The sequence below is a fragment of the Eleutherodactylus coqui genome, chromosome 6 (assembly GCF_035609145.1).
Source record: "Eleutherodactylus coqui strain aEleCoq1 chromosome 6, aEleCoq1.hap1, whole genome shotgun sequence".
Lineage (NCBI taxonomy): Eukaryota > Metazoa > Chordata > Amphibia > Anura > Eleutherodactylidae > Eleutherodactylus > Eleutherodactylus coqui.
Genome location: NC_089842.1, coordinates 163,393,107 through 163,537,285, shown reverse-complemented (window position 1 = coordinate 163,537,285; position 144,179 = coordinate 163,393,107). Strand labels below are relative to the sequence as shown.

Here is a 144,179-nt window from a genome sequence, read left to right as displayed (position 1 = left end):
ATTGAAGTCAATGGGAGACCAGAGCATTTTTGTATTTGACCCACTGGGTGCCTGCCTGCCTCTCTTTCGTCACAGCAGGAAGTGGTAATGCGGTGTGGGGTCAAAACAGGGAGGGGGGTCAAACTCGACGTGGTACTCGCTCGAGTAACGAGCGCCATTGAGTATGCGAATACTCGAACGAGCATCAAGCTCGGACGAACAGGTTCGCTCAACTCTAACTACAAATCCTTTGTAGTCTAATCCTGCAGACATGCCTCTCTGAATCGGCTCCTAATTATTTGTAAAATAGTGTATGGCTTTGTGCAAATTAAAAAAATAAATAAATAAAAAATTCTAAACCCGCCCTCATTCTGCACTTAATACCCCATAATGACAAAAGGAAAACAGCACGTTCAAAAATAACAAAGATTTCTAATTAAAGAAACAAAAAAAAACTAACATTTTGCATTGACATTAGTATTCACACCCTGTACTCAGTACTTAGATTACAGCCTACAGTCTTCTTGGTTATGATGCCACAAGGTTTACACACCTGGATTTAGAGATTTTCTGCAATTCTTCTTTGCAGATTCTCTCAAGCTCTGTCAGGTTGGATGGGGGCCGTCTGTGGACAGCCATCTTCAGATCTCTCCAGAGATGTTCGATTGGATTCAAGGACCCCCTCAATTACTTAGATTGGTAGGTCAGCAGCTCTAAGAGGAGTCCTGGTTGTTCCAAACTTCTTCCATTTAAGAATTATGGAGACCCCTATGTTCTTGGGAACTTTCAGTGGAGCAGAATTTTTTTGTAACCTTCTCCAGATCTGTTCCTCCATACAATCCTGTCTTGGAGCTCTACAGGCACTTTTTTCCTCCTTATGGCTAAAGGCCCATATACACACACAACGATTATCACACAAAAGATGTCTTTTGAGCGATAATCGTTGTGTCTTTTACAGCGCAAGATGATCCCTCAAGATGAGGATGCAGAAGGAGGATTCAGACGACAAGCGGGGTATCCCCGCTTGTCTTCTGCATCCAGCTGTTTCCCGCTCTTAGGCGCGGCTGTTATACAGCCAGGCGCTCGAAACGGAGGATGCAAAAGAAAAGCGAGGTGTCTCCGTTTGTCTTCTGCATCCAGCTGTTCTCCACCAGGAGCTCGGAGCGGAGGATTCAGAAGACAAGTGCGGTATCTCCTCTTGCCTTCTGCATCTAGCTGTTCCCCGCTCGCAGCGCCCGGCTGTCATACAGCCAAGAACTTCTAGTGTAGGATGCAGAGGACAAGCGGGGTGTCCCCACTTGTCTTCTGCATCCAGCTGTTTTGTGCACGGAGTACCCGGCTGTTATACAGCCGAGCGCTCCATGCGGGGTATGGAGAACAGAGCTGGACAGCTGGACGCCTGTCTTCAGGGAGCGGGATACAGCTGAAACAATAGTATCCGCTGTATCCCGCTGTGAATCCCTGATAAGACTCATTGTTGTCTTTCAGCATGCTGAAAGACGACGATGAGCAACGGCTTAACGAAAACTGCACGATGTCAGTGCAGTTACACACAACGATTATCGCTCAAAAGACGGCTTTTGAGCGAATATCGTTGTGTGTAAATCGGCCTTTAGTTTTGGCTCTGATATGCCTTGTGAGCTGTGAGACCTTCTATAGACTGAATTTACCAAAGGTGACTCCAGTCAAGGTGTAGAAAACATCTCAAAGATGATTAATAGAAACGGGAGGTCAACAGAGTTAAATTTCAAGTGTCTTACCAAACGCTTATATCAATGCAAAATGTTAGTTTTTAATCTTTGAAAACAGAATTGTACATTTTTTAACTTTGTCATGTTGGTGTATTGAATGCAGAACGATGGGGGAAAACTATATATTTTTTTTAATTTGCACAAGGCAACAACAGAACAAAATGTAAAAAAAGTGAAAGGGTCTGAAGACTTTCCAAATGCATTGTATAGTCAGTCACACATTGAGCATTATGGTTTAATGGAAGTCTTTTCTGTAATTGTTTCTAAATTAATTTGGTAGGTCAACTACAAGGCAATATAAATGGCAATATGACTACCGGATCAGACTACGTAGGGTCTATTTGTAGTCTGCAACCATGGCGACCCATAGGTCAGCTTAGGATATGCAGACAGAAAACAGTTTTTAAAACTATTTGAAGACTTTCTTGTGTTTTAATTTTACATGCATTGAAACAATAAAAAATAAATAAAAACTGGTTACAAAGCTGGAGCACAATACATCAGAATAAATCCTCATGTCTATAGACACCATTAAAGACGAATCCCAGGCCACCGGCGAAATAGTGGTTGGGCAAGTTAGGATTTTTTTTTTTGGAGCTGTTCACCATGTTTTTTTCTTATAGAAGGGTTGCAGCCTTCTGCTTGCACTTCCTCCCCTTTGTGAAATTATTATGCCATTACAGTGCCAAATGAATAGTCATTCAGGTTTGCAAAGAGCCCAAATGGCACTTAAAGGGGAACTTGTTCCCGTGTTAATGCTGCCGGAACTATAGGCAGCATGAACTCCATACAAGTATGCCCACTGTCCCCATATATATGTAATTCTGAAACATTGCAGCGTTCAATATAACTATATTTTAAAGTAGGTTTATTCTGTTATTCTGAACCGCTGCAATGTTTCAGACCACCACATACACGGGGACAATAGGCTGCCTCAGGTTCATGCTGCCCAAACCCAGTGAAAGGTTCCCTTTAAATCTACACTGTTATGTAGAACTCCCTATACCCCAAATCATATTGCATCATCTGCATGACAGTATTTCAGGAATTAGGTCCATGAACCAGGAAGCTCAGGATGAAGAGCTGTAGATGCCAAAAAAAAAAAAAAGTTATATTGGCACAGATACAAATATATACAGCAACTGTCTAACTAGTGCAGGTGGAATATTTATAATGGTCTCTATAGCCTTCAGGCCAACAAAGTAAATTTGCTTTGGCAAGAGTCAGAGACCGATAAATCAAAGCAGGGGTGATTAATAGAATTTAACAATCCGGCTGTTTACTGGGTGAAGCTAGGAGCACTTCAGCCTCTGAAGGCACAGGCTCCCGTCACGTTCCCTTTGTCTCTTGTTCCAAGAACAATGTGTGAGTGACACGAGGCGCTACATTCATGCGGATCACGGCGCAGCGAGCAAAGCGTCCTCTAATGCAACCCCAGAGATTTCAGCCTGGTGGACTGTGAATCATGTTACACAGACTGAGATTACAGTAACTGGAAGTACAGAACGAATGCGCTGGATCATGGAAGGACATTCAGCAGCGTTCACACTTGTCAAGTTTAATGTACATAAAGCCTAATCACTGTATAATGGGAAGGTCTGCTTGCTGTCAGTGAATGGAAACCTGTGTCTTTATACACAAAGGCTGAAAACTTGTACAAAAAACAAAACATGTTGCTGTGACTTTGGAAAGTGACACCAAAAACAGCAACTTGACGTGGACACATGTATAAAGCTTTAGAACACTATCTAGGCTGATACATTCTGGAAAATATCAGGCCAGAGGTTTGTGCTGCTGAGGAGTTTAGCCCACAGAAAATGTGTGAAATTGCATACAATTGTAGCAAACCCTCAGCTATAAGCAGCATTTGGTCTATCCAGGTTTACAGCCTCTGGATGTAGACAATACTGTAATAATTCTGAAAGGGTGGCTATATATGTGCCAACTATTGTGTAACGAAAAAAAACAAAACACTTCAATTGGTTTTGACAGATAGTTGCCCCGTGTAAAACGGGACCAGTCAGGGTCCCGAGTGAGAAATTGGTCATTAGTCGCTTCATTTCAGCGACTTCTCACTCAGCATAAACAGGCAGGGATTCATCTATGAGCGACTGCCTGTTCACACTGAACGGAGACAGATGGACGGAAGACATGTCCGACGCACGCCGTCTCCATTCAGTGAGTGACCATCGCTCCTGGGTGAAAGCACAGAAGTGACAGTCATTGGATTGCCTGTCAAGCACTTATCTGCCCGAGGCCGTCTTCACACAGGCGGGAAAAATCACGCAAGATTTGTACATTGCGCGACGCAGAAATATGAACCCCATTCTTTTGCATAGGGTCATTGACATGAGCTATTTTTTTTTCCACATGGCACTGTAATGCAGGAATCAAATTACAGCATTTCCCATCTTGTATGTGTTCTCACATCGCAGCGCCCATCGTTTTCAATGGGACTGGCAGCAGCATTGCACCATGTGCAAAGTGTATGCGATGCAATGTCTTCCATTGAAAGCAATGGGAGAAACTCCACGAACCTCCGCCACAGGTGACAGCATCCCCGAAGTGATGCGAGGTTGTTTTCACATGAAAACGCCTCGCATCCTCAGTGATTTCACATGGATGGTGAGGACGATATTGGGCTGTGAAGTTGAATCCTGAAAGTTGTCCCTTGCAAAGCCACTCTAAGGCCTCATGTCCACGGGCAGGTTGGATTCCTCCCGCGCAAGCCTGCAGCGGGACCCAACCCTGCTGGTGGCCATGGACCTTTTCTAACCTGTCTGCATCCTGTGCAGGTGTTCTCCGTCCTGGCTGGATCTTCTTTCTTCTGCTTGGCAGATGCGTGCGGGCACAGTACTTTAAAAAAAAAAAATCTCCTGCTTTCTTGCAGATCCGCAGCATCAGCTGCGGGTGTGCCACAGATTGGACAGAATCCCTTGACTTCAATGGAAGCCGTCCGTGCGGGATCTGCAGAAAAATTGATCATGCTGCGATTTGTTTCCGGGCCGAAAGGTCCGCAAATCAAATCCGCATGCTTTAATGTATTTGCAAACGCCCATGCTTCCCTATGGGCGTTTTGATTTGCACACTTTGGACCTTAGACTGAAATAAGACTTATGTATGTCCATCCAGTTCAATCTATCATCATGCAAGGTTGATCCAGAAAAAGGCAAAAAAAACCTGAGGTAGAAGCCAGATTTCTTCATCTCAGAAGAAAAAAAAGCCTTCCCAATTCGACATTTGGTAAATCAGAATAACTCTCTGGATTATTCCCATCTGCAGTAATCTAGTAATGCTAACATGTATTACGATTACACTCAAGAAAGGCGACCAGGCCCCTCCTGTACTGTTAGCGAGTTCTCCATCACCACATCCTCAGGCAGAGAGTTCCATAGTCTCACTGCTTTTACATTAAAGAACCCCCTTCTATATGAGTGTAGAAACCTTCTTTCTTCTACACGAAAACGATGATCCCTTGTTATAGCAACCTGTCTTTTCGAGCCTTTGGAGAGCTTACAGGTAACGCCTGTTAGAACCAAAATGGCTGCTATTAGTCATTGTAACTGTTATATTATAAGAGATAACACAACTCTAACCTATGTAGTAATGTCAGGTACTGAAGCTCTAAGATGAAAAAAAACAAAAAATTCATCTTCTTTCTATTTGCAAAATGCAATCTATTGTCACCTGTTATCAGGCAGAGAAAGGCCAAGTGTAAATACTTTATTTCTGCTCTAAGAACAAAGCACAATTTTCCCCTTACATAAGGCCATGTGACATTGAAAGGACTCACAAGCTTTACAGATATGATTTCATATTACTGCCAATCAACATGACCTGCGTTCCCTCGCTACCCCAGCAGCTAAGGAGTTAATCTGGATAGCTGAAGGAGCAAAGCAGACTGACAATTCTCCTTATAAAATGTTCCTTTGCTGCCGCAGAGATACCATCTGTGACCTCGAGCTGAGCGCAGATCACATGTCCTGACTAAGCTCTTTGAACACCGGCTTATAGAGGTTTTCAAGCGGCAGGCTATTATCAAAATGAAACACACAAAGGTGCAGTATGGCACCGACAGAGCGGGACAATAAGGGGAGGATATGGGAATCCGGGGCTGGGAATATATGCATTCATAGCGTACACTGAACATATGGAGCGCAGGAACAGGCTAAATACTAGAATACGGAGGACATAAGCTATTATCTACGTTAGATATTAGAACGGTTTAACCTCTTTACTGTATAAGTAATGATAAAACACCATCTTCGTCTGATCAGTGGGGGTCTAACCGCTGGGCTCCCCACAACTGCTGACAGATTATAGGATGAGTCTGCCTTAAAGGGTATTCCAGGCATTTACTATTGATGACCTATCCACAGGATAGGTCATCAATAGATGAGTCAGGGCTCCGCCTCTCAGGATCCCCGCCAATCAACTGATTCTCCGATCCACTATTAGTGTGACAGAGCCGAATGTCGACATTGGTGGTCAGGTCTAGAAGTGTAATAGACAATTTCACTCTCATTAGAATCAATGAGACTGATGCCTTCTATTATACTTCCCGGCCTGATCAGCTAGTACTCTTTTGGTCATTGACCACTCATGCAGACATCTGGCCCAATGCGTTGGCAGCAGGCCAGAGGATCAGCTGATCGGCGGGAATCCCAAGCGTTGGACCTCTGCCGATCAACTATGGAGGACCTATACTGAGGATACGTCATCAATAGTAAATGCCTGGAATACCCTTTTAACGAGTGCAAGTCCATGGATACAACTGAACCAGCCAAGCACCTCAATCCTTCAACCAGAGGGATGTTTGAACTGTGGCACAGTATACCGACTGAGAGGTCCATGCTCAGATTCACCAAGTAACTTCTGAATTCACCAACCACTTCAATAAAATGTGGCAAATGAACTTAATATGGTGCATCTGATCTGGTTGAGAGGTTATTTAAAAGGTTGCAGCTGGTGGCTGAAGGGGAAAGGTGATATTACATGGTGCCTATGTCATACATGTACACACTCCGAGGCAGATGCTCAAGGATGTGGCCATTAGTGCTGTCATATACTTACCTTTGGAATTCTTGTCCAGTCCATCCCTGCCAGCATCGGTCATTATCCACAGTTCAAATGTCTACAGTCTGGGGCGATAACGTGACATCTAAAAGAATAATGCTCCTGCACAGAAAATAATCCCATTACCTGATTCGCAGACCACTGATCCCGGTTTCAGCTCCAGCATCATAGTGATCATAGAAATATCAGTAGAGTAGAGGATCTGGGTGCGGTGAGGAAGGTTCATAGTCCACAATTCTGGCGTTGGATATAGAATGTACACCCAGCCTCCTTTGCTGCAGGTCACCTTGGAGCCGTACCGCTTCCCTATTAAGTCAGTGGAATGTCTGAGGACTCCATATTTTGTTTGTGTCTGGCCTCCTTGTTGGATGGTCACTGGGAACATGGAGTCATGACCTAAAAACACAATAGCGGTGTCTCCATCTTGAATCAGTTCTCTGTACTCCGCAAAACTCATGCTGATTCTTAAACCCTGAAAGAGATTTTAATTAAAAAAGATGGTTAACAGAAGACCAAAAATTCAGATGTAACATTTGCACCTACAGAGAAGGGGAGGTGATTATACTTTATTTAAACAGGGTTTTAACATTTTTGGTCTACTCCACCTGTATAGCCAACAACCTGTTCTGATGTACAACCTTACAGAGGGTATATCCACACTTCATACATGTATACAGGACCACATCTTTCAGGGCGGTACAGCTAAGCCATTCACAAAAGATCACTCACAGAGTATGTATCAATTTCTAATCATTTTTAATGATCCAATGTAGCTACTACATATAAAGTAAAGTATCCTTTGATAAAAAATAAATAATCTACAACAGTTTCCTGTATAAAGCGCTTGTGCAGACTTATGTGTTTCCATGGTTACAGACAGTAAACTTTCTTGCATCTGCCTTCTTTTGTCTGTAAGTCAGCAAGAAGAATGGACAACTCCTGACTGCAGGAGCAGACTACACACAGTGTTTGTAGCCTGTAACCAAGAGGATACATAGGTCTGCACAGGAGCTGTATACACTGTAGGAGACCATTTGTAAAGTTGCTACAAATTTTTTAGTTTAGGTGTATTGGGGCTAAAGAAAAAAAATTATTGCAAAATTACTGAGACATAAGTATTTCGAAGCAGAACTCAAGACTATTTAATGGATCGCTGTCATTTTTTTCCTACTACAAAGAGAAAAGTGGCAGAAACCCTGACGGGACCGAACACATATGAACAGCCTTATTGCCAAGCCACTATCTGACTCCTAAATCCTACTGTATTTCGTATTATGCCTTTCAGAGTATGCTGAGAGTTTAAATTTTACTACAGTCAAAAGAGCAACAGGTTCATTAGCATGTCCGTACACTTCCCATTGAAAATTGAGAAGTCTATATACACAGAGATAGCCAGATGTCAGTCATGTATACTCAGCGACTATGTATCAATACAAGATTTAGGGAGAGGACCACTGCAGTGGGAACCTGCTTCCCATGTTATTCTACACTATCCTACCAAAAGTAATAGGACACCTGAGCAAGGATCAAAAGTTGTAGTTATTTCCATGTGTTAATACTTAGTGGGGCTCCTTTATGGTTCAAAAAGTATTTTATTCAACTGAATCATTCATATAAAATGTACAAAATGGACAGCAAATTATAATTAAAAAAATAATAATAAAGAACAGCATTTCCCATTTCTGTCATGCTTAACATTTACCCATTATCTTATGCAGTAGTTTTAATACAAGCTCCAGCTCATGTCTCTCTCAAAGATCCATCAAACTGGAAAAAGTTGGAAAAGGAGAGGGGAAAAAAAGGAGAGAAGTGGGGCTCCTTTAGCCCTAATGACATTGGATTACTCTCTGTGGAATACGTTTTACTAACATCTGATACACTTCAGCAGATATTTCCCAACATTGATCCTGCAAATGTCTGGCGAGTTCCCTCCAAGAAAATGGACACTGTACATATTTCCTGACCCAACGTTCCAGTTCGTCCCAAACATGTTCAGTGGGGTTCAGGTCGGGACTCTGTGCAGCCCAGTCTAGTAGTGGAACATCCATATCCTCAAACCAAAACAGCATTGTATTTTTGACAATGTGCATCACTTTAAGAACTGATATCCTGTACTTTGTAGCATTCATTATCCAGAAAGGCATATAGATAGGCAGAATGGGCTGTATAGTGGCATCTACACCTGGTATTCTGTGTCCTGTAGATGAAGTTAGAGAGATGCTGCGATTTCCTGACATTGGCAGTTCTACAGTTTATGTGAAGAAAATGTTGCTTTTGCTATGCGCATGCATATGACAAAATAAGGGCCTTTTCACTTTAGCGTTTTGCTTTCTGATTTGCTGATCCGTCGTGGGAACAGCAAGATGGAAAGAAAAACGTTTCAGTTTTTAAGCCCATAGAAATGTATGGAAGCGTAAGGTCTTCAGTTTCAATCGGTTTCTGTATTTTCCACCTATGTTCCGTCTTTTACATGGAAAAAAAAAAGGATCGCAGACTGCTGCACTTTTTTTGCCAGTTTCAGAAAACAGGTGGTGGTACCTCTTCAATGAATGTGGCTCAGTGGTTAGCACTGTTGCCTTCTAATGCTGCTGTCCCTGGTTCAAATCTTATCAAGGGTAACATTAACTTTGAAAAACTTCATACAACCATCACTCTTGGTCAGATTTGAACTTGAACTGCAGCACTAATGACTGAGCCACCATGCCTGAGAAAAATAAACACAATGACAACATTCAACCTCCATGCAGATGTTCTCCATAGTCAGATGCAAACCTAGAACCCCAGTGTTACAAGGTGTGGTGGCTCAGTCTTTAGTGCTGGAATTGTATGTTCAAATCTGACTATGGGTATTTTATCAATCGCATATTACGTGTGCACGGCCGCATGATGTACAATGAATGGAGTCAATGCAAGTCAATAGACTTTCCATGATACATGTGCATGTCGATACGCATGAGAAATAGATCGCAGCATGCTCTATTCCTCATGCGTAGCACGCAGCGTGAGCCGTATACATTTGTATAGGCAGCGTATGCAATGCTAGCCATATGCAATACATAGGCGATGGGTGTATGGAGTTTTTAAAAGTTTGTTGCCTTTCATGAGATTTAAAAATAGGATGTCAACATTGACAGTCAACGGTGCCAACCACTGAGCCACATTCATTGAACCATCACATTTTAAATGCTGAAAACCAGAATAAAGCAGACAGTTTAGATATGCTTTCCATTTTCTGATATCCGTTTTTAATAAGACTGGATCTGTCGAAGAAAACCCTGGTGTGAATATAACCTTAGCGTTTACACCAAATGATTATAGCTTGAACGATCCAATGACATCAGAGTTAGCCAATTAGCTCAGGCAGCCCGTTTATGCAGGCAGATACATCATTGGCTCGTTCAAATGAGAAATTAATTAACAATCACTGTACAAGCGAATGAGGAAAAACTGAATGAGCACTGAATGAGCACTATTTAAAGTGAACAATTAGTGAACGAGCCAACGATGAGTTTTATGCCTGCAGAAAATGAACAAAGTGAACAATTATCGTGTGTTTAGACTGCACAAATGAGCGATAATGGCATGAACACTGTCACCCAACAGAATGATAGGCAAAGCTATAAGTTACATGCACCATTTTCAAATCACAGGATTACTTTCTTCTGTGCCCGATCTTGGTCTCTAAAAAGTGATATCATAGAACACTGTTGCAGAAAAAAAAAACACATTTATTTACTAGCTAGCTTTGATCGTGTTTATAAACACAACCATTGAAAATAAGTGGGAAAATACAACGAAGCTCATTGTGAAGAGAGAGGAGTAGAATGCAGAAAATAGCGTGTGATGTCTGCCGCTCCCAAGTCCCCATCAGCCAGTGTTGCCTGTAAAAGTCGCAGCGCCGTACAGACAGCGGCAGTAAAATGATTTACCTGCAAGACAGCAATGAATGATCACAGGTGATCAGCGGCGCAGCCGTCGCGTTTCAGTGTCCCTGTCATACACGTGGGCGCCGCTTCCGGGTCGCGCAGTGATGACGTAACAGCATTATTGTTCGTGGAAGATGCTGACTTACTGCACCCTCCACACTTGGCTAGGTGCAAAGATGAAAGTGGCTGGCACTTGTGGCAAAAAGTGTGGCAGGGGTCTTGTTCCTGCACATTGTTATGAGGCAGACACCAGCTCTGTAGCAGACGTCCATAGTTACTGCTATTAGCTAATAACGGCCATAGCAACCAATCAGATTGCTTCTTTCATGGCATAGTTTGCGCTCATAATAATGAAAGCCGGATTCTGATTGGCTACCACTGTCTGAATGCACTTATTATTCTAAAGGAAGCCCATTATGTAAAAGTCAATGCAAAGGAAAAACAACAATTAAAGGGGTATTCCCATTTCAGATGTTTATGGCGTATCTGGTGGTACGCGGCGAAAGATGGTCGGATTACAGAAACAGCTGAGCGGATCACTATACACTTTGCGTAACTTCCGTAAAAGTCACATAGCAGTTACGGAAACAGTAGCATGGCGAATTACGCTATTTCTGCAACTGCCCTATTTGGCCAAGATGGGAACACCCATAATCTCTTAGGCCGGTGACACATTTGTGCCGCGTATTTGTATACGTATTGTGTGCTTTAGTGGTCTATTTATGCAGGCAAATCGTGTGGTTTTGAGCATGAAAAAAAAACATCCATGCTCTATTCATTCAAAAACGCCTCGCATCACTTCTGTGAAATTCTGTGAAATTGCGATTCTCGGAGGAAGGGGGGGTGTTCTATCGCATGTTCTATCTTGGCGCATTGCGTACTGGCTGCGTGCCGTGCACGTATATCTTGCAGCCCGAATGCTGTGAGCACACGGACGAGTGCGATATCGGGCTGTGAATCCCGGCCCGATATCGCAATCGGAAACGTGTGATGTTCCTGCGGATGCGAGGCATTTTTGTGTCAAAAACGAAGCCCAATGACCACAGACGGATTATCGCTGCGGAATTTGCAGCCAGACGCCTGCCGCGAATTCCACAGCAATGTCCGCCCATAGACATCCCATGGTAAATGATTCTGTCCTGCGCACAAGCGGAAACCAACTGCGATTTTTCGCTTGCGGGGGAGAATCGCAGCATGTTCTAATCTGTGCGTAAAATCGCACGGATGGCTTCCGTTGCAGTTAATTGAAGCCGTCCGTCCTGGGATACTTCCACTGTGAGCACTGTGGAAGTATCGCAGGAAATTGCGTCACAGCCAGCGGATCTGGAGAGGTGAGTATGTGGTCTCTAGGGGGCACCAGGTCTAATTCCGTTGTGAGATTTCGCAGTTGGAATCCAACCCGGCCGTGGGCAGGAGGCCTTATGGGCTCGCCACAGTGTTTTGTTGCTTTTTACCATTTGGCTCTTCTTTCAACACTTTTCTAAAGTGGAGTGAAAATTAGGCAGGGCTTAGCAAGGAGGGGCATCACCTCCCATAGCCTGCCATGTATACTATAATTTACCCAGAGGCTGGCTTAAAGGGATTGTTCAGGGTTAGAAAAACTTGGCTGCTTTCTTCCAAATACAGCGCCACCCTTGTCTGTGGGTTGTGTTTGGTATTGCAGCTCAGCTCCCATTCACTTCGATGGAGCTGAACTGCAATACCACACACAACGATATGAACAAGGGTGGCGCTGTATTTGGAAGAAAGCAGCCATGTTTTTCTAACCCTCAACAATCCCTTTAATCAACACAAATCTTCACCAGCTTGTAACCGTCATACAGTTACATTTCTAACAACAAAAGACGCACCAAACTTATTGAAAAGCATTGTCTTTTAATACATTTCCTGTTTCTGATGCCTGGCTGATTGCTGTTAAAGGGGTTGTCTGGGTCTTTTTAGATTTTTTCCTATGGATAAACTGCCATTAGTAGATGATCGGTGGGGATCCACCACTTGGACCCCCGCTGATCAGCTGGTTATAGGCGGTGCTCCCAGTAAGGAAAGTGCAGGAAGCACATCCTGCCGACTGCAGCTCAGTGGCCCAGGTTGGTATTGCAGGTGCAGTTCCCACTGAAATCATTCTTTGTAGAGTGGCTGCTGGTGCTGCATCGATAGACTCAGTGATCTAATGGTAAATTCTTGGGTGAACCACGACTGGCAGCCATGAAGGGTAGTTGGGGGACATGCTAAACTCTCACCATGGCCCATGATCGCTAAGGAAAACCATGTTGACACAGCCTACGTAAGCAGCATTCCCCAGTGTATGGTAGGTGTGTGAGTGGTTGCTCAGCAGTATTTTGCACCTGTGCCTCTCCTCCACATGGGACCTTTCCCACAGGACGGAACATGACGTCCCTGAATCCTACCCCAAACGGCTAACGGTGGATTTTGATACGGAATTGCCAGCAGGATTCTGATATCTTCAATTCTGCACCAAAATCCACACATTAGCAGTGTGCAAAACCGCTGACTATTCCGCAGGAGGGCATATTCTGTCCTGTCACAAAGTCCCTGTAGCATTTTACCTTTCTGCACGCTGCTGGAAAATAGTGTTTGTACGAGTTATGGCTTTGATCCCTCTTTCAGTGACTTCTTTGTAATGGTGAGATTGAAATACTTTCCGACGCAGAAGAGCGCATGCATTAGATTTGTGTGATTTGTTTCTGCATTGTACGAACGGGGTATTAAACTGTAGTCTGCAGTGGACTTTCGGGGGCGAGTCTGTATGGAAAAGTCCCAATCTTTTTATTCGCGTACATTCAGCCATTCACACGTATCGCATTGGTGCTGCGTATCGGCAAAAAAAGCGCAGAAGTGATGCAAATCGATTGCTGTAAAGTCCTTGGAATGACCAATGATGCCTAATTAGGGCCAGCTGTGTTTTTCCCAGCGTTGTACGCAGGGTAACTCCCTCCCTTTTTTTTTCAGTTTCCATTGAAGTCTATGGGAGCTTCCTGCATATCTCTGCAAAAGATAGAGCAAAACCTATGTTTTCATGCGGCGTATAAAATCGGCGACCAAAATAGTCACGTGCTATTTTTTTTTTATTTACTTTTTACGTGGCCCGATATTGTGCTTGCCCATGTGCAGGTAGCCTAAGGATTCACATGGGCATATGTTTACTGTGTATTACATGTGTATCTTCTACGCATGTAATACATAGTGCGCAGCAAATAGATATGTAATGTGCATATTCAAGGTATATTTTAACACACACACACCCCCTCCCCCCATTGCCTATAATTTTACAGAAGTTTCATGAAATTCATGAAAAATGCAGTGGCTAGTTGTTACTTTAGAGTATATTAGGACTTGTGGTGTGTTTTTCAGAATGTTCTGGGCATGGTGTATTTACAGGTGTTTTTTCTTTTATATAGGTGTCTCTTATTGCAGTTTTACAAAATAAAAAATATTCCCCAAAACTCTTGTCTGTGAGAGAGAGAAAAAAAGTTTGAAATTCATGATTTTTTCTTTTTCTTTTGACAACTGTGCTAAGCAGGCTCTTGTTGAATGAGTTTGAATGGAGCGATAGAGCTCTTTGTCAGTCCTGTAGACTCTGATTGGAGGCGTGCCCCTCCCCCCCCCCTGTTCCTTAAGAATGATATGTATGTAGGGAACATGGAGACTGTTTTCAAGTGACACTGCAATATGAGTCCATGAGGTTACTGCAAGTCTCATCCGACATCCGTTTCCCTATAGAGGAGAAAGTTGAAAATATAAAAAAAAAAATGTAAAAATGCCATATGGTCTACCTTTTCTTTCAGCAGCTGCAAGGTGGCTTGGTAACTGTGGGAAAGTCTTCAACTTTGTGCAAAATGTGTAATAATAATAATAGTAGTAGTACTAGTAGTAATAATATATATAGTGTGTGTGTGTGTGTGTGTATGAAGGTGCTCTTCCTCTTTACATATGGCTTGTGGTTAGGTTTTTTCCAACCCTATACAGGAATTAGGCGGTTCAAATTTTGGATATACTGTGCTATTAATATCAACATGTGGAAGGTTCTTTCTGGTAATGTAAAGTTATTGCTTCCTCTAAAATATGGTATTATATTCATTAAAGGAAACCTCTGCTATAGTGTTTGTATACTTATCCTCTTTGTGCTCCCTGTAATCTCTTATGGTAGTTTATAAACCCATGCTATTATCCCCATTGTACATATTGTAAGTAAATGTCTATTTTTATTTATTTTTTTATCACTTCCGTTTGCTAGGTGCACACAATCAAGTGACAACTAAGGGTCTATGCAGGCTGTATCTGCAGTGTACGATGGAGGTATTAATGGGAGGAATACTTGATGTATGCCACTGTATAGCCATACGGTCTCATACATTGCCCATAAGCCCTTATTGTAAAGGGGGAAAAGACTTCAGCATATCCTTTTTGCATATGCCTCTGCATGGAGTGGTGCCGCAGACAGTACTATGCGGTACAGCAGATTGGGGGCAATTCCTTCACATGGACGTATGCAATTATCAGTTGCATGATACGCAGTGAATTTACGCAACTCAATCACATATTTCAGCCATTTCGCGTGTCTTTGAGCTTGTAAATATGCAGCGTATTTACAGATGTGCCAAAAGCAGAAGGGTCCATTGTTCAGATGCCCAAATACACTAATTGTAAGGCCGGGTCGAATTCTGCATGCGATCTTCCCACAGTGGAATCTGGCTATGACTCTGGCCGATGACGCCCAACAATTCTCCCCCCCCCCCCCCCCCCCCCCCCCCCCCCCCCAGACACACATACCTTTAAAATCTGTATTGCGGCTGATCGCAGAGGCTCGCAGGCAGTCATGCACAGTACAGACTTATTTTTTTATAATATTTGTATTTCCAGCGCCCTAGCCAGGCGATGACACGGGTATCCGTGGACCATTCGCAATGTTAATGGAGCATGCTGCGATTTATTTATTTATTTATTTTCTTGCCTTGTGGAATATGCAATTCGTATCCGCAAGTATTAATGAAAAAGCAAAAGTACATACCTTTTCAATGCGTGTGATTTGCTGCGGATCCTCCATGGATTCCTCCATAGGAATCCGTTCGTGTTATTGGAAGGAGTTGTTGGAATAGAATGAAACTTTCTCTGTGTGATTGTAACGTGGATATAAGTGATTGCAATATCAGAGCAAAAGGGTAATTTATTGCAGAAAACTGAACACATGAAGGGAGGCTCTAGTACCCTGTTGTACCGCCTCTAGCTTGGATACAAGATGTGATACGGGCGGGCATGGAGGCTCTAGTACCCTGTTGTACCACCTCTAGCTTAGATACAAGATGTGATACAGGCGGGCATGGAGGCTCTAGTACCCTGTTGTACTGCCTCTAGCTTGGATACAAGATGTGATATGGGTAGGCATGGAGGCTCTAGTACCTTGTTGTACCGCCTCTAGCTTGGCTACAAGATGTGATATGAGCGGGCATGGAGGTTCTAGTACCCTGTTGGACTGCCTCTAGCTTGGATTGTTCTTGTTAGCCGTTTAGCAATTCGCAACCCTAAAGGTGAGTCCCCTTCATGTTTTTTGGGCAGGCATGGAGGCTCTAGTGCCCTGTTGGGCTGCCTCTAGCTTGGATGCAAGATGTGATGCTGGCGGCATGGAGATATACAGGGTTTGTATGGTATTCTGTGGTATAACGCTCTGTTTGCTCTGAGTCCCTACATTGTGCAAACTTGCAGGTTGTGGAAGTTGGCATCCCAGATAATCCCATACATGTTCTATTGGTGACAAATTGGGTGACAGGGCAAGTCACAGAAGTGTAACAAGGTTGTGGAGGAATTTCTGTGACACCCTTGCTGTGTGCGGCCAAGCAATATCCTGCCTCTTGTAAGCTGCCAAGAGAGGCAACACGTGGCTGCAGGATGTCCTGAACATATCGCTGAGCTGTCATTGTCCCTCATACAATTACTGGGGGTGAATGACTGTCATATGTGATGTCACCCCGGACTATCACACCAGCAGTGAGGGCAGTGTGCCGATCTACAGCAAAGGCAGGATTGAGGTGCTCACCCCTAGGTCTCCAGGCACATACAGAGCCATCATCTGTGCCCAAATTAAACCTGAAGACAACCCAGTTCCACTCCATACCACTTCCATCTCATTGTTCACGAGACCCCTGCAAACAAAGGCAACGGTGAGTGGGTATCAAAGGTAGCATACACAATGGGCGCTATGAGACTAAATGTCCTTCTGTAATGATGGTGCCACCTGTCTCTGGTTGGCGGACAATGAAACACTTGGAGATGCTCGTGCTTGTCGGACGATCAGGTGATCCTCTCTACCCCCTTGAAGCCAACAAGGCAGAGATAGGATTTGGCTAATTGTCAGAATTTTGACAGAACCAGTTGTTAAAGCTACAGTTGGTTTGCTGAATTGGTGAGAAGCAGTGCCCAAATCCAGCTCTGCCCACATGACACACCTGGATACCCGCAAGTCATGAAGTAGTCACTTTGTCCCTGGAGATGACAGCCTTGTAACCAGGTTGTCTCTTCCTACCTCTTCTTGTGCGACTGTCCGTAACATTCCACAGCATTGGCACAGGCAGCATGCCAGTACTGCTTCAATTACTATTGGTTAGCAGCAGTTATCACAGGAGGGCACTTGGCACAGGCAAGCGATTGGGAAATAAAGCAAGCTAGGATTGGTGAGCAGGATTGAAGAGGGCAGGCTGGCTATTCACTTATAAAAGAGTGGGAGGCAGGGCTAAAACGTTTATTCATTTTTATAGAATAAGTATTAAGAAGCACCATACCTCAGAACTCCAGGTGAGTTTAATACGGTACCATGTCTAATATATTCATTTTTTTTTTCTTTTGTATACCCTCAAATAAACCACTAACCTCAAATGTGCTGGTTCTGGTGCCATATTGATGGAACAAACTTGATTTTGGTGCTGTATTATATAGGGTGTCAGACATATAATATATATATAAAAAAAATTTTCTTAAATTTGTGCTGCCAGATGTAAAAATGGAACACCCCAAATTTATACCTATCGGCTCCACACATCTCAGTATTTGAGCCCTGAGGTTTCTGATTGGCTGCAGCAGCCGCTGACATCCCATACACAAGCCGAGTGCAGCCTGTAAACACAGAACCTGCACCAAGAGCGAAGCTGCGGGAGGCCAAGAGAGATGAGTATAGGAGGTTTCATTATTTTTATGTTGCACAAATGTAAAAAAATTATAAAACTCTTAACCTCTAAATGTTACCAGCTTGGTTCTGGTGCTGTATTTTTGTGTAATGAGGCTTGTTATAATGTTGCAGATTATTATTGTATTGGAATTGTCTTATTTGTTTAGGGAATTTTCTTTACTGTGCTACACCACAAGTACCTCACGTGTGTTTTAATGAGTCCACTAGGGAATGTGTTAAGAAAAAAAAAATCTCGCCTCTGCAACAAGGTGACGGGTATAGCTCTGCTCCTCCTCCCTCTCTGCACACAATGACTGTCAGTACCTTCAATGAGAAAATATGGGAGCATCTCGCCAATATGGCGGTCCCATTTTCAGGTACAGGAAATAGAGTAAAGATACAATAAAAAACATATTCTAGAAGAGATGGGTTTTATGTAGATTTTCGATTAGTAAATTAGTGGAAAAAAACATTCCTTTAAGCTACATTTAAATACCGTAACAGAATGATTTGTCTTGGGGGATGGGGGACGGAAAATTTAAGTGCAATTAATACAGCTATATCTGTACGTATGGACATCATCTTTTGCCTATGCTGTGCCGCAGTTATTCCAATGACCGTCCCCAGGATTAGTTTGTGCTTAATTCTTGGATTCCTTGTTTTTCAAGTAGAAGTAAAGCAGTAAGTGAGTGATCTATCCTCCATGTATCTTTACAGAGCGCAAGAGAATAAGAGACATGTGGGAAGTCTGCTAGTGACTACTGTGCGTGCCAGTGTATTCCCAATGTTAGGGGCAGTATGTGGTCCTTATCAGATTTCTTCTCATTCTGTTTTCCAAATCTTTTTATATATTACATAGTTTTAACATTTTTGAAATGAGCATATTTAAAGAGACTCTCTGTTTTTGCCTGGAGGATAGAATAACATTCCCAATACGTATTGCAATGCCTTGGTCCTTCAACCTTGAGATTCTCAGTAATCGGGAGCCTTTTGAAGTGCCTGAGGCAGTATGGTTTGCATCAGGACCTATACTGCCATGCATCCCAGATATAGCATTTATACATAGCATAAGGCGCAGTACATCTTTCTATTAGGACATGGGTGCATAAATGTCAAGGTGGGAGGTGTCGTGTAAGAGGCATATAAAAATCTGTCAATGGTGGTAGGTGAGTGCTATCATGTAGTAGTCTTTTTTTTTTTTTTTTTTTCCTTAATCTATCCTGAGCGTACGACCTAGAAAGACCTATACTCCATCTTAGATTAAGGCCGCCTGCAGACGGCCGGGTCAGCCCCACACAGAAATAGAGCATGCCGCGATTTGTTTACCGCACGAGATTTCGTGCGGCCAAACCGCGGCCGTCTGCATAGGATTGCATTTGTTAACGCAATCCTATGCAGGCTTCCAGCGGCGTAAATCCCGCTGCGGAATTTCCGCCCGACTGCAGGCAGCCTAAGAAGAGATAGATATGTATAGGTACTCTCCATCCCTCCTTATTTGTTTCCCCCTATTCCCCTTCCCCATCTGTTCTATATACCCAGGGTTGTTTGGGTGTAGTTGACTGGGTTTTGTAACGGCACTTATCTTATACAAAACTGACAGCGGTGTTTATTTCTGTTCTCCAGGCCCGGGCCGGTCCTGGTGGATGTGTACTCAATTGTATGGCTTATATACTTAATATATACTGTACATGCTGATGTCAAATTTGATGTTGGCGGTCTAATAAAGTACTTTTGAACATATAAAAAAAAAACTATCCTATTGCATGTTGGCCAATCCAGAGAGTAAAGCTGCGGATGAGTTGCAATATATGATATGTGATATTAAGTACTTTGAGGTCCAAAAAAGACTAAAGTATTTTAGGAATGATACCATTTATTGACTAAGACTGGGTTCGCTGATTCTGGCAAATGACAGGCATTAATGGAGCCTGATGGACCCCATTAGCTCGTATAATGGGGTCCATCAGCTTTTCATCATGTCCGTCAGCATTTTACTAGACGAAATATCGTAGAATGTTCTATTTAGTTGTGCGTTGCGCTCTGACTGCAGCCTCGTACACGGATGTGAACATTGCCTAATCAGAAAAAAATTAGATTTACAAGCCTTCGGCGCACAGAGGCATTTTCTGAGCCAAGTTTACAAATGAATGATTAAAAGAAGAGTTCAACATTTTACATAGATGAAATCTAAGCTATATGACTTCTATTTACATATTTACAATTTTTAGGTTCACTGCCACTTGAAAATTTTACACAATTAGTCATTCACAATTGCTAATGACACTCATATCTGCCAAAACACTGATCTGTCAAGTTGGAAAATTTTGGCCATGGTACAAATTTTGTCTTTGTTTTTCTTTTTTTTGACACACAACAATATTTAACGTCATAGATTTTTCTAGCTAACACAGTACCACACAAAATGTATTTTTTTTTTTTTTTTGCTTTACATTTTGTGTTTCTTATTGCCAAGAATTTCAGTTATTAGGGTAGATCCTAAGTGTGAGAATCGCCCCCTCCCAATCGTATCAAAATATTTTATGAGGAAACGATGAAACTCATGCTGTTCTGTTCAAATATACAATTCATTTATAATGTGGACACAGTATATAGATGCTGGACTCTGGTCCAGTGGGATCTATAGTGAGCACTGTTGGTGACCACTAAGTTAACCCTTTACAAACAAGGCATCCAATCAGGAACTGAGATGGCTTGGCAATTATAAGATGACTAAACTCGCAGTCTCTCTTAGGCCGGGGCTCTCATGGGTGTATGATTACCATGTATTACACATGAACTGTACGCCCATGTGATACACAGTAAGGGCGCATTCAGATGACCGTATATAATTCCCAGAACTTAGCCCCGCCCCGTTCCGTCTCCTCTTATTGCAAATAGTGCAGAGGGGGAAGAAAAGGGGTGGAGAGGGGGCGGGAGCTCAGAGTACTGCTCCCGACTCTTCCAGCCTGCTCCCCCTGCAGAGAGAGACGCCGTATATCGGCAGGGTGTGAAAACCCAGCCGATATACGGTCGTCTGAATGCGCCCTAACTCACAGGCAATCGTTTACATTGCCTTACACAGTTCCGCTCCCATTAGCAGGTTGGAATTGCATAATATGTAGGTGCAAAAAAAATGCAGCATGTTCTATTTTGCAGCGTATATGTGTATGATACAGCCCACTGTTCTCTATGGGCGCTATTACATTACGCATGGGTGGCTTGTATACACGATGGCATGGGAAATTAAAAAAAAAAAGGTGGGAAATGCTGTCATGCGCAGTACAACTTTTTCCGCCTTACACAGCAGTACGTCGGGTCACTCCTGGCTCGACAGCCATAAAATGCTGTGTGACCCACACAGTGTTTTACGCTTATGGCCATGTGAGCCCGGCCTTATAAATGTATATTTTTTTTAAAAACATGAGGACACATGTACATGTTTGATAAAGGGCCACCCAGCCCAAAACATTGTGCTACAACTGTGGCCGAATCATTGATGCTCCTGTGAAACTGATAAAAGCTTCAACCACAATCTAAAAACCCTCTTGTGCTGTTCTGGTCTAAACGGTATCCGATTGTTCACACTGATGTATATGACTACTTCTGGAGGTCCTTAGAACTGACGTGAATAGAGATCAGCTGAGCTGTGTGTGTATATAAAAAAAATATATATGTATATTTTACCGCATATTACTTGCTATAGAGCCCTATTGTTCTCCATGGGCACATAATAAACACTGTACATATGTGTAAAATATGCTGTCGTGCAGTGCAAAATCGCTGCCCTATATGCCTGCACACCGCTGGCTCACACAGCAGTAAAACGCTGCGTTATATATGCAGTATCTTATGTATATGCTTGTGTGAGACTGTCCTTAGCTGTAATTTACAGCTTTCACACCTGCGTTAGCGCTACAATTCAGGGTTTCCATCTCTCTGCCTCTGATCCTTTTTTCTTCCCCCACTGATTCTGTTCCGTTAGGTTTCAGTTCTTTTTGGGTAGAAGAATAGCGCAGTCTGCAGTGTTACTTTTGTATCCAAAAAGCAGAAACCTAATGGAATGGAAGCAAACATATTCCCCCCCCCCCCATTTTTAAAACCCCATCGAAATCAGGCTACAGAGCACTGTAGTGTACGGTGTCTCTATGATTTCATAATGTGAACCTGTGGGGACTTACGCAGTGGGATGGCATGTATTGCAGCAGGAGAGGTGGAGCAGTACAGTTACCTTTTGAAATCCATGTTATGCATGGTCCTCAAAATTGGATATCCACTACATATATACAGAGGTATTGAACAGGTGTCCTCCATTTATTAATCAGCATGCAATTTTTAGAGCATTTGTAATGGGACTGTAATCAGTTCTTTGCATTTTATCATCAAAGTACCACAAATGGAAGAAATTATAAATAATTTGACTGATATATGGCTGTGGTTTCTTGCAATGTGAGATTGCACCACAAAGTCTCATGTTAAGTTCATTGTGAGTTTATGCGCTACTGCATCACAGAAAATCACATTTTATCTTACTGGAATTTGGGGAGGAGCCCTTTTTACATAAAATAGTCTCCATTTACAATAACAGCAATTTACAGAAGTGGTCCAAAAAATGTGCATATAATGTTCTGTTCATCATGTAGATGCTCCAAGAAAATGGCATGTACTGCCCCTATATACTGTGACATTATATGGCTCTGTGCACAATGCAGTAAGCTCCAGCCCTGATAAAATGGAAGAGCATTGATTAGAAGGTCTAGCTGACACTTCCCTCTGCCAGCCTACCAATCCAATGAATGGAATATAAATATCAGCCAATGGCTGCTTGTCCTGGCATTGATATATAAAGGGGTTGGGCTCCTTCTCTCACACACATCCCTTCAGGTCTGGGGAGTTGTTGGTCCTGAAGTCATTCAGGATCCTTAGTAATTTGCCTCCAGTAACATAAGTACCTGGTAAGTAACAGTCCTGTCCCTTGCTGATCGTCGTGGCTCCCCCTCTGCTGCAGCTTCTGCATAGGATGTAATGCATTATTGATGTATCCTTGTTTTGTTATTATGGATACAATGTATCAGTGCATTGGTGCAGATCTAGAGCTACATGGGTTAATCGAGGCGTTGTGTTCAGATGTTTGCAGATCCTTTTGCTTTCCTGGCCGAGATCTCATGCTGAGATGTAAGTGATTGAATCAGCAGCTTGGATCGTAAGCGGGGACCCCTTGATCTCCTGGAATTGGGTGGTCTGGGTGTGATGCAGCCTGTGATGGGAAGTTCTTGGGGCTCACAAACAGGGAAGCTGCAGCTAATAGCGCATGTCCTTGAGATGTGTCCCTTTATCCAGACTGGGGCGTTGCTGCTTTTGCTTCTTACCATTTTTTCTTCTCTGGATTGCTACAGATTCTTAGTTTTGATGATGCTGAGACTTGGTGCAGGCTCGCTGGTGAACATTACTGCAGATCCCCTGCAGTCTATCACTTCTCTGCACAGAACTCCCTCCCTCCTGAGGAGACTCCGCAGCAAACAGAAATGTCTATACAAGGAATATTATGTGAAGGAGTTAATGGAAGTTTTTTTTTTTTCCAGTGTCCCAGGTCTGACACTGCCCCCTACCGGTACTACTTGTACCAGTGGTGCAGCCAGTGGGCTCAGGGCCAGCAGTACTAAGGGGTGACAGATTAATGCAGCGTTTGGTTTCAAAGGTGTCTGATAAGGCTAAGACTATTTAGAAGTTCATCTATTGAACCTGTCTTCATCTGATAATCAGGACTGACCTTCCATTCCTTTTATATGACATAACTATATACAGTGCAATGACTGATAGTCCTATTATCCATTTTACTGCATCTGCACAGTATTCGCATAATATCTATCATATTATGTTGGCAGACCTGGATTTGCAGTTGCACAGCAGACTTAATTCTACAGACTGTGCAGAAACATTAAAGCGGTTACCATTAAATTTATCCTCCCCCTAAATTAAATGAACACTCTTAAAGCTGCAGCCCAACTTTCCCACAGCTTTGAAATGTGTTGGCACAGCTTCCCTGGAGTCCTGTTGGCTATTCCCACCTTCTTTTTTTTATATGTAGCAATGGATCCCTCTTGCGTATATGATTGCAGAACTAGGAAAAGTTTCCTTTGCAGGAGAGTAGGAAAGCTGGGTGGCAAGCATTGTGCAAACTGCAATAGCAGCAACTACTGGTATGTCACCCAGTATTCCCTGGATCAATGTAATTAAAATAGAGAAGTTTTAGAAATTTGTAGAACAAACACGGACATGCATTTTTATTGGTAATTTCTTAATTATGGGGAAAAATGGTCTTTTAATAATCTTCATTTTACTTTTATTTACAATTTGATTAACACTTGGAAACATGGTGGTACGTGAAAGTGACCATATTGTCAGTACCTGGTAAAAATGGCCTCTGCTCTTAACCCAAGGTCATTGTAAAGGTCATATATGAGCTTGTGAATCTTTTACCCTTTGTTCTCCAGTAAAGTGCAATCATGCCTTTCGGCAACTCCCACAACCAGCTGAAAATGAAGTACTGTATTGATGATGAGTACCCAGACCTGAGCCTCCACAACAATCATATGGCCAAGATACTGACTACGGAGCTGTATGAAAAACTGAGGGGCAAACAGACGCCAAGTGGATTTACCTTGGATGATGTCATTCAGACTGGGGTTGACAACCCAGGTAAAGACTCTCATCCTCTTTCTCCCTCTATCCTCTCATCCACTTTATTATCTGTTCACCCTCATTACTGGAAGTGCTCAAACCCATCTTTCCAGGCTGTTCAGAGGCTTAAAAGGCCAGTCCATGACTTAATGGGAATTGAAAGCGTTCTTCAAAATGTCATTACAATTACAACTCTGCAGCACTATTGACAAGGGGCACATATGTTAATCTGTACACTGTTTATTCTCACCCTAGTCAACTCCATAAAGCCCAGCTAATAACTTATGAGGCTGTCTAAGAGAGAATATCACAACAGTCCTATGTCCAAGGTGTAAACTTTTGAAGACCTGCAGCATCCAGACACTTAATTTATACCAGATATGGATTTCTATCTAACAACATTAAGGAAGATTCACTAGGAACGAATGTCACTTGGTGCATCTATTGACTGAATTCAGAGCAGCCCAAAACATGGAAGCCTCGGCTTCCTGTACACGACAGGCCAACCTTAATTACTCTGCTGGCCTTTTATTAAAGGGGTATTCCAGGCTTTTACGAATGATGACCTAATCTTAGTTAATTGGCAGGGATCCACTGCACAAGATCCCCTACCAATTAGCTGATCCTCCAGCCCACTGCCAGTGCAGCAGGGACGGATGTCATCAGTGGTCAAGGCCAGAAGTGAAATTTAATGGGAGGGATGCCTGCTATTACACTTCCGGCTCTTCATTGCAGTCACAGCTAGAATCTGAAATGGGAGGCATTGCTCTCCTTTGCTTCACTCCCCACTGAAATTATCTATTACACTTCTGGCCCTGACCACGATTAACTATGTCCGGCCTTGCTGCACTGATGGTGGGATGGAAGATCAGCTGATCGGTAGGGATCCCGATCAATTGATGACCTATCCTCAGGATGAGTCCTCACTAATAAAAGCCTGGACTATCCCTCTTAATCCATTTAGGACCAGGCACTGTAAATTTACGGCTCCTGGGCTTAAAGCCTAGCCGTATGTAAAATTACGGCGGTGCTTTAAGCCTCTGCAATCAATCAGAGGCAGGACGGGTTATCAGCTGTTATTCACAACTGTTAACCCAGAGGAGAAGGCAGGAGGGGTTTTTAACCCTTTCTACCTTTTCCTTTCCCGAGTACACAGCGCTCAATGAGCACTGTGTACTCGAAAGTGTAACTTCTACCTCGGGAGTCGGGTGGTCATGTGACCGCCAGGGTTCCCAGCTACAGCAGAGCTACAGGGTCGTACTAGACCCTGGCCAGCCTTGCCAGTGACTAATGTCACTACATGGGTTATTTTCCCCTGTAACTGGGGCTCCTATGGATGCCCCAGCTACAGGGGGAAAGTGTCAAATTAACAAAAAAAAACAAACCTGTGAATGTCCCCCAGAGGTCTTACATGACGTCATGGGGAACATGGATAGTAAAAAACATAATTACGTACATAAGTAAAACAAAATTACAGAATAAAACAACAATATATACATAAGAATCCATATACATAATCCAAAACCATACATATTATATATCAAAACATCTGACGCAAAATGAGTAATCCATTCACATGCTTTATTTTAGTGTAAATATACTAATTTAAGAAAAAACTAGAAATGTTAAAATAAAAAAACTTTTTTAACTTTTTACACCCAATAAAACTAAAAAACAGTAAAAAAAAAGTCAGTGAAAAAAAGATTCTTAAAAAATAGCCCTATATGTCACTGAACAAAAACACATCAAAAATAATTTTGGTAGCTAAAGGAAAAAAAATAGGGCAGTAAAACTGCCACATGGGTAAAATCCCTAAAAAGTATCTGGTCCTTAAGAGGTTAAAGATGGTTATATTCCAATATAGTATAGCCTAAATCTGGACTGCAACTCATGCGTTTATGAAGGTGAAGTAAACCTCGGCACTAAAAACTCATTCACACGGGCGTATTTCGATTCATGAATGTACAGCACATTCACAAGCTGGAATATACTGTAGCGCAGCGTTTTCTTGCCTATCAGGAGTCTTTATGCCCACAAATATGCAGCGTATTTACGTGCGTCTAGGCGCTCAAAATCCCATTGTTTGAAGTTTCCTGCATATTCGCGCATGCCCATTGACTTCAGTGGGCTCCTATTGTGCATAATACGCCTAAAGATAGGACAGGTCACATATTATTTTTTCATACTGTCAAACATCGCGTGAAAAAAATGCGCTCAGGTTAGCGAACCTATTGAAATGAACGGGTTCTATTTACAGCGTACTATGTGCGTATGCACACGCGTGTGAACGAGCCCTAACACCTACAGCAATAGTGTGTGTTCTGCCCTTTAACTCTGCACGTATATGACTTGTCCAACATGGGTTTTCTGTATTTCTTGAATACTCCTTCTTGATCACAATCGTGCAAGTAAGATAAGCGTGCAGAAAACATCAGGTCAGGTATTAACCCCTTGTTCTCTAAGTTTCCATAGGCACCACGTATATTTTGCAGAAAGTACAAAGCACACCCTACACATCTACAATGCTTTCATCCTGGAGTTCTACTACTCTTGTTCAAGGGAATATTGTATAGTAGGTAGTGATGAGATCAGCCTAACATTATGCATCTAGCATGTTGGATGGTTTCTGACTCTTGAATTTCTTGTGGATTATGTAATCATCACAAGCACCAAGCTACATCTCTCCACATGCTAGAAGCATAGAAACTGTCAAAGCTTGGTCAAATTGTAGGATATTGTGACATTTAATGGACTTGGTGCCTACAACACTTTAAACCAATTAAGTGATATGTTGGTATTTCTTGCCAGCACTTCCACTTCCCAAATTCGGGTATCTTAAACATATTCTACCTCCGCTCACTTAGCATTATGTTCTTCTCGGCCTTATTTTTCTAGACTTGTATAACAAATAATTAAAACTATTCATATTTTCCATAGGAATTGGTGCATTCTGCCCATTACTAGACATCTCTGACAGTTCAAAAAACATTCCCTATGGGCTCAGCTCAAACAACAAGAAGTATTCTCCAGTGGAATCCCTTACACATGGTTATGCCCATAATCTAACCCATTTCATCTATAGAGTATGGGTATTGGCTACTTTTAAGTAATGACATATAAACTTCATACTTTGGCCCACGTTTATAAAGACTGGGGTTTTCTGCAACAGTCTTTAAAGGACTAAAAAATGAGGGTGGCTTACACCAAACTTACTGAAGGGCCCATGCCTCTTAATAAACTTGGCTATGGGCTGATATAGATTTGTGCCATCTTCTTACTTCAATTTAAAAGTTTACTTCTTGCAGTACTAATGACCTATTTGGAGGATAGGTCATCAGTAGTTGATCGCCGATTGATCCACCACTTAGGACCATTGGTGATCAGCTGATCTTAGCCCCCACACTCACTGTAGCAAAGCCAGATGTCCGCGTTGGGATCGGAGCCAGAAGTGCTATAAAAGGTATTGCTCCCACTGATTTAGGTTGGAACTAGAAGTGTAATAGACAGCTTTGCTCCCATGAACTCTGTGGGAGTTATAGTTTCTGTGGCACTTCTGGCTCTGACCCCAATGTGGACGTCCCGCCCTGCTGCAGTGAGTGCAGTGGCTGAGATCAGCTGATTACTGAGGGTCCTTATTGAAGACCTACCCTGAAGATAGGTAATCAGTACTGCAAAAGCTTAAATGCCCAGAAAATCCCTTTTACAAATTTGTCTTAAACATGAAAACCACACCCAGTCCATAGTAACAATGCCTACTTTTACACACTTTGGCAAGTGTGGCATCAGAATTTGTGACTTTTTGTGTGTGTGTGTGTGTGTGTGTGTGTGTGTGTGTGTGTGTGCAGTTTATGTGAACCCCCCCCCCCCCCCCCAAAAAAAAAAACTGTCAAAGTAATGTGGGCCTTAGTATATGTTCATGTCATTCTATATTGATGTCTTCAATAATGACTATTACTACTTGTATTTTTAGGCTGGTGACTAACTGCCATATTTTGGCCTCCGTTTTGTGTCTGTAATACGAAAGTGTGTTCTTGGCCTGACCGCGGGTCTCCTGATCTGAACTCCGAACATCATACATTTCTATAATGCTCTTAGCTGAGATCAAGAGACCCGCGGTCAGGCCAGGACACACTTCCATATTACGGATGCAAAATAGAGGCCAAAATCTGGCAATGTGTCACTGGCTTAAAGCTGCTATCACGAGTGCTGTTAATCCTAGTATATTAATGCTAACTGCTGCATTACACCTGCGCTTGCAGGTTAGGAAAACGTGAGTACTAGCAACAGCCGCTAGTGCACCTGTAATGTTGTGTCTTCCTTTATTATTGGCTGGCCTTATTTGAGTAAGGACAATAGTCTTGTTGAGCTTGTGCTACATTCTACACAACTATGGTGTTTTTTGGATACACACGTCTCTATGCCTTTTGTGAGGGGGCATTACTGGGGGGGAGGAGGGGTTATCTCTTTAAACTTTTTTTTTTATTCTGTTTGTGATAAAGACCTGTTGTTCTTGTGTAGGCCACCCTTATATTATGACAGTGGGATGTGTTGCTGGGGATGAAGAGTGTTATGATGTGTTCAAGGACCTTTTAGACCCTATCATTGAGGACAGACATGGCGGCTACAAGCCAACAGATCAGCACAAAACAGACTTGAACTCTGACAATCTGAAGGTAATTGGTAAAAGTTTGTATTTTGTATTAATGCTTCGCAAAACTGTAGTTGTTTTAGTGTATAAAAACCTTTTATGTGACGTAACCTATTAATTGTAATTGGTGAAGTGGGGCAAGGTCAACCTCAACTGATTGTCTACATAACGCATGGTGTTGGGGAATAACAGCAAAATGTAGGCTGTATAAGAAACCCTTGGTGCCAGCACATTTATAATTTGGATGACCGTGTGGTCTTGCTGTAAAGATGCATTAAGGCCCAGTAATAGACCTCACTGCCAGACGCATTCAAGTGCAAGCTAGAGCTGCATAGGCTATTCATTTGGAAGTCTGAGAGACTCGTGCAATATTCTCTAAAATTTGTAGTTCCTACACCTTTTTTAAATTTTATTTTCAGGGTGGTGATGACCTGGACCCAAACTATGTTATCAGCTCACGTGTCCGAACTGGCAGAAGCATCCGTGGATTCTGCCTCCCACCTCACTGCAGCCGTGGGGAAAGACGAGCCATTGAGAAGCTCTCCATTGAAGGTAGTCTTTCTCTTGTGAATAAATAATAATGAACCTTGCTTTAATTAGAAATTCTGCTTGCTCCAAGTATTCCTTCCACATGCTCAATGACAGTTTCCATGAGCTGAATCTGTAAATAAGACCTCCACAACCTGCTTAGTCTTCTGTTTTAAGAAATGGCACAACCTATTGAATGGAGAGTATTGCATTTTGTTGAGCTCAGGGATTCAGAATCTGGATGTTATGAGCTTCAGAAGGCCTTTTAAGGATTTGCCTTTCTACAAACAAACCCTAGTAAATACCTGGCTGTATATGGCAATGGAGCAAAGTGCTTCCTGGCTTTTGGCAAAAAGACTCCTCTTTCCATCCAACTCTAATATAGAATTCGTGTAACCTATTAACCAGACATGATAAACTCATTAGCTGTACATCTCGGCAGATCCTGTTTAGTAGAGAAATCATGCTGTTTAAAGACGTATTGTATCTATTATTTATTGTACTTAAGTATCCCACCCATTAGGCTGTATTTACATGGTCATGGTCATTCCAATCCAATTTGTATCCTGGTTTTCCTAGGGGGCTTACTCTTTTTCTGCCGTTATACAACGGCGCTATATGCTGGCTAAAGCCAGTACTGCATGAGGTGACACGATGGATAGGCTCCGACAGCAGAGAGGCTGGCAATATACAGTAAGAGAATCCGACAGATGTCTTCCAACATCGGAGATGTACAGCCTTAAATCATAAGGTCTTCTGATGTCAGACAGTCGATTGGAAAGGGTTAAGAGTAGAGTAGAGATGAGCGAGCATACTCGCTAAGGGCAATTGCTCAAGGGAGCATTGCCCTTAGCGAGTACCTGCCCGCTCGAGAGACGAGGTTCGGGTGCCGGCGCGGGGGAGCAGTGAGTTGCGGCAGTCAGCCGGGGGGAGAGAGGGAGAGAGAGATCTCCCTGCCCGCCGCCGGCACCCGAACCTTTTCTCTCGAGCGGGCAGGTACTCGCTCGAGCAATTGCCTTTAGCGCGTATGCTTGCTTATCACTAGTTAATAGATGGACAGAGAACTTGTGGAAAAATGACCCATTCGTTTGAATGGGTCAATTTACACGTATTTGTTTTTTTTCCCTACCACTCAGACCTATAAGTATTTATAAACATGCATGAAAAATTGATGCTCATTGTGTGTGAAAAAACACATAAAATTGCTTGGAAAAAGCTTAGTTTTTCACTGACTCACCCCGTGAATACAGCCTTCTTAAGCGGTTCTCCTCCATATCTAGAGGGCAGCATGTTGAAGAATGGTCCACAGCAAAAATAGAACTAACCTGTAGGAATGGGCCACCAAGTCTATAGGATTAGAAAACCATGCCTGCTTTTTGCCAAAAACCTAGCAGATTATGTTTTGTGGCTCTGCTCCATTGAAGTGAGCGTGGCTAAGCTGCAATGTCGCACAGGCGCACACCACTTGCAAACAGGAGTGGCACTCTTTTTGACAATGGCCATGTTTTTCTGACTCTTTTTAACCTCCATGATAAAGTAAGCCATCGGAATTTTGCTTCTTTTTAGTTGCATATGTTAACTTGTTAGAGCTTTGCTGTAAAACACTATGGAGATTGTTTGTCTGTGAAGGCTGTGCCAGTAAATGAGGCTGATATTTGGCAATACTAACGGAAAACTATTCACCATGTGTCATCTCTTAGCAGGATTACATCTTGTGATTGCTTTTTCATGCAGTATCTCTCTCCATTCCCTATGTGTATACAGTGTATTTGTAGTCTACACATTCATCTTGAGGATCCTATATAAATGGCAAAGAAGGCCATTCTTCTACTGGAATTGGAAGTAATGATGGCAATACAATTTTTCTTTGGCTAGACCCTATCTCATGTTGCTGAGCGTTTCACACTTGCAAATGGGCTAATATATCGGAGAGTAGAGTTCGTATTCTTAAATCCTATATTGAAAGCACTTTGAGAAGCCCTGTCTGCTTTGGAGGTTGTAGAATTCATTGCCTGCTGCATTACTTCTGTAGTATGGATATTGTAATACGCTATTGACTGCTATGAACCCACACTGCCTCCATATTTTTTAGATGGCTTTGTCTTAATTTTTCTTCCAGATGATGTACAAATCTATGCCATGTTCCATTCCATATCAGGAGTAGACCTAACATTATGTAACCTTTTCAGGGACCTGGCTACTACCTTTTTTTTTCCCCACCCCAAAAAGTGCTCCCTACTATAAAATCATTTCAGTTCATGTCTCGTAATTGCTGGTAGATTGGCACACTGAGGGATTTAGGACACTTTTACACTATCCAATTCTTCGCTGGTATAACAAGCTCAAAAGCATGTCAGCTGGCACTCGTTACTGCTGTTCACATACAGCAGAGCATCGCTGGCATAGGGGATGAGTGGCGATGAGCAATTTCTACTATGATCCATTGTACCCGTACCCATACAATAGCATTTGTCAGCAGCACGTTCCCCACATCCCATGTATGTGAAGGAGTGGGGGGTGGGTGTTTCCAACAAGCAGGTATTTTTCTTTTTTGTTTATGTCTTTATTTTTTATTATGCCCACATGAAAGATCCAATCAGCCAGTGAATGGGGTATTTTCTTATTTGGCTGATTACTAGGATATTCCAGGTTGTGACTATTCATGCCCAATCATCAGTCCATGTAAAGGCCTTAACTTTGAGTGATGATCCAAGGTGGTCTATAGCTAGCACCCTGCTGTTATCACATTGGCCATTGGAGGCCTTCTTTTAGTCCCCTCCAGCATTACAGAGCTATGAAATGCCTATGTGCTTCACATGAATGGCTAGCATCTAATGTTTTCCCTGTACTTCCCTTTTACAACCCAATTCTACCATGCATCACTCTGCGGGTTTCACCTGTGTGTTAGAGCAAAAAGTCAGTCTGAAATGTTTTGGCCTGCAACCTTACAAGCTGTGTTTAGATAGTCGCCCGTCTCTTGTGGTACCGGAGTATAGCTTAGCACTGAATGAATGGGAAGAGGAGGAGGAGGAAGGGAAGGGGGGGGGGGGGGGGGAGGTTGATGCTAAATGGGCTTATTGTGCCCTGGCTTGTGGATGGGTGGAGGAGCTGAGGTTCTAGGCCACAAACCAGTGAAGGGGCTATTTTACAGCCTAATATTTATAGTTCTGGGAAAGTGAATTGACTCCTGTGTGAACCTGAGTTGTTTTTCCTTTTCCTCTTAGCTCTCGCCAGCCTGGAAGGGGACTTAAAAGGCAAATACTATGCCCTCAAGAGCATGACTGACCAAGAGCAACAGCAGCTGATCGATGATCACTTCCTCTTTGACAAACCAGTCTCTCCTCTTCTTCTGGCCTCTGGAATGGCCCGGGATTGGCCAGATGCCAGGGGTATCTGGTATGTATTCTTGGTAGTCACCATTATGGGCAATTCCCTAATTCAGCCCTATTCCACAACTTACTCCCTTTACAAGCATAGTATTATAGGCAATCAAACGCCCATACTGATACAGGGTAATGTGCATTTCAGTCAGTAGGTGCAAAAAAAAAAAGTTTCATGCCTCAGTTGTGTTCTCATGTTAAAGGTAACTTGTCACTTGCCTAACTTATGGTAAAAAACTGTCTCCCTGTCACTTAGACTAACAGCGCTATAAACTAGTTTACGGTGCTTTAGCAAGGTGACAAGTTCCCTTTAAGCCAAGATCCTATGTACACAATAGTCCCCTAGCTTGGACTCACTCACCCATGGCAGTTTGCCATCGTACTTGGAGTCTGATTATAATCTGCCTCTTCGCAGTCTGTTAAGATGGTGATGTCTGATCAGTTGTCTGTCTTGTATGTTGCTAGCGGTTACATTAAGCTGGTTAAATCCAGGATAATGGCCTAATCTGAGCTTCTCTTAGTAACTGCACCTTGACCTATTATAAAACGTAAGAGCTGTACGGTGAAGTGACAGCAGCAACAGGGAACAATCAGTTGCTCTGAAGAAGGGGTGGTAGTAGTCTTGCATCTTCTTGGATGATCTTCTGCATCACTCAAGTGAATGGTGCGTTTATTGCAATAAAGCCACGTTCATCTAATCTTGGACAACCCCTATAATGTGTCTTTACACAAACTAAATGCTGTAGGGCTTAATATCAAACAACTCTAATAACTTTTGATAGGGTGTAAGCAGTTTTGAGTACTTTGATTGTGACGCCCAGATATCTCCAAACTAGAGATGAGCGAGCATACTCGCTAAGGCAAATTACTCGAGCGAGTATTGCCATTTTCGAGTACGTGCCCACTCGTCTCAAAAGATTCGGGGGCCGGCGGGGGTGAGCGGTGAGTTGCAGGAGTGAGCATAGAGGAGCGGGGGGAAGGGAGATATATCTCCCGCCCCCCGACGATCCCTGAATCTTTTGAGACGAGTGGGCATGTACTCGAAAATGGCAATACTCGCTCAAGTAATTTGCCTTAGCAAGTACGCTCGCTCATCTCTACTCTAAAGTAATTACCATTAGTTTGAAGTGGTAGTCCCATTTTCTAGCTTTTTTTTGCTGCAGGACGTAGACTGCTGGGTACATTGAGCAATGCCCTGGGTTGGGGCTTGCAGGCTGAGTCCCATTCGCTTCAAAAGATTTTAGCCTGCAGTACCAACCTGCGCAATATATGGAGCTGACTGCCAGAGGTGGGACAACCCCTTTAAATCTATGGTCAGCTATGTCTTGTGCAGCTTTAAAATAGTAATTTGCAGGATGTCTTACTGGAAAATGCTTTGCTTTTTCTTTTTTTGGGGGGCGGCATGTCACAAACAAAGGCTAGTTTATGCCCAGGGTCTGAAGTATAAAATATGGCATATGTTGCAGGTAGTGGGTAGATGCATACTAATGCAAAATTTACAGGGAGAGATCGGACTAATTATGACTATTACACATTTTTACTCAGCAACGAAAATGTAAGGTTTCTAATATCTGACAAAATTGGTGCCTGGCGGTACTTGCAAGATAATTGCGGTGATGTATACCACAAAATCATATCTACAGTACTGCTTAATGGTAAAAATAGCCTTAAGGGTCCAGTCTGCAATTTCTAATTTATGTTGTATTATGGAGTTGTGTTTTTTTTTGTTTGTTTTTTGTTTTTGTTTTTTTTTTACATGGCCCAACTGGGGTTATTGCATTTAAATTGATGTAATGTGTTTTTATTAAAAGGCACAATGACAACAAGACTTTCCTTGTCTGGATCAATGAGGAGGATCATCTTCGCGTCATTTCTATGCAGAAGGGTGGCAACATGAAGGAGGTCTTCAAGAGGTTCTGTGATGGTCTAACAACTGTAAGTTCTAAACATTGTGTATCTGAGATCTGTTCTTAATCTTTTAGTCATGGCACATTTATTGGTCTAAACTCAGCTGGACTATATTTTATCCAGCATTTTAAATGGTTTGTCCAGGACTGAACACATGGCTGCTTTTTATGCCTATGCCTATAATGTCTAATATGGCTGCTGAGCTTTATAGTTTCACAACAGTTTTGAGTCTTCATTATACCAAACCGTAATATGACCAAAATAAACAGGTACATGAAAGAGTACAACCTCTTGAATGATAGAGGGGGGTCATTGTTTAACTGAAACCCACCAGAGGGGAAGAGGCACTCATTATCCCCGATTGCTGAGCTATATTGAAGTGAATGGGGGTAAGCTGTAATACCGCACACTACCTATAAACAGTTGCGGCACGCTTTTTGGAATAAAGCAGTCATGTGCTTCTAATCCTGGATAAAAAGTCACAGCCATATCTGTTAAGCAATTAAAGTAGGAACTCGTGTAAACGACACCATGACTTATGAGCGACTGCCTGCTTACTGTGAACGGAGGCGGGTGGATCAGAACGCTCTGCGGCCCCCTCCACATCCATTCACTAGCACAGGAACGATTATTGCTGAGACGACCTGTCGGGCATCTGTAGCCGACTTATCGTCTTGTGTTAAAGCACCCTTATTATCCATGAGTTATGTGTGATATTGCAGCTCTTCCCTTTTAATGTTTTAGCTTTTCTTGGACGACTGCTAAATATTAGGGCAGTCATTTCATCATAAATTCGCTGTTGGTTTTAACTGAAATCTTGTTCTAATCTTTGCATTCTGAATGATGGTATAATATGTAGACATAATAATTCAGTCAGCCACAACATTAATATATAGGTTTATCTGGTGCCACCAAAAGGAATTTTAACTAGGGGAGGCATGGACTATGGTATCTTGCACCAATCTGTCAGCAGCAGATCCTCTACGTCCCATGCGGTGGAACCTCCTGGATCTGGCTTGTTTCTTCAGCACAACCCACAGATGCTCCATTAAAATAAGATCTGGGAAATTTAGAGTCCAAGTCATCACCTTGAACTCTTTGTCATGTTCTTCAAACCATTCCTGAACAACTCTCACAGTGGGGCAGGGCCATTAACCTGCTGGAAAAGGCCACTGGCATTAGGGAATAGTGTTGACATGAACCACTTACCTAAACACTGTTGTAAACCAAAGTAAGACCCACATGAACACCAAGACCCAAGGTTTTACAGCAGAACTTTACCCAGAGCGTCATACTGTTTCTGGTGACTTGGCACCAGGATGTACTATTGGAAGGATACATCTCTTTCCCAAGTAAGTAATGCACATCCACCCAACCATCCATATGATGTCAAGGAAAATGTGATTCATTGCTCCATGGTTCAGTTTTGATGCCTATTGTAGGAGCTTTCAGTGATGGACAGGAGGTCATCATGGACAGTCTGGCTGGCCTGCAGCTACATAGCCCAATAGTCAGGATGTTGTGATGCACTGTGTTCTGACATCTTTCAATCGTAGCTAGCAGCAAATCGTTCAGCAATTTGTGCTATAATAGCTTCTCTGTGGTGCCCAGGTAGACTAGCTTTGGCTACCCAAATGCATTGGTGAGCTTTGGGCACCATTGCTGTTGCTAGAACATCATTTTGGCCTTCCTTGGCCCCTTCTTCGTAGGTACTAACCACTGTATATCAGGAACCCCCACCACAATATTTGCTGTTTTGGAGGTGCTGTGACCCAGTCAGCTAGCCATTACAATTTAACCATAGTCTGTTATTCGCACTTGAGTTTTTTGTTTTTTTTTTCCCCCTCTTACTTCCAAATGAACTGTTCACTTATTGCCTAATACACCCTATTCCTTGACAGCTGCCATTGATGTATGATGATCAATGTTTGCTGCACCTGTCAATGGTATTAATGTTATGGCTGATCTTTCTGTGGATAGTTAGCCTGTTGGGTTATTCTGGACTTGCTGTATCAAAGAGATTAAAAACTTGTGGTTGTTCTTTCCAGATTGAGTCTTTGTTTAAAAACAAGGGTTACCAATTCATGTGGAATCAGCACCTTGGCTATATCTTGACCTGCCCCTCCAACCTTGGAACCGGTCTCCGTGCTGGAGTCCACGTTAAGTTGCCAAATCTGAGCAAACATGAGAAGTTTGGTGAAATCTTGAAGAGGCTGAGACTGCAGAAGAGAGGAACAGGTAACAGTGCTCAGTGTAATTCCTTTTTCAATAAGGGCCCTACAAGGCACATAAGTCAACTACCTTGTCACTAGGATTGATTAGGACATGGAGTCGTCTTGGCTCTGAGCCACGTAGTATTCTCCTTAGTTGATTTCTGACTTGCTTTGGTCTCCTAGTTGGAAACCGGATACAAGGTGACAGCCACTTACTGCCATCAAACCAGTAGGCCACGTTTTCACACCCTGAAAGACGCATGCACTGATATCTACAGTACAGTGTAGATGTATATGCAACATTCTGAGTCTTTGGCATTGTAATGGTTGTTACCCAACTGTCCTTATAGAAGGTTTAACAGAACTGTCCACTTTCTATGCATAAAAAATGCAATCAGCAGCTTTTCGTTTGCCTAAGGTCACACACTGCTCAATATTTCATCCCTCTGCTAGAAAAGCTCTAAAATTGACCCATAGACATTATATTCTTCCCTGAAAACACAACCAAAGTTCATACACTGTTGCAGATTGGCTTTTGCAACAAATACGCAAAGGACAATGCAAGTGACTTGGGAATTTTTTTCAAAATTCCATTCACATGCAGAATACAGAAGTTTTATTACATGCAAATATTACACTTTGGCCTTATTTTGTATGCATATTGCATTCACTGCAAGGGTTCGCCCTAGATCCACAGCATATCTTCCGGTGAGTGAACTCGCATAGGGCAGCTATACAAATATTGCTCCACTTTTAAGGTGAGATGAGCTATCCAATGTCTTTTCCTAACCAAACTTTAGGGTTGTTGGACCCGTTTTCTATTTGCACCACTGTACTGCTTCACATTCTATTATGAAGCTATAGGCGCCTCCTGAAGGACCTTATTTCAGTAAAAAAAAAAAAAAAACTATCATAAGACCTGTTAGGCCATACTACTTTTTCCCATTTTTCTGTCTAAGGGCACGGTCACACGAGCATAGGCGTATTTACGTTCGCACGTGCGCAGCATTTAATCGCCGGAAAGAACGTTTTTCGGCGATCATGACCAGAGCTAGAAAGCGTATTATCGTTTGTTCCTACTTTGCAGACTATCTTTTCGGCCATCGAATATGCGTTGGTGCGTATTTCGGTCGCGTATATGTTCCGTCTTTTTTTCGGGTTGCCGTTTTTACGCGCCGCAAAATCGCCCGTGCGAACGAATACATTGGAAACCAACGCCTCAGATGGTCACGTTTATACGATTGGGCGCAAAAACGCGCCGTTTATGCGCTTGTGTGAACGCACCCTAAGCCTGTTTTAGAAACTTCACTATCTTGGCACAGTTCCTTCTTTAACCCTAATTCCTTTGCTTTTCCCATAAGGTGGTGTTGACACGGCAGCTGTTGGTGGAGTCTTTGATGTTTCAAATGCCGATCGTCTAGGCTTTTCAGAGGTAGAACTGGTTCAGATGGTGGTTGATGGTGTAAAGCTCCTTATTGAAATGGAAAAACGTCTGGAGAAAGGCCAGTGCATCGATGACATCTTCCCAGCACAAAAATGAATGCACTTTAATGGCCATGCTTTCTAATTTATTGGATCAATAGCCTCACTGAGATCTTGGGACCCAACTCCTGCTTAGTAACAGTGTAGAAATGTCTTCCATCTGTTCATGGATTTTGTTTAGAGTTTTTATTTTTTTTTCTCTTGATGGCTGCAATGTTACTGAAAAATAGAAAAATAAACATTGGTCTTGCCTTGATGTCATCTGTTTAATTTCAGTCCACCATGAAATTGACCTACAAATGGTCTAGGATTGCAAACCGTTCTCTGTATGCTCCTGAATAGGGTCTATACAACAGGTACTTCAGGACAACTCATTACTAACCTCTTTCAGTGGCTCTCTTTATAATTGAGGGCTGTTACAGCCCCTCTTTCATCTTCACAAAGGGGTAGCTGTAAAAGGAATAGTAGACTGCAGAAAAGTTGTTGCATAAACTTCTAAGACTGCTATTTATGTGAATGAGCCTTGCAGAAGTCGATGCACTTGCTGTATAAGCATCCTCATTCAGATATATGGAGTGAATTTAATTTGCCAAGCTTCAATATGAAATCTGCCACCCTTTACTTTAAGCTACAAAAATTGACTAAGTAATGGGTAGCCATGGTGGATCTCGTAAACCTGTGATCAAATGATTATAGCCCAAAATGCATAAGCTACGCATGGCCTTTTGATAACTTAAATGTTGACAATAACGAATTGAACTACATTTTAAATAACCCATGTCCTCCTGATCCAGAAGGTGCTGCTTCGTTCTAGCTCATTTTGTGTAGCTGGGGTGCCCATTAATGGCAGCAACCAATGTTTCTTACTTACTAGCTACAAAGGTTCAGAGGGAAGATAAGGATCCAAGAGCTGTTGATTTCTACATTTGGTCAATACAAAACAAAAGGCACTAGTGCTTTATAGTTTCAAATTGGCATTAATTAGCTAGAGTACTAAAGGGTTTATACGGTAGTACCTTCCTAGGTTCTAGGGAAGAAAAGGGGGTTCCTGTAGTAGACTAGAATGCACATGTATCCCCATCTCATATGTACTCCTTATGCCCCCTACAGTCCCTAGAAGCAAGAAGATGAACACTGATTGGGCAATCATAGAAGGAAAAGACTACCTTATGGTTAATGAAATTACTCAAATGGCAATAAAGGGAAGATATGGAAATAATGGGCGTTTTTTTTTTTTTTTTTTATTTATTTTTTTCTTTTTTAATATCTGTATTGCACTTACAAGCAGGAGCAGGAATTTGATGCACTTGAAGCAGCATCTCTAAAACAGCTTGTTAGGTCATCAACCAGAGGAGATAACGTCCTTGATGTAGTATTTACTAATGGGCATCTGATGCTAAGGTGGAAAAGAATTTTGGGTTTGAGATTATAGAATTTTGAAAAAATTATCAGGGTGGAATAAAACTGCAGGAGCTGGTCTGTCCACCTGGAAGTTGCAGGAACAGGTGAATATAACCTAGTTTGTTCTGGGCAGGGCCCAGCTGGTTTAATGACAAAAACTCTTAAGGAGGCGATAAAACCTTTTCATATATATACATTAGTTACCCAAGAAAAACTATAGGATTACAACATTTAGAAATGGGGAAAATACTTATTACTGTAGATAAGGCTATTTTAAATAGCTACTTTTTTGTTCAGTATTTTCAGAAGCCAGTTTTCAGAATGGGCCCGGGCGTACCTCTAGTTGTAAGGGCTCACATCTAGTGTGTTTTGTCATGCAGGGTTTTCGGAGGCTGATGTTGTAGGTAAACCTGCACATTTAAAGTTGAATATGGTGATTGGCCCAGATGACGTCCACCCCAGAATTTTCAAAGAACTCCGATCTGTGATTGGCCACCTCTTATTTAACCAGTCCCTTCTAACGGGTCATGTTCCTGATGACTGGAGAATGACCAATGTTGTACCCCATAAGTAGGGTAGTAGAGCGAAGTGGGAACTGCAGGCCAGTTAGTTTGTGCCAGTAGTAGTTACATTAATGGAAACTCTCCCACTTTAAAGAGGATAAGAGAACGACAAAACCCTTTTTAATGTTAAGTGACATAGAAAGTTTAACAGGTAAGATTTGTACCTTTTGCTGATAACACAAGTGTGTGTTAGAGTTGATGTTCCTAGTGGTGTCTTGAACATAGAGAACAATTTAGCGGTATTATTGTATCTTGTCACCACCGGAAGCTAGGGGTTTGACAGGGCTTGGGTGGAGGAACGCCCCCGTCACACCCCTAGCTCCCAATTGGGTGACTTGTGTAAGGTCTTCACAGCAGCGTCTGTATAGTGTTGCATGGGCTGCACGGTTAGGGGTTCGGCTTACATTATTAGCTGTAAATACTTCCATGGTACAGGGGGAACATGGCAGCATTTACATTTAATAATCTAAGCCTAACATGAACACGAACACCTAACTGTAACCGTGCAGCCCATGCAACAATCTATACAGACGCTGCTGCTTGCGGTTTCCCCAGAGCAGCCATCCCCCTAGCATCTCCCCTGGCCAACTGGAACCTCTGGTCTGCAGCACCCCCCCCGCCCCCCAGCACTGAAGCAGTGCCTCTGTTGCCTCAGTGCTCATGCTGTGCTTGCGCCACCGCACTGGCAGTGTCTCTCCTGCCGGCACCACAGTCGTTCTGCTGCTGGCTCTGCATCTCCTGTCCGCGTTGCCAACGGTGGCGCCACCTCTCGCAGCCTTGCCAGTCTTCTCCCCTGCTGCCGGAGCCTGCGCATGCTCAAGATCTCCTGCCGCAGACTCTCCTAAATTTCTGGCTGTCCTCTGCATGCTGCCTCTGAACGCCGCCAATGCTCCCAGGTTTGACGCGGTCCTCCTCTGCACACTGCCTCCGAAATTTTAGTGCCCTGCTAGGACCTGAACGCCAGCCTGCTTTGCAGCCAATCGGGTACAGGGGGCGTCACAAGCCATGCGCCAGGCACATCCGCCGGGCCGAAGAAAGAAGTTTCCGGCCGCGAAGGAAGAAAGACCTGCATTGCCTGGAGCAGGTGAGTTTAATTCAGGCGCGGGTCTCCTGCGGAGCTGGACTGCTTCCATAGGCTTTAATAGAGGCCTGCGGGAGCCGTCCCCGCGGGAGACCCGCACCTAAATGGAGCATGTCCGGATTTTTTCCTGCACGTGGGACCCGCGCCTGCAGGGAAAAATGACATCTGCAGGTATTTAACTACCAGCGGGTGTCTAATGCATCCCTATGGGGCACGGATCCGCGTGCAGGAAAAGCGCTGCGGATTTAAATTGTTAATTTGCCTGTGGACATGAGGCCTTAGAGGTATGACTAGTAGAAAGAGAGAGATTGTGATCCCGCTGTAATGAACTCTGGTGAGACCACTGGAATACTATGTTCAGTTCTAGAGACCTCACCTACAGAAAGATATTGATATTATAGAACAGGTCCAAAGACTGACTACAAAAATGGTGGAAGTTGGAAAATCGAAAATAAAGAATTCAAACATGCTCGAGATAAGCATAGATCTATCCTAAAAGAAATAAGAAGGAAAAATAAGGGCAGGCTAGATGGGCCATGTGCTCTTTAACTGCCATCAATTTTCAGTATCTGTTTGGTGCTAGAGGGATACAAACAAGTGACTTTATAATCATACATATGAGAGGCTTATAGCATTCTAAAGTCCCCTGGCAGGGGGCCAAATATTGCTATCAAAAATAGTATTTGTCTATAGCGGCTAATAGATCACAGAATTATAGGGTAAAAACAAAAAAGGGTTAACATAGAAATTTTAACCAATAGGTCGCCAAGAGTCCACATCATCGTTCAGAAATATCTAAATGTGTATATTTAGAGCTAGTCACTAGAATAAAAGCTAAGTAGATGATATAATATGGCGCAGTCCTGGGATCTCTAGACATTTAATCCAAGGTTGCCACATTTTCTGGAACTTTGTCATCGTGTCTGTTCTAAGCGCATGAATCCTTTCATATAGCCCCAGCCCTGAATCTAAATACCACAACCTACATATTTTCCCCAGGTGAATGAAGGTCTAGCTGCAATTCTGCACTAAATGGTCTAGTTTTTTTTTTTCTTTTTAGATCATCTTCCAGAATTACTTCTCAATACAAACTGAAATTTAAAAGAACAGTGGTTATATGTTTGGAGGAATATGAGGGTCAAAATGGACTACGGAAAATGGCTGAAACTCGTCCCTCCTCTGGATGTCTATAAACCTCACAAATCCCCAGAAAAATATATATATTTAGTATTGCTTATTTCTCCTGCCTCCTATTCAAACAGTGGGTGGTTTGTGTGTTTTATTTGTAGCTAAAAAGGCCTCTATAAAATAAGCAGTTGGGTTTATAAGCCATCTATTAACCTATCCTATCTCTGTGAAGGACTAATTGTAGGGGAAGTCTGTAATATGGAAAGCAATGGCTCACGTACTAGATCCTGAAGGTGTCCTTGAGGGGAAACCCTTTGTCTGAAATCAGAGGCCCAATATGGGCACTACATTGCACAGTTGGTGCCATCTATAAATGTCACAGTTTGAGAAGAACCCTTACGTTTTCACTCCATGTATTGAGAATATGGTCTTCTAATTGATATCAAGTTTGGACTGCTCCTCCAGTGGGCCCTGTCTCTGACACAATGAGTCCTAAAGGTCCAGCAGAATAAAACCCTATTTGCAGGTAATTTTGGAGCCAATGGCTTGTTACTAGGGTTCATTTCCTATAAGGGGATTCACAAATAACCTATAAGACCTTATTGATGATGTCTTGTGTGCACAATAAAAACATCAAAGATAAAAATTACAATGCAGAAAGTGGATGTGTACGTGTTCTGCATCGATAGACTGTAGTACTCAGATTCATCTCATCAGCTGAGCCCAAGGAACCCAGGTCTGATATTGTGTGAGACTTAAAAGCACAGGTTAGATTTCAGCTTGAGATCAGATGACTGTTCAGGTTTCTTATGTCAGTCCACTTACCACCTTGGTCGAGGGTATTAATAATTTACCCACTGTGAGTCTTGTCCAGACTTGCCTTGCTTATGTCACCAGCTTAGTGAACCCAGGATGTGGTGGATGCTCCATCAGCAAACGTTCCTCTTGTGCTCCAAGTGCCAATAAGATGTGTTAACCACTAATTGTGATTGAAGTTTACAAAGTCATAATAAAATTCCTCTTTTTAAAACCCACACAATTAATTACACAACATTTCCTCTGTTCTACACCCCCAGGGCCTCTGAGCTGCAGAACAGCAATAATATCTGCTCCATAAATGAATTCCTCTGCTAAAGAACTATGTGTGGTTACCATGGAAATCTTGTTACTGTCCCCAAGGTTAGAAATACCTTTGAATATGAATGTTCACCTGTTAATATTTAATAACCACCTTAGCTGATGTACACAATTTAATGGACGTGGTGATTAAGATGCCAAAAACTGCAGTGACCTCCATCCTGTACTTAAGAGAACAGATGCACCCCTCACAGATTAACCACAATGGTGCCCAGAGACTAAAGACCTATTTAGACAAGATTATTGCTCAAAAGCCATCATTTGAGCGATAATCGTTGTGTGTAAATGTGCGCCCATCGTGCACTATTCGTTCATCCCTGACTGTAAGCAAGCTTATTAGTGCCGCATGCTAAGTTCTCAGCGGGATACTGCTCATAGCATTCTTTCAGCTGGTATCCCACTCATAGTATTATTTCAGCTGCTATCCTGTCGGAGTTTTTGGCGGGATACTACAGACAGCTCCACAAAGCAGCTGTTTGCAGATAACAGCACTCCTGTCATCTGCATACAGCAGGAGCCTTCACACTAACTCTTAAGTAGCTAATTTGCAAAGTGATCACTCAAAATTGTCACCCAAACTGCCAACTGAGCGATCATCTTTCAGTGTAAATGGGCCTTGAGATTTTGTGCAGTTATATAGGATCTACCGTATTAGTGTTGCATATAATAGGCGAGACTCATGCCTGTGGCAGCAATAACTGAAGGGGGCAAGACCAAGGGCAGAAGTATCAATATACTGCTTTATATTAAACACTTGCAACACCCCAGAGGGGTGCCCTGGACACTTGACTAACGTGAAGAGCTGGGAGGGATAAGTGTTGGCTTGTCACGGCGGCACTTACCATGCTCTGGTCCCAGAGGGATGACACATAGACAAGGCCAGAGCAGGATTGCAGGCCACCTTCGACACCCCTAGGATAGGGAATGGCAATAAAGAGGATGATGGGGGTAGTAGTTATCACTCATGATGCCACCGTTACCACACACCAGTATGCTACGCGGCGGAGAATAAACACAGACACTTGTGTATCGTTCCTCGGGTCCCCAGGAATGGTTAGGGCCCGGTAGAACTTTACTTGAAGTAACTTAGACAAAAACAATTATTCACAGCAATGCAAGTACAATTCTTCAAAGTGTAGCAGAACAGAGCTCATGGAGGATACACAGGATGAAACCGGTCCTACAGTCTGTGTTATCTGTATGGTACCACTCCTGGACTGGGAGCACTCCATAGGAGGAATAATTGACACTCTGGTGACAATTATTTACTTAAAGGATTAGTGATAACACCCCACACAGCAGGCGCGTGGGTGTGACTCAGTAGCATACCTCTATCCTGTGATCCTGGAGTTGGACAGCCACATAGTAAAACTTGTGGTTTGAATTGGTACCTGTATGATGGGTCTCTATACACAGAATTGCTAGGGGAAGCTCTTTCTTACAGTCTTGGAATTCACTTCGCTCACATCCAGACTCCAATCGCTATAGGATATCACTTCTTTTCCTCCATCTTCACCTACATGGAAGCTGAAGGTGCTTCCATGTGGCTCTGTGTTAGGTAGTCAGCAGTTGGAACTCTCTGAAGATGGAGTTGAACTCCTTTCCCGCTCTCAATCACTTCTATTTTCACCTTCACTCATACCACATGACATGACAAACTGATACATTTACATGCAAGCAATGATTTTAATTAAGTTAACCTCTCAAGCGCCACAGCTGTGCAACACACACACTGGAAATGGCAAGACAGGCTTTGCACAGTGCATCTACATAGGACAAACATATATGACATTTATGGAGGGGACCAGGATGGTGTTCTGTGCCACTACACAATCACTGGTGGATTGGCACATGTTGGAGAGCTAGGAATAAGAATCTGGTATTATTGTATCTTGACGCTACCAGCAAGGCCTGGTGGAGTCAAGATTGACGGGGGTGATGCCCCTTGTACCTGATTCGCTGCCCAGCTGCAAAGCCTGTAGGTCATGGAAGTGCACTAGACATGTGCTTAAAAGGCTTACAGCGGCCCCTGCGGCAAGGGCCTTACCGAGGCAGAAGGTGGAATATCCCCCCCCCCCCCCCCCCCCTCATTGTTTTACAGGAGCGCGACTTTCAAAACACCGTGGCAAAAGCACACTTAAGGTTATTTTCCTTCCCCCCCACATGTCACCTTCACATCGCGGCCGCAGGACAGAGGGCAGAGCAACGGGGAAAGCCACTGTGACAAGCGACCGGACAGGAGAGCATCATGACAGCAGGGATCCCAGTGCGGCGCGGAACAGCAGAGCTGGAGCTACTCTTTAACAGGCTGAACTAGATGGACATTGTCTTCATTCGGTCTAACATAGTATGTTACTATGGAAAAACAGTCTACAATATTCCTCCCTATCTATGCATAACCATCTCCAGTTTACAAATGTGTCTTAAAGCTTAGTGCCATATGAATAGATGCTGCTGTGCTTCATAGAAAAGCCAAGGAGAGGTGCTCAAGTGGGCGCAGAGGAAGTAGGGGCAAATGGGTCCTGGTGCTTGACGTATGTTTGTGCGCTGTCCAACGAGAGTTGCGCCCAAGCCTCTCTGGCACAAGTCACATGGTTAGTGCCTGTGCGGATCAGACAGCACACAGATGGGAGTCAATGTTGTGTCCAATGTGAACTGTATCTGAGCTTCTTGGGCGCAACACACATTGCTTATGTGAATTTGACCTTCATGTGACTTCACAATACGTCAGTAATTCTACATGAACACTCACTGGCTGTTGTTCAGTGTTATAAAGTACTGCCTTGGGTTAAGAGTTTAATTCGTTCCGTGATGGAGCTCTTAACCCAAAACACTGTTATCTCAAAACCAGTTTTCCCATTAGAGGGAATGGAAAAGCCATTAATCCGTTCTGGATCGTGAAGCTCTCCCACTGATTTCAATGGGGATGGCGTTACCCCATTGAAAGCAATAGTACACTGGCATCCCTGCACTGATTTTCAGGGAAGGGCTTTAAATATAAGCCCTTCCCTGAAATCATCCCTAGCTGCAGTAAAAAAAAAAATATATATAAATATATATAATTTTATATATATATATATAATAAATATCTGTCTGTTTGTTCCCCCTGCACTGCTCTAAAACTTTTCAGCAGGCAGGGATTAAAAATGCAGAGAGAACAAGCAGCGGATAGACACGCCTGAGCCCCGGCAGCAGCAGACAGGGGAGTATATATTTTTTTACTACAGCTAGGGAAGATTTTTCAGGGAAGGGCTTATATTTAAAGCCCTTCCCCGAAAATCACTGCAGGGGTTGCCAGCAGGCCATTGCTTTCAGTTGGGCCACCAGCCGCAGTGGCGGCCCCATTGAGAGCAAGGCTCTTAACCCACGTTTTTGCTCTTAAGTCAAAGCAAAAATTCGGGAGAGAGCCTGCTCCCAAGTCAAAAAGCTTGTAAGTTGAGGCACTCTTAAAGGGGTTGTCTCGCGGCGAAAGTGTTTTTTTTTTTAAATGGACCCCTGCATTATGCCCTGTGAAAAAGAAAGCATGTGTTAGTTTTTAACAAGCACATTGCACTTACCTGCATCAGCGTTCTGCAGCTTCTTCATTTCTTCTTTTAAAGATGGCGCCGCTGGTCTTCTCCCACGGTGCACCGCGGGTCTTCCCATGGTGCACCGTGGAGTTTCTTCTTCTGTCTTCCACATTCCACTGCCGATACAGCCACCTCATTGGCTGATCGACACCACGTGATGGAGGCGGAGCTACGATGATGACGCGGTGACCAGCTCTCCGGCACGAGCGTCCCCATTCACCAGGCAGAAGACTGCACAGCGCAAGCGCGTCTAAAAAAGCAAGAAGCCAGCGAAATTAGACGGAGCCATGGAGACGGGGACGCTAGCAACGGAGCAGGTAAGTGAATAACTTCTGTATGGCTCATATTTAATGCACGATGTACATTACAAAGTGCATTGATATGGCCATACAGAAGTGTATAACCACACTTGCTTTCGCGAGACAACCCCTTTAACCCAAGGATCACTGTATGTTCCTAATAGAAATAAAGAATATAAACTCACTACAATATGTATATTCTCAATACGGAGAAAAGCTCCTGCTTGTGTTAGAGTGCCTGGACACATTGCTAGCCAACAGCCATAGGAGGCTGGACACCGGCAAAGCCATCTGCTGTGGAAAACAACCGGTTCAAAAACCATAGAGTGAGATGCTGTGATTTTTTTAAACCTTTTATGAATAGTTAAATTGTGCATTAATAAAGTAACTTTTTTATGTGGATGTGCCAGCATCCAGTCTCTACTTGTCAATAGCCACAGCAATCAGTCACTCCTATCCATTATACGTCTTCCCAATGGTGCAGAACATTTCTTTTTTCTAGATATACTGCCAGGAGACCAGGAGTGATTAGAAATCAAACAAAGACTGCTTGATCAAACATGCACAAGTTGATACAGCATGAAATATTAAGCTCCATCGCCAAGGACACTGTCAAGGTCACAAGTGACTTCCCACAAGCTGGAAAACACTTTCTTTGTTTAAAGGAGAACTGTCCGCTCTGGCGACATGTCTGTTTTAGTAAGTACTTGCATTCCCTATAAAATAATGCTTGAGCATCTTTTCCTAGAATTGTGTTCTGTCATTCTTCTGTTATTTCTCCTGGAAATGTAGTAAATTGGCAAATGGGTGTTACCATTTCCTGGTCAGTGGGTTGTATACCTGTAGACTGGTGCTGTCTAAGCAATAAGAACAAGATTAGTCGGTGTTAGGGGGAACGCTATTGACAAGGGAAATGGTAACACACAGTCAATTTATTCATGTGCTTCCATACGATTTAAAGGGGTTGTCCAGTTAAAAACTTGTTAAAATTAGAGAACATAGTTATAATGGAAATATTCATCCAATGTTTATCAATATTGTGGACAGATATGCACATCTGTATGTATCGGAATCTCTATGCTTGTTTATAATGTACTTTATTTCCACTGTGAAAATTAATAAAATATTTGTTTAAAAAAAAAAAAAAACTTGTTAAAATTAGATCTAAATGACTTAAAACAATAAAAGAAATGACAATTACCCTCCTCAGCTCCGCGAGCCTTCCAGTCTGTGTTAACAGTGAAAGTCAGGTGACCGCTGCCTGCCAATCTGAGGCTACAGTGCTCATACCCTGGGCGCCACGATGCCAATAGTTCACTGTGGCCTCTTGCAGGAAACGATCACTCGACTTCCGCTGTCAACAGAATCACGGAGCTGCAGCGCTGGATCGCCAAGGCTGCGGAGGGCAAGTATTGTTTTAAATCATTTGGCTCCAATTTTAAAAAGTTAATTTATAACCAGACCACCCCTTTAATAGAGGAACAATAAATCAGAGTTCTAAGACAAAATGCTCCAAAATTTCTGTTTTTATGTGAGATATAGATGCAATTCAGAATAACAGACAGAACCTATTAAAGGCACTCACCTGGACAATATAAAGAACTCTATACGCACATTGTATACAGTATATCCAGGACAGGCAAATAAAAACTGCACTACCTCCAGACGTGGCTCCAAAGACCTATCAGAGTCCGTATTGCTACAGGACATATTACAAGGTGAGAGCCCATGCAATTCACCTTTATTCATAATGTCTAGAGATGAGCGAGCGTACTCGGAAAAGCACTACTCGCTCGAGTAATTTGCTTTATCCGAGTATCGCTGTGCTCGTCCCTGAAGATTCGGGTGCCGGCACGGAGCGGGGAGCTGCAGGGGAGAGCGGGGAGGAACGGAGGGGAGATCTTTCTCTCCCTCTCTCCCGCCCGCTCTCCCCTGCTCCCCGCTGCGACTCACCTGTCAGCCGCAGCGGCACCCGAATCTTCAGACCCGAGCACAGCGATACTCGGATAAAGCAAATTACTCGAGCGAGTAGTGCTTTTCCGAGTACGCTCGCTCATCTCTAATAATGTCCTTCTGGAATGCAGGGTGCTAGGATGCTCACATTTTAACCTAAGAGTCTGCTCCTTTAGACCCCTTTTGGCTTTCCAATACTGATACAAAATACTGCTGTCTGAATGCGGACCTTCTGTAGTGCAACGTACACTCTAAACTGCTGGCATCACAATAGTTAAAATTGGAAAGTCGTGCTCCCAAAACTCTCCATATAGCTCCAGATTTAGTCAAGCTGTCAGCTTGGGCCAGTGTTAGACAAAGTGTGGCCCTGGGCAAAATTAAAAGTGGGGCCCAAAATTCTGCAACATGGTTATATTCAGGGATTTTTTAAGTTTTTTTTTTTTAGTTCATGCTTCTCTTAGCCAAACATAATACAAGATCCCATACTCGCCTCTCCTAGGTACCGTCTCCCCTCTGATGCTGTGTTTTCTGGCTTAAGTCAGGCTGTTGATGGGATGCCACAGACTGCTGCAGCCAATGACAGAGCTCAGCGTGTGTCTGCAGCCTGTAAACAGACCCGCAACAGAATACAGAGGTGCAGCACTATACTTGTGGGAAGCCAGCAGAGACAAGAAAAGTAATGTTTATTATGTCTGGTTATGGAAGCACAGATAAATAAATAACTGCAGCAACTCCTTTAGGAATACCATGAGTCCTGGGCTGTATGGAGATTGTGGGCGCCACAACAGTATACAGATTTAATGATGATCTGATACTTACTATATAGATCAAATACCAGGACCAAGCTTAGTGCATAGATATGGTACTAGAACCGAGCTTACTACATAGGTACAGTGTCAAAACTAAGATTACTGTGATTGTTCTGAGTAAGAGAAACCAAGTAATCTTGTAGAATATGATACCTTTTAATATCTAACAAAAATACATGATGTTACAGCAAGCTTTCGAACTTTACTGCTATTGTAAAGTAAGAAAAACCAAATCCATCAAAAAAGGAAAATAGTTGACAGTTGTATCGACTTTTATATATCCCTATTTGTGGATTTTGCAGTGGATCAATAATTTGGATTCATTGTGGATTTTGACACCTCCCATTGAACTCAATGGGGTAAATCTCTACCAAAATTTGCAATCAATCTGCAGCACTGGTGTAGCTATAGGGGATGCAGTTGCATCTTAGCCCTGGAGCCTTAGCGGGCCCATAAGGCCTCTCTTCTCTATATAGGGAGCCCAGTACTACGAATAAAGCATTATAGTTGGGGGCCCTGGTACAGGTTTTGCATTGGGGCCCAGGAGCTTCATGTTACGCCTCTGCGTTAAGAGAAGTTGGGGGGCCCCAAGATAAACTTTTGCACCTGGGCCCATGAGCCTTATCTATACCCCTGATCTGCAACATAAATTGGAATACTGCGGTTTTAAAATGCCACAGGTCAATTTCTGAAACGTGTGGATAAGATTTCTTGAAGTTTCCTCCACTTTGCTGGTACTGTAAACGTTGTATATTTTCCCACAGCCGATTTTGCTGTAGAAAATCTGTAGTTTATCTACCCTGTGTGAAAGTATCCTTAGGTTATGTCCACACATCTTCCTGCACCCTGAACGAAGCTGGAAAATGACACCTCTGAAAGCAGATGTGAAAGAGCCCTAGGACATACCTATACACACGTATGGGCTTAGTTCTACACACACACACTAGTGAAATATTCAGCCTCGGAGTAGGAGCAGCAGTCATCCAGCACCCAGAGAAGAGCAATGGCTATTCTGCTCAGGCTGTTTTTTGATTGGTGTAGAGGAGCTGCTGCTAAACAGAACATTCTCAGCTCCTTACCCTCCTCATCCGTTAGTGTGACCGGCCACAGAGCAACTGTGGCAGCCGCAGTCCGATTACAAGGAGCAGACAGTCCGTGGGCTATTTAGCCAGCCATTGGACCCTGGAAGTTCTATTTCCCAGATGGCAGCCAAAATTATAGTCCCCCATTGGTTGTGGTGCTGTTGATGAGGGGCCGCCCGGAAGGACATGAGCAGAGCACCGTTCCCCAGCACTTCTGCTTCTAGTTGCAGTCAGATTCAGAGAGACACTCCAAAGTCCTCTGCCTCCGTGTCTTCCTCCCTCTGTGCCTTTCAGCTGCGGCACTGCCTGACTTTCAAGGAAGGGCAGTGTCGCAGCTGATCAGTGGTGGTGGTACTTAAGGAACCCCCCCCCACACACACCAGCGCTGACCCTGGCTGTTAGATTCAAAGGATAACATGATCTTCTATGGAGTTGAGTAGAGCCAACAGGAGACTGAGTGGTATGGCACTTTTTAGGGTGCTTTTACACGGACCGATTACTGTTCAGATTATGGCTGGCTTGTGATAATCATTCAGTGTAAATGCTGCCAGCAACTGAACAACGAAAGAGAATTCATTTAACGTTCAGTTTGCGGAGACATAAAAATCAAACAACGAGTTACATGTGGTTGGCGCATTAGTGTCAATATTACAGCCCCAGAAAACCCCTTTAAAACAGATGTAGGGTTGAGTGCTCTACTACAAGGTATTGCAGTAACATGGGAGCCTCTATGTCCACCTCTGGATCATTGCAGGTTTTTTTATTTCTTACTTTAATCTTCTCATGTAATGATTGATCAAAATAATTCAAATACAAACACACATTTTATGTCATTTAGGGTTAATTCTGGACCCATAATATAAAGCAGTATATACAGCTGCATGGCTATCCAAGATCGCAGCAATTAGGATCTGGAGCCAGGGCTCAGAGGCAGAAAATATTTACCTACCTTTCTTTTTCCAGGATGTTCCTCTCCTTGGGTGAATTTCTCAATCATCCAATTCTACACACTTTGTTCTAGCGCCCTCTGGTGGATATTGTATGTAATTGCTGTAAATCTGAATAGAACTTAAAGGGGTTGTCCCGCAAAAGCAAGTGGGGTTATACACTTCTGTATGGCCATATAAATGCACTTTGTAATATACATCTTGCATTAAATATTGGCCATACAGAAGTTATACACTTACCTCGTCCGGTGCTGGCGTCCCCGTCTCCATGGCGCCGACCGAAGCCTTCTTCTGCCTCGATTAGACGCGCTTGCGCAGTCTGCCTCTTCTGTCTCGTTGAATGGGGCCGCTTCGGCGTGCTCGCGCCGCACAGGTCGTCTGCGCACAGAGGATTCCTCCTATTATTCTTTATCTTCCCATTCATTCACAGCAAGCAGAAATCTTCAAAGTAGCTGCAACTTGTAAGCCAACATTGTGCAGTAATCTCTATGGATAGTCTACATATAAAGCTGTCATTTCTGAATAGGCCTCTTGATTTCAAGAGCTCTAAATCTTCCCATCTATAGCCCATGCAACATACAATGGGTATTCTTGTATCTTGATGCCACCAGAAGCTAGGGGTGTGACAGGGGAACGCCTCTGTCACACCCCTAGCTTCCGATTAGCTAGATTCAAGAAGGTCCTAGGATCAGCGTCTGAAAACACATCTGGGGACCGCCGACTCTCATCTTCCTCCACGCTGTCACATTGAATGTGAAGGGAGGTGTGAGAAGAAAGCTGACAGGGTGCGACACCTACAGCACCTGTGAGCCCCAGAAACGGCCTGCTCTGCTGTATGGAGACACGCTGCGGGACCTGTAACACGGAGCCGGCCACAGGACATTAAGCGCTGCTGCTAAGTCGCCGGCTGCAGGATCTCTGAGGCTGAGCAAGGGGACAGTGTGCAGCCAATCACGAACCTCTCGTCAAAAACCCTGTATCTTTACTCCACCAATACTTCTGGTGGCGTCAAGATACAAGAATACCTATACAATGTAGCCGATAGTTGTCTCAAACTCTATTACAAAGTCAGTAGAGCCAAAAACAACGCGTCTGATCGGTTTTGGTTTTACAGACTTTGATGTTCATACCCTATAGTCAGTAGCTTGATCATAAAATGTGGCCCTGACAAGTTACTTTGCAAATCACACAGGCAACTAGTAGTTGCTATCATGGCTGAGGATAGTTATTCAACTTCCAAATATACTTTGCATTTTAATTTATAATTTTCCACTTTCTACTTGGGATCAATGAACTAAATTGTAATTTATGATCAAATGCTGAAAACCTGTACTGACCCATGTTTAACATCTTGTGATCCACTATTGATCTACTTGTAGCATTTATGTTCTGAGCTTGGTTTAGGTGCTGTATGTATATATCGAGGGTAATTCTGGTGCCATATTCATATTAACCCTTTAAAGACCAGGATGTTTGGTCATAAAGGACCAGACACCTTTTAGGGATTTTACTTACCCATCTGGTGGTTTTACTGCCCTATTTTTTTTTATCCAGCTGCCAAAATTATTTTTGCTGTATTTTTTTCCTATTACATATAGGGCCATTTTTAATATCTTTTTTTCACTGACTTTTTTCCCCTTTTTTAAATTAAATTATTCTTTAAAAGTTAGAGTTGTTTATTTTTAAAACTACTACATTACGCTAAAATAAAATACAGTTAATAGATTCATCATTTTGTTTCAGACGTTCTGAAAAATAATTTGTGTAGACCCGGATTACAGGTCGCATATGGCGACAGTTTTCGTTGGCATCAGCAGTGGGTCATTTTATATATTTTTTGTTATTCCTGTAACTTCTTTTTTTTACCTATTTTTGTATTTATTTTTTTACATCTATGTCCCTATCACACCATTCAAGACCTCTGGGCGTCTTTCATATTGGAAAAATGTGAACTAAAAAAAAAATGACAATGTAAGTGGAGCATCCATAGGAGCCCCAGTTACAGGTGAAAACATTTACCTGTAGTGACACTAGTCAGGACCCTATCTGCAAGGACCCTACAGCTCTGCCTTGGAGGAGGCACCCAGTGGTCATGTGATCGCCAGGTCCAATAGCGTATGTGACACTTCCACTTTCTCAATTTACTACATAGCGTTCATTGAGCGCTATGTAGCCTGCAAAGGAGAAGGCAGAATCAGTAAACAAAAACAAAAAACACTTCTGCCTTCTCCTCAGGGTCCTCAGCTGTGACTAACAGCTGCGGACACGACCTGGTCCCGCTTGATTGCAGGAGCTCTAATTTTTGCTATCCAAGATTAGCCCCTTTCCGCTCCAGGACGTAAATGTACGTCGGGGTATGTATGAAGAGAGGCTGTGGGGCGACCTTTCTTCATACAGCGCGGGTGTCAGCTGTTTATCGGCGAGATCGGGGGAGCCGTGCAGTTGTCATGGCAGCCCAGGGTCTTCTGAAAGGCCCCAGGGCTGCCTTAGGTGACCGTGGGGTGTCTTGATAGACTGCCTGTCAAATCGCAGTATGACGTAATGCTATAGCATTACGTCATACTGCAGGAGTGATCAAAGCATCGCATGTTGCAGTCCCCCAGGGAACTTAAGTAACACTTTTAAATAAGATCCAAAAAAAAAAAGTCCAATCTATCAACGTAGCTTATTATTCACCCTGCTTGGTGAACTTCGTTCCAAGAAAACCAAAAAAAAGAACGAACGCCAGAAATGTACTTTTTCAGTTACCCGGTCTCCCAGAAAAAAATGCAATAAAAAGCGATCGAAAGGTCGTATGTATTCCGAATTGGTACTAACGTAAACTATCAGCAAAAAATGAGCCCTCGCACAACTACGTCAATGGAAAAATAAGAAAATTGTGTTACAAAATTAAATGTCTTAAAAAAAAAATAAAACAAAAAAACTACTGGTATCATAGCAACCGTACTGACCCATAGAATAAAGTTATCATGTCAGGTTTGTTGCAATTTGTGCACTGTAGAAACATGACACTCTGAAAGATGGCGGAATGTCATTTTTTTCCATTTTACTCCACTTAGAATTTTTTTAAAGTTTTTCAGTACATTATATGCTACATTAAATAGCACCATTGAAAAATACAACTTGTCCCGCAAAATACGATTTTTTTTAAAGTGGGGAGGAAAAAAAAAGAAAATGGAAAAAAAGGGGGCCGCGTCATTGAGGGGTTAAAGCTCAGAACCAAGCGCCAAATATTTACAGTGCTTGCTCTTTAATGGGTTAAATTTACAGGTTAAAGGGGTTTTGTCATTAGAAAAAAATCAATACTTACCTATTCTTCCCCAGGCAGTCTTCTTACCAGATCTTCTCTTGTCTCCCGGGTCACCTCACCTCCAGCCAGCCGGATCCTCTTCTTCCCGTTTTGCAGCATCCATTCTTGGCAGTTTCCTTCCTGGTGACGTAGCGTTCACTGCCTAGCAGGGAGTGCCAGGGGAAGATTGGCGAGGAGAAGATGTGGTAAGAAGACTGACGGGGGAGGAATAGGTAAGTATTGATTTTTCTTTTTAATGACAGAACCCCTTTAAGGGTAGAAACACATGGTACAGTTGGCTTTACACTGACAAAAGTACCACCGACCTGCGGCAGCCACTGGCCTCATAATTTGGGCGGAAATTTGTGCTGCTATGAGCTGCAGAAGGTGAGCATCTTTGGGCTGCATGTGGCCATCCACACGGTGTTTCCACTTTTAGGGGGGGAATCTACTCATGGGCCAGTGCTGCATGCTTGTCCCTTAGGCTAAAATTTGTCATCCAGCCTCTGGGTGAGTCCACAATGCTATGCATGGACAGCTGCTTCCCATTACTTCTGTGAGTGAGCCCGTTACTTAATTGACACAGTCTGTGTGTCAGTGAAGTGACAATCTTGCTCAGGGTCAGGGACACAGCTGCAATAAGCAGTGTATAATGGTTAAATGGAGTCTCTAGGCAGATTCTGCTGACAGTGCTGGAAATACATTTCAATATGCAAGGACTCCCAACTTTTCTATTTAGCTTACAAAGAGCAATACTGATCAAACCCCTGTGTAGGAGCTGGCACTTGGAATTGCAGGAGCAGCTTTCATTGCGTTGGCTGGAAAATTCCTTTAAGGGCTGGCTGAGTACAATGACCTGGGGTAAAGGGTGGGGCATCTAAAGGGCTGCTTCTGACTGGAGTCTAGTCCCAGGGCCCAGTATAGACAGACAGTACAGGCTCTATGGGCTTAGTATTCCTCTATTGGCTTCTGCTATCATATTAGCGTAGAGTGAATGGAGTTGGTGAAGATCTTTACTAAATAAACTATTTTATGCCCTTCTGCCTCATTTGAGCAAATGGCAGGCAGGAGGAGGCAACAGAAAGAAGCAGATCCCTACAAACATGGTTCCCTGCAATACCCTGTAATTATTGTTGGCATTCTCAACATTGCTGGGGGTTGGGGACTTTTTTGGTGTTCGCCCTATAGGTCAAATTCCCTAGAAACTGCCCTGACTAAAACCAGAACAAAACCTCCAATGTACTTAACTGTTGGCGAAGCATACTCAAAGGTGTTCCCCAGGCATCCTCCAATCCAGGTACATCCATCTGATTTGAAGAAGTAGTGTTATTCGTCACTCCATAGAACGCTCTTCCATTGCTCAACTGTTCAACGACAATTCTCCTTGCACCATTGTAGATGGACCGATGCATTGCACTTCATGATGGATGGCATTTATGCAGCAGCATAGCCTGTATATCCATTAGCATACAGTTCCCATAAACTATGGCTTAAACCTCCAAGGGTCTGCATCTTATATAGCATGGTTTAGAGGGGTGGCCAAATACTTTTGGTAGGATAGTGTATTGCCATTTCCCTTATCTTGTACAGCCCCTTTAAAACTATTCAAATATATATATAAAACAGACTGGAGACCTTACATTTCGTATTGGTGAGGATATGTTAAGGTTTGTGCGCCTGGAAGACCCATACATCCACAAGAAGGTATATATCCAGTATTAAGAGGTACTAAGGAAGTCTGCAAAGAAACTCCATCATACCCTACACAAGAATGTCCGTCTGAAAACCATATTCCCCGGACCCTCCCCTCTAATGTTACAGGCAACCTCCAAATTTGAGGAATTTTATAAATCAGGAGTGCCTTGCCCTTTAACACACAAAAAGGAATTTATCCCTGTAAGGTAAGGAGCTGCAAGACCTGCTCACATGTACTGAGCAGGGACAGGATACACACAACAGGACTATAAGATCCCGGGGACATTCACATGTTCCACGTCCATTGTTGTGTACCTGATCTGGTGCAGTGAATGTCCTGTTGGGGGCTTTTTATCGAGGAAACAGGACAAAACAAAGCCAGGATGAGATCTCATCACCACTCAATTAGAGAGGGAAAGACGGAATTACCTGTGGCAAAACATTTTACTGGTGACGACACAATATAGAACAGATGAGAGTTATCATACTGATGGGCAACTTCAAGTCACAGCATCACAGAAGAATAGGGAGTATAAATTTATGACCATTTTTGATACCCTCAAGAATGGAATGCACTTCGGAGCGGGGTTCTTGCATCAGTGGAGGATATGTAAGGTCTAAAAGGAGGACGGGAGGGGTGTCCTTGGGGAGCGCGTCCTGGTAGGTTATGTGGGGACGCCTAGTGGGTGGGCGGGCCAGGGGATGGCATCATCTCTCCGCAGGAGGGGAATGCACCCAGAAGGGGTGCCTTTCCCAATCATTGTTTTAAAGACTTTTTAAAAAGTTGGTAAAAAGCCATACATTGATTTGAAGGAATGCTGCCAGCCAGTAGGTGGCTCTGCAGAGGTATTGTTTCATCTCCCTTATTTGTAGGTCTGAGGCTTCTTTCTTACGAGCGCATATCGGCCGGCCGTTTTCACAGCCGACTGATATACGCTGTGATCTGATGCATTAGATTCCAATGCGTCAGATCACATGGCCGTATTCCTGAGACGTAAAAGCACCCGGCCAAACCAATATAGCACTGGGCGTTTTTACGTTGGGCCCAAAAGAGTCCAGGAACTATCTTTTGGGCTGGAATACGGGGGCTGCTGCATGGACTCTTATGGGAGCCCATGGCAGCGGCCGTAGGAGGGAGGGAGTTTAGCAGTGTGGGTGGTAAACTCTCTCCCTATGCTCTCCTCCCTCTGTGCAGGCTCACCTCTGCTTTCCTCCTCGCTTGCTCTTTGCAATGGGAGGGGGTGGGAAAGGGGCGGAGCTAAGTGTCAACCCATCCTGCCTCCTCCTATTGCTGGCTGCGGACAAGGGGCGGGATGTGGGTGGAGCTAAGATCCCACCCCTCGTCCATAGCCATCAATGGGAGGAGGCGGGATGGGCTGGCACTTTGCTCCACCCCCTATCATTGCAAAGAACAAGCAGGGAGAAGAGCAGAGGCGAGCTTGCGATGTGGAGGGAGGGGAAAGGGGTGATGGGATGGTAGTCTTGGCGTATATGCGCCGGGACCCATGCCATCTGAACAGGCGTACAAACATTCGATTTGTGCGCCCGGTCACCAGTTTTATCTCTCCCAACGTAGCGTATATCGGCCGGCCATGAAAACGGTGGCCGATATACGCTCATGGGAAAGAAGCCTGAATGAGAGATAACACACAGGCCTATAACCTCTAAGCAGGAATGTAGAGATCATAAAACTGTCACATTCTTTGCCAGTGTAAGTATTTACTTCTCTGTTCCTCTTATCTGGTATTGTTTTAAGCACAAATTAGTCTCCGATTTCTGTGCCTTTTCATGTGTGAATGTTTATATTTATATATGTTCCATCCAAATCTGTTTCATTATGCCTGAGGAAGGTTCCTAAGTAGGCCAGAAAGCTTGCAATAAGATCATGTATTTTTGTTAGCCATTAAAAGCTATCATATCTATAGGGTTACTTGATTTCTTTTTGAGATCACATTGGCTAACACGGTACCAAAACATTTTTTCGTATATCCAGTACTGGCATGACAAATGGAGCACACAGGTGACCACAAACTAGCAAAGCGATTGTATCTGTTGCTATTGCAAAATATGTCCATCTTGTCCACATAGTAAAGGGAGTGTACAAGACTACTGGCCATCATTATGTACATTTAGTTTCTGAACCTGTAGTCTGAAACATCTAGGAATGGCTGTTATGTAGCACCAGGCTCTAGGCAGTAGAGCAGGAAGATGAATTTGTGTTCCAAACTTTGAGTCTGCCCAATGACTCTGTTATGAGACAGTAAGAGGAATGCAGAAGCTGGTTGGTGGGAGAACCCAGGATGTAAAGGCAAGCAGTGTGTTTATATTAGGTTCTGATCACCTCTGTATTGGAAGCAGATTCAGAAATGACAACCTCGGTATTAGGCAATGAAATCTGCTAGGGTCCATAGCTCAATTCATGAATCGTAGTTTGCATCGAGGATAGAAACTCCAACACTGAGCCTTAGAAATGTGTAAAAAAAAAACATGTATATTCAGCACCCCCACAAAAGGTTTCATATTACTCCAGGATCCACAAGTGTAATAAGTCTGAAGTAGTCTTCATCACAGTTCAGCCGCAGTCTTCTTACCCTGGCACTTTCTTCAAATTGCAGTCTACCTTCCTATTTAGGATCCAGAGAGAAAAGCACGGCCCACACTGTGCATGTAGTTACTCCACTCCACTAAGAGAGGCAAGCAATGTCAGCGAGGAGAAAGATCCTGGCAGGTCTACCAAGATCTGTATCTAAACAATTTTATTGTGCCATGAAAACCTAGTACAACATGTTTCCACCCACAGGGGGTCTTCATCGGTGCCATTTTGAAATTCCTATAGTATATTCATAGAAGGTTCTGCAAGCAGCACCCTCAAGTGATGCTCTGAGTTAGTTCAATTTTATAATATGGAAGTGGGTTGAGGTTCTTTGGACCTGAACCTTCCCATTTTCATCACGGCTTGCGGCAGCTAACCTTGGATGTTATTGACACACCGACAATTTGAGTTGTGTCCAACGTTTACACAACCATATCAGTTGAGAGTTATAGATCAGCTTTTTATGATTCATTGTTTTAATTTATCAACCCTCCGCCCCGTTTTTCTTCTGTAATTTTTCCTTGCTGGGTCCTAGAGAAATAATTTACATGATAGGGATTGGGGAGAGTTACCATTCCATTTTCTAGCTTATTTAATTTTGTCTGATGTATATTAACCACAAATGAATGAATGTTAAATTTACAATTATGTTATGACGATGGAGTTAAAATAGACTTCAGGCTGGTTTGCCAATTTTTCTTCGCTGCAAAAGTAACAATGGCTATGTGTATTCATAGAACATCCAAAAACCATATTATACCAGATAAGAACACTGAGATTTATCAAAACCAACAAAAAGGAAAAGCATTGACTACTTACTATAGGAAGCAGATTGTATCTTTAATATTTACAACTACTTTTTAAAAATAAGACAAAATTGCCTCACTTTACGTTGACGAGTTATATCCCCCATCCATATTGTGTTTTGTGGTGGCCTGAAAGAATGTATTGCATCATACTAAAGCCCCATTTACACTGGAAGATGAGAGCTCAAAATAAATAAATAAATCGCTGAAATGAGTTTGAGGGCCCCTAGCACTAGCATTTTTCCCGCGATTTTTTATGCATTTTTTTTTTAACAGAAAAGTTAATAGGAATTTCTAATGTTAAAGACGCATTGCACGAAAATTACAAGTTTGTGCTTTGCGATTTTTGTGCGTCGCGTGAAAAACACAAGTGTGCAGGGGCCCTGAGTGAGTTTTGAGCGATCATCTTTGCATAAACTCTTAAGTAGCTAATTAGCTACTTAGGGGTTAAATGAAGGCGGAGCAGGACACCACTGAAAGCTCACAGCAGCTGCTTTGTATATGCAAACAGCTGGTTCGTTCTCAGAGCTTTCAGCTGGTATCCCGCTGAGAAGTCCTGAGCGAGATACCAGCTGAAAGAATGCTATTAGCGGTATCCCGCTGAGAAATCAGCATGCGGCGCTGATTAGAGTCCTCACTGGCTTTTAGCTAGTCTGTGTGTGCGTGAGCGGGTTTGTGAGTGACTTACATGCTCCGACCCTCATCACATGACGGTGACATCAAAGGTCCTTCATCCCCAGTGAGTGTTACATGCTCTGCCCCTGATCACATGACTGTATCATCATTGCAGGCCCTGTACGCACACGGCTGCTGTCCGGCTAGGTGTTCGTTAGTATTCCATAGCAACTGAGACAGCAGGGGGCATATATCTATATCACGCTCAAGCTCAGTACTAGGGAACAATTCCAGCAACCTCATTGGTTCTGATTCACAATTCCAGCAACCTGATTGGTTGTTAGTGTCAAGCAGTAGGTATATATGCCTGCAGTGGGTTTGTAGTCCACCCGTACTCTGCACAAGGATGCAGGACCTTTGATGACATCAACAACATGTGATAAGGGGTGGAGCATGTAACTCCCTCACTGACAATGAGGGATCTTTGATGACGTCATGATGTGATCATAGGCAGAGCATGTAAGTCCTTCACTCGGTATGAGCGTCACCATCGTGATCAGGGGTAGAGCAGGACAGTGACATGATCACAGGTCCTTCATCTCCAATGCTGTGCCGCTTCTGATCTCTGTTGTATGGGATGACAATGTATGTTATGTAGCACAGCTGTGTGGCACATTGCGCCACCAGAAACACTGGTACTATAATTTCCTAATAATTACTACTACTATAGAAAATAAGGCAATGGTACCATGATAACTCTTATTGCTGCGATTATACCACCATTTCCAATACGGAATCACAACGATCCAGGATGTCTAGTTCTAGCGATCGTTTACATGTGTCCTCAACCTGCAGAACATTCCTGACTCTTGCCTTCAACTTTCAGCAAAGAATAAAGTTTGACAGAGACAACATTGCCCCATCAATGTGACAAGTACAACCGAATTAGATATACAATCCTGCACCGCATCTGTCCACAAAAGAAGTTGAACTGCAATAACAGACAACCTATGGACTTTTTAACTCTGTACAATTATTTTAACGAGGACCCATCATGTCCTCATACCTGCGTAGCTGGCTGCAGTTTTACAGCCTTGGTCCTGCCAACTCCAACAATGTCTCTTGTTTATACTCAACCCCATGTGGGCTCTTAGTTTTGACTCTGCGCCATGTGTCAAGTGGGTGGTCTCCACTCACTGAAGTCTGATGTCAGCCATTGGCTTAGCAGAGGGGACCACCCACTTGACACATTCACAGCAAAAGGAAGCTGAAAATAAAAACCTATAGAGGGGAACAGGGTGAATCATAAGCAAAAAGACGTTGATGGAGTCAGTGCAACAGTGGCTGCAAAGCTATGCAGCTGGCCACACCATGAGAACGTGAGTTTCTCTAAGGATATTTTCACACAACCATAAATACGCAGCCTATTTCTTTTGTACATAATCTGCAGTGAATAGAGCCCATTGATTTCAACGGGTTCATTCACAGCGGTGTATCTTTCACATGACTTTCGTTCCGGTGAAAAAAAAATACAGCATGTCTTATCTTTGTACGTATTACACACCGAAATACCCCATTATAATCAATAGGTGTGCATAAATATGCAGGAAACCTGTGTATTCGCTATGTATATATGCACAAAATTAATCGCGCATTTGTTTTTTTTTTTACAAATGCGTCGACAGGCAGAAACACGTAGGGAATCCGTGTATTTTGGACTGTGAATACGCTGCGTATTCATAAACCAAAATATGCAATACAACTGTGTCAAAGAGCCCTAAAACTCAGTTTAAGCATTCTGCCTGCAACCAGTTTTGGCCTTACCGCCCAAGCCTCACTTGTTCAAATTTGACGTGTATATATCAAGATATTTGCAGGCCTCCTATCTCTGAACCAAGATCCCATCCAAAACAAAGAAAAGTGGAAATCCGTCCTATATGGTTCCCACAAGACAGGCTCTGTCCGTAGACAGACTTAAAGCTTTCACCATAGGAGAACCCCAAAATGACCCAGATCCCTCTCCAACTACATGAAACAACAATGCCTCCTGGTCCCCCAGCCCCGTCAAAACTCTTGTGAACACGGATCTGACTCTGCACCAACTTTCTGATCAACTCCTGACAGCCATCCAGACATCCACCACGGCGCTCACAGGAAAAATCGACAAGGTCAAAGCAGATGTCGGACGCATACGAAAAGACCTGAAAAATCTAAGGGACAATGTGACCCATGCAGACAAAAGAACATCCAATTATGGAAGCTATGTCCCCAATGTCAAACCCAGTGCAGGAAGCTCACTCGAAAGGTTGAAACATGGTGGCAAAAAGTGGATAACCTGGGGAACTGCTCCAGGCGTAACCACCTCAGAATTGTAGGCCTTTCAGAGCATATCGAAATACTGCGTCCAGAGACATTCACGGAGCACTGGCTGTGTGAGCGGCTTCCTGGAGCCCCTCTGAGATGCTTACTGGCACGACTCCTTAACTGCAGAGACTGAGATGTGATCTTGCAAGCAACCCATAAACATGGTCCGATCCACGAAGACTATGCATCGGTATCAATCTCCCCCTACTTCTCCGCAGACCTCCAAAAGCAAAGAGCATCTTTCACTGGGATTAAAGCACAATCTGCAAGACCTCCAGCTGCCCTACTCTATGGCGTATCCTGCTCGGCTGAGAGCGCTGGATGGTTACCGTATGTGGTTCTTCATGGCTTGAGTGGAAGAGTGGCTGCTTACTAGACGATGCGCCGAGAAGCCGTAACCTCTGTCTGCCGATCTCCAGTCATAAATACAGGACTGATGTGAGTTACCCCGTTTAACCACCAAGTACTTTTGTGAGTTATGACCCTGTTATGCCTATTCTATATCAGACACGCAGAGCACAGGTGATCCGTCCGTTGGTCGACCCTGTCCGTACGTGATGGGAGAAAGGGACACTACCCGCTGATGAAGAAATCCTATCGTGCTCTGGATAAGGACAGTATGTCTATTTTTTGAAAATACATGTTACCCCTTTCCTTAAGTTCTATATTTGCCTTTAGCAGGGAACCCCTTTGAGCTATCCGAGTACAGTGATGGTCTAAGCTATTGATAGTACTGAATCGACTGTAGTACCCCATGTGTAGAGAATCGGATTTCATATTACACACTACCATTGCTGGCTTGCTAATTTCCACCCCTCTTGTACACAGCCAGTAATGGAAGGCAGTGGGATGGAGCAGCGCTTAGCTCCGCCCCTCCCATTGCAAAGAGCAAGCAGGGAGGAGAGCAGAGGTGAGCCTGCGAAGGGGAAGGGAGAGGAAAGGGGCAATGACATGGCAGCCTCGGCCTATGCCGTGTGAACGGGCGCACAAACGTTAGATTTGTGTGCCTGTTCATGAGCTTTAACGCCACAGCTGGAAGCACTAGCTCTGATTGGGTTAACAAGCACTCGAAAAACAATCACAGTCCTCTTCTTGAATGGCTAGGATTGGTTCACCGAGCACTGCACTGATTGGCTGAGCTGTGGCGCTTGAGAACCAAATCAGAGCCAGTGCTTACCGGAGGCGGGATTTTTGAACCCCCTGACCAGGAAACGCTGGCTGAAGACTACAAGCAAATATAGCAGAACAAGCGCGGTGGAGTGGACAGCGCCTGTAATTTTTTTTTTTTTTTTTAATGAAGCCAGAGCTTATTTTCAGGGTAGGGCTTATATTTGATGGCCTCCCTCTGGAAGTATACCTACAGTATAGGGAGCTGTTGGGCTGGCAGCTGCTTCTGCTTTATAATGCTGCCCTTGATGAGAGATGGCCCCCATATTTCTTTATGGAGGTCAGCCTAATACTTATCCTTAAACCTGATAAAGGATTGCGGCTCATATAGGCCCATCTCCATACTCAACCTTGATTATAAAATTTTTAACAAAAATGTAGGCACTTCACTTAAACTTAGCTATACAGGACCCTGCTCATCCGGATCAATCAGGAATTCCACCTCAACTAACATACAAAGAGTGCAGGTAGTCACACAGATGGATTGAAGGTGGCAATCTGATTGGGCTTTAGTTTCCCTTGATGCTGCCAAGGCATTTGACTCAGTTGAGTGGTTTTATCTACTGGCATTGCTCCAAAGTCTAGAGTTTGGATAAATATTTATTAGCTGCATCTCCATAATATATAGTTTTCCAGTTGCTACTGTATCAGGAATCATCATGACGTCTACCTCCTTTCAGTTTACCAGAGGAACTCGCCAGGGCTGTCCTCTTTCCCCTTTGTTTGCACTGGTCACAGAACCTTTAGCTTTACTCCTATGTCAAGACCCCATTTATGAAGGCATAGGGAAAACCAGGTTGGGCTATATGCAGATAACTTGATCTGGTTTATGTCAAACCCTAAAGAAAACTGTCACATACTATCTCCTGATTAATAGGTTTGGACGTTTTTCAGGCCTATACATAAATTGACTAAAATTCAAATTTATTCCGCTGCGAAGGGATTGGATCATATGTGGAAAGGAGGGGGGGGGGGGGGGTTAAGAGATGCAACTTCCAAGTCTCCCCAAGTTTTAACTACCTGGAAATTCACATATCTAGAGACTTCGCTTACAGCTTTAATCTGAATGTGGCCCTTCTCTTCTTTAGGATAAATTTAAGATTTGGAGTTCATTGCCCCCATCTGTAGCAGGCCGCATTAATCATGATAATCCAAATGATAATCAGTACAGAAGTTTCTGTACTGTTTTGAACATGTAGATCGTTTTATTAAACGTTTGTGGTACTATTCTAACCCTCTATTAACCTCCATCTGTGGAAAATCCTTTGTGCCCAAAAGATGTGGCAAGCAAGGCCCGGACGGACTTTAAACTGTAGTATCTGGCAGACCAAATTAGATATATTACTCACTGGCTTTCTGATTCGGACCTCCCAAATTCGGGGACATCCTTTGATGCACTTATGTGAGACTTCCCTCTGGATTGTACTGGAAAAAACAGACCGGCATACTAGACTGCTACTCCTTATACACAGATTAGCCATCGGAGGCTGGCAGATGTGTAAAAACATCAATAGGTATGAAGGCACTCCCCTGGAAACCCCTTATGGGGTAATAAGAGTGCTCCCACACTTGCTGAACCTCCCAGACATGCAATACTGGATAGATCTTGGAATCACCTCCTTGGAACACTTGTAATGGTGTTTTGGCCTCCTTTGAGCAGCTGCAGCAGCTTTACCAGATGCCCAGAACCAGCTTTTACAGATACCTCCAACTAAGACATGCGCTCAATGCTCAGTATCCAGAGCCACATCAATCCCTTTCCACCATGCCTCGATAGGAGTTTTGCAGACGCAGGAGCTAAAATGTTATATGTAGAGCTGGGTGTGACAAATTGAGAGAAATAATCCCCTCACTCTCTAAAGAGGAGTGGAGTACTACAATGTCCTCCTACACTCCAGTCACGCCAGCAGCCAAGATAATGCAATTGCACATTATACATCAATGTTACTTGTCACAGTAGAGTCTTTAAAGAGGAATAGAACCCCTAACACACAATGTCATTGCTGTCAGATACCCAATGCTAACTTTAACCATTTGATGTGGAGTTGCCCGATGGTATACTCCTCCTGGACAGAGGTACAGAGTTCTTGGGACAACTATTGGGGGTGCTACTTCCACCAAACCCCGCTGAATGTTTGTTAGGTATACTGGATGAAGAGCCGTGGCAATTCCATATCCGCATTTTTTTTGGTGAGGTGCCGATTCTGGCCCATAAGGCTTTATCATTGTGTTGCATGTATAGGGGACCCCCGGCACTCCCCCAATGGAGTCATCTAATCAATTCTATTCTCCCATATGAAAAGAATGTAAAAATAGAAGGTGCTCAGATAAATGTTATAAAATCTGGGAAATTTGGATTTTGACTGATGTAAAATATATATAGAATATTTGTCGTGTCAAACATTTAATTTCGGCTCCCAAATGTGAGAAATTCTAATTTATTGGAGGATTTTCATATCACTAAGGCCGCCTGCACGCGGGTGGAAATCCCACGGGATTTCCGCCGCTCAAAGCCTGCATAGGAGTGCATTACAATACGCACTCCTATGCAGATGGCCGCGCGAAATCTCGCGCGACAAACAAACCGCGACATGTCCTATTTTTGTGCGGGGCTCCAGAGCCTCGCACAGAAACGTCACTCACCCGGCCGCTGGCTCCGGTCTGCACATGCACCGGCACATGAAAGAGCCGGGGCCGCCGGGCGCGGGTGAGTACGCGCTCGTCTCTGCAGGCGCTTGGGTCGGGTCTCGCCGCCGGATCCGACCTGCTCGTCTGCAGGCAGCCTAAGATAAACACCTATAAAACCGTTGTAAGTAGGGCAACCGCCCTGAAAAGAGTGGCCCTCCATAGCAACCTGTCCTTACCCTATAATTGCTCTGTCCTCTGGGAAGACACAGGTTTCTGTAGGGTAATGAAAGAAGAGATGGGGGAAAGAAAAAAAAAAAAAAAAGAGGGAGTGGAGCATGTACTTGAGCGTTTCAGAGTCTATAAACCAATGTTTTGGTTTGGGAATGTAATCTGATTTTCTCCTCACTTTATTTTATATAAGGGAGTGAGATTCCTTAATTCCTGATGTGTTTGAAAGCGTGCAGACCAGCCACAAAACATCACACCTTCCGCTGTTGAGTCGAGTTTAGAAGTCAGACTCGTGTCTCTTTAAGAAAAGGGATTACGCCTACAAGCACTTTTTCTCCTACATTTATTCTAAGTTCCTCTAGGGGGCTCTTTTTTTTATGGTGATCGCTTTACTTGACAAAGGCCTTCTAGGTGTTTATCATAGGGATATGACAATCTTCAAAAAAGGTGAGGAATTCTAATTAGTGAGAACTGAAATTATAGGTTTGTGATCTAAGTTATTTTAAAGCTATCAAACTCTAGTGACTACTAATACAAGGCAAATACGGTTATCCTTCACGGGAAGTGGTGACCCTCCAGTGAACAGTATAGCTTGTGTACTTTGTGTTAATCAATTTTGCTCAACACTTTGCAAATTTTTCTAAATCTGTATATGTAAGCATTTAAAAAAAATACTATTTTCAAACAATTTTTTTTGCTTGTAGGACAGTCATACCACACAAAGTAGTTAAACATTTATCATATGGCAATTGTACTTTGCAAGGGTCTTTAACGTGGACATCAGAAAGCCTATAAAATGGCAAAACCCATTATTAAAAGGGACCAATTTAATGCTGAAGCAACGATGAGGCCTATATAATAGAAACCTCCATAACGTCACCTCATTTTAGAAACTGCTGTCCTGTTTTCATTTATAAGGCCAGTTAACTCTTCAGGTGTTTCACAGAAATTAAGGCAAAGTGGAGGACGAATTCAAACTTTTCTATTTTGATATTTTTCTCCGTAACAAAGCAGAACTTGGCAAATAAGACTCAACATATGTTGCCCTGAATCTACAGTTTTCAGAAATATCCTTCATGTGGCTCTAGTTTGCAACAGGCCTCGAAAATTAAGGAGCACCTTGCAGATTTTTTGGCCTCCCCTTTATTGAAAAATTTTTTTAGGCACCATTTCAGGTTTGCAGAGTGCCAAGACAAACACCCCTCAAGCAATTCGTAAAGGGGTATAACAGTGTTTCAACTGCAGAGGTGGTTTAGAATTGGACTTCAAATTGTTTTTTATCCTTGACCCTCTATTTTTTCCACTTTAGCAAGGATTAATAGGGTAACAAATTGCGGGGTGCTTTTGCTCAGGAGTATGTAAATGCCCCATACTTGGATACAAACTGCTGTTTGGGCACATAGGCTCAGAGGTACCCAGTACAGTGGACCACCACCTATAAAATTGACCTCATTTTGGAAAGGACACCCTTTAGGGTATTATTCTGGGGTATAACTGACAGCAGTTGTTTGGGGTCTTATTAGCATGCTAATGTATAGCTTGGGAACAGCTTGCCAAGCACATCAGGACTTTTTTGTAGAAGGGAGGGAATATGAAAAACAGTAATTCCGTCATTGTGCTGGTTTCGTTTTTATTGCATTCACCACATGGTATAAATGACATGTTAACCTTGTTTTGCATGTGAGTATTCCGGTCATACCAAGAAGTTCATAAAGTATTTTACTTTGACTATGGCAATGAAAAATTCTCTTCTTGAGCAAAAATCGTAAAACCTTAACTTTTATTTTTTCCTTTACAATGCTGTCTAAGGGCTTGTATTTTACAAGATAAGCTGAAGTTTTCACTAACATTTTTTGGGATGCAGACATTTTTAAATAGCTTTTATTTAAAAGAGCTGAAACTAGTTCAGTTCACACTAGTGCAGACCAGACTTGGGCAGAGTTTAACGTTAAGGTTAACTGCAGCCGCATCAAATGCTTATGCCTTCAGAAAATTGGAATTTTAAGTAGCAATTTCTATGAAACATCCCGAGCATCTACCAAGGAACACAGACTTCATTGTAGGTATCTTTAGAAGGAACACTGTTTAATCGCTGCCCATATCATCACTCTCATAAATTACAATTCTCACACCATCACTGAATTTTTCCTTTAACCTTCCCAAACAGGACAATGCAAAAGTATGTCGAAATACAACATGTGCAGTTAACACTTGTGCAATCTAAGGTGTGTTTTTCTTTAAAAAAAAAAAAAAAACTATTACAGGAGGTCTGTGTTTAATAACCACCATTATTTTTTGGAAACAATTGTGTGCTCAACGCAAACGTAACATCCATACCTGCACACACATACATGATGGATATCAATACAGAAATATATTAGGTGATAACAAATCACCATGACCCAGAAAAAAAGCCAAAAGTAAATAATTTACATGGTAGGCAACTTTAATGCTGTAGTGCACTTATATATATTTATATATAAAAAAAAGTCCAACTCTCCCCCCTTCCAGCAGCTTGTTCCGTTTGTAATATCATAATTCAGGAGATGCAGGAATTATTGCCTAAATAATTCTATACATTAAACCAGTGTTCTCAGGGAAAACACTCTTTGAATTGCTATGTAATTTACAACTTGATTGTTCATCTTTACCCCCATATTTTACAGTTTTAACTCATTGGCAATTTTGGAAGCAATGTTTTTGAAAGCTATGGATGTCCCAGATATCCGCTTGAAGCGTACCCCATTCAGAGAGAGCCTTGGCAGTTTGCACACTTCCATCTCCCATTGGACAAGATTTTCGGCATGGCCGTCACCGTGGACGCAGAAGAGTAAGAAGCGCTCTCTCTGCTCATAGTCACAATTGTTGGCATCTAGAACTTTACGAATCTCACGCATCATGTCATTGGGGTCCATGGAACTGGTGGTTTTCATGCTCCAGGTAAACCGCAGCGACCTTGGCTTCGATTCTTTGTTCTCGTCTTTCTGGTCCCCTGACACATTACGACTAGAAGAAAAGAGAAGTTACTCTTTTGTAGGCAGTCACTCCAGGGTGGATGGTCAAGATGGGCAAAAACTGAACTTCTTAAAAAAGTGCTATTCTTACATAATAGACCCAGAGGAAAAAAAAAGTCCACGAGTACTAGGAGAGTCAACATATGTACAAAAAGACCTTTTTTCCTCCCCCAAATACATAAAGCTACAAGCAGCCCTGGAATCGGTTTCTACTGTCAAGCTAATTCTATTCAGTTACGTGTTTGGAAAAATTGTGTAGCAAATATATTCTCCATCACACGTGTCACAGTAGTGGACTTCTAGCCATTCAAGACTTCTCCAATAGTGACCTATTTTAATGTGATTTACAATTACGGCTTTACAATTTTAATGTGATTTATCTGTGCTAGCTACTGAACCACAGGCATTCACTGTAGAATTGGTTTTTGCCACGTGGTTAATGGTCTCATGGCAAGAGCCACACCAGCCGGTGAACCGCACTATATAAAAAGGAAGTTGTAATTAAGGTCATAAGAGGAGTTACTTGTCCCCCCCCAAAATCCACTATTTTTTTTAATTAGAAAAAAAAGCAATATAACTATTTTGTCAGTTGAAGCGGTGGGGATAGAGTTAAGTGTACCTACCATAAAATACCCTCTACGTAATTATGCCATTTTAGTGGATGGGGTACAATATTTGGCATAAGCCTTAAGGTCATATTCAATTATAAGACTATGTACACTTTTGCACCCTCAGCTCAAATGTAAATGGAATCTGTCACCATGTTCTTGCAGTCCTCATCGACGGCACCGTAAGATAGTGCCTGACACCGATTGCCATAATATGTCTGCAGTATCTGTGCAGTCGTTTTAGAGACATTTATACCCACTCCACCCTGCAGCCAATGATTGGCTGCTCTGTTTCTCTATGCACAGTAGGCAGATAGCAGTCGATCTAGTTGTAGCTAGCCTGCAGCTCATGTATATCCAGGACTTCAAGCAGTCCTCTATGCTTTCTGCTACTGATAAAATTCAAGTTTCTCCAAAACTACTGTACAGATACATAGATATATCACTGTGTCGCTACATTGTGCTGTCCTCAGAGAAGGGTGCAAAAAGATTGTGACAGTCTCCTTAAAAAGTAAAATGAAGCAACTGTGAAAAACCTTTTTTAATAGAGTACACGGCTCTTAAAACAGACCTGTCTCCACAGTCAGAATACAAACAAGCCCAGAGTGCAGACATGTCCAGCAGTCATGTGTTACTGTCTCTTTTGCCCCTATTCTTCTGCAGTCTAACACAGCAAGGAGGGAGAGAGTACAGGACTTGTAGCAACTGATATAATTCTGCATAAAAACGTATACAGAAAATGGAAACATCTGTCAAGTTTTTTGTTTTTTTTTAAAATAAGGCTACATTGGAGTAATAAAAGGTTGCAAAATTGTGCATACCCCTGAAGTAGATTAGAAAGTTGCAATCTCCACTATTTCCCTCTCCTTAGGCTAGAGGCTGTAATAAGTTGCAGTTGAGAACCCAGGTGCGACTCACATTAGACAGCACAGACACCCATCAGCATGCTGTCCAATATGCACAAACACTGCATGTCCTATTCTTATCTGTGAAAATGGACATGAATAGGACATGCCATAAATTTTTCATGTGGCCCATTGGTCTGTTTCAATAAGCTTGCATATGTAATGCCTCATAGGCTATAATGGGTCGGTTTGGAATACACAGGACCTTTGGCTAGGTGCACATGGCCATAAAAGCAAGTTACACTCAGGCTCAACTTGCATTGGACAAGCATGCATATACAGAAGGCCGATGCACATTATGGGGAATTGTATGCCCTATTTCTTGACCCTAAGGCAGACAGGAATAGGACATGCCCTGAGGTTTTTTTTCATACAGACCACGAGTCCGTGTGAAAAAAGGTCTGTGTATAGCGCCTTATAAGTCATAATGGGGCCATATGCTGTCTGGAATTATAGTGACAGCAAATATGCCAGCATGCCCCAAGCCTTAGAACAAAAACAGATCTTCCCAAAAAGGTTATAAGCCTATAGAGAATGTCCCATGAAGCTTACCAATGTATTAGGCACCTGTAATGAAAATGTATAGTATAGGCCTCCAACAAAGTTTAGATTCTGTTCTCTCTACCCCCCTTGACATCTTTTGCCAAGTACAGACACAATATTCCCCTAACATACATAGATTCACATGCAAAGACTCACAAGATCAACACAAGTAAATGCAAAAAAAAAAAAAGGTATTTGATGCAAGAATGACATGCAAAAACACATTCATATGAAAGGGTTAACTGAATGTTTATGGGTGGGTGGTGTTAAAATAAAAATATATATTGCCCTCACCTGGAGCCCTCATATCTCCCGTTTCTTTCAGATTCAGTCGGGAGCCTCATTGAAAACAACGCAAAAGCAAAGACAAGCAGAAGAGAAAAGAAATCTTACATTGGTGTTCAAATGCTTAGACCAACGAGTCAGCTAATCAGACTTACAACAAAGACATCACAGGAGATGTGGAACAATTTACAGTAAGTCATCTGTATATAGTGGTGGCACCAAGGTATGGGGTGCCCGATTATGTGAAGAGAATGAACTCCCTCATTAATAAATTGTTAGACGGCCACCACCTTTTCGACATTGCCTACATATACCGCACGTTGGTAAATTGACTGCAAAGATAATCAACCCAGTCTATACATGCCTTCATAAAGGTTCTAATGGGCTTTACGGAATTAGAATATGGCTGCTTTCTAACACATAGCCCCAAAACTGTCCACAGGTCATGTGTGGTATCATAACATAGGCCCATTCACTTCAACAGTACTCAGCTGTAATACCAGCCAGAACCCATGGACAGGTGTGGCCCTTCTTTTAGAAGACAGTAGTCACGCTTTTTTAAGTGTTAATTTCCTTTAACCCCTTGAGTGGCGGGTTTCCTACCACCCTGTCGTGCCCACCAGGGCAGGTTTTTTAAAATGGTCTAATCATTGAATTTTAACTAATTTTGCAGTTGCGTCTCAAGAGCCATAACTTTTTCATTTTTCCATTGACATGGCCATATGAGGGCTTGTTTTTTGCGGGACAAGTTGTGATTTTTTTTAAACAGGGGGGAGGAAAAAAAGAAATGGGGAAAAAAGAAAAAAAGGGGCCATGTCATTACAGGGTTAAATAATGTATTAAGTTCCTTCTCTGGGTCATTACGACGCATGGATACCACATGTGTGATTGTATTTTTGATTTTTTTTTACAAAGTAAAGGGAGACAAGTGTTTTTATAATTTATTTCTTTTTTTGTCCCTTTAGGGGACTTCCACAGGGACCCATCAGGACCCCCTGATCACATTCCGGGGGTCTGATGGTGACAGCCCTTTACATGCTGCAGTGACAGCCCTTTACATGCTGCAGTCACATAGACTGCTGGATGTAAAGGGTTAACACAGCAGAGATCGGAGGTTTTCTCTGATCTCTGCTGTAAGAGCTAGTACCTAGCTGTCCTCTGACAGCCAAGCACCAAGCTCTCCCTGCCACAGAGACCATGGCTTGCTTCTGACAAGCCGATGGTCTCTATGGCAACCTGTAAACAAAGCAGGAGATTGCCGGCATATCGGCAATATCTTCTGCTGGTTTTTCAAAGCCCTTGCTTTGTTCTCTGTGGGTCTGTGCAGGCAGAGCACACTGCCACAGCTTGTGGCATTGTGCTCTGCAGCTCCCATAGTGATACATAGCCCGGAAATCTTCCGGGCTATGTCGCTATGAGCAGTGGAGCTCGTCCCGGAAAATTTCCAGGCGTGCCACTCAAGGGGTTAAAGCTTGTAGCCATATTAGTATATTTGTGGCGGTATGAACTTCTCAGGGCCAAAAATTTCAAACAAATGGGAGGGGATCTTAAAAAAATTTGTGCAAAGGAAAACAGTGATACGGACAACGTTGGGACACGCAATGAGTTTTCATGGGACCAGTAATCCATGTGCAAAGCCCATAGGCTATAATGGATCTGTGTGCTGCCCATGAATTAACACCGACAGCGCATGAACTCCAAATGCACTAGTATGCCAGAAGCATTACTCACTATGGCTGTGGTCTTTAACTTGTGGCCAAAATAGTTTTCGAATCGTATGACCCCTATGGAAACTATACCTTTTATGTATAAGAAAGATGTAAGCGCGGACTTTGAAGCTCTAATTGACTTTTTGGATGCGCAGCAAACTATACCTGCTAATCACAATGAATTCCCTTGCTATGAAAGTGGGCTAAAACTCATAGCTTCAGCCATCTAACCTACATGGGGGCAACCCCAACTATCTCTAGACTCATGTCTGTGTAACATGCGTGGGAATATTTGATTTTAACAAGCTGATCATTTGGTGCCCTAGTAGATAACCTATATACACTTCAATGAGATAATATGGTCTCAGATCACATTCAGGATGCTACAGGTTTTTTTTTCTTCTATTTCTCGTGCCTGCGTTCGTATAAGCGCACCCACACGAATAGCCCAAGCCTACAGGCTAGGCCTCCTGTCCACGGGCGATCTATTTTACTGCGTTACCCGCGGCGATCATCCGCACACTGGTAACGCAATGAACGCTTTCCATATGACCACTATGGAAAGCGCAGCCCGATGTGTTGCAATGCCCATGAACAGCCGGCCTTACTCTAAAAGCTTCATATTTTGTGCATGAGCCTCAACTGTGTAAGGATGTTTGGTCATGTGACGTCCATTTATTTCTCAAGGACTCTGGCATGTACTCTGTTTTAATGTTATTGTGGCAACCTTGAAATCCAGCACAATATTAGCACTGCATCAACAGTAAAGATATCAGGAAGGAAAGAGAAGCGGAAATATGGTGCATATTAGCAACTCGTGATTCTCAATATGAAACCCACTAGATAAAGTGCGGAGCTCCCAAGTATATGTAATTGTCATAACTACTCTCCCTGTGAGGTGTGTATGCCAAGCTAGAATAGTATGTAGGAAAGCAATTTTATAATTAAAAAAAAATAAAGTGCATTAAAAAAATGAATTTTCGAAACCCCACAAACTTACCTTACAATACATTAACCTTTGATTTGCACACTAACACCACAAACCACCTGCTGTAGCATGCCAAGTGTGTATTAGTAAAAATAAAACATGACATTTTATGACACTCATGACTAATGGTTGCAAAGTGCACAGGACATGCTCAGCGCAGAGTAAAAGTTATATCATCCAGTGAAAAGGAGGAAAGACGTGGTCTTGATCAAATTTAGTTTTCAGCAGAAAGTTTAGTATTCAGGAAAATCAGATCCAAGAAGGCAAGTTATACAAGAAAAAAAAATACATAGCAACTTAAATCCTACCTTTTTATAAATCTGAATGACATGTTTCTAAAAAACAAGAAAAATCAAAGTAAAAAAAATTAAGATGTGCAAAAAAAAATGCAAAAACAAATCAGGACTTCTGCATTATGTAACAATTAGAGATGAGTGAGCGTACTCGGTAAAGGCAGATCCTCGAGCGAGTATCATCCTTACAGAGTACCTGCCTGATCGCCCGCAAAGATTTGGGTGTCGGCGGGGGTGAGCAGTGGGTTGCGGAAATGAGCGGGAGCTAGCGGGGAGGAGAGAGAGATTCCTCTCCCCCTCCTCGTTCTCCACCGCAGCTTTCCGCCAGAACCCGAATCTTTGCGGGCGAGCAGGCACTTGGTAAGAACGATACTCGCTCGAGTATCTGTCCTTACCGAGTACACTCGCTCATCTCTAGTAACAATCACATCCAGCAATAACCACCTCCCAGAGTCACAGATCCTGATGGGAACATACAGAGGAAAGGTTACACCAGGCATGCAGGTTTAACAAAAAGTGGGAAAAACTCATTTCCTCATCAAATGATACTTTGATATCTGCAAGCTCCCAGGCGCTCCATTTTTTTTATTTTTTATTTATTTTACTCATTCATATATTCTGCAGTGCTTGTCCTCACTTGATATAGGGCACTGTCCCCATTGGGGCTCACATTCTAGAATCACACAATTAGGATTCATCCCACACTCCATGTTTGCATGGCTTTCCTCTGAACACTCAGTATATTTTTTTGAAGGAAACCAGCACAAACTCCACACAGATTTTGCCATTGATTGGATTTGAACCCAGGATTTCAGAGCTTAATGGCAACAGCGCTAACCACTGAGCCCACTATGCTACCCTAAGGCAGTAGAAGATAGGAAAGTATAGACCAAGCACGGCCAAGTCTCCCAAGTACTTTGCTTCCAGATTAATGTGACTCAGCTTAACCAATATGATGATTGGTTGCTAGGCATGCTTTACTGAACAACCCTGTTTTGTTAGACTGGTTTTAGGGTAGTACATCCCTAAAGGGGTATGTGTAATTAAAAAAAAAAATCTTAAACAGGTCCCCTAGTGTGTAAACATAATAAAGAGCTCCTATTCACCTTTCCCTGCTTAATCCACCAGCAGGGATACCCATAGATGCCTGCAGATGTCATATTTACAGGCTTCAGTCAGCCTGTGCCATCCCACAAACAAGCTGCTGCAGCCAATGACAGGGCTCAGCGATCATTGTTGAACTGTCATTGGCTGCAGCAACAGGCTTGCGGGACGTCACAGCCCGACTGCAGCCTTTAAACAAAACAGCAGAGCAGAGCAGAGGCCCAAAGCGGCAGCAAGGGAAACACGGTGCAGCGGGTATGAGTTCTATGAACCCTTATGTTTACAGACTAGAGGACCAGTTAAAAAAAAAAAAAAAATTGGGGGGGTCCACTACTTAGAACAAGGGTCAGATCGCAAGCAAATGGGCAAAAAGCAACTTGTAAACTTGACAAATGATTGATAAAAGATTGAATATAAATAGTGTGGTTCCTTTCTTTTTCTTCTAATTTTCCTTTTCTTATTTAAGGCCTGGAAAGCATTTGAGGAGCCTATTAAATGTAACAAAGATTTAGACCAATAAGGTACAATTGGAGGTTAAATCATTTTTTAAATATTGTAGTATTATCTAAAAATATAGTAGCAGTCCATCAAATCAGACAGTCCGAAGCTTCCAGCCACTGTCTTTGTACTTATTCGTCGTACAATGGCAGGAATAAAAATTTAAAAAAAATTAAAAATGGAGTTCAATCAACAATGCCATATATATTTTCAAGGCCTTTCCGCTGATTAGCAGATCTCAGGCACATTGAGTAACTTTTCTCTTTAACCCACTTCCGCAACTAGCGGCAGATTTCCCTGCCTTTTCAACACTCCAGGCGAAAAATACACACTGTTATACCTAGCATGATAGGAGGCAGGGGTGGAGAATACAAGCAGTACTGGTCTTCTGTGAATTCCTTTGTCAAGCATTACCTCAAATGCTGTTCCTAACATAAGGTATATGATTTTATTAGGACTACATGATATCCTGTGCTGTAGCCTAATGCAGCCATCCTGTGAAGATCCTAGCGCAGAGCACAGTACATAAGCGCATCGCCATGTATTCCCACCTCCCTACACTTAACACTGGTATGCTCAATGCAAGATCTTCTAAGAGTGATGCATAATATAGTAATTCTTTGGTGGGGTTTGAATATCTGTCATGCAATGCCCTCCTTTCCACTAGGCATAAAACCGTCAGTTTTGACAGTGCTGACCAATGACGTTCAATGCTTAAAGTGTAGCACATGCATAACACGGCTGATAAATCCTGCCTTTGTATTTCAAGGAGCACCATATGAAAAACTTTTTTTTTTTGCATAACATGAAATGGTTAACCACAGAAGTTGATGTAATGGTTACAGACTGGGATTTTGGTCAGATTTGGCCGAGCTTGCCCACGCAGCCTCCCAATGCAGCCTTGTTCTGTGGTCAGCTGACCATCGTCGACCCGTGTCCCACTTCCAGGCACATTTTCCAGGCACTAGGTATGTTCTTTAATTTTTTGTGAGAGGATCAGATGTCAGGGAAGGCAGTCTTTTTTGTCTTGTCCATGTTAAACAATTGACAGGCAACTGCAGTATCTCAGTGTGTATTCTGTGATCATATAGGTTGTCAGTCATGTTCAGCATAATCAAACATTCCAGGCTGGGCATCATGGATTCCCTTTACAGGAAGCAAGTGGTAGGAAAAAGAAATCCTTCTACAAGAGTCTCTGAAATATCTGCAGTTGTGGTAACACATTACATATACGCGATTACAGGTGTTTGCATAAAACTACAAAGCGGTGGGGGGGGAAGGGGGGGGGGGGAATTAAGATTGTGTACAACAACAAAAAAACTTTCCTTCTAAAATGCACTATCAAGTGCACCTCAAGCACATGTAGGCACGTACTGTGAAACATTCCTCTAATCTGTCCTTAGCGGACTATAATAAGATATTTCAGATCATTGGGTATAGGGAAGTAAGGCTGGGTCTATGAGCAGCAAAATGTGCAAAAAAATCCTGCAGACCTGTATTCTACTATGAATTGCAGGGAGGAACGCTCACCGCAAATCTGCCGTGACCCAGCCTAAAGTTATTGTACGAGATTAGAAGAAATCCCCTTTCACTCCCAAAATTAGCACCAGCCCTGTCCATGGGTTGTGTCTGGCATTGCAGTTTAGCTGTAATTACTTGAATGGGGGTGAACGGCAATACCAGCCAACCCAAATGGTGCCATTTCCTGCAAAGAAATTTTTCTCTCTCACTTTAGGCCGCCTGCACACGAGCGGAAATTCCGCGACCCGCCCGTCTGCAGGTGGCCTTAGACAACCCCTTTAAGGAAATCGTCCTCTGCTGACAAAAACTAGAAGCCACAATACAGGGCTTTTCCAATTCTGGTGCGTATGTGTGTTCTGCTGAAGCTATGTAGTAGAGAGTGAGTGAACAATTTTCTACGTGTCTCGATGCACATGAAAACAAATCTTAATTAATTATGAAACTGAGTATGTCACACAAACAGGGTGTTTCTGAATGTTTTATTAAACGTTGTTACAAGCAAGTTAGGTTGGAAACTATGTAAAAGGCAATTTTTCTTTTTACAAACATCTTAATTCCAGATAGTTAACTCTAAGACACAGCAGCAGGATTAGATCTTCAATTTTAGAGCCTCTGGACCTGCCAGATGTTGGACTGCTCTCTGACGAAAGGGTCTTAAGTTGGATTTGGAACATAACTTAGGAGTTGATTATTTGGCCCTGAGAATTTTTTTCTCTTGTTAGAGCTGATGTAAATTGCTGAGAACGCACATACCATAGACATTATTGTATTGCCGTTAACAGATTGATGTAAACTAGTTGGATATATACAGTACAAAACAAGTGGCCTCAAATGTTCGAAGAACCTAATTATGTTAGTTTTTTGTTGCCAAATGACTGGAAAATAAAGCGCAAAGTGAACATTATAGGCAGCAATAATACTTTCAAATTTAAGGATACAGACAAAATACAATACAAGTTAGTCTTTGTTCAAGGACTCGACACCCAGCAACACATGGAAAAGAAAAGGGAAAAAAAAGACTACCGACTACCTGTTTAACCATTCTTTACACTAAATTACTCAGTAGTAACGTTACTGTAAGCCTCTGGTCCGGGACAAAGATGGCTGAATTGCTTCTCTGACTACCTGATGCACACTGTGTATTAGAATGCATCATTAGACAAACTATATGATTGGCCAGTGCTGCCAATGTAAAGACTAACTACTAGTCAGAGCAGTAGGACGTGTCTTAAGGCCCATTTACATGTAACGATTATCAAGCAAAATTCGTTTAAACGACTGAAAATGAGTGATAATCATTACATGTAAACGCGAGCATTATGCAGTTTTCGCTTGAACAATGATTTTAAGGTGAACTTAAAATCCATCATTCAGCTAGTGAGACAAAGTATCTCTCAATAGATTGCATGCCATTATCTCCACGGGAGTCTGCAGATAACATTGTGATCTGCCAGCAGCCACGAAGAGAACAGTGCAGATGTGTGCACAGCTTGGTGTGTGATTCATCACACGCTGGGCTCTGCAAACAGCTCATGGATGCCCTTTTACATGCAAATAATGATTAAGTGTTAATGGTCATTAACACTTTATGCAAATTGATCGCAAAACTTTTTAATCTTTCACTGGTTTGAATGATTCTTAACATGTAAATGGGCCTTTAGACTACAGACGCATACTTATGCACACCGTGCATCAGGTAGAGATGTGGTGTGGCCATCTTTGTCCCAGAGGTTTGCTTAACGCAAAGTGATATTCACAGAAACTGTTAGTTAAAGAGGAACATTCATGAAACGTACTGCTTGTTGATATGCAGGAAACAGGCATGTTGTGCTTCATGCCTCCAAATGTAACTAGATGCTAGTAATTAAGCAGGCTTACATAATTCAGTATAGACTGAAGCAGAGCTAATCTGAGCAGAGCTGCATTGTAAAGCATGCGGAAGGGACAGAGTGGCAGCCTGAGCTTCTGGTAAGAGGCACTGCTTAAAAGGCATTTTCCCGGAAATGTTTATTGATGATCTATCGTCAGGATAGGTCATTAATAGAGGATTTGCTGGGGTCTGCCATTCAGGATCAACTGTTCAGGCACCCGCTATTAGCGCAACCCCATACACGGTACAGAGTGGAAGCAGATACCAAACACCTCTGTGTAGTGGCTAGCGCTTATAGTTGCAGGCTAGGGTCCCATTAAAATAAATGACAGCTGCACCTGAAAATACCAGCGCCAACCACTACACAGGGGTCTCAGCATCAGCTTCTGCACTGTACCCTATGTGCTGTGGCGCTGACAGCGTGCAGCTGAAAATGCTGATCATCTACGTCCCAAGCTGCGGACCCCACCCAATAAGCTATTAATGATCTGATGAAGATAGGCCATCAATAAACATTGCCTGGAAATCCCCTTTAAATGCAGCTAAGCTGCAGCTGCCCACACCTGAAGGGACTGCATATCAGGTATAGACTAGCTTAGCATCTTCAAATGGATTATCCAATTCTGAAAGCTGCTCACCAGGCTATAAAAACATAAAAAGGCAGCATACTTACCTCATCTTATGCCCTGACGCGCCAGATCCAATGGTGTCGGGGACCCTGCATCTACACCTCACACAGCAGCGATGACATTACTGATACAGGGGGCCATGTGACCGCTGCAGCCAGTCACCAGCTCACCTTGGCCAGTGATAAACAGCAATGGTCACATGTTGCCGTGTTGGTAACGTCATCTTTGCTGCAAAGCACTTTTCTCCTCGTCACTGTGCATAGGAAGAAATAGGTCTATCAGCGGCTGAATGGGTGGGGGTTGGAGCCTTCATCTCACGGATACATCAGGTTCCTGCCAGAACACACAGGCTGCACCTACAGAAGACATGTAAGGCTGCAATCTGCACACCTGACAATGAATAACTCCACAGGTTCTCTCTAATAAGACAAACCTATTGCAGGGAACATTGCCATCTTTTTGCAGCCCTCTCCGAGAGCAGCATTAAAGGGTAACAATAGGCACGCCGATTACAGTGATATGACTGCAGTATGTATCTGTGCCATAGTTTGGCTGCTACTACTAAAATACAAGTTTCTCCCACACAGAGGACTACAGGAAGTAGTCCTCTATATTCATGAGAGGCATCTAGCCATGCACACTCAGCCCTCCAGCAACTGATTGGCAGCTGCTTATTGTATGCAGGAAGACCGCTATCAATCTGTGGTTGGATGGTGGATTAGGCAGGACTAGTTGCAGTTCATAAATATGAAGGACTACCTCCTGCAGTTCTATGTGTCTGGCTGCCACTATGTGTCTGCTGCTCTCAGAGAGGCCTGCCAAGAGATAGAAACAGATTCCCTTTAACATTTACTTTTGTACATGGCGTATTGTCCAGTACTTTGCACCACTTCCCTTTGTAACAAACTTGAGCTACATTACATATCCTAAACCAATTCTGCAGGACGGTGCTTGAAGCCTGATAGCATTGTGCTGACACACTAGCAACTTAGCTGAGCTCCTATCAAGTGGAGTATTCGGTTGGCATTTCTATAGCAGACTATCACAACAAAGCATGGTCTGTACAGAAGCAACAGGGGTCTTGGCTGAGAGAAAGGAGACTAGAGCAGATAGAGCTTCATCCGTGTGGATGGCTATGAGAATGGCTGCAACCCAAAGACTAGTACAAAATAACCTGAGCAAATCTGCATACATTAATTTCATCTATAGATTTATAATGCTGCGGGCACAAAAGGAAAGCAAAATACTGTCAAGCTTGGAAAGAATGCATAAAATGTTGCCCCCTATAAAGACAGACCAGTGCGAGAAATGAGCCATCTAGATGTAAGCTTCAAAAATGTTCCTCTTCAAGACCAAAATTTAATTCTCCCCCTAATTCCCCCTCAATACAACGCACTGGAACTTGATATGAATTATTCTCGTGCAATACCAGATTACACCAGCAGGTGAAACTTGGAGGTAGATTTAGTGTTGAAGTTACAATGTACATTTGTTTCAAATAATCCAAGTTCTAAACATATACTCAAGAGACTACTACAAGAAGTAGATACACAAGTGAGGGGTTTACTAGGAATGAACAAGACAACACTGTAGTATTAAAGCCTGAGCGGCTTTCACCACCCAAGAAATTGCAAGTGTTAAAAGGGGTTGTCTTACTTTTCAATGTTTAATTGAACATGTTCCTCATGTCTAACAAGTAGTCAGGTTAACAGCCATCTCTCCTGGTGTCCAGTGCCACGGCTCCAGGTCTCCCCATTGATGCACTGCAGCCTGTATATGTGCTTTCACAGGCTGCCGCAGCCAATGACAGTTCGGTGCACAATTGCCAAGCTCTGTCACTGGCTGCAGCAACGTGTGACATCCCATACACATGCTGCGGCAGCATGTGAATGCATGAGGGTCGACTTGGAGTGGTGGCGCTGGACATAGCAGGGACCTGGGAGAGGAGAGAATAAATTGATGTTATTTTTACACATGGGGAACCTGTTGATAAAAACTGAAGCCAGACAACCCCTTTAAATGCATTTATAGGTTCTAAAATATACTTAATGCTAGCAAATGCTCTACTCTACAAAACAAAAAGCAATGATACTTTACAGTGTCTCAATGGCTCAGCAGGTTGCGCTTTCATCCCTGGTCCAGATTGGAAGCAAATAGAAGGCATCTGGTTTATTATTGCACTATGATACACATCTATGGCACAATACTTAACAAGCAGTAAAAAAGCCCACATTTTATGCTTGTTTTTTTTCCTCCAGATATACAGCTATAACTATCTGTGTTTCAATGAACTATTCCTCATAGATGCTAACACTAAAGTTTTGATTCCTAAATGATCCGAAACGAGTCACACTGGGGTTGGTGCAGCACTGTGCTAGCTGCAGGAATAAAGAAACTGTGGAGGTGGGTGGGGGGCAGATATCACCCTTCACCAGAATAGCTGCAATGTAGTGCACAAATGTATTGTAGACACTGGAAGCAGAGCAAGTCTAAGGGCAGCGATTACAGATTCAGATGGTCCAGAAGTGTCTTCTACACTACCCACCCATTGGGGTGCAAGCAAAAAAGTTTGCAATAAAGAATAAACTTCTTTGGGCAGAGCTGACAGGAGATCCAATGGCATTATCTCATTGGTTACTTAGGAGTCAGGACCCACCGGCCTTTTTTGCACTTTAGCATATTGTGGGTGCATTTAGTTTAGGTACTTAAGCTTTGATTGTATGGACCCAATATGCTAAAAGGGAATTCAGATATCTACTGCTTGTTAAGTGTAGGCCTTATATTCCCCACTGCACTACAATCACAGACTCCACACCCTAAACCACCGACTTCCCATAACACCTTATAACTGCCCATTATTCTCCCTGTTCCTTACATAACTGAAGAGAAAGGATGCCATTCCCCAGTCTGGTTGGTAGTATTTTGCATAGAATGGGTTGGATGCTGGTGACATTAGACTTCAATTGTTCTGCTAGTTATTGCTCATCTAGTACATGATTATATATGTACAAGGGGCCAGAGCCTATACAAAGACTGTAAACTGTTCCAATGAACCACAAGTCTATAATGTTTACAGAATAGAACAGAAAGGAAAACAAAAAGCAACAAAAACAAAAATATTATAAATATGGCACAAGATATACATAGATACAAAACATACAACAGAAGTAAAACTGACAGGGATCTTTTGGGGAGTGATGGTACACAGCGGGTGAAAAAATTCCCACACCACCTTTAAAAAAAAACTTACCTTCTAGTTAATTTTGAAGTTAATTTACTAAAAAGATTAGTGGAGCCTCTACTTCGAGTCTGTGACAGAGGTGTGGCTTCATGAGATAAACTGGGTGAGGCGGGTGGTCCATTGTAGGTTGCAGTGCGTCGCTCACGGAGCTGGCCGTGGAAAGTGCTTCGGCTGGCGGTTCCTCGGGGGAAGCGCATACGGTCTGGAGTAGTGGTGCTAGTTATGCTGTGCGTTGAGGCCACTGATGTTCTTTGATCAGGGATTGTGCTGTGATAAGGAGACATAGTTGAGCTAGACCTTACATATGGACTTTATTCAGATCTGTTAACCACTGCAATTATCTCCCCTTAAAGGGGGTTTGCCACTACTTAAAAATGCTTTACAGTCACTGTGTACTACCTGATTGCTGCTGATCAGGACATGTGACTGCGGCAGGCAAACACTGGCTACAACGGTAACTATCTATAGCCAGTGATTGGCTGCAGCAGTCACATGTCCTGATCAGCAGCAAGCAGGAAGTACAGAGAGGTTGTGAAGCAATTTTAGGTAATGGGAAAACCCCTTTAAAGATATTTCTGAATTTAATAAGACTACCAGTAGTATTCACAAAGTGCTGCATAAATACTGCAAGCCTTCTAGATTTAGACAACATCTTCTAAGGGGTGTGGCCTTGAAACAAGATTAGCAGGTAATAGAGACAGGTGATCATAACAGCAAAACTCTAGTAGCCAGTCTGATATGGTTGAAACCAGTGTAACGTCGGTGAATAACTGCATTTGCTCTCCTCCCAAAAGGTCTAGGAAATAGAGCAGAAAAATTCATACATTGGTGTGTAAAGATGACAGACTAGAAAACAGATAAAAGGCTTGGCGTCACCTAAAAAAAAAACCCTTTTAACTAATTAAAACAATTTGTATTTGCTGATTGTCATGTACAGAAAAGAGAACACAAATTTACAACATGGGCAGCCATCTTGCCTGAGCTGCATTTAACAGCATTTAGAGATGTTTCGCCGAATAAATCATGGGTCATTCACACAATGGGAGATTGCTCTAGGCATACTCTGACCTGTACAGAGGTCACTGTGCAAGGACAGGGAGGAGGTGAGCTGTGACCATTCCCTATTGTGAATGGTAGATCCACCAGTCTTATTGAGGAGTGTTTTTCTAAAACGAGATAACTGCTGAAACGTTCTCTACAGAACAGGAAGTGTCAGGCTGTCCTGTTAATAAAAAAAATAAACCTTAAAATCCTGCATTTTTGGAACCAACTACAGATGACAGTAAAAAAAATGGCAGGAAAAATACAAAAAGAAAAACTAACAAAAATTTGGATTTGCACAATGTGCAAGTCTGTTTTTGGTTTGACATTCCATTTAAAACTTCACAAACCTAAATTCTGTAACATCGGTAGCTGGTCTGTATTTTGTATGTGATGGAACTAGAATTTTGCTGTGTAATTGCACCTTAGTCACAAGAAGGAATGAACGTCACACCTGCTAAACTCAAGGCCTTCAGAAGAAAAAAAATAAAAATCTAAAAATGTTCCAAAGTAACAAAATACAAGTACTCACCCCTTCAATTACCTGTTAATCCAGTGCAAATGCAAGCTCCTGCAGTCCCCCACTGATATTTGTTTACAGGTGGTCACCCATGATGTGTCACATGACTGCTGAAGCTTTTCAGCGGTCATGTGTTGTGCTTAGACTCTGTTCACTTTACGGCATCATGCACACGGCACGCACGGATTGACACACTGATTTCTGCAGCGGAGACCTGTGAGTCAGCGCGGAAATGATTTTTAAATATTTGCCGGTGATCACCAATGCAATTTTTTTTTTTTTTAGTACGGATGTACGCGAATCGCCTGCAGGGGGACTGTTTCCCCCCTCCTCCCTGCTTACACATCCGCAGAGAGGTATCTGCTTACACATCCGCAATTGAATTGTGGATCACTCGCTTCCATAGAGATCAATGGAGAATGCTGTGATTTTTTATCCGCACTCGTAATACACAAATCAAATCTGTATGAGTGCGCGGAGAGGAGGAAGCTCCATGCTTTCCTTTGGGCGACTAGTACAGCAGGATGCAGATTCTGCAAATCGAATCCACCCGTGTGCATGAGGCCTAAGTTTGGGCTTTATGTAAGAGATATACTTTGAGTGCTTCCCGATGTATACTCTAGACGTATACCACTGCAAAGCTATACTGTAAAATACATTGGCCAAGTTGGAGGGGTGGAGAGGAGGGATGAGAACTCTGGCATACCTTTTATGCTTTATAGGAAAAGTACAGCAAAGTATACCAAGCCTAACATAGGCCAAAAGGTAAATACCCCAAACCTAGCCATAGGCTCAGTTAGCCTAACAGAGGGCAAGTGCCAAACACCCCCCCCAGGGCATATGCTGAATGTGTTCACTGAACACAATATGAACATAGCCTTACTGGCATCACCGAGTACTGAAGCCACTAATTGATTGCAGCAGTCACATGCATAGACAAGTGGGGAACTGCCAGAGCACGCTGCGCTGGGTTAGCAGGAGACGGAAGAGTACTTTTGTCATTTTTTATTTGCTTTTTAAAAATGTTATTTGTCATTTTAGTACATTTGTGTTTAAGTAACCATCACACCCCTTTAAGATACTGAATTAATGCAAACAAATGCATAACTGGAACCAGTCTTAAAGCACACCTCTACTCAAAGCCTAAAAGTTAAGATTTGACTGAAGCAAAGTCTTAGTAATAAGAGCCTAGGTAGCAGAGATAGGAGATAAGCAGGGTCCTTGCACTGAAAGGACCAATTTATCTGGTAACTTTCTGCCAGCTTCCTTCTACCATAATCAGTTCTACATGCACTGGGACAGAAAGCAGCCCCTCCAATGCGAGAAGCCTCCAAACACAATCCTACATATCTCTGCATCCTGGACTGCTGTATGAAATGATAGGAAGGGTGAAAAATGGGATCAACTGTATATCTACAGAAATATTTCCATTTTCACAGGAGGTGCGCTTTAAGCAAATGCAACATAATGAAGATAAATGGCTGACACTTTGGAAATTATTAAACAATGGTGAGATAATGGAAAACATCTGAATGTAGTCCGAATGCACAAGGACGTTAACTACAAATGTTATACACGCCACTGGTCATGTGTGAAACGCTTAGAAGGAGATCTTAGTATTCAGCATGACCCTGTTGCGCTTTAACTGTTAAAAGTGCAACATGAAAAACACACACTACCAGGGTTTATAGGCAAAGATCAAGGAATAGATTTTAGATGGGTTTCCATAGACATTATTACCATGAAAGACATATCTGAACAGCTTTAACTATGAGAAAAGGGGAAAAAATGGTAATGGACCCAAATGGGAAATGCGACAGAGGTCTTTAATCACGACTGGGGGACAGTATGACACTTAGGGGCAATGGGTAATGTTAGTTCAACAGATACTTTGTTTGTAAATGTTTTTATGTTTTTGTGTGTTCTTTTTAAATATTCTTACGCAGGCCCGAAGTGATCTGCTTCACTGGTATTTGTTGGTAACATCTCGGAGTGCCTGGAGGCTGACATGGACATCGATTTCGGATGCCGCAGCCGAGCAAAGATTGAAGATATGGCACATACTGAGGCAGGACTAGTTGCATAAGCGAAAATTCCTGTCAGGCTGTGATGGGAAGGGGGGGTAGAATAGGTTTGGGCAGACAGAAAGTATAATGGACCAATAACACAGGCGCAAATGATAGCAAAAAGCATAAAAAGTCTAAGTTAAGAAGAAAATAAAACAGAAAACATTCCATATCTCCATACATACAAGTCCTAGAATTGAAAGCTTACTTACGCTCTAAGAATTCCTCAAACATTGGCATTACGTCCTAAAGTCTAAGCAGAGCCTCATGCATTATTTCTGATCCCTTATTTAATGATTATACCAATGGTACACATACAGGTTTTTAGGGCTTCCGGGCAGAATTAAAAAGAAATGTGAAACTTTAAAAAAAGGAAGTTTCTCTGGTGAAATGGTCAACTTTGTTTCGCAGGTCTAAACCAATGTTTGCCGATTGCCATGGGGCAGGTGATGGACTATCTGTTTTCATTTACTGACATCCAAGCCATTATGCTAATTTCCACCTAAGCATTTCTTACACATCCGCTGTTACATAATTCTATGAAAAAAGGCTTCCTTCAGGCATTAGCAGTAAGGAGTCAGAAAGACTTAAAGATTTCTGTCCGACTATAATGGTTTGCATACAACCTGGAAATCAGCCTCATCTCCTGTCTAGGACTTACTAGACGCCCCCTACAAAAATAAATCTTACCTGTTCTCTTTGCCATTTTGAATGACCGAATGACGATCGGTGGAGGCACGCTCACTGCACACGTAAGTATTTCGACGTGTCATTCCACTCGACGCCGAATTATTCTGCAGGGGAGAGAACGTTGGGTTACTGCACTACAGAAACAAACTCTGTAAAAGTGCTCTTCCAACATGATTCTTGAAAACTGACCCAGACTTTAACCTTTTCAACTTGCCAGGAGGGATCGGGGCATTTTGTGGCAGCAAAACAATCTAATCCTGTTTGAATTTAAATTCCTTAGACGAATGAATTTTTTTCCCACAGCAAGAAGAGGCTAGAGTGCAGGATTTTTTGCAGCATTGACATTTTCAGTGGACTCATTATTTCAGACTCTTGGTCTACATGGTGTTTACAGGGAATACTGCATAGTCACAAAGTGATGGTTTTCTACATTGATATGTATTGCTGTATGATTGATATGCAACCATGATATTGACAGGCTGAGAATTCAGTCTGCTACGACAACTGTGGGTATATTACTGAAATGGTTTCCTTTGAAAAATCTTTCAATAAAAACAACAAACGTATAAAACATTTCATTGATACTTGATGTACTTACACTGGGGACTGAACTCTTCTTCCGTTCAGGGATATCTGCTTTATTGGGGTTGTTTGCATTGCCAAGCATCGGGCTAGGAGGAGTGACTCCTCGCCCACTGACCGTACTACTTGATTTCCGGGACTGCCCCTCTTCCTTCAGATCATTATCCGTGGTGCTTGTCTGGCTTCGTTTTGGGTAAACTGTACCAGGAGGGTTGGCGGGGCCAGCTGCAACCAGAAAACAAAGATTTGTCTATACAACATGGAATAAGGTGGGTGCACTCCAAGTCCTTTGCTTAAAACTGGAAATTAGGCAAAATCTGGAGAGTTACTTTTTAAACCTATAATCCATTGCTGTATCCCAGCATCTGCAGTTGGGCACCATCTACAACCTTGCTTCCTGCAGCGTGCTAGGTGTGCAGCGACACCCAGTATACTGCTAGGACAGTAAATGCAACACAACTACCTCCTATGACCAACTGACCCGCTGACCGTTCCACCATTACAGTACAAAGTCTATAATATACCCTCTGTAGCACATTTTAGAGGTACCAGAAGTTGCTATTAGTATGGGCTCATGTCCATATGCGGGTTTGCATTCTGGGATCCGTGTGGGGCACCCGCGCGGATGTTTCGGAGTTCAAGCCGCCCACAGACAATCATGGGCACCGGCAAATTTATTAAGGCATGTGGGTTTCTTTTCCAGACCTTCCAGTCCTGAAAACAAATCGCAGCATGATCCATTTTGCCGCGGATCCTGGAGGGACGGCTTCCACTGAAGTCAATGGAAGCCGTCCAATCTGCGGCACAACTGGCACTCGGGGTCCCACGGGAAAGCATGGAGGAGACGACGGACAACCCGCATGCATCCGGACTGGTAAGTAATGTCCTAATGCCGTGGGCAGCGTGGGATCTCGCGGTGGGGCTCCCACACACAGAACCCGACCCGCCCGTGGACATGAGGCCTAAATATACCCCATATGAGTGGGGAAGACCTAGTTTCTGATGCTGAAAGCAGGCAACCATTCTACAGGAAATGTATTTAGTTTCATATATCATAAGTAGTAATTCTGCGAAACCCACTCACCATGATCACTGTACCGTCTCTGCTTCTGACCGGAAGAGATGCTTCGCTGCACCTTATGGAGGGGGGATTGTCCAGTGCTATTATTCAGATCACTGCTTGGTCTGACCTTAGCGAGTGACAAATTGCTGCTAGAGCTGGAATCACTGGCATCCAACTGTAGAGAAAACATTGTTACGACAAAAAAAGTCTACTGGGTGACATTACTGGAGGAATACCATAATTTCAGATATAATAGGGATCTAGGAAGCTCAAACAAACCTCCAGAGGTAACATTCACCTTGTATTTCATCCCACCTGTTACTAACTAGGGTAAGAATAGGTGCATCAGGGACAGGTTGGCAGCAAGAGCTTCATTGACTTGATGTTTAAATTGAATACTAGGGTCTATACTCTTTAGGTTACCATTTTATTTCCAATTAACATAATTATCCCTATAACTGCAATTCTCTAACCAGACTAGTAATGCAATTTTTTGGAGGACATTAAAAATTCTCTCTGTACAAGGGTGATGTAGTAATACCTCAGATGATTTTCTTCCAAGTAACAAATATGTAGCAGTGATTTCATCATATTTCATCTTGCTGAGAGATTCTTGAATCTCTTCTCTTGAATAACCCATTCCAACCATTATATCTGTGGGGGAAAAAAAAAAAGATGATCAGAATCAAACATCTTAACAGAAATGGTAATTTGACCATGTCACGCTACAAAAACCACCATAACCCTACAGATAACTACTACAATATGAACTGCAGAACCAGGAAGAGGAAAAGGGAGGAAAGAAAATCTTACATCATGGGGAAGAGGGCGGGAAGCCACAACGGCACTAACAGGCTCACCGTGGAGAACTGCGAGGGAAATCATGCCACGTTTTTAATCCTGAAAGTGGAGAATCGCTAGGATTCTCCCCTCCTGGACGACGGGCTGCGCTTTCCATAGTTAGCCCATGAAAAGCATTCACTGCGCTACCCGCAGCCGGATTATCGCCGCGGATAACGCAGTGACATATCGCCCGTGGACAGGCAGCCTAACTGATTCATAAGTTGTGTCTGGTATTGCAGCTCAGTTTAATTGGAGTGAATGGAGCCAAGTTGCAATACCACCCATAACCAGAGGACAGACGTGGCACTGATTTTCGAAAGCAGCCATTAAGTACTGGTTAGCAGGTTCGCCTGATTAGGGAAGACGTGGACACTAGAAATTAAGCTTTCATTGTTAATATTAAGACATCTGTTGCGGAAGTAGAGAAATTCAATTTTGTTTTCTAATCTACGAACAGAATTAAGCGAACGTAAATGTCTTAAGTTAGTGGTAGTCGGAATATACCATCATAAATAATTACCTATTCGCTTCTGGTCTGCTATATCAAGCTCTGGCTCAACAAACGGTTTGAGCTCATCCTCTTCATGTCCCGCATTGATCCATCTGTCCTTCATGATTTGCTTAACAGGAAAAGATGAAATGAGTAGGAGGTTAACAGACTAACACCACAGGTTCTCATAACTGGGCAGGCAAGGGTGAAGATTAATTTTTTTTGTTTTCACTTTCACACCACTTTTGCACCATCAAGGTTATAACCCGGAAATTAACATGGAGAGAAAATCATTTAGGCATGGGGTCTTCAAAGGGGATTTTAGTTTACTTCAATGTTGCGGTTTGCATTAGTTTTAATGCGTAGTGCTCATTAATGAAGTTTTTTGGATGAAGTTGTTCATTCCAAGAAAAACCCTGCAGAGTCGAGTCCTCGGCACTTCATGGTATCCAGAGAAGTCACTGACCAGCGTAATAAGGATAATCCTGCTGTTCTTGTTTACTAAATAGACTTTAGATCTGTTAAGTCACATTTTGCAGGATTCAGATCAGCCTTTAATGCACACAGAACACCTTCTCCAAACTTGAGTAGGTCTATGATTAAAGGCCAAGTGAGGCCTTAAATGAGTAAGCAATGTCTAGCACTTAATATACAAAATATACACACATTTTTAATTATTTTTCCAAGTTTGGATGATGGAACTACTTTTAACATTTACATTAAAAAAGGGTTCTCTTTAGAAAACTAGTGCAGAATATTCATCTCAAGGCCAGAGAATGTCTACCAAGAGCATCCCTGGATCTGGAGGACCCAGAGCCTCCATGCTTTAAACAAGCAGCCCATTGATTTCTATCAGCACCATGCCATGCTTTAAAGGCTGTATGGAGCCCCTTGGGTGCACAGCTACCTATATACAACATAGTAACAGTATGTTAGGCTAAAAGACCACAATGCCCATCTAGTTCAGCCCGTTTCCACCCCCTCGTTGATCCAGAGGAAGGGGGAAAAACCCTACAAGGTAGAAGCCAATTTAGCCCATTTTGGGGGGGGGGGGGGGGAATCCTTCCCGAATCCATAATGGCAGTCAGAATAATCCTTGAATCAACGTTTGAAAGAGTCTACCTGACTCCAAGACCCTGATCAACAACCCTGCTGGTTGTTTAATGTCTATATCCTGCAACATCATAGCACTCTAAAAAGACGTCTAGTCCCCCTCAAACTCCTCCACCTTTGCCATCACCACGTCCTCAGGCAGAGTTCCAGTCTCACTGCTCTTACAGTAAAGAACCCCCTTGTGTTGGTGATGAAACCTTCTTTCCTCTAGACGTAAAGGATGCAGTTCGGTTGAAACTTGCATCGGACAGCACACGGACACTCGTCTGTATGCTGCCCGTTTCACAAAGACAGGAGGGCATTAGTATGTTCTATTTCTCTCATTGGTGATACAGACAGGAATAGGACACAATGAGTTTTTTCACAAGTAGCATCTGTCCATGTAAAAGACGTCAATCTGCATAGTTCCACGTTCTATAATGGGGCAATGTCCTGCTCCAGAATTAAGACAGACAACACATGTGCAGCCCCAAATATGCCAGTGAGGCCTAAATAGGAGTACAAGTTTTAAGGCGTTTTATCTGATCGCAACAGTTATTGTTTAAACAGTGATAATTTCATAAGAGAAAAAAAAAAAACCTAAAAAGGCGCCAACCTATACAAAATTACCCGCTGGTTTATCTGCATTGTTCAGACCCCTTACCTCTAGAGTGCCTCTTTTGGTTGGGTTTAGCACCAAGAACCGCTTCAGAAGGTTTTCACAGTCTGTTGACATGTAGAAAGGAATTCTGTATTTCCCCCTCAGCACTCTTTCCCTTAATTCCTAGAAAAAAAGAGAAAAAACCCCCTTTAAAAACAGGTATGGTGCACTCCCCACGGTGCGGAGCTATAACACTAGACAGAATCTGTAGATGAGTGGTTCTGTCTTTTTTAATCCCCTTCAACCCTTTTGATTGCATTAGCTTGCTGCACCATTGTCATGAAAGAGATGTTGAAAGACCAGCATGACAATGCCGCTGCAGACCATGTAGTTTGGAGGGCATGCTGTACTTGCAGTGTACCTGCTGGAATCGTTGGACAGCTCCTAATAAAGCTCTATGGAGCAACTTTCATAAACGCTGACGTAGATCCATAGCTGGAAAGCTGTACAGAATGTTCCCATAGTTACAAATGTGTCAGTTTTTCATTCACTGATAACTAATTTATGCCACATTTCAAGTAGCAAAATCAGTGGACTATTCTAATGAATTTTACAGGGGACTTCCAGGGTTACAAAGAAAAAGCTTTGATGTAGTTGTATGAGGGCTTGTTATGTGCAAAATGAGCTGTAGTTTTCAATGGCAGCATTTTGGTTGAAATTTATGAACTTTTATAAAATTAGAGGGGTTATGACACCCCCCCCCCCCCCTCCATCCTGAAGGTCATTACGATTGTGCAGGTACTAAATATGTATTTTTAAAGCAAACCATTTTTAAAAATTGAGTGCGCGTGTGGGGGCAGGCTTGAACCAGCAATCACTTGCGCACTAATATGCTTTGGAAAACCTAGTATCAGGGAAATTACTTCATATTGTGTGAATGTGCTAGTCCACTTTGTTATTTGCATGGTACATCTGGAGTTGTGGATGCCTCCATTTTGGCCATGTACTCCTACCCATACACCCAAAGCCTTTATTAGAGAAGAGTGTAGCTGGCTCATACCTGCTCAGAGTTCCTTTTAGAGGCCAAGGAGAGGCAAGTGTCGGTGTAGGGTCCCAGAGGAAAAGGTCACCTGGGTTCTCAATGTGCAGCAAGAACCTCAAATTTGTATGTATTGTAAATGTAGCAATTCACAGCACTCTATATATTCAATCTGTGTGCCATGGCACCTAAAGCAGTGCACTAGTGTACATTGTAATTTTGCTCTTGCAGTTCAGTGATACCAGCATGCACCTACCCTGTTTCCTCATATAGTTTGATGTGCTGGACAACGTAGCATTCTTCAGAGTCACAGACCGGAAAAACTTTAGTAGTAGGCAGAAGTTTGTGGCACATTTGGTGGCCTTCGAGTCCCGACTGCACTGGTGTTTTGTCAACGCATTGTGGTGCATCAATAGGCTGTAGGAGGGAGATCTCTCCCTCTGTTAAATACCTTAGATGCTGCGGTCAATAATGACAGCATCATCTGTGAGAGCAAACAGCCATTACAGTGAGAATCTGGCAGACAATCGTGGCTGAAGTCCCAGAGCACCCTCAATTTCACCATAATGTACAAGACAGTGCATTTAAGTGTTAAATATTTACTTGCATCAGAGACTTGTATATATCCACAGAATATGCTGTGAAAGTCTGATAGATGTAGGTCCCACCTCAAACCCACACCCATCTCTATTCTGGCCCTCATTGAAACAGCCAGCTACATGCGGTGGCCAGGACTTGTGGAAACAGAGCTTCACTATGCCATTCCCATAATCTCCATAGAAGTCAGTAGGATTTATGGGAATGATGTAGCACAGCGAGCTACACTGTTTCAGTGGCTTCCAAGTTATGAAAATTTCCTAACTCCCACTGACTTTATGAGAGTTGCAGAAATAGCAATGCAAACGCCTGCTTGGCTGTTTGCTAGTCGTCCCTACTACAGCATTCAGCATGGCCAGAGGGGGCCAAGCGTTGGCTCATTACGTTTGAAACAGTGGATGGGGCTTGGCGGTAGGGCCAGCAGCCAATCAAATTTACTACAGCTTACACCAAAAGCTGGTGAAAATTATAGCAAAAATCTATGCTAGCTGACAGCCAGTAATGATTTCAGCTTAAAGAGCAAAGACTGCTCAAACCAAATGTATTAGGAGGCGGAGTCTTAATAAATTGATGCCTCTTCTGAAACGGGTTTCAGATTAAGGCCAGGCTCACATGGGCGGACCGGATTCTGCATGTGGGAGGCTGGCAGCTGATTACAGCTAAGAGTCCGGCCGGGAACCCTGTGCATTTGAATTTTCTGTATTGAGTATGACTGTGGCGGCCCACAATCAAAAAGTACATGCTTTTCAATGCCTGCATTTTGCCGTGCATCCTCCATACAGACACCGATGCTGATCGCGGATTACGCAATCGGAATCCGCCCGTGTGAGCCCGGCCTAAGGCTGCTCACACTCACTGCTTTTTACCACAATTAGTGCGGTGGCCCAAGTGCCCCGCTAACCATGGAACAATGCCGTTGATTTCATTGGGGCCTCACAGACCAGCGCTCGAACCACCATTACAAGCGCAGCAATTTTTAACCACTGTTCTTCAGCGTTTTTTAATGCACCCCACAAAACACAATGATGGGGTGTGTTAAAGAGTACGCAGCTCAAAAATGCTGTAAAATGCCACGGTTTTGAGCGGTGTTTAACTGAACGCATACGTGAGAGTTGCCTTAGACTGAAACCCACCAGTCTTAAATCTTTGCCAATGTTTATAATCTACTTGAACTACTGAACCACTTTGATACTAACTTAAAGTCAAGTATTTTACAGTAGTGACTGCCCAATAGCGTTTTAACATCCTGCCATTGCAGGACGTGTATGGAGGGAAATAGCGCTGCTATCTCCCTCCATACAGCGCGGGTGTCCGCTGTTTATTACAGCTGACACCCGCGGGCAATAGCTGTAATCGGCCACGCGGCCAATCGCAGCTACCGATTCTGACAGCGGCATTTAAATCCCCCGACCGATGTTCGGGGGTCCCGTGCCAGGTGTCATGGCAGCCGCGCAGGTGTCATGGCAGCCGCGCAGGTGTCATGGCAGCCGCGCAGGTGTCATGGCAGCCGCGCAGGTGTCATGGCAGCCGCGCAGGTGTCATGGCAGCCGCGCAGGTGTCATGGCAGCCGCGCAGGTGTCATGGCAGCCGCGCAGGTGTCATGGCAGCCGCGCAGGTGTCATGGCAGCCGGTAGCCTTCTGAAAGGCCCCACGGCTGTCTTGGCAGACTGCCCATCAAGCTGTCCCTGTGGGGTGGCTTGGTATGCTGCCTGTCAGAATACTATAGCATGCTATAGCATTACATCATACTGCAGAAGCGATCAAAGCATCAATAGTTGTGGTCCCCCGTGGGGACTAAAAGAAAGTGTAAATATAAAAAATGTTTTACTATTTGAAGAAAAAATAAATAAATAAAATTTAAGAAAAACCCTTTCGCCTTATTTGCAATAAAAGAATCTAAATAAAGCAAAAATACCTATTTGGTATCGCTGCATCTGTAAAAGTCTGATCTATCAAAGTAATACACTATTTACCTCAAACTGTGAACGCTGTTCAGAAAAAAAAAGAAAAAAAAAAAAAGAACGCCAGAAATGCACTTTTTTGGTCACCCTATCTCCAAGAAAAAAAGAATGTAATAAAAAGCTATCAAAAAGTAGTTTGTAAAATGGTACCAACGTAAATGACAGGACATACCACACAAAATGAGCCCTCACACAACTATGTCGACAGAAAAATTTAAAAGTTATTGTGCGCAGAAAATGGAGAGAGAACACAAAAAAAAAATTACATATCTTTAAAAAAAAATATTAAAAAAACACGTACAGCAAAAAAAACAAAACAAAAAACTATACAAGTTTGGTATCCTAGTAATCGTGCTGACCCATAGAATAAAGTTATCAAGTCATTTTTGTTGCAGTTTGTGCGCCGTAGAAACAAGACGCACCGAAAGATAGTGGAATGTCTTTTTTTCCCATTTCTCTCCACTTTGAATTTTTACAGTACATTATATGGTACAAGACATAGTACTATTGAAAAATACAACTCGTCCCGCAAAAAACAGGCCTTCATACAGCGATGATGATGATGGATAAATAAAGGAGCTACGATTTTTTTTAAGGGAGGGGGGGGAAACGAAAATGGAAAAAAGCTCCGTCACTAAGGAGTTAACAAATCTTTGCCAATGTTTATTATAATCTACTTGAACCACTTTTTTACTACAACTATCAATTTTTAAGTATAACTTACATTCAAATATTTTACAGTGTCCGCTGCCTGAGCAAAATATTACAGGTTTCCATACCTCACTTGTACTTATAAGGCAGATGTCTGACTACTTAATGGGGTTCTCTCACATATTAAAGTGCTATCACTCCTGGCCTAGTACCACAGCTCCATTCAAGTTACTAGAAGGTTTAATTTTACAATAGCTATAGATACCATTACAAAGGTTGCACTTTTACAGACCCCTCATTTAAAGGTATTGTAATGCTTTCAGTGGTTGGCCAGAAAGATCAGACAGACACTGAAGGCATAGCTAATAATGGGAGAGAGTTCCTGTAGGTGATCAAAAAAATAACTCAAATTTCAGCACAGAAGCTTGTACTGAGTGGATTTCCCACATAGGTCGCACTATGTGCCCTTTGATTTCAGTGGATATAGATTTTAATGAAAAAAAAAAAGAAAAATGCTTTGTTAGCTTCTGTTCCAATGAGTTTCAGACCTAACAGAACAGATGCAAACCTCCAACTAGTAAACAGAGACGGAAAGCCCTACTGTAAATGCTAACAAGCCATGAACAGTTTCCTTTTTAGCAAGCGCTACAAACTTCTAAGATTCAGAAGGGATTAAAATGAGAACAAAATATGGAAAGCACCACTTTAGGATATAGTGAGAAATCCCTGCTTATTAGTAGCTTCTCCTTAGCATATACCTAATGGGCTTTGCTCCAATAACTGAACATCATACACCGGTCACCAGTTATACACACACCTTTAAATTTTGTCCATCGAAGGGTAAGGATCCGCTGACGAGAGTGTACAGAATAACCCCTAAGCTCCAGACGTCTACTTCGGGCCCATCGTACTTTTTGCCCTGAAAGAGCTCTGGGGCAGCGTATGGCGGGCTCCCACAAAATGTGTCCAGTTTGTTGCCAACCGTAAACTCGTTGCTAAATCCAAAGTCTGCTATCTTAATGTTCATGTCTGCATCCAGTAACAGGTTTTCTGCCTGTTTGATGAGAAGAAAAAAAAAAAAAAAGACTGCTCAGCAACCGTACAGTCAGGTCACACAAACATGCTGCCCGGCCACTAAACTACCATTGTATACCATAAAAGCCTTTCTACACCCCCTATATATTTTTCCCATTACAAGCTTAGGCACAGTTTCACCTGCGAAACCTATACATAAATCCTCAAACATTTTCTATAACTTTACAGGAGCCCATTTTAAACTAAAGTGTCATTTAAAATAAAAGGTCAGTAAAAAAATTTCTTGTGCATGCATGACATACCATGTTTCCCCAAAAATAAGGCAGTCTTATATAAATTTTTGCCCCAAAAGAGGTACAGTGTCTGATTTTCGATGAGCCAATCACAGCCAGTTGTGATTGGCTGGCACTCGATCCAATTACAGCGCTCGCTTTCCTGGAGGCGGAGTATTCAAAGCCCCGTCACCAGAAAGAAACTGAAATGTCAGCGCGGTGGACACTGCAGCTTGCCACAGAACAGGCAAGTATTGATTTTTTTCCCCATGTAGGTTAGCAAGGGCTTATTTTCAGAGGAGGGCTTATATTTCAAGCCTCCCCCGAAAACCAGCATAAGGCTTATTATCGGGGAAAACAGCAGTAAACCCAAAACCTACATATTATGTAGCCACATGACACTATCAGTAAGGCCCAAAAAGCTTTAGTTATTAAGGGGCAAAAGCTTGGAGGCCTTATGTAGCAGAGTACTGCTGAGAAATTATACTGATTGGGTATAAAACACGTTTTTCCACGGTCTCCATTAATACTATATTAATGGAGACCTCCTGCGGCGTAAATCCGCAGGAAATAGAACATGTCGCAATTTATTTCCCACAGTAGTAAAATGCCGTGTGTCAGCATTGGCAGGGTAGGTTCAATAGAACCCAATTGCTGTGGAATTCCGCCGCAAAAATCTGTTCATGGACATTAGCCCTTAGACTGCATTGACACTGGCTATTAGTGCATTTTTAAAAACAGCAGCAAAAAACAAAAACTATAAAAAAAAGGATTAAAAAAGAATGAGGGGGGATTTAGTCGCAGCAGCCAGCAGCGCTGGCCCCATTGACTACAATGGAGTGCTCTGCAATCCTCTGCCGTGGCGGGGAAATCCTTCAGCCGCGCAGTGATGGATGATGTTTCCACATGGAAAATTCTGGCATCCAGGGGTTTCACATAGACTGCGAGGGCGATATTGGGCCGTGAAACATGGCCCGATATCGCCCGTGCCAATATAAAGCTGGCCTTAGAAGCACATTCTGAGATGGAACACAAAACTTCGAGTATTAAGAGCGGTACCAAACGTTACTTACCTTCAGGTCTCTGTGAACAATGTGTTTCTGATGACAGTATTGCACCGCAGATACAATCTAGAAGATATGAAATCATGATTTGCATTACCATTCAATACATAAGTCGATGTCCAAGTTATATACAAGTTTCTAATTTTGGACATTCTTACAGATCGTCTCAACACCATACATAAGTCTGTTTAGATCTGCTGATTTCTCATTTGATGAGCAAACGACGTTAAGAGCTCACTCGGGCAGCCTGTTTATACAGCCAAATACAGTTCTCTCATTCAAACAAGAAATCATACAATGAATGAGAACGACTGAATGAACAAGCCAACGATGTTTCTTATGCCTGAATAAAATGCACGAACCAAGAGTGAACGATATAATTCATCCGGCGGCTGCATTCAGACTGAACAATCATGGTTCACTTTCACCTGTTCAAACGGTATTCGATTTGTGTAAAAGGGTCTCCAGCTTGTTCACGCCTCCCCCGGCCCAGCTTCAGTGCTTTGAGTATAGTGAATGCCAGCATCGGGCTGGGGGAAGAAGTGAAGACACTAACAGAATGGAGTCAGAGTACACGCAGCCATTCATGGATCTAACCACTTTCACGCCCGAAGTTTGAGGAGCGTAATAGCGCCATACACGTTTTTACATACAACGCATCTGCCACTGGTTTTGACTTGTATTGTAAATGTTCCAGAAATTTAACAGATTTTGCCATAAGAGCCTATTCACACGGGTGTTTTAGAGTTGTGCCCAAGACTCTGCACCGAACAGTTCACGGACACATGTCCATGTGCTGCTTGATAACCGTGGGCAGAAGGCATTGCAATTACAGACCAGAATAGGACATGCCATGATTTTCTATGCACAGACCATCAGTCCCTGTGAAAAAAAACACCCTTCTTAACAGCCCAATTTGCTCCAGTGTGTCCCTGTGCTGTCAGTTATAAACAGACAGCACATGGAGGGGAAATATACTCATGAGAATGGCCCCTGAGGGTGCATTCACATATGGGAGATTCACTGTGGAAAATCTGCAGCAAATCCGCACCCAAAATTTGCTATTAGGTCAATGTTTGCCCTACAGGATAAGATCTGCGTGCCAACCCCATGTGAAGCGTTGCACTCGTCTGGTAGAGCTACAACTTCCCTCTGTTGCTTGGGGTGACGTCCCAACACCATTTTACTTAGTATTTCTTGTCATGATAGGGGGGGGGGGGAAGAGAAGAGGGAATTCACAGAGGGTACCACTTAACCCAAGGCCGTCCCCGCTTAGATGAATTGAGAAGACTGAGGTAGTCTAAAATCCATTCTCGTTCAAGATGCTGTAGACATCTGCCTTGCTTTATACTGCAGCACCACCACCACCACCACAAGCTCACCACCAAGAAATAGAGTGGATCATAATCTGATACACGGTCATGCAACGGTTTACATAAGGAATATACATTTGTTATACCATCACTGTAAGGGCTCCTTCCCAAGGGCGGATTTCCGCCACTTAATACGCGGGGGTAAACCCGGTGCGTTGCCCGCAGCTATTCGGTTCTGTTGAACCTAATAGCACAATGCTTACGATGCAGAATTCCGCACCGTAAATTCACCCGCCCCCACCCGCGGCATGTTCTACTTGCCGCGGGAGTATGCGCGGACGGCTTCCATTGCAGTCAATGGAAGCCGTCCGTCACGCTATCTTCCGCTGTAGCCTAGCGGAAGATAGTGTGAAACCGCTTCCTCGCCTACCGCCACGTCATATGACGTGGCCGGCGCGTCATGTGACGCTGTGGGCGTGTCATAACGCGGCCAGTGCAATTTTAAGTATAAAGTTTATTGTATTTAATAAAAAGACTATCTGTAATATTTTATTTTTTTTTTTTTTAAAGGGTGTAATGGTCGACCTTCCCTCTTTTTACCCAGGTTTTTCTTATGTAGTTCAGTATCAACAAAATTTGTACATCACATTAAACAAATCACAGAAGCATAGCTATGGTCATAGTCAGCAGAGTTTGACAAGTTGAATAGATCATCAGGAACCCACCCTCCAGATGTTTCTTCACAACTCGCACAATAGTATTTTGTATCTCTGCTGAAAAACCCATGCATCGTGTATACGCTGTGTATTTGCTGTTATGGATATAAGGAGCCAAGCCCGATCGAAGAGCGGTGGGCATCAGCTGTCTTGACTGCCGACAACGGCTATTAACCATTTAGATGCCACTGACAGTTGTGACAATGGTAATCCAACGGGTTCTTCCCGTGTCTCCAAAAAGGCCCTCTGTAAAAAGATAGTGAGGTGCTTTTCAAGTGTCATGGCCTCTTGGAGCCTTGTGAAGTATAGCAGAATACTGTATAAGTGATCAAACGCTAAGCTCTCCAGTCTCCTGCTCACTGCGGGAGTTGGGGTTTGCCGTAACCCTGCAGTGAGGACAGGGGAGGACATGGGACGCCCGATCTCAAGATCGGCAGGGTCTCAACATGGATAAGGGATAACTTGCAATCTTGGTACAATCCCTTTAAAAAAAAACTCTTCTCATTTAACAAAAACATAGCACTGTATTTCTTTGTCGGTACAAGTCTGATAAAAACATTTATTCTGCACTGTGACAGCGGTCAGGAAAAGAAAGTGAAAACAAAACAAAAAAAAAAAAACTGTTCGCTTGTTATAAACGGTTTGTGCTTTTGTCATCCCGTCGCCAATAAAAAAATTAAAAAAAATAAGTCATGTGTACCCCAAAATGATACCAATAGAAACTCCAGGTCATCCCGCAAAAAGCCTTGACACAACCACATGGATGGAGGAAAAAAAAGTGCTATGGCAGTCAGAAGATGGAGACATCGTTATAGAAAGAAACTTTGCAAAATTTTTATTTTTAAAGTGTTACAAAAAGAAAAAGCATTTAAATTGGATATGGCTATAATTATTTTGCAGGTGATTTTTATTTATTTTTTACTACGTAAAAGTCACATAGAGAAGCTTAAAAGAGGAGGGGGGTAAACACCCGGCACTAAGAGCCAGAGCAGTGCACCGGCCCCCACAGTAACCGGCCACACAACTAATACCAGAACATGTTTGTGAAATTTAAATGCTTGCCCAAAACTAGGACGATTTAAGGGTGTAGAAAAAAAATGCAAGAGGAAATCTATAACATTACACACCTGCCGGAATTTGGCTCTGGCTTCCTTTTCCTTCATTCTTCCATGTGCAACCAGATAGTCAAATACTTCCCCTACAAAGGAAACCATGAGGAAAGCGTTGAGATGGAGATTATACATACGATAACACATAGGTTCAGTGGAGAGATTCCAGGTGGTTTATGAAGACATGTAGTAAAGTGGAGGCTGCACTAAATAACGCAGAGGCTCAATTACATGTTTAACCACCACACAGACATGTAAGGTCTAAGGCTGCCTGCACACGCCAGGGCATCATTCTCCATGCAGAATCTGGCCCAGGGAGCAGCGGTGTCCGTGCGTACCTTTACTTTCGTTTTTAATCTGTACTGCGGATGGTCCACACAGCGAGCCGTCGAACATGCGCAATACAGATTTTTTTCCCCCCCAAACTCCTGCTAGGCGATGATGCGGGATCTGCGACCTTTCCGCAATGTGATTGCGGAAGGGCTATGGATCGGAACGGCTTCCATTGAGCTCAATGGAAGCAGTCAGTGCGGAATCAGAACAAAAATGGAGCATGCTACGATTTTTCCTACGCCTGGGGAAACCGTAATTGGTTTCCGCAAGTGTTCCAGAAGAATCAGTTTTCTGATAGTATGTTATGGGTGAGCCATTTGCTGCGGATCCGCAGTGCAGACGCCTGTCACAGACTCCACAGCAAATATCAGTCTGTGGGCAGGAGCCCTAATGAAGATATGTTGAAAGTCAAACAATTAACATGTCTTGAACTGTTCCATCTCAGACATTATGGCATATCCACAGGATCTCCCACCTCTGGGACCAGCACCTATTGTAGGATGGGAGTTGAGACTGCCAGTCTCAGCATAGGTATGGCAACTGGTATTAGTGTACCTTGACGCCACCAGAAGCTAGGGGGTTTGACAGGGGGAACGCCCCTCTCACACCCCCAGCTGCCGACAGGGCCAAGGATGTAAGGTCCGAGCTGCACACTGCAAATTGAGGAATGTCTGCCCTGCAGCCTTAGGCTGACTGTTAGTTTGGTTCTTAGCCTTACATTATGAGGTGTAAATGCTGCCATGTTACCGCAGTTACATGGCAGCATTCACATGTAATGTAAGGCTAAGAAGCGAACTGTTAGCTTAATGATCGCCCTGCAGCCTTAGGCTATGTGCAGCCTGCAGCCATCACTATAAGCGGACCAGCAGTTCCCGTCTCCAGGCCGGCCACCGCCTCACTACAGCAGCCCACCAGCTCTTGCAGGCTCTGTGCTGCCTGACGGACGCTCCCCTGCTCACTCCGATGTTGACGCTGCCCGCGGCTGTGGCCTGCCTCATCGGGACAGCCTGCCGGCTGGCGCCGCAGTGCTCCCTCAGGCTTGCTCAGCGGTCGCAATTAGGGCCACCGCAGTGAGAGCCAGTGCTTGTGTGTGCAGTGTCGCACCTCTCACTTTTTCTTCCACCTGCTGCCTCGCTGGGGATGAGCGCTCACCAGGCAATCACATTGAGGGGGGGGTCCCGCGTGTCAATCTGGACTCCACCAGGGCTTCCTGGTGGTGTCAAGATACACCAATACCATTTACATAACGGATAGTGAAGTGCTTATATTAAATCAAAATTAATCTCCACTACACAAGTGCATTATTACAGCACCATCTCAAAACTTGGCTGTATCTGACATCCTGTATTAATTGCCAACTCCTGTGGGTGAGATACAGCTCTTGTACCCAGATCATCAGGACTCCATGCAAGTAATGTTATGCAAGGACTACCTGCTGAAAACCCCCACCACCATACATAGTCCAATCGTCAGCTATCTGCAGTCTGCATGGCAGAAAATGCCCAGGACATGCATCTCCTACCTAGGGGTAACTTAAATGTGTAGAGATAACACACCAATCTAAACATGAAAATGACAAAAAGCAGCGTGCAATGTAATGAACATGCTGCAGACTTTATTTAACAGGAAGAAAGAGTTGCCAAAGAATCAAAACAGGAAAGTTGTTCCATGAAAATAAGCCTCTGTTCAAGTCCGCTACATAATGTCCATCAGAAAGGTTCACAACTCCAAGACGTCTTCATAGAAGGAATCATCGGGTTTGCACAGTCGACATCATTCCACTGCAAAATTTCAACTTAACAAACAAGTCCTTAAGAACAACATCTGAGGTTACGCCTAAAGAGCTCAGCTTTCAGAACGTGAACTCTTGATCTGGCACTTTCCTCTGTAAAATAAACTTCCCTTCCCTGTACTTCATTAACACTGCTGACCACACTGGTACAGAACGGCTGCCAATAACTTGGGCTTAAGAAGACAGCAGCAAACTTCAGGTACTACAAAGACGGGCTGTCTGTTCAGAGGCAACCATAACTAGGCCAGAATAGACATACCCCACAGTCCAATGACTGCAGCATTTGGATGTCATTGGGGGTTCCCTGCTCAACCCTTCCCACACACAGAAGGGAAAACCTGGGCACCCAAAAGAATCCCCCAGCAGTGATTGAATTCCATACAGAAAGGGGTTGCCCTACTGATTACCCAAGCACTGTTTGTTCAAAAGGAAACATTTTGGACTAACAGAGCTATATCTACTTCAAATGGCTGTAGCTCCAGCTCTAACAGGGCTACTGAGACAATCCTGGTCTCATTTTAAAGCCACTATTCAAGATAGAAGAGCTATAGCTATTTGAAATGACAGTAGGAAAACTGAGGGTAGGCAATAGACAGTGATCTGTCATTCTCCTGCCTATTCTCCAGTCTCAATGGAGGGGTAACAGACTGTTTTTTCATGTTATCAACTCCCATGATCAATTAGACCATATCTCGTCCATTATAGGGTATTTTTATTCCCAAAGGCGCAAGAAGATGAGCACTTGGTAATCACTCTTCTACACCACAGATGCCGCGGTCACTAAGGCATCTATGTGGCTTTACAGGGGGAAAAAAAAAAGTGTTTTTTTTCCCCCTCCTTATGTATAGTTCCCCACGAAAACAATCACTTTTCCAAAACAGGAGTACAAAGTAATGAAATAGTGTAGACACATCAAAAAAACTATATCAAAAAAAGCCCTCAGACAGCCATTGACAGAAAAATAAAAACTGCTCGTGTTGAAATGCAGCCGCATAAAAAAAGAAAAAAAAAAGTTTATATTGTGCAAATAATTTTAATCATCAAATAACAGTAATGACCAGTGGAATTGAAGTTCTTATACCACACTTTGCATTAGTATGCATCTTTAGCTCAAACAGAGTGAATATACTGCACCTGCTTTGATTAAACCATGCTGCATACATGAGCAGTGCTGGCCGATCAGAGCAGCATGTACAGTCTTCGTATCAATGCATGCTATGCACAGTGTGCATCGGGTAGTCAGAGGAGCCGTACAGACAGCTTGGTTTCTCCAGGGACGGAGGGTCACTTTAATTATTACTTACCTCCACTTGCATATTCCATTATCAAGTAGAGCGTTTTTTCTGTTTCAATGACTTCAAATAATTTAACTGAAAGGAAATAAGAAAAAGGCCATAAGTTTATTTTTCTTGCAAATATCCAAGACAGACAATTAATGCAAAAGAAAAAAGGTTAAGCAACTAAGTGATAGCACTTTGTATATAAATGTGGTACGTGCGCTTGTGTCATGTTTGTCTACAGTAAGAGCACAAAGCACAATCCTGCATCATCCGAAGGCTCAGCAAGTAGTAAGGGAAATTATAAAGAAGGGTTTCAATTAATCCTCTGTGCTACTGGAATGAGGTTTCCAGGAAATGCTGTGTGCACATACGTAATGTCTACAATACAATGACAGCTAACACTGGTGGGCCCAGGGACATTTGATTGCAGACATGCAATTCTTGCCACTCAATAGGACAAAAAAAAAAAAGAAGAAGAAAAAAAAAAATCAGAACAGAAGGTTGTGCACAGACCGGTCCAAAGCACCTTGTGTTTTCCTCAGTGGCAAAAGTGTAGATTTTGCTGCGCATTTCCCACTTCGCATTGCAAAGGGTTAAATCCATACCAGACATGTTGCAGATTTAAAATCCAATGCATATCCGTTCCATGCAGATTTATTCTTTACCATGTAAATTAATTTGTGAAAGCCTCTTCTACATTGCTTGCACTGTAAATGTGGTGGCTTTTCCATGCCGAAAAGCCACAGCACTTACCCCCATTGTAAACATACCCTTAAAGTTAAGCTTCAGTTTTAGAGGGGAGGGGGATAAAGTATTCCACAGGGCAAATAATGCAAAAAAGGTTTTCTCCCTTCTAATCTAGCGATACACTGCTTAAGTGATAAGTCGGATCCGAGGTTTGGGACCACCATCAATACTGAGAATAAAGGGGTTGCACTGCTGATTTAGGCTAGAGCTACAAGACTCTGGCTGCACATCACACAGCCTAAGATCGCACTGTGGCCCCTGCTACACAACATCCCAAAATAAGGGAACTCAGTGGCTTTAGGACTCACAAGATGCCACTAATCAGTAACTCAATAAATCACAAGAAATCCAAAAAGAAGGTTTTCTTTAGATAGTTGGGTTACAGTAACTTGTGAGCTGCAACGTGACTGCATTCACTTACATTAGGATGCAATGGTTATGACTTGTGTGCCAACGCTGCCGTGCAGCCCTAGAGTAATCTGGGCTTGGCAGAGTACTGCAGCAGAGCCTCCTTGACTTGAATGGAGCTGTGCTTTCCTATACAGCGGCTGTTGGGGCCCCGTTGTGCAGTGAAGGGAAAGCAGCACTATACAAATCAATCGTCCCCTTCATTCCCAGGATCGGTGGGGGTGCCAGTCGTCCCCTTCATTCCCAGGATCGGTGGGGGTGCCAGAATTCAGTCACCTCCTGATCATACAGCGATAGGCCATCAAAACCGGGTGGTGATTGTTGTTGTCATTGTAGAATGGAAAAACTCTTGCAAAGATATGTTCAAATGTGTCAGATTCAGCTTGGTAAAAATCCATGCAATGCAGACATCAGGAATGGATTTCAGTCTGATATTTCTACAACAAATCTGCCACAGACACACACATACCCCTGAAGAGTTAAGATGGTGACACAATGTGAGGTCATGTAGTAACACGAGAGCCTGTTTTATCAATGCCCATGGCATCACAGAGGGGAGAGCAGAAAAACAAAAACAAGGCTGCACCACTGCTATGAGCCTTAGCAGGGATTCACAATGGGATACAGCTGATACTATTGTTTAAACTGTATACCGCTCACCGATGACAGGCTGGGTATGAAGAACAGAGCGCTCCAGCTCTGCTCTTCATAACCCGTGGGAGCGCTCGTCTGTATGGAGAACAGAGTGTTCCAGCTCTGCTCTCCATACGCCATTGGAGCGCTCGGCTGTATGGAGAACAGAGCGCTCCAGCTCTGCTCTCCATACCCCATGGGAGCGCCCGTCTGTATGGAGAACAGAGTGCTCCAGCTCTGCTCTCCATACCCCATGGGAGCGCCCGTCTGTATGGAGAACAGAGTGCTCCAGCTCTGCTCTTCATACCCCGTGGGAGCGCCCGTCTGTATGGAGAACAGAGTGCTCCAGCTCTGCTCGCCATACTCCATTGGAGCGCTCAGCTGTATGGAGAACAGAGCGCTCCAGCTCTGTTCTCCATACCTTGTTGGAGCGCTCGGCTGTCTAACAGCCGGGCGCTGAGAGCTTGTCTTCTGTATCCTCTGCTCACACCACAAGGTGATCGCTCAACGCTTGAGTGATCATCTTGCGCTGTAAAGGACGACGATTATCGCTCAGCCATCTTTTGGGCGATAATCCTTATGTCTAAATGGGCCTGTAGGCGGTGATGACACTGGCATTCGATCTTCGTGAACAGTGTAGTCTGCAGTACTGTTCTTGACAAGACTGCATTTTAAGTTAACGGGATTCATCAGGATTCCCTGGATACATTTGATAACAGATTGGTTCTCATTAGCATGATGACCAAACCACAACTGAACATGAAACACATTGTAATTGTGTTTAGAAGTAGAGCAAACAGGTATTACCTATATTAGGATGATTCAAGATCTTCATTATCCGTACTTCCCTGAAGAGCTGAGGAAACAATGGAAAACAAGAATTACTAAAGCAATGAAACAACTGCATGACTTATGAAGAATGAACACTGATAAGCCTGCATTCATGTTTTAGAGAATTTACAGACACCACAGCAGCTCATGCCCACTACTACATCCGCAGTGTCTGCTTTTTAAAATATGCCATTCTAGGAAGTTTCTAAACCTTCATATTCTGGTAGAATATAGGCGTATATAAAATGACACAACCAAACGAAAAACCCCACAAAGAAACCAGTACAGATGAAAACTTCAGCGAGCGCGGACGAAGCTGCTCCAAGGGCCAGATTCCACATGTAGAATACGGCTTTGCAATGCGCAGGAGGCCCGAGGCTCAGCCTCTTGGATAGCTTCATAGCAATATAATACAATGCTATATTGAAGTATTGCAGTGTATTATAAGATCAATGGTAGCAATATTCAAGTCCCGTAATGGGACCAAAAAATATAAAAAATAGGTAAAAAGTTAAAGTGCAAAATAAAAAACTTTCACCGATCTGTGGCATCACAGCGCTCATTACACAAAAAAAAATAAAAAATTTGTACATTTAACCCACATGGTTAAACAAAAACACACACATAAAATAGCTAATTTTGTATGTCTGGTCTCAAAAAAATAAAAATAAAAAAAAGGAACAGAAAAAGATTAATAAATTCAATCCGCAAGAAAAACCTCGAACAGCACCATTGATTGAAAGAAATTATATATATATATATATATATATATATATATATATACACATATACATATACACACATACACACACACACGTCACGGGTTTTTCAATATTACCGTGCAGAAGGAGAAAGGTAAAAAAAAAGTGCCTGCGGTCCTAGCTCTGGAACTGAATTGTAGATAAGACTATATTATTCTGGTGCAGTTCCTTTCTTCCAAACACAGCGCCACCTTGGTCTATAGGGTTGTGTGTGGTATTGCAGCTCAGCTCCCATTCACCTTAATGGTACTGTTTTTGGAAGAAAGCAGCCATGTTTTTCTAACCCTTTAATTTCAGCGTTCACCAATGCGAGAACCTACCCAGTTGATGTATTAGATGCTGCAGTTGGCGAATTCTATAACTGATAGTTTCCGGATCACAACAGTAACAAATAAGTAGCCAATGCTGATCACTGAAATGAATGCACCGTAAAAAATGTAAGAACTGATAATTCTCACTTTTACCCCTAGTTTATAAAAAAAAAAAACCCAGTCACACTGAGCCGACGCACTAAATAAAAGAACCGGGATTATCTTTTACTTGCGATATTTTACACGACCAGACCGAGGACAGACGAAAAAGACTTCAGAAGGTCAGTACTGAAATACAGGACTGCAGGGTGCATTGTATGCTGTATCCACAGCGTTTTCTTACATGCCCCTCTCAGAAGCCGCTCTGGCTCCGATCCTAGCTCCAAAGTTTTCTTTCTGACTGTTGAACTATAGTGCAAAGACATAACTGTTCATACTGAACTCTACAGATGAATGCACCGTTTTAACTTTGCTTCAAACATCTTTGTAGATGAAAGCTGGAGTTCATCATAAACCACCATGTGTAGTCTTCTCCTGTATCTGCCATCTACTATATGGGCAAATTGAGAAGTAAGAAAAGGAACCAACACCATCTCCTTCCAAAGAAACCATGAAGGTGCTGGACAAGCTGTCTACTGCCGACAAAGATGATGACCCAGCCATGGAAAGATATATGGATCGTTCTATTTTCCAGGGGATGGAGACTTTGTGCTCTCAAGATCCTTAATAGATGAAGTAACTAAAGGTCAATCAAATCAGATATTGGACAAAGACATGGAAGGCTGGTGACGATCCCCCAAGGTATTCTTGTATCTTGTCACCACCAGGCTGATGGGTTGAGAGGGGCTGGGCTGAAGGGAATGCCTAGAGCTTCTTATTGGCAGCCACATGCACACCCTCACTGATGTGCCCAGAGCTCTATGCTGGCTGCTGATTGGCTGCTTTTATACACACCTTCCGCCACCTTCAGGTAGCTGCAGAGACCAGCAGCTCAGTGAATAGGCTCACAGAAGGAGGATGCACGGTTTCCCGCGGCAATTAGAACATTTCTTTCACGCTGCGGAATTCTGCAGCATGAACATTGAGCTATTAGGCCAAATGCCCACAGCCGTAGCGGGATTCTGCAGCGGTAGTACGCCGCAATTGCTAGCGGGGATAAACAAAAAAAGGTCCCCGCTGGCGATCGCGATTTCTTTTCCACGGTTTAAGGCTGCCTGTCCACAGGCGATTTTTCTCTGCATTTCCCACGGCGGATGCAGGGGAACGCAGTGAAAGCTTTCCATAGACTACTATGGAAAGCGCAGCCCCGCTGTCCACGAGCGGAGAATCAGATAGGCTCAGCGCAGAGAGCCATCAGCTCTCCCCTGCGGCGGCTCCCGCTGTATATTACTACGCCCGTGGACAGAAGCCATAAATCCGCGGCAGAATCACGCTTGTGGGCACTGAGCTATTACGTTCAATAGAACCTAATAGCGGCTTTCCACCGCGGATTTGCGCCGGATGAACCGCGTCAGAAATCCGGCCGTGGGCATTAGCCCAGCTTCAGGATAACGCCGCGGATTTCCGCCGCGTGAAACACGGCAGAAATCCGTCTGTGAGCATTATAAGGCCCCCTGTCCGCAGGACCAGGGGAGAGAACTGAGGTCTCCGCTGTGAGCCTATTAGACATATAGGCTCATCACAGAGAATCGTGGCAAATCGCAGCATGCCACGATGTGAATCCCAAGAGTGGAGAATGATAGTGAGCTGCACTTTCCATTGCGTTACCCGCGGTCGGATTATGGTCGCAGATAACGCAGTAACATATCGCCCGTGGAGAGGAGCTTCTTAAGGGCTAATGCCCACGGCCATATTTCTGCCGTGACTCACACGTAGGAAATCTGCGGTGGGAAAACGCTGCTTTTGGGTTCTATTGAACCTAATAGCTCAGTGCCCACAAGCGTCATTCTGCCGCAGATTTAGGGCTCGTGTCCACGGGCGTAGCGATATCCCGCAGCAGATCGTCGCTGGGGAGCAGGGGAGGGGCCGCTGGCTTTTCGCGCTGAGCCTATCTGACAGATAGGCTCACTGTGGAGAATCGCAGCATGCTGCAAATTTAAATCCCGCAAGCGGAGAATTGCTGTTTCTCTGCCCATGGACAGCAGAGCTGCGCGTTCCATAGTAGTCTATGGAAAGCGTTCGCTGCATTTCCCTGTATCTTACGTCCTGTTGCCATGACAACGCAGTGACGGAGAGGGCGTAAATCCGCGGCGGAAAAACGCTGCTATTGGGTTCTATTGAACCTAATAGCTCAGTGCCCACAAGCGTGATTCTCCCGCGGATTTAGGGCTCCTGTCCATGGGCGTAGCGATATCCCTCGGCAGATTGCCGCCGGGGAGAAGCTGACAGGCTCACCATGGAGAATCGCAGCAAACTGCAGCATGCTGCGATTTAAATCCTGCGAGCAGAGAATCGCTACGATCCTCCGCCCATGGACAGCGTGGTAGTAGTCTATGGAAAGCGTTCACTGCATTCCCCTGTATCTGGCGTCCAGTTGCCATGACAACACAGCGACACAGAGGGAGCTCCCTCCCTCTGTGAAGCCTTTCCAATCCTCCCTCTGAAGCCTCTTCACTGAGCTGCTGGTCTCTGCAGCTCCCTGAAGGTGGCTGAACGTATGTATAAAAGCAGCCAATAGGCAGCTAGCACAGAGCTCCGGGCACAGCAGTGTGGGTGTGTACGTGGCTGCCAATAAGCTCTGGGCATTCCCCTTACCTCAGCCCATCTCCACCCATCAGCCTTGTGGTGACAAGATACAAGAATACCCCCCAACCCATAGCGAAGCTTCGTCAAAAGGCAATAATACAAGTGGCAATAAGTAGCATCACAGATCACTTCCACCTGCAGAGTGTAATAGCACATACCTGCCATGATGGCTGGTCTCATCGCACATGCACCTATGCCACCACTAATACTTGTAAGAACTTCTTAAGGGGTCTATATTTCCTAGTTGCTGCTTGCATTTTCTTCCAAATATTTTTGTGCGTTTATCATGAATAAAATTGGTTGTCTCTTCATATTGTTTATCAGTCCTTTATTATTGGTTTGGTTTCTGCATAAAAGGTTCTGTGCCTTTGCATATCTTTTGTGCGGCTTCGTAGGCATCATCCAATCCCCCACACTAATGACAATGAGGTGGGGGTGGTTCTGTCCACAGACTGGTGTTCAAGCAAATCATATTGGACATTTTAAAAAATCCTAACGTCTGAGGACCACTGCCGCAGCCCATAAGTACAAGATGCCATCCTGTGTTCTCAGCGATGGGGTAAATACACTATGTATGTGCTTACAAGAGGTGTCGCAGGTGTAATACATTTTTTATACATCACTATTTATATGGTCTCCATTTATGAGCATGTAACCTTAAAAAGGGTTTTCCCAATAAAAATATCAAGAAATGCTTTCGTTTTCAGCGAGTCTGATCCCACGGATATATGTGCCCATAGAGTACAAAGGCATATATCTCAACTTGCATATATGTGGAAAATAGAATATGCTGCCTTCTTTTTTTGCGCTCGTGTATTACACAATTTGACATGCTAATGTGATCTGAACCGCGCAAGACAACGTAATTGATTGCCTGCGAGTTACCGCATATCACATGAGCGTACAGAGCCCATGTAATACGCTGTAATCACACGCCTGTGAGAGCTCGGCCTAAAGCATGGAGAAACAAGTTGTAAGAACGGAACACATGGGTATTGACTGCTGGCTGACAAATGCCTAAATCCAGTACAACATTGGGACGTAAAGTTAAAACACAAGGAGTCGTGTATGTAAAAACACATCCAGTGAAGCCTGAACCTCCCGTGCCCATCATAGCTCCCACGTATTATCTGGGGCCGGAAGGGAACAAGTCTTACAACAGCCAACATGAGGCCGGCATTCTCTGCAGTCATTATGAAGGACAGAAGACATGCACATTGTGAAAGAACTGGAGAACCAGATTGAATTAGCTCCTAAATTTAGAACTAAAATTATCATTTCCATTAAGCATCAGCTGATTGATGCAAGACTTAAATTATAAATGGGATTGTGAACTTCCTACTCCACCCAGGCCGTCTGGGAGCCAAGCATGCAAGCACGGCAGACTCATGACACACCGGAGGAGAGAGGCAAGAGGCAAGACAGTGGCTTGTCTTCTGTGGATATGTAAATAAGAGCTGAGGAAACCAACACCAGCATCTTCAGTCCACGCATGTCAGCAAGGCCTCCTCATTAATGTATTAGCAAACATCCAGGTCAATTAAAGCTTTGTACTGGGTGGAGATCACAGCGGCATCAGATTAACCCAAGAAGCAAATCAGGCCATGCCTTGTAGAATACATTTTGGAATTAGCACACATCATACACTTCAATGTATTTTGTAAATAAATGTGCACCACAATCAGCATCATTTTATGTGAATGGTATTTAGTAACCCAGTTTAGAGCTGTAGATGGCACTGTGCCAGCTGTTCCAGCGTTCAAGCTTAAAGCCAAATTTAAAAAGCCCTAAAACTATTCATTCATGTACAAAAAACCCCAAAAACTTGGATCTATAATAATCTTTATTTGTATAGCGTCAACTTATTCTGTAGCGCTTTAAAAGGGTTGCAGAATCTGATAAAGTTCTTACAGCACAAAAGTCAGGGGAAAAAGTTCAATTCCCCCTCCCCACGCCCCGGTGGTCCCACCAGTCATGTACGTGTAGGGCATGCTTTATCTGCAGAACAAGTCAGTGGTGTCAAAGGTCTTGTGCCGAATATGACCAGAAGCATGCATGGCACATTGTAACTGCATGCAACAAGGTTGTATTTTGCTCGCAGAAATCATGTGCACGCTGCAGGGGAAAAAATCATTTCCAAGTATGGAACAAATTTCAACACAATTTTCATGTGTGAAAATAAGCTAAAAATGCACCGAGATGTGCAACGTGAGTGACTCCGCACAATAGTAATACTGCATTACAATCAGGTTGGAAAAGACTACAACCTCTTCCATCCCCCGGTACATGAACGGGAAATGCAATATATGATGGTCAGGCAACATTTGCCACTTTAATCATAATATTGCAGTCATACATTTTGAAAGCTTTCAATCTAGCCACTTGGCCGACCTGATGGGAACCCACGGCTAAAATGGTCACGTTTAATGGGGGTCACACATCAACAAAATATTACCACATAAGCAGCAATATTCGTCTATCCTGGGCCCCAAGGAGCCCCTACATTTATCCAGCATCAGTGAGATGTAGCGCAGCACCCTCCTGCAGACCTCCCAGTCATTTTTTTGCAGCAACAGAGCTACAACAAAACAATGGGGAAAGGGACAGGACCTCGTAAGAATGGTGATGGTAAGCAGAATGCAGCTTTCATTTTAAATGGGGCCAAAAAAAAAGTGCAGAAACTAGATTGCTTGGAACGGGCAACTGTTCGACTTCTCTGCACCACTTTTGATTAAATCTACAATTCCACTGTTTTTGGGAAACTTTCTGGTGTGGTCGAGAGTCAAAGTTGTCTCAGACTGGTTTTACTGGCTCTTAGGGGCCTTTTACATCGGGAATTAATTGTCGGAACAATTAGGCCCCCTGTCCACAGCAGTGTATTCACCGGCGGTAAACCGCCGGCAAATCACGCCGCCCGACGCTTCTTATAGCATTGCTATGGAAAGCGCCAGCACCTGTCCGGCATGCTGCGAATTGCCCCGATACTCCGTGGTCAGCCTATTAGATAGGGCTAACCGGCAGAGATTCGGCGGTGGCTCCCGCGGCGGAGCTTCGCCCGTGGACAGCCGGCCTTACAGAGTTTCTTGCTTTCAATCATCTGTTTCCACACAGACCAGTTGACATTTTTTCATCATAGCTCGTTTGGTCAATCGCTGGTCTGTCCGAGGAGTCCGGAAGAGGTCAATGAACGATCAATCACCTTTTACACGCTGCAACTAGCAAACAAAGAACGATGATTTTTAGGCCTGAATAAAATGAATGCAGAATGATAGGTGAATGAATGAATGAATGAATAATTGTTTATTTACCATGTTTACACTGAATGATAATCGTTTATGTTCAATTTGAACGACACTCGTTCTGTGTAAAGGTTTCCTGCTGTTGTGGTGCTCTGTGTGTGGACAGTCTGTCACTTACGGGACCCCCGGCGCTGTGTCCTCCCCACTGTCCACCGGAATGTTAAACACATCTGGGGGTGGGGTGGGGGGGTGAAGCAGCTTCTGCAGCACTGTGGCCTCACTCATGGCGACCCCGCTCTGTGCTTTAACACAGAGCGGGGCGCCGCTGCCATGGAAGGGGGTTTCAGCTGGTCCAATGCACGGCTGCAGTGGGGGCCATAAGGGAATAGAGCTGCAGCCTGCCATGGTTTCAGAGGACTTGAAGCTGCAGCATTAGGTTACTGGCTTGCCAGGACCTGCAGGCAAGCCAGCTGTGCAGCCAGTCACGTACAGGGGGCATCAAGATACAACACCACCAGCCTAAGGTCCGCTAAGAGCCGGCAGCGGCACGCTACACTCCCCCCTTACATGCATCCCCCCACACACTGCATGAGGAGAGAAGGGAGCCTACAACGACGGGGGACTCTGAGTAAGAGGCTGTGGCTGCATAGAGCAGGACAGCTGGGAGGCCACAGCGCCAGAACCAGGCAATAGGCGGTTAGCTGCGGACGGCTGTTCAGTCACATAGCACGCCTCAGATAACAGCAGTTTAGCACCTTCCAGGACCTTCACCTATTGACCCAATCGGGAGCTAGGGGCGTGACCGGGGCATTCCTGCATCCAAGCCCTGTCAAACCCCTAGCTTCCGGTGGCGTCAAGATACAATAATACCCCTTAGGCCTTCTTGACAGTTTTTAATTTACTCTAGATCAGCGAGGGTCTCAGTGACTCCAACCGATCAGCAAATTATCCCCTATCCTGCAGACAGAGTAAAAATTGAAATTCTGGTACAACCTCTTAAAAGATTTTTAAACACTTGGGGTGGGGGGAGGTAACTAAAGGTCAACAATTTGTGGTGTAAAAATATATATATATATCATATATACTTACATACCTTCAGGTGGCTGTCCAGATCTAGTATGGTACAAAGCATGGAAAACTATGGAGAGCCTGAAAACTCCCTACCTGAATCATTTTGCAGATCTTAGCAGTAACTATCACAATATAGCACTTATGAATCACTTGGCTAATTTTCAGCTCTTAACTGTGTCCTACGGTTGGAGACTTATCACAAGTACTAATTCTACGGCATCATTTTTATGTGAAACAATGGTCCAGTGTCTGCTTTTAGGAATGGTTTCTGCCTGCCAGACCTTCACCAGTGAATCATCTCATCCTGCCCACACCTGTAGGTACCAGAATACCTCCTCCAGCTTCCTAACTTTATCTAAAAAGGGAGGATTACAAGCTAAAAGAACAACAATCTAGAGTATAAAACTCTGTTCACACCTATGTAGTGGTTCCATATAAACCAGAAACCAGGTGGCAGTGGTGGATTAGCCATATGACTGATACCAATGGCACTCAGGCCCCCAATGACAAAGACCACACTGTCAGATTCCAACGACGGGTCTATAGTATAACTGGAAAAATAATGCTGTACACAGTAACTGTCAAACGTGAAAGGATCTGCGACAGAGGATCCTGGCAGAACCAGAAACACAGATTTGAACACATCCCAATGTAACGTGCATTGGGATTGTGTGACTTAAATGTGCCCTGCTGGAAGTCGAGCAGTAGAGGCCTCCAACTGGTTAAAGGTACCAAAGGTCACATCTTATTTGGCTGAAATAGTACGAAATGCTGGAACTGTCAAAAACCTGCTTCAAATTCGGCGACTTTTTAAGCCAAATATACCGTCACTCGCTCAGTATAGAAAGGGTCATCCTCCCTCGGCAGCTAGAATGGAGATTCGCAGAAATCAGAAGACCACCGAGATCCTGTCTCCACGAGAATGGCCATTGGAGTTGTACGGCATAATGAGAGTAGAGAAGTTTGTTGTGATGACACAGAAACACACTGATACATTTGTACTGTCTTCGTACTTGTGGAAGGAATTAGCTAATCCTCCCAAGATCTTATCTGTGTTAGGCGAGTAGGCCAGAAATCTATCCCTTACATTCGCCATTTTTCCTCGCCTCCCTTCCTTTTATCCTGCATCTCATTTTTGTTCTTGACTCTAATCTCTTCACTATTAAAAGCTACACTTTATAGTTTAGTCATCAGGCAGTGGAGGTCATGCTAGGGAGATGGCTGTCTCCTATGGAGTTTCTTACCAGTTTATAGTTAATTCTCAGTGTCTGTGCCAACTACCCAAATGGCGCTTATGTGAGCATGGTCTTCTACCCATTAATTGGTTGGATGACGCCTGCAGATTACATTCAGATATTCCATAACATTTTATGTACAACTGTTTCCATAATTCTACAAAGTACATTGCATATGCGGTTCTGCATTTTCATCCGCTGTTTGTTATATGTACACATATATGCTGATACAAACAGATTATACGTAAAACCACCATGCAGAGCAAAATGTACTTCACTGGCCAAGAATGTCTCACTATTGATCTACACCTTGATTTTCCAAATTACCTCATCTCCAGCAGCGTCCTGCAAGTCTGCCGTCAGGCAATATTAGATCAGCAGCTTATAAAATATTAACGACAATAAAGACTGCAAATGACGCCTGCAATTGTATTCCCAAAAGGAGTCTAAAAGCCTTAAAGTTGTGAGGGGTTTGAGTGCCATTTTACTGCAACCTGTTCTTCCCTTACATTCAGGTTAGATAACATACTGGTAATACACACTTTGGGAGCCAATTACACCTCAGGCGCTGAGGAGACGTTTTTAATGGTCCAGCAATAGGAACTATTGACCAAGCAACCCCATAAAATTGGTGGTATGGGGAAAGGACTGTATATTTGGCTGCTCAGCCTATGGTGATCTAACGTCACTTCTGATAAACCGCAGAAGGTCTAGATGTGTCCACATTATGATGCAACAAACCACCCGAAAGCAGCCTTAAAAGGCTTGACCAGTTTTACTAAAAATACTAAAGCTCACTTTTAGGACCCAAAAATATAAATTCATAAAAATTAACTTTTAATAAATATTGCTTAAAAACCTTATGGACACACAAACAAAAAAATCCGCTGTCCGGTAGGGAATGTGAAATTGTATCATACAGTAACACTTCAAGATCAGTATCGATCTTGGACGTTTTCTTTATTATGTCTTTTACGTCCAGAAGATAGCTCTTTTTTTTTGGGGGGGGGGGGGGGGTTTGGTTTAAATGTTCCAAAAAAAACCTATGCATTTTTTTCCGAACCTGAACATGATGTCGTAATCAGTCGGAATCTACATGCAACTCATATAGTCCAATGTATAATAGACACGAGATGTTTTTATGCACAAAATAGACCTTGTAATTTCCCTACGCGTTTCGCTGGCAGTCCACCACCAGGACTGTCATGCTGCCGCTTGTTCTATTTATTTTATGATTTCATTTCTGCTTTATCTGATCCTAATAAGGGGGGGGGGGGGGGGGGGAGAATCTTACAACCCTTCACTAGGCTGAGCACTTGCCTGATTGCAGAAAAACCCTATTTAGTGGGAGCTGTTCTATTGATAGCTTTTGAGTATATCAAAACTCACCTACTAAAAGGATCTAATAGACAGCGATGTATTACCTGGGGAACTTTTTTTAGTGCGCAGACTATCTGGGTATTGACCAAGACATCACTCTAAGTGATAACTGGGCACTGTTCCTCTAGGAAATATTATTAGGCTATCAAGTACCGCATATCAGCTTAGGAGGAATTATTGCAGCGATCACTCCTCATAGTGGGGTGCTAATTCAATACAGTACCTTACCTATACTTACTCATTGCCTCTAATGGATTATAGTCCTAATCTATAAACAATTTTCTGTTTCGCAGTGGGCGAAACGCGTAGGGAAATTACAAGGACTATTTTGTGCATTAAAACATCTCGTGTCTATTATATATTGAACTATATGAGTTGTATGCAGATTCCGGCTGATTACGACATCATGTTCAGGTTCGGAAAAAAATGCATAGGTTTTTTTTGGAACATTTAAACCAAAAAAAAAAACCCCCAAAAAAGAGCTATCTTCTGGACGTAAAAGACATAAGAAAACGTCCAGGATCGATACTGATCTTGAAGTGTTACTGTATGATACAATTTCATATTCCCTACCGGATAGCGGATTTTTTTGTTTGTGTGTCCATAAGGTTTTTAAGCAATATTTATTAAAAGTTAATTATGAATTTATATTTTTGGGTCCTAAAAGTGAGCTTGATTAAGTAACTGGGGACCTTACTGCCTTCTGTGAAGTGGTTTACTAAAAATACTAAGTTGCGGTATTAAAGAATTTGTAATTTTTAAAAAATTTTTATACCATTTTTATGATCTCTGCAGGCTGTCAGTGTATGCAAACCTTCTCAGCTGAAGTCCTGTCTAACTTACACTAGTACACAGCTCATTGCAGTGTATCAGAGGTATCTGCAAGCAGCCCAGCGTCAATTGGATAAGATCAGGCCGATTTTTTTGCCTTAGGCCGCCTGCAGATGGCCAGAAATTCCGCGGCGAGATTTCCGCTGGAAGCCTGCATAGGATTGCGTTAACAAACGCAATTCTATGCAGACGGCCGCGCGAAATCTCGCGCAGCAAACAAACTGCGGCATGCTCTATTTCTTTGCAGGGCACGTGTCTACTAAGAAGCCATAGAATATGCTGTTAACTCTGCACACAGACTGCAGTGCCAGAAGGAACTTGCCCCAAACAGCCCCTGCGCCACCCTTACCAGACCTTCATTGAAAAGGCACATGCAGGATGAAACTTGTAACTTAGAACAGTTCCAACAGGAAGTGGTTGTGTCCTTCACCAAACACTAGAGAAACATGAGCTAAATCCGTGGCGCTGCTGACTGAGCAGAACACTGCGGCATTAATTAACTGTAATCATTCTGTAATGAGTCATGGGCTATGCAGATTTCATCAGACGCCACATGGTGCTCCAAGCAACTTGTACAAACCTATGATACACCACGGCAGAGCTGAACCACCGCCGGCAGCCAGGTGACATAACAGATGGTCCCCCAGCAAGCCACAGGTTAATGCTTGTCTCTTAACAATTCACTCCCATTTGCATTGCAAGCTTGCTTTATTTTCACTTGACGTATCAAACTGCTTTCCGTTCTCTGCTTCTGTATCTCCTGCCGCCAAGTACGGATTAATTATTACCCAAGACCTAATGAAGCGAAATCCTTAAGTCCAGCCGCAACACAATATCCATGTGCCTTACCATACAGAGCGAATGTTACACTTCCCAACGGCTCTAGTTACCCCTCTCATGACCACAGCAACACTTTACATACTGGAATACGGAATTTTAAAAACACGATTCTTATTTTGGTTTCTTGATGAACCCAAATAGTTTGAGGGTTTTTTTTAGGTTATAAAGAACTTCTCAATTCTTACAAACTGGAATGATTACCTCCATGTTTGGTGGGTCTCATGTAGTGATACATGGCCAGACATTTCTCCCCCCCCCCCCCCCCCCCCATTTTGTTCTCATTTTCTAAAGTAGCAGGTTCAATCCGTAACATTTAAGCCAAACAGAGCCTTTTGTTTTCCTGTGCAAAGTTATGCTGAGTACACGGTCTAGGTATGACACCAACATAAGCCCTACAAACAGTGTGAGTGCGTGTAATATATTTAATTAAATAGATTTTAGTTTTTCTAAACTCGTTTATTGAGGAATGAAACATATCAAGTGATATTACTCAGTAACAAAATCTGAGTGCAACATGGTTCAAGTTTACGAATACGAACAGGAGCGGGCAGTGCCAGCCAACAGAGCACATAAAAAGTAAGAACGGCACTATCAGTCCATTAGTTTATGTGAGGTCAGCAGAAGGGGGTTAAAAACTAATTTCACTCAAATGCATGTGTATGCTGTCCTCTCTGCTCATGTCTCCTTTCAGTGTGTTCGGAGGTGGAGAGGGGTCTTCTTCCTCCAATCACACTGAATGGAAACCTGAGCAGAGAGGATTGTTTACAGCACAGAACCCAGTAGACTTTCTTGCTAGAACAACTTCTACACCAAGTATCTCTACTCAGTCCTATGAGTATCCTATAGGAAAAAAAATAGAGGAAGTCACTTCTGTTCACACAGCATATCTGTTTCATTCAACTAATTACAAGCCAGGCCCGAGTCACCTGGGACGACCAGAGCAGATATATTGATATAGTGATTGGTAAGTATATTATATGCCCCCATAAGCACCGTATGGCAACTACACCCAAAGAAAAAAAATTCTATGGTGTCCCAGAGTAGCCCTTTAAAAGGGGAAGAAAAAAAAGCTTCAACCAAACTTATAATATATACAAAGCGGTTAAACTTCCGTAATAATAAAAGTGGGAATAAATTCAGACTCAGCAGTCTAGAGTAAAGATAAGTGTCTGAGGGTCTGCGGCAGTAGGGCATGAACAGGACTTTTGTCTGAGAATGGCATTCCTGCACCCCTCCCCCCTCTCCGCCTGAAGTGACAGCAGGATAACAGCAGCAGGGAGGAAACTGCTGCTTATGGGCACTGTTCTTCCTACCTTCCTTTAAGGGGATGGGAAATGCCGCTAACCCACAGAACTACTGTAATGTGTGACACTGCATGTCTAGGCAACCACTACAACCAAAAAACACGTTCCTTGTACTTACAAGAACAACCCAACTTTGTAGGCCACAAATACTGTCTAGAATAAGCCCCCACAGGATGTACCGCCGAGTGGCCCCACAACATGTAGGAATGCTCATTAAGCGTGATAGATATTGTATTAGAGTAGAGAGAAGTTACTAATACTAGAATTGATCGTGCCGCGCTACAGCTGCAGAATCAATAGGATGTTACAGACATTGCCTGATAAAGCCGCCAGTGTCCCGTATGTCACCGATCCATTTAAATTAGGACATTAGAGGGTATTGCTCTAGTAGAGGGGAACGGGTGGGAGTTCAGGGGAGTGTCAGCTGGGGAAGATACTGAGAGCTCAGTGACAGGAGAGTCTTGTTAAATGCAATTACCATTTAACGCTTACTAAAGTTTCTGCCCCCATCAGCACTTTAGGGTCAGTTTAGCAAGTGCAAAAGCATTCATTAGATCATCTCAATTAGGGCATCTTTTATCAATGCTCCACTCCCCGACTAATTTTCCTGTAAAACCAAGACACCAGGACCTCTGGACTTCAGAGCTCTTGTTTGGTTTCTTGGAACACAAAGGGACAACGCAGCTAAATATTCCATAGCAAGTGCTCCAAAATGCAGCAAGCACCCAAATCAAGTGTCCAGGAATACAAGTCAGCCTGGCATTGCAGCTGGAACATAGATCAATTAGTAGCCACTCATTTATTTAAAAGGGATGGAAGACATACTTTAGACTTTAAGGTAGTTTTTTTGCAGTGGTAGTATGGTTCTTATAGCTGTACTTTGAAATGTTTAGCGAATGCCACAACCGATTCTTCCTCCCGTATGGACATACTTTTACAATGTGGATTTCTCCTGCGTTGGATAAGCTTAAATATGCAGGAGGAAGTCACTGTGTAAAAGTCACCTTGCTCGGCTGTTCTGGATTACAAAACAATGAAGCCAAAGAATTCACATGCCAACTTGTAAACGGATACCATGGAATAGAACAAACTTGGACCTTACCTTTTGCAGACTAGTTGGATTTAGTTGGGTTTTGTCAATTATTTTTATTGCAACCTAAAGAAAAGGGGAAAGAAAAAAAAAAGTTTAACATGTTTGACTAAATTTGCAAATCTGTGCCTAGCAATCCTGTACACAAGGTGCACCTGAACACTGGCACGTTTCATGGGAATGTAACCCAATACCAGATCAATTAGAAGGGAGCACAATGATATTTCCCAGAACACACTGTAACTTGGATGCTATTCAAAGCAGAATATATAGAAGCTAAGTTACAGCAGAAGTGTCTCAGTGGATTACAACCACATGAGAACACAGTTGGGGGGCTTACTGCATGTCAGTAAGCCCATGAGTTGAGGTCCCCACAGCAATCGCATACTAACACCATTGAATTGTAAAGGACAGACAAATACTTGGGCTCGTTGATAAATTTTTATGGTGCTTAAAATGTTATAAAAGAGTTGACAAATACTGTCTAGAACTATACTATAGCAAGAAATGTACTAAGCCATCTACTAAATGCATTTAAACAAACAGGCAGTAATTGAAGCAAGCTCTTACAGTATTTCTACCATGGTTATTGAATATTGCTATAATACATCTCTTCTACATAACCCTGCTGCTTCTCTGTTCCACTCTTGGGGAAAGATGCGCTGAAATCCTAGATCACTACAGCAGCTGGAGAGAATCCAATACGGGCATCTTCTGGGTGTTGCATGCCCTCTTAAAGTAACCCCTTGAGGACCGCCATTCTTCACTTTTTCATTTGTTTTCTCTACTCAGTTTTAAAAGAAAAAAAACGATGAGCCCGTATAAGGGCTCATTCACATGACTGTTTCTTTAAGGCGCTGCAGGATTTCTGAGCAATTTACTGGTCTCTGAGCAGGAAGACGACATATGGCAGCGAGTGCACCGCGCATGACTCACATTCATTGCGTGTCACATAGCCATAATACGTGCCAAAATCACAGTGAGTGAGCCCTAAGGGCTTTTTTGTGGGGCAAGTTGTATTTTTCAATAGCATTTAATTTACCAAATTATGTACAAAAAAATTCTGAATAAGGGAAATTCTGAAAAAGGTGAAATGGGGAAAGACAATTGCACACTTTTTGGTTTATTTTAGGTCAACTGTTTTGCAGGTCAGTACAATACCATCAAACTTAGGCTGGGTTCACACAGGGCGGATTTGCCGCAGAAATTCCATGCGGAATTTCGGTGTGGCTCAGCAAGTGCTTCTCGTGCACATCTCTAACTATCCTCATGCACATCTGAAAAGGGGGCAGTGAGTCAGCCAACCCAAACAACCAATCAAGTTGCTGGAATTGCTGAATAGGGCAGACGTGTTGTGGAAAATGTTAATATGCCTTCTGTCAGGCTCTGTGTTTTATATATGCTTTAGGACCTGCGATGTCAGCGTCATGTGATCAGGAGGGGCGGAGCATATGAAGCACTCACACACTCCTGGACAAGTGGTCGTTAGCACTTTGATTCAGCCATGGAAGGAGCTACTTCACCTGACCAAACAATATGCTCATAAAATCCTGTTCGTTTGGGAGGATGTGCTTTGTTTTATTTAAATAGACATGAAGCCTTGAATACCAGGATAATATCAGAACGCTCTACGTGCCAACAATCAACTGGTCGCACATGACATTCACTGCTAAATGTGACAGGCCAAAGGCCTCTGTTCGGCAACTGGCACCATAGATATAAGAACTATCGAACAAATCATCACCCAGCAGTAACTTAGTTAGTATACCCGTTAGGGAGACAAGGGCCTACCAGTCACATATTGGGCAAAAGAAGAGAATAAATGAGGAAAGGGTGTGTGTGGGTGTGTGTGTGTGTGTGTGTGTGTGTAGGGGGTTGGTGTTAATCTAACCCGTGGATTTCTCTGTTACTCCAATAGAAAACCTTAATAGACCTTGATAAGATTCAATCAAAATCTGTCACGATTTTATTTTGAAAGGTTTGCCCTCTAATCCCGTTCTAGCAAGAAAATAAAAAAAATGTAAAAAAAACGCATGAGACTATGAATCACAAATGTGAATGACATGCCAGATGCAGAAATATATTAAATGGCCTTTCACATTATAATATTCTAATAAGCGCATCCAACATAAGCAAATTCAAAGTTCTAAGAATTTGTGCATAAAGACTCTTCCTGTGACCTTTTACAGCAAACAAGCTCATTGTGTACTGGAGCGCACAAAGCACAGATTTACAGCGGAGTGCTTTAGTGAATACACAATGAGGTCTCCAAACCATACGCATGCTTTAGTAACATTCCAGTACACACTGACATTGAAATATGCATGTACTCTACTCCCTCTTATGTAACACTATGCACCGGGGAGAAGAGTGAATGAAGCAAGCAGGAAAGATGAAGCCCGTACACGTACCTCTCTGCCAGTGAGAATGTGCCGCGCTAGTTTTACTTTTGCAAAGTTTCCCTTGCCAATAGTTTTTAGAAGTCTGTAGTTTCCAATATGTGGCTGCTCGTCAGCGCAGGAGGCTATAGAGTTCCTGTTTCGGGCTCCAGAACGGCCAGAACGTGGTGGGACATCTTGACGGCCGTCTCCATGAGAGGTGTGCTGTAAGAAAAAAATACACATACATACTTTATTATATACACACACTTTAAGCCCTTCTGTATTACATCTTGCTCATGGCAGGCTCTACCACATCTCATGAACAGTGATGTAATACAGCAAGCACGGTGGTTTGCACTCATGGGTGCAGCTTTTATGAAGGCATGGTGGTCATGGCACCAACATAAGCAGCTTTTACACTGAGCCGTAATCGTCCAGGGTAAATGCATGCAGTGCCTGAACGACGAACACCACGTTTTTCCACTTCCCACTCCTCATTCAGTTTCTGCGTGCAGACTGAATGACGTATCGTTCAATGTAAAGAGGCGGTCCGACTTATGAACGACTACCTGCTTACTGTGAAAGGAGGCGGGCTGCAACAACACCCCGCTCCGCCTCTATTCAGTCAGCGCAACGAGCGGCGCTCGTTACTGTATAGCAGCACAGGAGCGATTATAGCCGGAACGAGCTGTCTGGAGAGTGTCGCCAGACAAATCGTCCTATGTAAAAACACCCCTAGCAGCCAATGGTTGCAATTTCTCACAGCGGGATCCGACCCGACCCTGTGCAGGCGGCCTTTATCTCAAATTTTCTTATTTACTAAACAAAACAAGGGAATTGCATGCACAATATTTCTTTAATATATACTGATTATCCAAGTTGTATGGGAAGAGTTCTGATAATCGATACATATTAAAAAGGGAACCGGTTGACGTCAACAAATAAGACCACAGAGCCCCCCTCCCTTCAAAATATATAGACGATGTCTGAGCACAGAACTTATGAAAAACATACTATGTTTTAGGATCAGCAAAAGACCCAATTATTAACACTTCTTCGCCCCTATGGATAAACTACTACAATAGGATGACACAACAGATTAGGGAAATAGTCACCCCTTAAGAAGATACGGAAAAATAGTATTGAACTACATAACTCCCACCCCCTCCTCCCTGTTAGCAGACTGTTCACCCAGTTATAACATACAGGATGACCGTAAGGACTTACATGTATAATGTTATTGAAATTGTGTATTACACTCAAGTTAGTAGAGTACAAAAAAGATGCAACATTTAAAGAAAAGGAACCTATCAGCACTTTTGGGGCCACTAAATCCTCGTTACGTAGCTGGGTTTTGCTTTCTAAAAATGTTCATGTAATAAGTGTATCTTATCGTTATCTAGAAAAGGGAGAGAAGTTCAAGACTCTTCTCCATTGGCATGCGCAGAAGCAGCTTCGTTGGCACCTGATGCCAGTGGGGAAGAGTCTTGAACTCCTCTATAGAAGGGATTTCTAACTTCCTGGACATAAAGCCAAAATAGCCCCTTATTACATGGACATCTTCAGAAAGTTTAACCCTGCTACACAACAGCAGGCTGGTGGTTGAGTGGCCCTGAAGATGCACAGCAGTTCCTTAAAGGAAACCTGTCACAAGAACATGACATACGGTATGTAAAAGAATGGGTTCAAAGTAATAAACACATGAAGGATCGTGATCACAGCTCCCTATGTATTACCCACCCCCCAGTCATCACAGCCCGCTCCTGTAGTGTCCTCTCCATTAGTCATCCCCTGCCCAGCCCCCCATAGTACTCTCCTCTATATCACCATCCCCCAGTACTGTCCTCTCCACAAACTCCCCAGGTCTGCTTCGTTAAAGTACTTTTCTAGGACATACAAAAATTGTAGGGAGAATCCCTGTTGAAGCGGTCATGGGCACAGTGGATGGCACATGACCACCCGGCGCTTCTTCCTGGATCCATGTGGCAGGCACCAGCACTGGACATTGAGCCGCCAAAATAGGTCTTTTTTTTTTTTTTTAATCTTGCACGATTTTAAGTTTCTACTTTTTTTTTTTAATGTACCTATAAAACACCTTTAACATGGAGACACGCACGTTGACTGGATCAAGCAGTGTTTTAGCCATTGCTGCGGGAGCGGCTCCTGCACACCTACTAATCAATGAACTTGTAAGCACACACCAGGCCGATCTGCAGCAGTCATTGACTGCACCAGCAGTGATTTAGCTACTGGTCAGTAAAGAGAAGGCAGTGTCCCCACTTCCCCGAGAACTCGTGGCTTTTCCACATTATTTTGTTGAAATCCGTGAATTAGGGTAGGCTGTCGGATGAAGCTGCTCCTGGCAGTTTTTCATTTATGCAAATCCACTGTAGACATTTCCCGACTGAACTGACTAGAATGGAGTTGCTCCCAGCAGCCTTCTAGTCGGCTCCATCGTGAAGTGTCTACAGTGGAGTTACCAAGACCTTCTCAACCAATCTCCACCGCAGCATACCCCCGCTGCCAGTTTCCCAGCCGATACCAGCCCTGCCCACGGGGATTGAGGATTGACCAGACGGGAAACAACTGAAACAACCTCTGTTAGGGCTCCTTCACATCAGCATTCAGGGTATCCGTTTTTCTGCTCTGTTTGGGGGAGAAGAAAAACAGCACCCCTGACCAATCTAATCCGAACAGCGCTGAACGAACCCCATTTATTATAATGGGGTCCATTCTATTTCCAGGCAGCAGGCCAGCATTTTGCCAGAACTGACAAGACAAAACAGCGCAGCTTCCTGGTCTTTAGCAGAACTGAACCTCCCACACGGATGTGAACGACCCCTTAGCTGTTTGTATGGGCCTTTTACATATGATGTAAACAAGATTGATTTATTTAGGACGACCAGTTAAGTTATTCGGAGAGATGTGTTGGGACAACTATTATAGAACCGTAGAGAATCTTTTCTCCAAGTTGCGCCATTCCTCTTTTAGTACTCCTGGAGCTCTATGCATAAACTGACAACTACACGCTACAAGTTGGGGGTCCATACAGTCTGACACTGTCCAATCAGAGAGATAGTAAACTGCAGAGGTCTAACAACGTGAGCCAGCTTTGTTAGGTCATGGAGAATATGTAGGAATCTATAGATCTATGCTTAAGGAAATGAGGCCTGTATATAGGATCAACAGGAAGAGCGGGGACATGCGAGGAATCATATACCGGACTACAGGGAGTGACGCCAGAGACACATTTCCTGAGTAGTCCCATCCAAATTTATTATCACATCCTGTTAACGACTGGGATACAAAAGTCCATCTAGAGAGATGTACAAATTAACACTGATAAGTGGAAACAGGATCCAGCGTTCTGCCACATACTACACTGCAGCTACAGTCACATGTGCCTGTTTGTTGGAGGGTTACGGTCTGGCCGGTGCTGAAGATACACAGTACCCCATTTGTTAGGAGATTCTGACAGGGATTTCATTTAAACTATTGAGGTGAAAGCCCCATATCCACCTCACCTCCGTGCGGCAAAGCCCCATATCCACCTCACCTCCGTGCGGCAAAGCCCCATATCCACCTCACCTCCGTGCGGCAAAGCCCCATATCCACATCACCTACCTGAGGCAAAGCGCCATAGCCACATCACCTACCTGAGGCAAAGCTCCATATCCACATCACCTACCTGAGGCAAAGCTCCATATCCACATCACCTACCTGAGGCAAAGCTCCATATCCACATCACCTACCTGAGGCAAAGCTCCATATCCACATCACCTACCTGAGGCAAAGCTCCATATCCACATCACCTACCTGAGGCAAAGCTCCATATCCACATCACCTACCTGAGGCAAAGCTCCATATCCACATCACCTACCTGAGGCAAAGCTCCATATCCACATCACCTACCTGAGGCAAAGCTCCATATCCACATCACCTACCTGAGGCAAAGCTCCATATCCACATCACCTACCTGAGGCAAAGCTCCATATCCACATCACCTACCTGAGGCAAAGCTCCATATCCACATCACCTACCTGAGGCAAAGCTCCATATCCACATCACCTACCTGAGGCAAAGCTCCATATCCACATCACCTACCTGGCTTGTAAGTGAAGACCTACTACTACACCACTGACTGCGGTCACTTAACGATGAAAAATATAGATAAACCGTCAGGTTGTCACAACGTGAGTCAGATGAGCTCCGGAGACTGTGCGGCGCCCCCAAATGCCTAGATATGCTGGTTTTATGTAACAAAATAAAAATCATTTGAATGGCCATTAAAAAGAATGGGGTTCATATTCGTGTGAGGTTTGTGCGTCGGTCGTGTGACAGCTTTAGGGAACATGCACACTGACAAATAAAAAGTTGTATCCAAAATTCTCAGGTGCAACTCACATTGGACATCCGGTCCGTGTGCCGTCTGATGTGCTGGAGTTCACACATTCACATGAGCTATTCTCAGCAAAAAAAAAATTTAAAAAAAAACCGCAAAAGAATAGGACACGCTGCAAGTTTTGTTTTTTTTTAACTCGGACTATTAGGCCTCATGTGTACTTGCACGCACAGACTTCACGGCTGAATCCAACGGCAAAATCCGTGCACGCCCCCGGCCCTCCGGACGCTGCGGGACTCTCCTCTGTGCAGGCCGGATCTTCTTTCTTTTGGCCGGCGGATGTGTTGGGCACGCTGGCAGCGTGCATGTGCCGTACACGCCTTTTTTTTTAAATCTCTTACCCTCCCGTGTGTCCGCTGCACAGCACAAAAACAGCTGTGGCTGTGATGCGGATACGGTCATCTTCCATTGGCTTCAATGGAAGCCGTGGGAGTCGTCCGTGCGGCACATCCACAGAAAAATGGAGCATGCTGCAATTTCTTCCTGTGCGTGCGACCCTCGCAGCGGGAAGAAATCCCATCCACATGCTTTTAGCTGCCCTACAGATGCTAATGCATCCCTATGGGCAGCAAGACACATGGATCTCCCGTGCGGGGGCCACGCACAGCTTTTACAAATATTATCCGCACGTGGACATTGAGCCTCAGGGCTCCTACCCACTTGTGGGTTTTTTAATGCTGCGTTTTTTTAACGCACATGTCAATGGGACTTTCTAATGTTAAACATGCATTGCGCAAACTTACGGTGCGTTTTTAACATTAGAAAGTCCTATTGACAGCCATTCTTCGAGCACTGGCTGTGATTGGCTAAGTGTAAGCCAATCACAGCCAGTGCTCCCAGCAGCCCAGGATTTTTCAATCCCCGGCCAGAAGATGAAGATCAGTGCTGGGTCGCAGGGAGAAACTGTGGTGGCACCTCAGACAGCGCGGAAGAGGTGTTGTATACTTTTTTTTCTCCTTTAGTTACAGCTTATTTTCGGGGTAGGCCTACAAACCCGCGCAATTTTGTAGCGTCACATGCTACTTTGTAGCGCTACCAAATCGCGGTATTGCTGCGAGAAAATCGCAGCGATATCGCACGGTGCAGCGATCTGTTATCGCTGCGATTTTCTCAGTGTCACCCATGTGAACGAGGCCTAAAACCTTGGCAGCTGTAATGTACATGCATGTCGCATGTTGTCAGGGGGTTACAGCACACGTTACCTCAGTTTACACACCACGTGGACAGGCCTTCTATAATACTCCATCCATCTTGCTGCTACTGAAGGCCACCGCAAGTTTACATCCACAAAATCTGCATGTTCTATTGTGGATTTCCGCTCATTTGAAGGGGTGATAATCCATGCTGTAAACCCACAGCATGACGTGACGTCACTTTAGTTTCAACGTCGGAATTCTGCACATGGATGTTGCCCGTTGACACGGTGAATACACACAGATCCGCATCAGGAAGACATGGATTTTACATGGAACGTTCCACAGTGGTTCTCCTGTGTGACATCCAGGGAGGTGGAGTTGGGCAGCCAAACCTCTGACTGACTCCTCAATTCTCCCAGACTCCTCCATATACGACTCATGTGATAAATTTACCATACTACATAGTTTGGTTATGGTTGTTGATAAATAGGGGCTTAGGGTGCTTTCGCATCTGCGTTGGAGGATTCAGATTTACTGCTCCGTTCAGGGAGCAGAAAAGAGGAATCCCCATGGCCGGATCCATTTCTGGACGGAACCAAACAGTGCCAGATGGACTATTGACTATAATGGCGCCCGCTTTCCAGCTTTCGGACGGAAGAGAAGACTGTATTCAGCAGTTATTCTTCCAGTATTTTGAGCCGGATCTGCGTGTTCCGTCACAGATGTGAAACCGGCCTCCTGTCCACGGCGATTCTTCATTGCGTTATGCGTCGCAATCCGCATGCGGGTACCGCATGAAACGTTTTCCATAGGATAACTATGGAAAGCGCAGCCCGATGTACACGAGCGGAAATCTGCAGCGAATTTTGCCTCACATATAAAAATCGCGGCATGCCACGATTATCAGCGATGAACCTATCATGATGAAATGCAATGCCCGTGGACAGGCGTCATAAATTCATATGAAAGGTAATATGCAACAAACTCTGCATGTAACTATACCATATAAATACATACCTAGCCATTTTTTTTTTTTAATAAGCCAGAGTCTAGATTTCTACGGACTCCATCAAAACAGGACTGACTGACTCCACTGCCCCGCTGCTGCTCATTGATATAAGTCACACAGCCATTCCCTTCTAATCCCGTTCCCCCACATTGCCATTTTCCAAGGTGACCATCGCATCCCTGCTGACATCCAGCTTGGAACTACATTGCCTACAATTCCCTGTACTCCCTGTGCCCATCCCCACTAAGCACTGCCCGCTATTGGTCAGCAATCCGGTCCTGAGTGCTGGAGAGAGAAAAAGCCATCCCTTGTTCTTACTGAGCCAGGCCAACCTGTAGCGCTGGAATGCCTGCAGGCCGTATCCAGGGCAACCGGGGAATAAACACTTCTGAAGTGACAGGAGAAGGTGATGGTATATAGAGCCATAAACAAAATCCAAAGCAGAACCACACTGCAAACGTTGACATTTGATTAGCATTCATTTGACTGCAAAGCTACATAACTGGAATACCCCTTTAAGACCTATCCTCCAAATAACATTATATGCAGCTCTCCAACTACCTTAAGAGTCCCCAAATAATTTATGAATGGGGTGACATCCCTCCCCTACATGCGGTTTCTCCAGTCAGCCTGTGTGTAATGTACAGCCGACCCCAGTCTGTGGGATGCATAACTGACATCGTCATCTGCAGGGCTCTCCCCACAAAGCACTGACGCATTTCCTGACAGCCAGCTCAGACGACAGGGGCTTTGTAACCAGAGATCCTACAATCCACGGCTCGCTACTGCTACAATCACGGCTTGGTTTTTGTACGTCGATTCATTTTCATGTAGAAATAAAGCCGGCACCAACGATAACGAGCTCTGCAAACATCACACAAGTCTGGACAGATTTAATATGCAGAGATCATTTTTACAGGACTCCAGTCAAATGTTAACACATAGAAGCCCATCCTTCATGGTAATAAAGTACGCCTTGTATATACTTGGGTTGTGAAGGAAGATGGCCAGCAGGACTCCTCATCTACCTGCACAGCACTCCGTTGCTTCCCTAAACAAACTAGGGGGCAGTTCCTGCAGCCCCTCACTAATGTATAGAAGTGAGGACACACATTAAAGCCATCCTCCAGTTTTCAGTCCCAGATAGTGGTCAATGACTTGTTCAGTACTTGGTACTTAAAGGGAACCGGCTGGTAAGTTCCCAGAATGTGAAACCGTCCACCCCAATAGGATGACGTTTCCAGTTTCCAAGTCTTCGGCTTGTATACCTAGAAGGGCCAGCAAACCTTGGAAGTAGCTTTTATAAAGTATCCGCACCATATGCTCATGAGGACCGAGCGATGGGAGCCAGAGGTCTTCTCTAGACTGCCCTCTGCCAGCACACCTGCGATGTCACCCACAGGCCAGCACATTAGCAAATGACAGAACCACATCTCCTCCGGAAAACTAAAACCGCACACATGCATGCACAAGATTGTAGTCCTGGGGGGCTTCAGTCCAGTCATCTGCCGGCCGCTGCAGCGTGATCTTGTGAGATTTCATCAGTCTTCTGGATGATGTTGTAGGAGTCATCAACCTAGTGCTGGCAGAGCGGATGGAGTTTAGAAAAGACCTCAGGGGAAGAGTCGGTCTGGCCCGCCCAACAGACAAGTGGGTCATCATCAGCAAACATTTTGAAAACTCTCTTCTAAGTTATGCCGCCTTCTTCAGGTATACAGACAGAAGAGTTAGAAACAAAGAAACGTCCCCGTCATGTTGGTATGGGCGGGTTCACATGCTGGGAACTGTGACAGGTTCTCTTTAAACTGAACGTGCTCAAAAACCAGATCAACCCTGGGTGCCCAATGACACAAAAGGGTCTTAAGGGAAAATTACATGGGATGATTATCGCTCAAATTCGTTCAAACGAAAATGAGCGATAAATGATTTTTTTGGCATTTATGCAGGATGATTACTATTGGTTTGTTTTGTTATTGCTGACTTCAGTTTGCATAAAACTAGCGCTGCGTGTAAACGCTCCCCGCGTCACAGAGGGTGAAACACTGAGCGAGAAGCCAGCAGTGTTATCTACCCGTCTGCACAAGCGCCAACGACCTTAGCGGTCATGGCAGCGCCCGTGCAGTCGTTTAGACGACCGCCGTCCCTTCCAAATGGGACAAGCTTATGCACTATGGTTCAAACTCTTTCCTAAGCAAAGCTGAGGCACCAACAGGAGTACAAAGGCCAAGACATCCTGATAAAGGATTGCAGCCCCTCCAATCTGGCAGATAATGAGGGTCTCCGAAATCAGCCCATCGCCAACTGTGCTGCCATATGGCTTGAAAGAAACCATTACAAAAAAAATCTAATTGCTAAATCTATAAACTACAAGACTGAAAACAATAATTAGCTCGAGCAGCAATCAGCAGCAATCCAATCATTAAAGACTGCTGAAGTGAGAAGTCACTTGATTAAACCAGTCTAATACGGTTGTTCCCCAGTAAGCCCTCTAAGCCAACCGGCAAAGCCCAGGGGTCAGGCTGTATTTCTGCAGCCATGACTACTTAGAGGGTACGTTTCCAAGTACTTTGGGGAGAGGGGTAGCCAACTATCTGACAGGAACTTTCTGGTTTCATTTAGTGAAGACTTTTGAAGCAGATCTTACAAGACGCCCTTATGTGAAGGAGTGCTGGTGACAAGTTCTCATCCAATGGCCTATCAACTACGCAACCGACCCACTGAACAAGTCAGGGAGCATACCTCATTCTTATAGATGGATCTATAAAAAGATAATCAGGTCATTAATAGGCCGGAAAACACATCAGTCACAAATCAGAATCCAACCAGTTCCTGGAAGAGATCCTCAAGTGAGAACAGCTCATTTTCAGCAGAGTGAATTGGCAGCGCTGCCTACATAAAGTCAGCAAGATGGCATCCAAGCGCACCGTGATCTACGGCGACACGGCCCGGTCTTGAGACTTAACGGCGTACACCTTCAATCAGAATTTGGAAGATAAGATGGTCTATGGTAAATTGTAATTACAAGATTAGATTTGAAGCCCACGAGCTCCTTCACACCTTGTGTTGGTATAGTGTATTCTGCGCGTGGAATATGCTGTACCAATCTGCCGTAGGCTCCCATGCTGCCACTCGCGCACATTGCACGAAATACACGCACAAGATCACATCATGTTCTATCCTGGCACTTCTACACGCATACACCCCAAGGTGGTGTATGGCAATCAGCGGCCTGCAGTAAGTACGGAATGCTATTGCTGCGCAGCAGCGAATTACGTTTGTGCGCAGCTGGCCTAAATCACAGATCATAGCTACACTGTCATAGGTGAAACTGCAAAACCACAACCTACTAGCAATATGAAGAAGACATCGGTTACTGATAAAACGACGCGTAACCCCTGTCTCAGCCACCGGGTGCGGACCTTCACAACAGAGCTGGTCATTTTAAAGGGTGCTGCATACAATGTGCAGAAACCAGAATGGTGTACCACATATATACGGATAGGTCTGATTCCTCCAAGGAGCCTAGAAGACATTCCGGAGTATGTATGAGTGCTGGATGCCAGTCAGAGCCCCAGAACCCGCACAGCATTACCTTCAGCCAAGTATCACTGGGCAGTCCGAACATTGGTCATAGTGAGAAGCTGCTCAGTTCCAATTAATGGCAGCCCATCCATAGACCAGCATTAGCCATCAGCCTGGCTGACCGCCCGCTATCCCTCCCAACTGGTATACACACTACATGCTGTTCACAACCAAGTTAACCAGTGGGTAGATGGCAGGATGCCGATAGTAAACTATGCTTGTTGACTGGTTGCATGTGGTCAAGGGAACCACAGGCACTGGTGGTCAGAGCTGAAGTCTGATCGAAAGGCTTTGCCCCCATTGATTTGAATGTGAGCGAAACATTGGCAGATCTTCCAGGCCATCAACTGCTGAGGACCTTCCCTGATAGGTCATACATAGTAACCCTTTGTGCCCATCATGGCACTCGCCACCAATCTGCTAATTCTTCATGTTTAATCATTTCAGATTTTAACAAGTTTCAAAACATTTCTATTATTTAAAGTGCTATTCTTGGTTTTGCAAACAGATTTTTCCCCCAAAACCATCACCGGCTCTGCCTGGCACAGGGTGCGCCCACGCCCCCATTGGCAATATAAATAGATACTGCACAAGAAAACGACATTATTTTCTATGCGTTTAAACATATGAATGAGTTTTCTCTTGGCCTGAGATACAAAAATCCCAGCAGGTTTTATTTTTAGGCGAGTTTTTATCCATTATTTTTAATGGGAGCAAAAAAAAAAAAAAAAGCATGACACGCAGAAGTGATTTTCATGGAACTGCAATACGGTTTTATTTATTTTTCTATTGAAAACATGTGATTTTCATGCACATAATCCCACATGCAGAAATGTGATGCGTTTGTGAGAAACATGCATCGCATGTTTAATAGTGCGATATTGTTCCAAGTTATCGCACTCACCCATGTAAATAGAGCCCAAGGACGAATACATATCTGCGCCTGGCAGGCAGTTTCTTGTTTCCATTTTAATATTAATAACTGCAAGAAACTGATTAAAAGAGCAACTCAGTGAAAAAGTTTGTGTTTTTTGCTCTCAAACGAGTTTGTTTCAATCGGCTCCCTTCATTTTCTGTTTTTTTTTTTTGTTTGTTTTTTTTTTGTGGAAATGCACCCCCCACACACACCAAAAAAATAAAATAAATAAATAAAAACCCAAAATACTTTTGAAGTCTACAGCAGACTAATTGAAATCTACGGCAGACGGAAGCAAATTGAAAGTCAGTCATCTATTTGGTTCCATTTGTCTTCCGCTTTGAATGGATCTGTTTTCCAGCATTCAGGTGACCAAAGGGGGAGGGAGGAGCCCCAAAAAATTGTCTAAAAGTGACAAAAAAAAAAAAAAGACAAGTTTTTTCCCCTTTGGTTTTCCTTTTTTTAACCGATCAGTCTAGAACTAAATCAGCTCTACTTCGGTTTGCGATCAATCCTACTTTGGTTAAAAACGGATCCGTTTTTAAAAAGCCTCAAGACGCAGATGTGAATTCCCCCGAATCGTACGATTAGCCAGAAACACTGCAGAATTTCTGCATCCAAAATAGTCAAAATGTGGATTTTGACTCGAAATTGCGTATTCAGTAGCTACAGCGCTCCCTATAAAGTCTTTGTGCCGTCAGCGCGTCCCTTCACCCGGCGGTCTCTAGCCAGGATGTAGAAATGCCGCGGAATGCGTCGCGGAAAACTTTGCGTAAACCTACCCTGCGAGGGCGTTCAAGCAGATTTGGGGCAGATCTGCTGCGAATTTCACCCTTCATGTTGGATTCAATCAAAAGAAAAAGTGAAATCTTCTGCAGATCGGTCCCAAAAGTCACAGATCCGTGAAGTGTGAACGCGCCCTAGATCCAACAGCAGCCCCTCACATTCCCCAGACACTGGAGCTACGGAAACACTCAGAGCCGTCACTTTATACATTAGTAACACTGTGACGAATCATAGAACAAAACACACTGTGGCTCCAGACAATGAGACACATGGGGAGAAGGCCGGCGGAGGGGTGACAGACAGGCTTTTCTTCCTTTCCGGAGGAGCATGGATGGATTATACATATAGAACAGTCATCTAATAATTAGAATACTATATACACATATTAGATCAGATATAGTTTATAAGCGCACTATCTGATAACAGCACACAATAAACTACCCCACAAACTAAGATAACCCGTTTGGATGATTCCATGCCACAGCTACAGTATCCCAGCAGCGGGATGTACCATCCGGATATCGGGGGGAGCTAGGGAGGATGAGCTGACTTACGTTCTCGGTGTCCCGCTCATTGACGGTGGGCAGAGGGGTTCGGGTGGACATGGCGGTTCCCCTGTGGGCAGCCTGTGCTGGAGGAGGCGGCTGTATACCGGTGCGGTAGTGGGTACAGTCAGTTGGCAGGCTCCTGTGGGTACATTCTATACACGGCTCTCCTCCATTCTACTCTATGGACACACCGAAGGCCCGGAGTGAGATGTAATGTCACCGAGGTGAGGCTCACGGAGTCTCCGAGCCGGGTGGGTGGGTGACGCCGCTGTCGCTATATACGGCCCCCTCCTCGCTCCCCGGACTCCTATGGACATTTGGAGGGGGGCGACGTGTGGTGTCTTCTCCGCCCCAGCTAGAGCGCTCTGCCCCCTCCGTGCCGCTACTACTACACCATCCAAGATGGCCGCCCCGCTTCCTCCGGACGGATCCTCATAGCCTAGCCCAGCTACAGCCGCCGGAAGTGACGTCGGCGCTGCTCCGCTGCGCTGATTGGACAGCTGTGCTGGTTGTTGTTGCTAGGGGCGACTCAGGCTCTGTGTTGTGGATGGAGGCTGGGACTGTGTGGAGAGGCTGTTACTGTGTCTGGTCTGCAGGCGGCGCTGTGACAGGGACAGTCAGCTCTAATCTAGCTCTGTTTTATCTATGGTTGGAGAGAGCTGTTAGGCTGACAGGACATGCTTGTATTTGTAGTTCCACCACAGCTGATTGGTTATAAGCACATGGCTAAACACACACACACAGCATCTTCAGCCATGTCTCAGGGTCTAATGTCTCTCATTTCAAATGCGCCATTTTATTTTTCTTGACTCTCCATTAGCTGTCAGAATAAGGCCTCATGTCCACGGGCGGATCGGATTCCACATGTGGATTTCTGCAGTGGCAGACCTGCGGAAACCATTTGCAGGAGATTGCGGATGTAATGCGGATAAGCTGCACGTAAAAAAAATCGGCAACCCCACCTCCCAGCCTTTTCCCTATCTCCCTAATTGATGTTAACCTTCAGATCTGCAGTGCATCCGCAATTGTATTTGCGGATGCACTGCGGATCGTTCGCACACATTGACTTCTATTGAGCTTGTCCGCACGGAATCCGCACTGAAATGGAGCGTGCTGCGATTTGTTTCCCGCACCAAACGGTCCGCAAATCAAATCCGCAGGCTTAAATTTAGTCCTGAATGCCAATACTTCCCTATGGGCACTTTGAGGTGCGGATATTCCGCGCCGCTGACCCATGCGGATTCCGCAAATCAATTCCGCCAGTGGACATTGGTCCTTAATATTACATGAGAACTAGGCTGATTACTGTTGAATCCTAACCGCACCATGAAATTTCTGTCACCCTCAATATTTGGTGATGGCCGTGTTGTGCCGCCATAATGTGGTGTGAACAGAGAATTATGGCTATATAATGCTGTAATAAGGCACCGAGTCTGAAAAGGAACTAATATATGAATCCTGTAAAAAAGATACATATAAGCGTTGCAGAATATGTTGGCGCTATATAAATAAAGATTATTATTATTATATATACACTGACATGCCAAAAGTCACGGGACTGGAACTAATATTGTATAGGGCCCCTTCTAGCCCAGTGAAGTGCAACAACTAGAGATGAGCGAACCTACTTGGCCACGCCCCTTTTTCGCCCAAGCGCCGCGATTTTCGAGTACTTCCGTACTTGGGTGAAAAGATTCGGGGGGCGCCGTGGGTGAGTGGGGGGGTTGCAGCGGGGAGTGGGGGGGAGAGGGAGAGAGAGAGGGCTCCCCCCTGTTCCCCGCTGCTACCCCCCGCTACGCTACGCCTCCCCCCGCCCCCCGGCGCCCCCCGAATCTTTTCACCCGAGTACGGAAGTACTCGAAAATCGCGGTGCTCGATCGAGTAATTACTCAAAACGAGTATATTCGCTCATCTCTAGCAACAACTCAATGTGGCATTGATTCCACAAGTAGATGAAAGACATCTGGAATGATGTTGAGCCATCTTTTAAGCCACCCGTAGCTCCGTGGTACTTGTAGGTGCGGCATCTTGGGTATGAACCTCTACCACATCCCATAAGTGCTGAGTTGGGCTCATGTTGGGTGACTGTGCAGCTGCACCATTCGTAGGAACTCTCTAGAATGCTCCTCAAACCAGTTCTGGAAAACTTGGACCTGATGGCACAGTGCATTACCCTGTTGGAATATCCATCGTTGTGGGGTACATGAAGTCCATGAAGGGCAGTAGATGGTCACCAAGCAGGGAAACGTAGTGGGCATCGGTCAATGATGTATTTAGGTAGACCGGTTGGCGCAAGCCATGCTATGAGAACACATGGCACACCAGTATGGGACCACCACCAGCCTGTAGGATGCCTTGTTGATTGGGATCCATGGGGTCTGCGCCACACATGAACCCTACCATCAGCCTGAAACAATTACTACTGTGACTGATCAGACCCTGTCACACGTTGCCAGTCCTCTAGGGCCCAGTTAGCCACTTCACAAGGTCCGGTGTTATGGTATTAGCAAAGGCCCTCTGGTGGGTCTTCTGCTCCCATATCTCATGGAAGCTAAATAATGTTGCACTGACCTGCGGGATATACATGTGGGGCCTCCTGCATTGAAAAGTCTCCCCGCTCTCCAACTTCTGCACCTTGCACAGACTAGCTTGGGCTTCAACTCCCAAATCCTTGCCGGAAAACTCAATTGACTCTCTGTCATGCACCTTGCAAACATATATATGTAACATGGTCACACAACACACAACAAGATACATTTTCCAGACATAACCCAGACAGTAACCCATTCAGTGCTGCAGAGGTGCAATACACATCAAATTCATGCAACATAGAAGACACTTACAACACATAGGCACAAGACAAATGCATTCATACTTATTGAAGGGCCTCGTTAACTCTGGGCCAGTACACTATTTTTCCCAACTTCTCCATACACATGTATACTCGGTTTGGCCAAGCTTTCATGTGTTTTCAATAGGCAGAGTGGAGAAAGCCACTATCAGACAGCTCTGCTGGTGGCTTATCTGCAAGGAGGCAAAAGGATCAGGAGTTGGAATACAATGTGCCTAATACTTCCTTTCCCCAACATCATCTGTTGGGAGAGAGTTGGGGGCCCAGCACACATTAGACAGTCACCAAGTCCCACCAAAATTGCTGGATTCAGACAGCTTTTCCTTACTTTATATGGGGGCCTGAAGGCCTCATGCACATGGCTGTATTTGGGATCTGCAGCCTGCTATGGGGCCATACTGTGCCAATGTGTGCCATATCTGATTTTACACCTTATTTCTCATACATTCTGAGAGAAAAAAAGTTGTGGCACACTGTATTGGATGCCATATTACAGTAGTATTACCAGAGGCATAACTTGAAGCTTCTGGGCCCCAATGCAAAACCTGTAACAGGGCCCCCAACTATAATGCTTTATTCATAGTACTGGGCTCACTATATGGAGAAGAGAGGCCTTATGGGCCCCCTAAGGCTCCTGGCCCCGGGTGCAACCGCATCCCCTGCATCCCCTATAGTCACGCCAGTGGTATTATCTCCTAGGCCTCATGGTCTTTAAGGCGGGGTTCACATGGGGCGGAATTGTCAGTACAGACTTTCTGCACGGAAATTCCGCCCATATTTTTAATCCCGGGATTAGCCAGCAAAGTGGACAACATTTGCAAACAAAATCTCGTCCACACAATGCGGCCAATCTGTTGCGGCCAAGCCGCGCTGAAATTGTAATGCGGCGCGGAAATCAAAGACGCAGCATGTCAATTTTTTCTCCGTCTCCGTTTCCGCAGCGGCCTCTCTCCTCTCTATAGCAGCAGCAGTAAGCCGACACGGGTTTTGAAGCTGCGCTTATCCCGCGGAAATCTCACGTTTTTTCCTGTGTGATCATTCTGCGAGATTTCCACGTGATTACGGTCCCGTGTGAACCCAGCCTAACAGATGTGTTGTAGTCTGCTATAAACCCGTACGGTAATTCAGCAAATTGGTTGCTTTCACACACAGATTATTGGGGCAGTTTTTTGAGTCCAAACCAGAACTGAATCCAAAGTTTTTCATTTATATTTTTCATTCTGTTTGAATTCACTTCTGGCTTTGGTTCAAAACAGTGTATGAAAAACTGCCACAAAAACTGTACACAAAACCACCCCAAGGCCTCATGTCCACGGGGAAAATCAGGCCCGCTGCGGATTCTTCATGCAGAATCCCGCAGCGGGCCCCTCCTTTCCCGCAGACATGAGGCTAAAAAGTAAGCATTACTTACCTGTCCGGACGCTGCGGATCTGCCCTCTGTCGCGGCCGCATCTTTTTTCTTCAGCCCGGCCGATGTGCTCAGCACGCCGGCTGATGTGCTCAGCACGCCGGCAGCGTGCCACGCGCACGCTCCGTGCACTCCATTGTTGTTTTGAACTCTTGCTCTCCCCCGCCGGAGAGCAGAAATTCAGCTGCGGGTGTGCCGCGGATTCGGGCGGCTTCCATAGGCTTCAATAGAAGCCTGCGGGAGCCGTCCCCGCGGGAGAGCCACACTAAAATGGAG

The 144,179-nt window shown here is 43.6% G+C and overlaps 3 protein-coding genes across 6 annotated transcripts in view; 1 reads left to right on the top strand and 2 right to left on the bottom strand.

Annotated features, from left to right (window-relative positions):
* The window catches only part of TRMT61A (tRNA methyltransferase 61A), a 48,727-nt gene extending 37,903 nt beyond the window's left edge, over positions 1-10,824 (bottom strand). Inside the window, exons 1-2 of the mRNA XM_066605815.1 lie at positions 10,736-10,824; positions 6,933-7,278 (exon numbers count right to left, since the gene is read on the bottom strand). Coding sequence (XP_066461912.1) covers positions 6,933-7,263 — 331 coding nt within the window. The 5' untranslated portion in view covers positions 7,264-7,278; positions 10,736-10,824. The remainder of the gene's footprint in view (positions 1-6,932; positions 7,279-10,735) is intronic.
* An 11,922-nt stretch (positions 10,825-22,746) lies between these two features.
* Positions 22,747-39,002, top strand: CKB (creatine kinase B). Its single transcript, XM_066608117.1, has 8 exons — positions 22,747-22,861; positions 24,401-24,605; positions 29,106-29,260; positions 29,655-29,787; positions 32,988-33,159; positions 34,955-35,078; positions 37,100-37,289; positions 38,626-39,002. The coding sequence occupies exons 2-8, from the start codon at positions 24,413-24,415 to the stop codon at positions 38,802-38,804; spliced, it is 1,146 nt and encodes a 381-aa protein (XP_066464214.1). The 5' UTR covers positions 22,747-22,861; positions 24,401-24,412; the 3' UTR covers positions 38,805-39,002.
* Positions 39,003-70,164: 31,162 nt separating this feature from the next.
* On the bottom strand, positions 70,165-140,077 carry MARK3 (microtubule affinity regulating kinase 3). 4 transcript variants are annotated; one of them, XM_066608112.1, is made up of 18 exons: positions 139,651-140,077; positions 127,296-127,487; positions 124,897-124,950; positions 110,054-110,102; positions 107,483-107,548; positions 104,072-104,142; positions 100,925-100,981; positions 99,362-99,598; positions 94,360-94,479; positions 92,634-92,733; positions 91,812-91,924; positions 91,292-91,445; positions 90,224-90,432; positions 89,626-89,729; positions 85,318-85,575; positions 76,461-76,487; positions 73,465-73,509; positions 70,165-71,106 (listed from the first exon to the last, which is right to left on the bottom strand). In XM_066608112.1, the coding sequence occupies exons 1-18, from the start codon at positions 139,699-139,701 to the stop codon at positions 70,761-70,763; spliced, it is 2,253 nt and encodes a 750-aa protein (XP_066464209.1). In that variant the 5' UTR covers positions 139,702-140,077; the 3' UTR covers positions 70,165-70,760. The 4 variants fall into 4 exon arrangements, with proteins under 4 accessions (XP_066464209.1, XP_066464212.1, XP_066464211.1 ...); XM_066608115.1 differs by lacking the exon at positions 73,465-73,509; XM_066608114.1 differs by lacking the exon at positions 76,461-76,487.
* Positions 140,078-144,179: the final 4,102 nt, after the last annotated feature.

What these genes read in the sequence shown, in the direction of transcription:
- MARK3 (XM_066608112.1), bottom strand. Translation starts at nt 139,701, where the DNA reads ATGTCCACCCGAACCCCTCTGCCCACCGTCAATGAGCGGGACACCGAG. An exon ending in AATGGAATATGCAAGTGGAG is followed by an intron (nt 104,143 to 107,482) that starts GTAAGTAATAAT and finishes TTTCCTTTGTAG; the next exon opens with GGGAAGTATTTGACTATCTG. An exon ending in AGCAGACCAGAAGCGAATAG is followed by an intron (nt 91,925 to 92,633) that starts GTAATTATTTAT and finishes TTTCCCCCACAG; the next exon opens with ATATAATGGTTGGAATGGGT.
- CKB (XM_066608117.1), top strand. Translation starts at nt 24,413, where the DNA reads ATGCCTTTCGGCAACTCCCACAACCAGCTGAAAATGAAGTACTGTATT. An exon ending in TGAACTCTGACAATCTGAAG is followed by an intron (nt 29,261 to 29,654) that starts GTAATTGGTAAA and finishes TTTTATTTTCAG; the next exon opens with GGTGGTGATGACCTGGACCC. An exon ending in CCAGATGCCAGGGGTATCTG is followed by an intron (nt 33,160 to 34,954) that starts GTATGTATTCTT and finishes TTTTATTAAAAG; the next exon opens with GCACAATGACAACAAGACTT.